Consider the following 126,289-nt stretch of genomic DNA (forward strand, 5'->3'; position numbering starts at 1 on the left):
ATCTCATCTCTCTTTCATAGGTCAGCTTAAGGTCACAGTGTGGAAGGATGAGAAGTTTGGAATAAGAACAAGTTTCAGATTCTGGTCCTGACATTACTTGAACTTAAGCGATTGCTTCTTTCTTGGCCTCATTTTCCAAATAATAGGGCTGGATCTACATCAATGATTTCTAGGATCATAAAATGTGTGAAGGGATCTATCATGTCTCCATTATGTTTGCTTCTCTCTAGGCTGAATAGCCTTCATTTTAATTCCTAAAATCCATCTAGCATCGCCTTCAATGTTTTGGTCCCCTTCCTAAGCACACAGCCTACGCTAAAGTGGGAGATCTTTGACTAGATCACTTCTAAGCTTCCTTCTAGCTCTAGCATGCTGCATATTCTTTGTCCTGGGGTAATTTTGAGATTGTCCACCTTTGTCGTGGATCAGTCATGAAATAGAGGGCACTTAACATTTGTGATGATCTTGGCCTTGGAAGGCCTTCATTCTACCTTGTCCTCCTATGTGAGTTGGGCTTTGAAGGGCTCCATACTGTCGATATTTCATGAAAGCTATGGCCCCCGTCTTCTGATGCAAAGGCAAGAGAAGGGATCACTAGGTATCCTGGGGGTAAATTCAACCGTCACCCCCTCTATTCATATTGGGATAGCCCTGACTAGTGTATCAGAAGCCCTCAGGATCCAGGGTCTGTTCTTGCCTCTGTCACTAACTGAAGTTAGACCCTCTGGGTCGTCCCCTGTTCCTTGGCTTCCTCTTCTATAAAATGACTGTAGGGGACAAGATGATTTCTAAGATACTTGCTGCTTCTAGCATTCTGTATTCTTTGTTCTGAGGGACATTGCCATTCTCTGATGGATATAAGATGTGCTGGAGGAAAAGAAGGCATTGGCCAAGGACACAGGAGCAAATGAACGTCAGTCTTGCTAAATGCTTTCTGCAAGTTTTTTACCTTCTCTCAGACTCAGTTTCCTCATGTGTAAAATAAGGTGGTTGTACTAAATGACACATATGGTCCCTTCCAGCTCAAAATCTAGAACATTATGATCTGTAATCAGTTTTAAATATTCGTGGCCATCATTTCAAATGTGCCAGTGAAAATGTCATAGGATCATATCTTCAGTGGCCTTCAGAGCATCATGCCTTGCCATCCCTTTTGATAGATGAGGATCCTGAGACACAGAGATGTTGTGAATTTCCTTGAGGCATGTAGCTAATAGTATCTAAGACAGGAGTTCTGAACTTTTGGGGGCTATAGACCCTTTTGGTGGGTTGGTGACACCGATTGACTCCTCAAAAGGTTTTTAAAATTTTTTTTAAATTAAAAAAAAATTTTTTTTAACCCTTACCTTCCATCTTGGAGTCAATACTGTGTATTGGCTCCAAGGCAGAAGAGCGGTAAGGGCTAGGCAATGGGGGTCAAGTGACTTGTCCAGGGTCACACAGCTGGGAAGTGTCTGAGGCCAGATTCGAACCTAGGACTTCCCCTCTCTAGGCCTGGCTCTCAATCCACTAAGCTACCTAGCTGCCCCCTAAATTTTTTAAAATTAAAAAAAAAAATTTTTAATTTTTTAGTTGCTAAATTTCAATGAGAGATCAGTGAAAAGAAAGCTGTCATTTTCCCCATTCATATTCACAGACCTTTTGGGATATATCCATAGGTCCCACAGAGATCCCTGGACCCCAAGTTAAGGTCTCTTAGTTTAAGGGAAGAGTTGAACTTGAGTCTTACTGGTGCTCTACATCCTCTGTCCCACTTTGTTCCGACTTCCAAAGCAAGGCCATTGATCATGTCCATTCATCCTCTAATTGAATCAGCTCATGGAGGGCAGAACCTTAGGGGTTCAGCGGGGTTGAGGAGAATGCCTAGAATGGGGAAAGACTAGGGTTCTTAGAATCCTCCTGGTCAGAGAGGCCAGGAACATTAGAATCTAGACTCAGATCTGAGAGGTGTCCCAGAACCCAGAATGTCAGAGCTAGAAGGAACCCTACTCCAGCCCAACTTTATAATTCAACAAATATTTACCAAGTATGCACTAGGGGCCTGGCACTGTGCTAAGAACAGGGAGGTGAAGGTCTGAACGCATCAATCAGTCCATGCATGCCCTTGAGGGGCTTTAAGTTTGCTGAGAGGAAGTTGTATTTACATGTTACATGTGAACATGCACACATATGTGGGTACACATCTGTATGGGTATGTGTGTATGTGTACATGTACATATGTCCTGTCGAAGCCATTGCCTGGGGTGTGGCCGCTGCCACATGCTAGTAGCTACTGGGAGCCACAAGTGAGAGCTGGGTGTCAGGTGGGGGTCAGAGACTGGAGAGCTGCCCTAGGAGGGCACGACAAGCCCTCCATACCAGAGATACTACCCCTCCCTGAGCACCCTATACACCCCAATAGGTCTTCAATAGCAGTGTTGTTCCCAGTCCTGGTGGTTGCATTGTTTGGGGCCTAGGACTGCCTTTGATGTTTCCTTCACTGCGTCTCTGAACTGGTTCCATTTCTCGGTTGAGCTTCCAGTGAGTGGTCCCTTGGCAGACAGCTTGTTGTCCAGGCAGGACTGGAATGTTTGCAAATAAGATGGATCTCTAAGACGATTCACGTTGTAAAATGTGCGAACTCTCTGGGTGTGTTTTGGATGGCGAGGCGCAATGCACATTTGAAGAGTCGCTCTAACCAATCGGTGGTCTGTCCAGCATTCAGCTCCTCTCATGGCTCTGGTGATCTTTACATCCTGGATGTCTCACCAGCGTACAATGATGTAGTCAATGAGATGCCACTGTTTTGATCTTGGGTGCATCCACGTTGTTTTATATCTGTTCGCCATTCTGAACACAGTGTTCGTGATGGTGAGTTCGAACTCTGAGCATTTGGTGAGTAGCAGTAGGCCGTTGTTGTTCATTTTGCCCACGCCGTGTTTGCCGAGCACTCCTTTCCATCTTTCTTGGTCCTGGCCAACGCGGGCGTTGAAGTCTCCCAGTAGTATCAGCTTGTCATTTGTGGGCACTGAGTGCAGGAAGGCACTCAAGTCAGAGTAGAACTGCTCGATGGTCTCCTCTGTGCTGGTCAGTGTTGGGGCATATGCGCTGATGATTGTGGCATACCGGTCTTTGCTGAGAGGCAAACGGATCTTCATGAGCCTCTCGCTGATGCCCACAGGCAAGTCTGGCAGCTGTTTGAGCAAACTGGTCTTGATGGCCAGGCCAACACCGTGGATTCTGTCTTCATTTGAGGCTCTACCTTTCCAGAAGAAGGTGTATCCAGTGGTGGGTTCGCTGAGTGATCCCACTTCTGGTAAGCGTGTTTCACTTAGGGCTGCGATGTCGATGTTATATCGTGCCAGTTCTTTACCGATTAGATCTGTTCTTCTCTCAGGTCTTGGGGTATTCTCTCTGTCAAGTAATGTCCTGATGTCCCATGCTCCTAGTAGGAGTTTCTTTGTATTTTTTCTTTGATTTCGACCACTTAAAAGGGATGACCCACCAGCTGCGGTGTGTTGACTGGGTGTTTGTAGGGTAGGCAATGTTTGGGACACCTTTTCTAGTCCCCTCCTTGATTAGGGTGAGCAGTGCTGTCCTAGAGAGGGCTGCTCAGTTGCCCAGGATGCTGACGAATGTCCCTGCTGCCCACAGGGCCGAGCGACCACTGGTCCGTGGGCCTCCTACGTGCAGGATCATGATTACAACTGCCAGTGGTCACCTCCACCTGTTGGGTCGTCACTCCCCCATCACCGCAGGTCTTGAAGAGGGTGGACGGGGTTAGGATGGATGAATGTGCACAAAGATATGTGTGTGTGAAGGAGATTTAAGTGGAAAAGCCAATGCACAGAGACAGTCCCACTCTCTCAGCATTGGAAGCCTGGGTCCAGTGGCACAAAAAGTCATTACATGGAGACTTCCTCAGCTGCATTGGATGGCCGGGTTGTCTTTTGTGCTCCAACACACCCTGAGCACTCCACAGTGCCTTGCTGCGTCGCCCTCTCAGCCGTTGAGCCTTCTTGTTGGTTTCTTCTGCCTGTTCCGCCGAAGCAGAAAACCATCTCCAAACCATTGTGGACAGGTTCTCCACCTCAACAAAACTGTGTGGCCTGACTATCAGCCTCAGCAAAACAGAGGTGCTGTTCCAACCCACACCAGGGAGGCCAATGGACCAGCTGTGCATTACAATCGACGGCACGCAGCTTTCTAATGCCAACACTTTCAAGTACCTGGGCAGCACCATCGCCAACGACAGGTCCCTAGACCACGAGATCAATGCCAGGATCCAAAGGCCAGCCAGGCCCTCGGGCTGCTGCGCTGCAAAGTCCTCCAACACAGCAGTGTAAGCACGGTGACGAAGCTCAAAGTGTACAACGCAGTGGTCCTCAGCTCGCTCCTGTACGGTGTGAAACATGGACACTGTACCGGAAGCACATGAAACAGCTGGAGCAATTCCACCAACGCTCCCTCCGGTCCATCATGAGGATCCGATGGCAGGACCGAATCACCAACCAGGAAGTCCTCGACAGAGCCAACTCCACCAGCATCGAAGTCCTGGTCCTCCAAACCCAGCTACGATGGTATGGACACGTCCTCCGCATGGACCCCCAGCGAATACCAAGACAGGTATTCTACGGTGAACTGTCAGCTGGACTCAGGAAACAAGGCCGGCCAAAGAGAAGATTCAAGGATCAGCTAAAGTCCAACTTGAAGTGGGCTGGCAGGACACCAAAGCAACTAGAACTTGCTGCCTCTGACAGAAGCAGCTGGCGAACCCACATTCACCATGCCGCCGCCATCTTTGAAGATGAGCGACGTCGACGTCTTGCCGCTGCGCGTGAACGCCGACACCAGGCCACAACCACGCCTCCCGTCACGCCAGGCCCCGCGTGCCACACACTGTGCGCCTCAGCCTTTGGACTCCAAAGCCACAGGAGGGTGCACCGTAGATGAAACTGCACAAAGACAATCGTCATTCTCGGTCACCGAGAGACGACCACCACTACCGCTACTACATATGTCCATTCATGCTTCCATATATCCATAAGAGGTGTGGTGAGGGAGGAGAACCTTCAAGCTTGGGGAGCAGACGATGCCGAGGCACAGCAGAGAGAGGGAAGGGCTGGCAGTGGGAAGAGCAAGTGGACCCAATTGGGCTGGAACATGGAGTGGGCGAGGAGGAACAGTGCAACCCTTTGCTTGGGCATGTGGGTCCAAACCAAATGGTGCCTTCGATACATTATAGTCTAATCTAGAGGATTTCAGAGCTGGGAAGGACTTTTAAACACCGATCGCGGAATAGAGAGCCTCGAAGGACCTTAGAACAGAACGCCGAGCACCAGAACTAAGGAACCTTAGAATAGGGAACAGAGCAGAGCTGAGAGTTCTTAAAGGGGGGACTATAAAATGTCCAAAGTGGAAGAGACCCGAGAAACATCTCCTTGTCTTTATTGATGAGGAAAAGGCAGCCTAGAGAGCTGCTGGGATTTTGCAGGGCCCCAGAGGGGCAAGACTCAAACCCAGTTCTCTAACCCTTGCCCTTTACAAGGCCCCTCAAGAGCCCGTCCTCCTTCCCCCCTCCCCCATTCGCATTCACTGAGGATATTCGGTGTAAAATGGGGGTCGTTGGAACACCTCTGCCCGGCTGGCAGGTTGGGCGACGATCTGCAGAGGTCACGTGCTTGGGGCTGCCTTGATGATGTTTTCAGTCTATGGGTTTGGGCACATTTTCCCCCCATGGGTAAGCTCGCCCTCCCTGCCCTGAAAAACAAGCCATTGTCTCCTGCGGGAAGGATTCTGCGTTGGGGAAACCAGTTCATTTGGTGGGGAGATTACGGCGATTCATCTCGGAGCCCAAAGCCTACAAAAGGGTTCCTTTGAAGCAAAAAATCGCTCTCATGAATCATTGTTTTCAGGGCTTGTCAAGGGAAGTTTAATGAAGGAAGACATCCTTTCAAGCCATTGAGGGGCTCGTCCTTCTTTCTCTGGCTCACAATGGCCGACCTTGTATGGTGGAGCAAGCAGGGGTCCCAGGAGATGGGGGTGAAGCCCAGTGAATGGTGGCGGCTGGCTGCTGCAGGTTGAGGCATCCTGAAAAGGGCGGGCTCATTAGCCGAGCGGCTTTGGCGATTGGCCCTGCCGCTATTTTGTGTTGGAAACTGCTCCGTTTCTAATGAAGCTCTGCCCAGCCTAAGCTGCCGTCTAAAAGAGGGCCTCTGCATGGTTCAATAATGTGTCACAGGATGAAAAACCTCCGTACGTGTGGGGGAGTGGGGAGGAAGGGGGTGCTGCACCAAGGTTGCAGGGATAACAATGGCGAAGGACAGGCTGTTGGGAGTGGGAGACTCCTAGAGGCATTTTTGGTTGAGCTTTTTTAAGAGAAGAATACAGAATGCCCCACCCCACCCCCAACACACACACACACACACACACACACACACACACACACACACACACTCATCCTAACACCACTGTACACCTAGTAATGCTAAATTGCTGAGGATTATTGAATGTTGCCAAAGCACCATTCCCTGGACTCCTTGGTAGAAGCACACCCTAACCGGTACTTCATTTCCTCAGCTGCAAAATGGGGGGGGGGGTCAGCAATCCTTCCAATTCATTGATTCCCAATCTCAGTGACAGGTGAAGGACACTATACAGTCGGTGTCTCTAAATCCTCTCCTTTTAATTGGCTTTTCTCCAAAGTTACCAGTGGTGTCAGAATTGCCATATCTAATGATCTCTGGTCAGTTCTTAGCCTCCATGACTTCTGCACACTGGGCACTCTCGGTTTTCATCCTCCTCCCCCTCTAGCCATTCCCAGCTCCCAGCTTGATTCATTCTCTCACTTCTCCACCTCCTCACCATCCCATTCTTGTCATCCTCCCTCTTTCTGTTTTGTCTTTTCCCATCAGAATGTAAGCTCCTTGAGGGCAGGGATTCCCTTTTTTGGTGATTGTTTCAACAGTGCTTGGAACAATGCTAACAGTAAATATCTATCTATCAATATCTATCTATCAATATCTATCTATCTATCTATCTATCTATCTATCTATCTCTCTGTCTGTCAGTCCATCTGTCTGTCTATCTATCCACCTATCCATCCAGCCATCCATCCATCTATCTATCTATCTATCTATCTATCTATCTATCTATCTATCTACCTATCCATCCATCTCTCTGTCTGTCTGTCTGTCCATCTATCTATTTATCTATTCACCCATCTATCTATCTGTCTGTCTGTCCATCTATCCATCTCTCTGTTTGTCTGTATGACTGTCTGTCCGTCCATCCATCCATCCATCCATCCATCCATCCATCCATCCATCCATCCGCCCGTCTGTCTGTCTGTCTATCTATCCATCTATCTGTCTGTATGACTGTCTGTCTGTCCGTCTGTCCATCCATCTGTCTGTCTATCTATCCACCTATCCATTTATCTATCTATCTATCTATCTATCTATCTATCTATCTATCTATCTATCTATCTATCCATCCATCTCTCTGTCTGTCCATCTATCTATTTATCTATTCACCCAACTCTCTATCTGTCTGTCTGTCTGTCTGTCTATCTATCTATTCATCCATCTCTCTCTCTCTCTCTCTCTCTCTATCCATCCATCTCTCTGTCTGTCTGTCCATCTATCTATTTATCTACTCACCCATCTCTCTATCTATCTGTCTGGCTGTCCATCTATCCATCTATCTGTCTATCTGTTTGTCTGTATGACTGTCTGTCTGTCCGTCCATCCATCCATCTGTCTGTCTATCTACCCACCTATCCATCCATCTATCTATCTATCTATCTATCTATCTATCTATCTATCTATCTATCTATCTATCTATCTGTCTGTCTGTCTGTCTGTCTGTCTGTCTGTCTATCTGTCTGTCTGTCTATGTATGTGTCTATCTATGTATCTCTCTTTCTCTTTATCTGATTGTCTATCTTTCTGTCTGTTTACCTACCTATCTACCTTTCTGTCATCCATCCATCCATCCATCCAATTGACTGCTCCCTCTTGGTTTCCTTTTCTTAATCTTCATCAATGTCATCTCAATACTAGCTGACATCCTCCAAAGCTCCATCTTGGCTTCTTTTCCCACCCTGCCTCCCCCACCGTATATTATCTCTTTTGTTGATCTTATAGCTGGGTTACATTATCATCTCTATCCATGGGTTACATTATCATCTCTATGCACATGATTCCTAGGTCTAAATATCAAGCCTTAACCTCTCGAGCTCTAAACTAAATGCCTTTTGAATCTCTAGAAGTGGATGTCCAATAGAAATTTTCTGGGTTTTCCCTTTAATGTCCTCAACTCTTCACTATCCATCATCTTCTCCCAGTTCCAAATAGCTGCCAAATCTTGCTGTTTCTCTGTCTACAATATCTCTAACTCCTGTCACCTCCACCTTGCTTACATGGTTGTCACTATTCACATTAGAATGCTACAAGAGCCCCAAATGGTCTCCTATCTCTAGTCTAATTCCAATCAGTAGTCAATAAAGTTGATTAAGTTCCTAGTATGTTTCAGGCACTATGCTAAGCCTTGGTGATACAAATATGGAAAAGAGAGACAGTATCTGCTCTCTAGGCGCTTATGGTCTACTGGAAGAGTAAAACAAGCTAAACTGGGGTGCGGGGGGAGGGTGGAAACATTATCCAGTATGGGGGCAGAGCAGAGAACTCCAATGAGAGCGGTTGAGTGGGAGATGAGAGGTCTGAGGAGACATGCTTCTGTCTCCCCTCCTTAAATAAAGCCAGTCAGAAGGACAGAGTGATGAAGTGTGACTACAAGGTTGACTGACAATTGACTATCACAGAGCAGAGATTAGATATGAATCTCTTATTCTTTGAATTTTAAAAGCCTTCCAGGTCCATCTTCTATTCCACTTTCAAGGTGATTTTCCCAAAGGCCAGGTCTGATGATGCAATTCTGGTGCTCAATTATCCCCAGTCACTGTCTATGACTTTTAGGACCAAATACAAACTCTTCTGCTTGGTGGCCAAAACTCCTATTATTTGTAATTAAATCGAGACACAGAGAGGTGAATTACCTACCTAAGGTCACCCAGGTTCTCTAGCCCCAATTCTAGTGTTCTTTCCATGGTCCAAGGCTGTCTCTTTGTGGACATCAATATGCTGGAAGATGGCATGATAGAGTGACCAGGAGAGGGAAGGCCTTGAGGCCATGTCACATGTGGATCAGACAAAGAGGTGAGGGAATAAAAAAGAAAAGACTTTCTGGGCATAGAAAATGAAGTCAACAGATCTAAACCATCATCTGTTAGTTCCTTTAGCAGTAGCATAATGCCATTGAATGAATAATAGATCTGGAGTCAGAAGACCTGGGCTCCTAACCCAGCTGGGCCACTTCATTCCCCCCAAAACTGGGCAGGCCATTCCTTGGGGCCTCTGCTTTCCTTCCACATTTGTACATTGAGTGTGTTGAATTAGGGAGGCCTCTTCCTGCTCTACTTCTTGTCTTCAAGGACCCACTGGGCTGTCCTGAAGGACTAGACTGTTTTGCCTGGCCCTCGAGGGCAGAAGAAGGATTCATGAGAAAGAATAACTACATGACAGATTTTAGATCCATGTGAAGATTGTTTCAACCAATAAATCTAATGATAGTATGGGCTGTCCTTGGAGGGAGTGAGCTCCCCATCAATCTAATTGGGAAACAAAGACTGAATGACTGTATGTTAAAAGGAATATAGAAGAGATTTCTTCATAGGATGGGATGAAGGAGTACATAGGAATTGCTCAGATGATCTCTTTCTCCCTTTCTCCCATTCCCCCTCTCTCCCTCTCTCTCTGTCTTTCTGTCTGTTTCTCTCTGCCTCTGTCTCTGTCTCTTTGTCTCTGTCTCTCTCTGCCTCTGTCTCTGTCTCTCCCCCCCCCCCACCCCGTCCTCATAGAATCAATCCACTAATGTCCTCCACCAGCTTTCTTTCTTCATCTCTTTCTAGCTAGTGAGATGCTCAGCTGAGTAGGGCACTGGGTCTAGTAAGATCAAACATGGCCTCTGACCCCTCATAGTTGCGTGGCCTTCGGCAGGTCATTTAACTTCAAGCTGCCTCAGTTTTTTCCTTTGTAAGATGGAGATAATGATAGCATTTCCCTGCCAGGGTGCTTGTAGGGATAAAATGAGCTCCTATCTATGGCATGCTTTATAATCCATCCTTAGAGTGTTCTACAAATGCTAGCTATTATGGTTATGACCTTCTACTTTGAAGGGTCCTTCATCCACCACCTGGAGTTCTGACTCCATCTCAGCCTCCAGACTTTTCCCTGGCCCTCGGTAGGGTCCTAATAGGAGCCCTGGTCTGGTGTTGGTCATCCCGGAGTCTGTCTGAATATTGGGTTGATTCTGACCTTGTTTCCCTCGTGCCCGTAGATTTAGAAACAAAATCCTGCTCGGACTCCCCAGAGCAGAATTCCCACTCTTGCCTGCCATGATCTCTTGTCCTCCTGCCTTCCCAGCTCCTAGAACCTCAACTACCCACTTGCCATATGCTTAGTGGTTTTATCTGCAAAAATTGTATATTCAAATTTCCATCCTGCTCATTAATTCTTGTGTATTTTTCAGGTAAATCACTTTTCTCTGGGCCTCTATTTCCTCCTCGATACTCTAAGGAGATTAGAGAAGATGGTCTCTAAAGTCTAAATTCTAGGGCTTGTTGGAGGACATTAGATCAGATTCATGTATTCCTTTTCCTAACCACACTTACCTCTTGCAAGTTTGTCTCTCTCTCCCATAATCCTCTGGGAGTATTCTTCTTTTTATTCTGCCTTTGGACTCACATTCTTTCCCTCCATCCTTAGAATGGCTGCCCTTTGTGTATATCCCTATATTCTTCCATTCTACCTTGACCAAGAGTCACCATAGCCCCATCCTAATAGCTCTCCAGAATTCACAATGACCCGAGTTATATAACATAAGATTGAGAGCTGGAAAAAGACTGTAGTGATCAAGTCCATCTCCCTGTTGTTAGCAGATGAGGAAACTGAGGCTCAGAAAGAGATATGTACTGATGATCACAGATAGAGTAAGTAGCAGAGGCAGGATTTGAACCCGAATCCTGTGATGCATGTCCTTGACTTCTTCCACTGTCTCCTTCAGTTAAAGGCCAGGGATAACACGATGAGTAGATAGTCTAGATCTCCGTTTCTGCTTCTGGACCTTAAATGATACAGACCCTGTGACTCAAGCTTCTGACTCAAATCTCCTTCTGCTAGAGTCTCGTTCAAGGAATTCCATGGCCGGGAGTTTACGGGTCTAGATGGAGGATGATATAATGGGAGAAACCAAAACCAACCAAGCAAACAAAAAACCCTCCAAACCTGGAGTCAGATGATGGGAATTCCATCAATCATGCAGCCAATCAACCGATAAGCATTGATGAAGTCAAAGTTCTTGGCACTGGGCTTACAAACACAGTTATGGAAACGATCCCGACTCTCAAGAGGCAGTAGGAGATTGTGGAAAGTTGCCATGATTGGCAAAGAGAAGCCTCTATCAGAGGCTCCAGTTGGTCAAATCTCTTCTCTTTTCTGGGCCTCAGTTGACCCATTTGTTAAATGCTGGAATTGCTTTTGATGTCCTCCACAGTCCCAGCCAGCTCTAACATTCGATGACTTTATCCTGCACTTACCAAAAATGTGATCACGGAGAGTGGCAGAAGCAAAGAAGAACGGGATTGATGCGCCGCCAGGGAACTCATTGGGCATATAGTCCAATGCATACGGGGGGAAAGGATCTCCTCTTCCATCCCAAGAAGTGGACGTGCAGACCTCGCTTGAAGATGCCCAGAGAAGGAGCCCCCTGGAAGCACTTTCTTCCACTTGGGGCAGCTCTCTTTACTGAGAAACGCCAACCTGCTCTCAAGCCTTCCTCTTCCTTTGGTTTTTGGAGACCAGAAGGCCAAAGCAAATGGCAAAACTCCTCCACGTTACACTGCTTAGATCCAGGAAGATGGATTTTATTCCACAGAAGAATCTTCTCCAGGCTAAATATCCCCAGTGCTGTCCTTCCAACTGCTCTCCAAAGAGCATGACGTCACCCTCCTCTGGACCTTGGAAGCTTCTCAGTGCCTCTCCATAAACTGAGAGCTCCTACATGAACATGATAGTCTACATTCCTCTGCCTGGGCCTGAGAAGAGTGAAAGGATCATTACCTTATTTCTGGAAGCTGTGCCTGCCAGGGCAGCCAATAGGATGGCTCATATTGACTTTCTAGTGAAGAATGACCGCCATATTTTTAGAGAAACTTGTCTAAGCAGCCCCCCCCCAATATAGAGGAACTTGACTTTTTGAACCCCAGTGCAAGAATTTACATTTTCTTTCTAGTAAGTTTCATCTTATCAGACTTGGCCCAATGTTCAAACCTGACCAGTCTTTTTAGATCCTGCCTCAAATCCATGATCCTAGGATTTAGAGCAGGAAGAGACCATTAAAGAAAGTGATCTTAGTCAAAGAATCACAGAATCATAGACTTGGGAATTGTGAGGGTAATCTTGTCCACATTTGCCAGGAATTCTCATTATCACACAGCTAACAACTAGTCCATCATTCTACAGATGGGGAAACTGAGGCCTGGGGAGATGTAAAACAGTGGATTTTGAGTCAAATTTGGATTTGAATGAACAAAAGTTCAAACTTCAGTTTCCTCCTCTGAAAATAATGAAATATGACTAGACAGCTTCTAAGATATTTTTAAGCCTTAGTTCTGTGATCTTGGATTCTTTAAGTGATTTACCCAGGTTCACACAGAAAGGAAGAAACAGAAACAAGATTCGAACTCAGGTCCTTCTAGTCTATGTTCTGCCTCTTGCCACAATCTTTGTGTTATGTGTGATTTTGATAAATATTCTATCTATGCTTTTATTTGGGTTACTGATAAAAAAATATTACACAGCATAATGCCAGGCGCAGATACCTGGGGCACTCCACTAGGAATCTCCCGTCCATTTAATGTTGAACTATTAAAGGCTACTTTTTGTGCCAAGTCATTCAATAGATCTGAATGCAAATAATTGTAACTGTCTGATCAGCTGGTATTGGGCACGGCCTATTATGAAGTAGGACAATCAGATACTCCTTCCTAGATGCTGGCCACTCATCTCTTGAATGATCTCTTCTCGATTTCCCCTAAAAATCAAAGTTGAGCTTCTTGGCCGGTAGTTTGCCAAACTGCTCTCTTCCTTTTGGGAAATAGTGGATAGACTACAAATGTGAAGTTAGGAAGAATGGAACGTGAATCTTGCTTTAGACGTTTCCAGCTCTTGTAACACTGGGCAAGCCAATCAACACCTCTATGCAGATCAACATCCTAATCTATAAAATGGGCAGAATAATGGCCCCAGCTTCATTTTTTAGATGTTTTGAAGTTTAATAATAAAGAGATTTTATTTTACACATTACACATAATAACAATTTTCCAAATAACTTTTCTGAAGTTCTATGGTCTCCCCCTCTCCCAGAGACAGCAAGCCACCTGATCTAGGTTCTTACCTAGATCTCTTGTAAGAGATCTTGTAAGATTCTCTTACAAACATGTAAGAGAATATTCATATCGAACCAAAAGCCAAATAAAGCCAAGTGAGAAATAGCCCGCTTTGGTCTGTTTTCTGGCCCCTGCAGTTCTTTCTCTGGAGGTGGCCAGCATCTTTGTCATAAAAGCCTCAGAATGGTCCTGGACCGCTGTATGGCCCAGAGTAACTACGTCTGTGACAGTTGATCATTCCACACTATGGCTGTGACTGTGTCCGATGTCCTCCTGGTTCTGCTCGTTCCACTCTGCATCAGTTCACGTGGCTCTTTCCAGCTCTTCCCGACATCGTCTTGTTCATCATTTCTTATAGCACAATAGAATTCCATCCCCATCATACGCCACAGTCTGCTCCCAACGGCACCATTTCAAAACATTGCTGGGAGGACCAAAGGACTTAAGGCATGTGAAGAATTTTGCACTATGTAAATTCTAATTAGTATTGGCATTCCTTGAATTTCCCATTTTCAAGATCTTTTATTCATTCATTTGTCTCCTTATCCATTGATTTCTTTATTTGCTTATCTATTTGTCTCTTTCATTTATTCATTCAAAGGCTTATTTGGAGCCTGGGTCTCCTTTTGTCAGGGAGGCTGAAGGCTAAACACCAGGGGAGGCTTCCCTGCTGATCGATCGCCCAGGAAGCTTTGCGCCAGGCTTTTGCCCACGTGGTCCAGTTCAGTCGTCTCCAGGAAGGCTGGTAGATCTGTGCTTCTAGGGACTCGCTGTCTTGGTGCCAGACTTTGTGCTGCCCCTCAGTCTGAGCAGTCTGTAGCCCTACTACAGCCTAGAATAACGGAACCCAGTCTATTCATTAGTCTCGGCATCCCCAGAGCAAGCCACCGTGCTCAGCCCATGATTTATCAAATATCCCTCAGCCATCACCTTCACCAATTCTTTCGGGCTTGGAGAATGCAGTTCTTCTGGATCAGGAGACCTGAATTCATGGATGAGTAATAGATTCTAGCTTCTACCTTCATATTAGACTTGGGTCTCAGTTCCCAGTCATCAGTTTCCCCTCTGATCTTTACAGTTCCATGTTGTCAGAGAACTCAATTTATCCGCAGATGAAAAAAGGGATTTTTTTCTAAAGCACAGATTAATATCACCCCAGCCCCCTGCCCAACTCATTCCATGCTTCCTATGTTTGGCATCTTAAAGCCTCTCTTTAGGGGCAGCTGGGTGGCTCAGTGGATGGAGAGCCAGGCCTAGAGATGGGAGGTCCTAGGTTCAGTCCCAGTTGTGTGACCCTGGGCAAGTCACTTGACCCCCATTGCCCAGCCCTGACCACTCTTCTGCCTTGGAACCAACACACAGTATTGATTCCAAGGTGGAAGGTGAGGGTTTAAAAAAAAGACATAGCTCAAGATTCACATTTAGGACCCCTAGGTGACTCAATGGACAGAACCAGACCAGGCGTGGGAGGTCCTGAGTTCAAATTTGACTTCAGAAACTTCCTAGTTGTGTGACCCTGGGCAAGTCCTAGCCCTGACCACTCTTCTGCCTTGGATCCAATACACAGTATTGACTCACAAGATGGAAGGTGAGGATTAAAAAAAAACCCAACCCCTCTTTGTCATTTAAAGCCCCTTAAAAGCCTTCTTTCCTTTCTAGCCTTCCCAGGTTTCATTCCCCTCCAGACACCTCCCAATCCAGTTAGCCTGGCCTCCGGCAGCTCTTCTCTGGTCTCCATGTTTTTGCCCTGGTCTTCCTTTATCCATGGAATGTTCTCCTTCTTCACATGAATTTCTCGCTTTCTTCACGACTACTCAAAGCTCATCTCTGCAAGAATCCTTTCCATTCTCCTCCCCTCCTGTCTCCAGACTGCTAGCTAGTGCCTTCCCTCGGAGATGTCCACGTGCCTCGTTAGACGCTGTCTCTCGCCATCCAAGGTGGCAGCGGCCATTCTCTGTCTCCATGGGCCTGGCCAGCAGAGGACGTCATCGATGCTCCTCCTTGCTCCGTTGGCCAACCTTCCAGCACGGGGCAGCACCTGCGTTTTCATTTTCTCCATCAAATCGGATGGTGTCTGTAGAGCACTCTGGGAAAGTGAGTGAGCCGCCCGAGAGGAGCTCTGTGGGAGCCCCTCACGGGTCCTGATTCCCATCTACCCCTGCCTCCGAGTTTGGCCAGGAAGGAGGCCGTCGCCTCGCGTCGCTTCCAGCTCTAAATTCGGTGGGATTCGTCTTCCCCAGGACTGTGTTGATCACGCACATCATTTAGTACAACTCAGCATCATGATATAACAATGTAATAATAGCTAACGTATTCCATTGGGGGTTGGGGCGTCCAAAGAGAAGGAGCGCCTCCGCCCCGTGGGAGGGGTTCTGGGCTCTATCAAGGCTGCCCTCTTTCGCCTTTGCTCCAGCTCGTACCTGTGGCTCCGAGAAGTTAGCACACGAGCAGCAGCACTCAGCACTGCCAGCCATCTCGGCAGATGGGCTTAAAGCAGGTCGAGGGGAACTGAGGGGCCACAAAGGCATCGTTGAGTTGGGGAGGGAGTGTAGACCCCAAACCTGTGAAGGCTCCCCCCGGGGGGATGGGGGGCTGAGAACGATGTGTTCCAGCGGCCACCAAGGCAGTGGAAGGAGGCCCTGCGGAGTGCTAAGAGTAGGTCAGACACTGAAGAGCCCGTCCGGGGCCATCTTCATCGTCCTGACTTTTGTCCTGCCGATGGACTTCGATGACCCTGGAAGAGAGAGGGAGGCCGATGGCTCTGGCCAACTGAGCCTCCCTTCAGTCTAATGCACCCGCGAATCAAGACATCGCCGGTCCTCTTTGGCCATGAAGACACACAACAGCAGCAGGATTGTATGATGACAACATGGGGTAACTGATCAGTATATGGGCACAAAACAGAAATACTCATTTGTGACACAAACTCGTATACGTCTGTGGAGATACATACGCCTCATGAACCTATCAGTGAGCCGGGAATAGGAACGGAATTGGTGATGTCTTTGGACATCCCCAAGGAGTCTGCGCAGGATACAAAGAAAGGGGGGCCAGGCCACCTCCCTAGCCATGTTTCTTACCTTGAGCATCCAAGAGACAGTCTTGGTGGGTGTCCCAAGCCCTGCAGCCCTCGCTCCCCTCTACCTTCCCAGTCTTCTTCCACCTTGCTCTCCCCATCCCATCTATCCTGCCAGTCCAGGGGCACTGGCCCCTGATCCTTGGGCTCTAGCCTCTGGGCATTTCCTCTATCATCCATGCTTGGAATTCTGTCCTTCCACCTCTCCCCTTTTGGCTTGCTTCCAGTGTCAGCTAACCTCCCACTACAATGTCCAGAAGCCTTTCCCAATCTCTGTGCACTGCAGTGCCTTCCCTTGACTGATCCCCCCAATTTATCCGGCACACCATTGGTTTGTACCGAGGCATTCCCTCGGGGTCCTCCCTATTAGCCCCTGAGCTCCCTGAGAGCAGAGACTCTCTTTTTGGATTTTCTTTGCATCCCCAGCACTTGGCACGGTGCCCTGGCCCATAGGAAGCACTTAATAGATGCCAGTTGAGTGCCTGGTTAAGCACTGGCTAGACAAAGCAAGGCAAAGCAGTTACTGCCCTCAAGAGGCTTCGGTTCCAATGGAGGAGAGAGAGAGAGAGAGAGTGTGTGTGTGTGTGTGTGTGTGTCTATCCACCCAAGTGAACGGCACACAAAGTGGATGCAGACCCTTCGGGGCGGCCGGAGCAATGAGGAAAGGCTTCATTCCTGCACCCAGCCGGTAGCCTGGCTTGAGTGGCTTCTAGGAAGAAAGGAGGATTCTTGGAGGTGGAGGCAAGCAGAGGGAACCTTACAGGACAGCTTGTGCGACAGGGAGGAGAGTGGAGAGGAGGGTTGGTTATCCTCATGTGAGTAGAGAGAAGGCGCTGGATATGGTGAGAGTGGCCACGGCAAGATGTCTGGGGGGAAGGTGGGCAGGAGAGGGGGACACCTATTGAGCCTCTGGACCTGGGACAAGGCCAGGACAAAGGGCTAAGCCTGGTCTTCCACGTGTTCCATCACCAACTAACCACGTCATTGGCAGCTCCAAACCAATCCATCGACCACCCAGCAGGCGTTGCGCCCAACACTGGGCCCAGAGCGGTGCAGCTCTGTGGCTCGGAGGGGAGGGAATGATTCTGATTTTTATTGAAGACGCAGGAAAGAGAACGTGGCTCAGTTCACTTCTAGACCTTTGAGGTCAGCTTGAGTGAGCCAGTCATGCTGGGTGAGGAGGAGCTGATGGGGCGTGTGTGCGAGAGAGGGCATGGGGAGGCCTGGGGCTCTGCTTTCTGACTCCCCTCCTTTTTCAATGGGGAAGAAAGCTCAGCACCTGGATTGATTCAGTTGTTGCCTGGTGGTAAAGTGAGAGGAGAAACGGAAGCCCAGGCTAGAGCTGGGAATCTGTTTGGGGTTGGAGGGGTCGGGGGTAGGCAGGACGCTCAGAGCAGCCCTGTTCTTTGCTAAGAGAGAGATCTTTCCTGGAATGGACTGCAAGAGAAGTGCTCCACAATGCCATTTCTATTCCACAGCCTGGCTGCCCTTTGGCCCAGCCTTAAGAAAACAAGCTGGATTGTTCTGGGTCACTCAGTTGTGATGACCCCAGTGCAGGATTCCTGGCATTCTCAGCCAGCAAAGGCATTGTTTTCAAAGGAGAGAGAGAGAGAGAGAGAGAGAGAGAGAGAGAGAGAGAGAGAGAGAGAGAGAGAGAGAGAGAGAGAGAGAGAGAGAGAGAGAGACAGAGACAGAGACAGAGAAATAGAGAGAGAGAGAGAGACAGAGAGACAGAGAGAGAGACAGAGAGAGAGAGACAGAGACAGAGAGAGAGAGAGAGAGAGAGAGAGAGAGAGAGAGAGAGAGAGAGAGAGAGAGAGAGAGAGAGAGGGAGAGAGAGAGATGGAGAGAGGGAGAGAGAGAGATGGAGAGAGAGAGAGAGACGCTCCCCGGGCCCTCAGACCCAGCAGGCCTTGTGAGTCAGATAATCATATCAACTATTGATAAAACATTTTCTCAAAAGAGCCCCGTTAGGTAAGTGTCATTATGACCATTTCAAAGTCGAGGAAACTGAGGCACAGAAGGGGAAACATGAACTATCCAAGATTACAGAGCTTTTAATTATCAGGAGATGGGATTTGAAACTGGGTACCACAACTCTGATTTCAACACTCTCTTTGCTCTCTCTTTGACAACCATAATCCATCATTGGTATTCTGGGAAAAGGAGTGAGTCATGAGCTTTCCATGGCAGCACCCTGATCCAGAGCATTGGCCTGCCTTCAACTCCACCTTGTTACTCACTCACTTAATTCAATTCATTCATTCAATAAAAACAATCATTGAGTACCTGTTACTGTGGTTAGCACTACCTGGGGCCCAGCTATGGACAGCCATTCCAAGATGAGAAATGTCAATGCTCAAAAAGATGGCAGCCCATAAGTCTCTAGAGTAGAAATAAGTGTCTGAGAAAGGGGAAGGAGAGAGGGTCTAGGGTCGTGGTGGCGAACCTATGGCACGCGTGCTAGAGGGAGCTGCTCTCCTCCCCCTCTCCACTGAGCCTGAGGACATTTCTCACCTCACTGGCCCCTCTGCCCAGCAGCCCAACAGGGGCACTTCCTCCCTCCCCGTCTGAGGTAAGGGGATGGCTCACAGGTGGGGTGAGGTCGGTCTCTAAAAGGTTGCCATCACTGGTCTAGGTAAAGACCTCTGGACTCTCTCCTCTAGCCAATCAGGCCCAGCTCTTGGACCCAGCATGCCCTCCGGATTCCATGCCATCGCTTACACTATTGATCTGGGAGAGGATTCAGTGGTCACCTCGTCTGATCTATACTGGAACATGAATGCTCTCTTGAACACAGCACCAGAGTGATCCTGTAGCTTTGGCTTGGAGATCTCCAGTGAGGAAGAAGCCTCCCCCTCCCAAGATAGCTCAGCCTGTTTATGGACAGCTCTGATGCTTCAAAGGATCACAGATCTAAAGTAGGATCTTAGATGATGTCTTCCTACCTCACATTTGACAAGTGTGGAAACTGAGCCTCCTAAAAGTTTAGGGACTTGGCCAAGGCCATCTGAAAAGCAAGTGGCAGAGCTTTTCTTGACATTGTCAGTTTTCTCCATTGCAATGTTTACCCCTTGTACCTCACTGGGCCTTTTGAGACCAAACAGAGTAAGTTGAATTTGGTTCATGTCACAAACTTTCTCCCTTATTTTCCCATGTCCAGTCTAAACATCTTCAATTCCGTCAAAGGAGCGACCTTGGGGTAGTGCAGTCACCCACCATTGGACACAATCTCCATGATCAATGTACATCCCAGGGCTGAATATGGGACTCCACATGGGCTCTGACAAGGACCGAGTGCGAGGAGTCCATCTCCCTCTTGTTTCTGGATGATGAGGTTCTTGGAACACGGATCAGTGTCGAGGCAGCTTTCTGGTCTAGTGTATGATAGAGTTCACTTATGTTGCACTAAAATCCCCAGCAGACTTGTTTTATCTGAAGAGCCCTCAGGGAATGGGATGTCCCTGTTTGTCTGCTGAGTTCTGAGGGCTTCTTTAAAGGGCAGCTCAGGCTCCTTTCCTTTGGTAAATGGTGCTCGTGATTTCTGTGGCCGGTAACGACCTTTCTGCTGGGACCGTGTTTTCAGCCCCATAAGAGAGTCCTTCTACGAAGCTCTGGCAAGTCAATTGACCTTTCTCAGGCTCAGTAATTTTACTTAAGCAAAATTCGAACACGCTGCTTTCCTTCTCTGTAAAGCCCAGAGACTCACTGTTGCCTCCAGGAATCCAACTCACTGATGCCCATCCAGAGAGCCGTGAGAGTGGTGGTGGGTGAATCCCAGGAGACAGAATTCTACCTGGGGGGTTGGGGCTGTAGGGGAGCATCTCCCCTCTCCATCCTCCCTTCCTACCAGGTTATGCATGGATGCAGGCAACTTCAGGTAGCACCCAAGACTTAGAGCAATGCAGTAAAGCAGGTGGCTTTGGAAATCTTATTTAGCAGCCAGCTGTTGACACAGAGATTTCTGGACTTGGAATCACATAGATCTGCTATTGCCTCAGTCATCAGCCTTGTGATCGAGAGCAAGCCAAGAACAACATCAACATCAACAACAACAACAACATCATCAACACCAACACCAACACCACCACCACCACCAACAACAACATCAACAACAACACATTTTGCCTCATTTTTCTCTTTTCTAAAATAATCATAATAGGCCCTTCCTCTTGGAGTTGTTGTAAGGGTGAAATGATCCATAGGTAAAGTGGTTAAAGTGCTTTGTGGATGATGATGATGATGATGATGATGATGATTTACCAGGCAATGACCTTGTGGGCTTCCAAAAGTAGGAAGCCCTCCAGTCTCCCTTCCAAGGCATTGTAGGGTCTCTGGAGCAGTAGTGACTGAGGGCGTCTTCTTCACTGGGAACTAAAACCCTGAGAACAAACACTACCCAGAAAAGCAAAGGCACACAGGCATCAACCCTCAGAACCCAGTTGGGGGCTACACCTAAGGGTATTCCGAAGAGAGAGGAAAGGGCTTCTAGTAACCTTGCCCCCTTTGGTCTTTGGCTACCTGTACTCTCTAGTGTTGAACCCACTCACCCCAAGGACCTCCCCCCACTTGCTATGTTTGTTTCCTTGACAACTATCCTTGCTCTACCCTACTTAGGAAACATCCTCTCAAGAAGTGATTTTCACCTGGTTGATAACCAAAGGGGGACATACCAGGATGGGGCTCATGATGGTCAATACTGGAAGAGCCCAGTTCTTCAGGGTTACATTTGTACAGATACTGTAAAGCACAGGAATAGCATGTAAGAAGACTTCATGAAAAGGTCCTCCTCCTCCTCCTTTTTTCTTTTCTTCCTTTTCTCATGAAAGTCAATAGGAATAGAGGTAAAATCTTGGACTTGGGGGGAAACTTGGGATTGGGGAGGCATGGTTAGACAACAATTTATCTGACAAAGATCCAGAGCTCTCAGTGGACTCTCAGTTCGATATGCATTAATAGGGTCATCTTGCACTGCCCTGAGAAGGGCAGAACTCTCAGAGATAGAGGTGGAATCTCTCTGCCCTCTGCTCTTTTCAGACAACAGAGGCGGTTATTCCAGGAACCACTTGTTGAACAGACTGAGCCATGATTCCCATTTTGGACGTGGGTGAACGAGAGGACCGCTGAGATCCTCCCTTCTCTCTCGTTCTGTGACTCTACGATCCATTTTACAGCTTAATCTCAACTCCTCCCAGACGCTAAGTTGTAACCCAATATCTGACTTGGATCCCCAAGCCTGGCTGCCATTCAATTAAGCTTTCCTAACTTAGAAGTGCTCCAAGACTTTGGGGACAGCCTGGATACTGTCCCCAGTTCATGGTATCTCAGCTCTCCGTTAGTCACAGCGCCATGAATTACTGCATAGGCCACAGAGCTCTCGGAAGCCGGAGAGCAGACCAAACACGACGTTGTGGTGAGACAAATTAAATGGAGAAAGCTGGAAACAAGGTGTTAAATGCGTGGTTCAGAGAGCCCCGGCCATCGCCTTGTGGCACGTGGAAGGCAGGAGCTGCTCCCCAGAGCCCTAATGAGGACGGGAAAGAGTCCAGAGTCCAGCCCTTCGGGCAACGAATGACTCCCAATGACCCCTTGGGGCCCCTTGCTGTGGAATCCACGTCCTGCGTCCTTTCAGCTAATCCCCTCATGTCACGGGGGACAAAGGGGAGACCAGAGAGTTGGAGGGGCTTGGCCAAAGGCGTAAAGGTAGGTAGAAAGAATTAAAAGGAAGAGCGAAGGGCAAGAGCTAACCATTGGCTGGCTCCTGCCATGGGCCAGGCACTGGGCTGAACCCTTTCACTCAAGTCTTCCGCCTGCCTCCAGCTCCAAAGTTCCAAAGAGGGAAAGCAAGCGAGCCGGTGGAGAGCGTGAGGGGCTGGAGCGGGGCCTCGCTGGGGAGTTCCGTCTGCATTCCCCAGGACTGTGTGTCGTGGGGACAGGAATTGTGGGTCCTGCTCTGAGGTCTCGGGTGCAGAGAACAGAGCGCCCATGGGATAACTGCCCCAGGAGCTGGGACGGCTCTGGCTGGGGCCTTGGCAATGCCGGGGGGAAGTCAAGGCACTAGCATGACAGAATCTACCGGACTTCTCCCCCCAAATCGCTCCATGCAGCAGATGGAAGACAAAGACCGAAGTCGTTTCCCATTCAATGGGACACCTTCATGTACAACCCACGGCCGGGGCGGGAGAGGTCTTGGAATCAAGAGCAGAGGAGATCGGCACCGGGAGAGACCTTGGGACAAGACCAGGACCTTTTCTGGGGCAAGAGACTAGAACAGGGAACGTCAGAGCTGGGAGGGACTTTAGTCATTATTCCCTCTTACCCTTTTCACAGAGGTAGAGAGCCCCGAAGTCCAGGGGAGGGAAGGGACTTGTCCACAGTCTCACAGCCGGGAAGCAGCTGGACTCGTTTCGTGGGTGCCTCCCTGGATACCCACCTGGGAGCTGTTTGGGCCTGCTCAAGCTTCCTGTAGACGCAGGAGCAGCGAGGCCTCCTCATTAATTCTTTCAGTCTCCCCCTTCATCATCCCCCTCTCGGGATCATTAAGGAGGCCTTCAGAAGTCTGGGATGAACCCCAGCCAAAAATCTTCAGCTGGAGTTCTGGGAGCGGAGAGGAGAAAAGAAGGCCTGCCCCGCATTCGCCATCATCAAGGCCCCTTTTATTGGCAGGGCAGCTACAGCCATGTTTAATTGGCTCTAATTAACACGTTCAGCTCAGCATTCTTTTACCTGTGTCTGAATGGCCTCTAACATGGCGGGGGCGGTGAGCAACATCAAACAAAATCCTTCACAACCTGGGCTTTCCCTTCGATTCCCTGAAAGAAAAGGGGGTCCACAAGACCTGAGCTGAGCTGACTCCATCATCACTCATTCATTCATTCACTCGTTTGCTCACTCCGTTCATCATTCATTCAACAAATATTTACTGTGGGTTCTGTCTCGGGGAACTAGGTGGAAAGATGTATCAGAGGCACCATGGTACAAGAGGAAGAGCCCTATCACTGTAGCGAGAGGAAATGGGTTCAAATTCTGCCTCTATGGGACCCTCACTGGCCAAGCTACTTCCTCTCACTTTGCTCGGCTCTCAAAACACAAGGTGGGATAAGCTGACCTCTAAGGGGCCTTCCAGCGTTCAGCCTACGTCCAGCCTACAAGGAAGCTGACCAACGTCACCCTAGAGGTGTCCTGGAACCCAGAGAAAGGGCAAGCAGAGCTTAACTAGCCATTGGGGGAAGCCCGATGAAGCTCATTCCAGGAAGCAGGAGCAGACTGGCCTCCCATTCAGTTTAGGCGGGTGTTGTGGGGATGGAGCAGGCTAGGAGACAATCACCCTAGACCACAAGGCCATCCTAGGGAGGGGCATGGAAGCAGCACGGTGGGAAGTGGGTGCCATCGATAAAGAGGAAGACCTCCAGCTGGTAGCTTCCAATTTTAACCAACTATGTTTACAAATAGAGAGACAAGATGGAGAAGGAGAGCTGGGGGACCTAGACTTGGAGTCAGGGACATCCCACCTCAGACGTGCTGACTGTAGGATCCTGGAAAGTCGTTGAACCTCTCTGTGGCCTGGGAAGCTCTCCAAGACGCCAAGTGCCCCAGTAAGTGCTGGTCTGCTTTGGGAGAGGGAGTTTCCCTTTGTTGACAAACTCCCAGGTCTGTCTGCTTGCCAACTTGGCCCTTAGCTCAGACACCTTTACACAGCTCCATTGCTCTCTTGGTGCCCCGTCACTTCACCATCCCCCTGACTGGGGTCTGGCAACATGGAGGGACTCTCACGTCCTTTGACAAGAGTGAATTGTTTCCCAAATACTTACTGGGAAAGAATAAGGTATCATGTTTGGCCAGAGAGGGAGGCGGAGAAGAATGACATGGGTCCTACGTAGCCCCAAGGTGTCTTCAATTTAGGAGAGAGATGCTCAATTTAAGGCCTAGAATCAAAGCTTCTAGAATCACAGCTTTAGAAGGAGCAGAGATCCGAGAGGTCTTCTGGTCCAGCCCCTTTACCATATGAGGATGAGGATATTGAGGAAAAAGAGGTCAGAAGACTAGCCCAAGGTTCGCAGAGTTATAAATAGCAGAGGTGGGATTTGAATCCAGAACTCCTGACCTCATATCATAGGCAATAGAACCATAGATTTGGAGCTGGCAGGACCCTCAAAGGTCATCTTGTCTGACTCCTTCATTTTACAAAGGAGAAAATGCAATCCTATGTATTTTTCAATCTACTAATCCTTGCCTCTTTTCAGCCTCCCCCCATATTTATTTTTTTTAAATTTTATAATATTTTATTTGATCATTTCCAAGCATTATTCATTGAAGACAAAGATCATTTTTCTTCCCCCCCCCCCCGTAGGCAACACGTGATTCCACTGGGTATCACATGTGTTCTTGATTCGAACCCATTGCCATGTTGTTAATATTTGCATTAGAGTGTTCATTTAGAGTCTCTCCTCTGTCATGTCCCCTCAACTGCTGTAGTCAGGCAGTTGCTTTTCCTCAGTGTTTCCACTCCCACAGTTTGTCCTCTGCTTATGAAGAGTGTTTTTTCTCCTAGATCCCTGCAGATTGTTCAGGGACATTACACTGCCACTAATGGAGAAGTCCATTACGTTCGATTATACCACAGTGTATTAGTCTCTGTGTACAATGTTCTCCTGGTTCTGCTCCTCTCACTCTGCATCACTTCCTGGAGGTCGTCCCAGTTCACATGGAATCCCTCCACTTTATTATTCCTTTTAGCACAATAGTATTCCATCACCAACATATACCACAATGTGTTCAGCCATTCCCCAATTGATGGGCATCCCCTCATTTTCCAGTTTTTGGCCACCACAAAGAGCGCAGCTATGAATGTTCTTGTACAAGCCTTTTTCTCCATTATCTCTTCCCCCCCCCCATATTTATTAAATTTGCATGTGATATCCTGTGGAGGGCAGTAGGGAAGATGCTCAGGTGAGCTGAGGTGCTGTTCTTGCTTCTACAATGGAACTAGGTGAAGATGTTTGGTGTTGCAGTACCCAGAGCCCTATCCTGGGGTCAGAAAGCCTGAGTTCAAATCTAGTCTCAGATACTTACTGGTTGTGTGACCCTGGGCAAGTCACTTACTTACCCACTCTATGTCTTTCTCAGTTTCCTCAGCACAGGAAGTATCTGAGGCTAGATTTAAGAATTTTTTGACTGCCTGAAAGCCATGATAAAATAAATATCCTAGACAGCATATTTCAAAAATTATCAAGGAAAACTGTTTTGATATCCTAGAACCAGAAAGCAAAACAGAAATAGAAAGATTATACCAATTACCACCTAAAAATTATCCCAAAATGAAAACTCCCAGCAACAAATTTCAGAACTCTCAGATCAAAGAGAAAATGCTTCAAACAGCTAGAAAGAAACCATTCAGTACTTTGAAACCACAGTTAGGATCACCCAAGATTTACTAGCTACCACTTTAAAGGAGCAGAGGTCTTAGAAAATCATATTTTGGAAGACAAAGGAGCTGAGATTGCAACCAAGAATAACCTATTCAACAAGACAGTATAATCCTTTAAGGAAATAATTGAATCTTTAATAAATAATATTAATTAGATTAATTAACTAAAATAACAAATAAATAAAATGGATGACTTTTGAGCATTCTTGCTGAAAAGAATAGAGCTGAATAGTAAATTTGACTTAAATATGAGACCCAAGAGAAGCACAAAAAGGTAAATAGGAAAGTGAGATTGTACGGCAAATCTATCTTACTCAATAGGAAAGTAGGAGGGAAAGGAGATAAGAGAAAATGCTATGGTAATAAAAGGGAGGGCAGACTATGGTCAGAAGCAAAATGGACTTTAGAGGAGAGACAGGATAAAAAGAGAGCAACAAATTAAGCAGAAGAAAATAGGATGGAGAGATAGTAATGATAACTGTATACTAATGGGATGAATTTGCCCATAATATATAAGGAGATGGCATAAAGGATTAGAAACCAGAATATGAAACTATGTTGTTTATAAGGGACACACTTAAAACAGACACCCACAGAGTTAAAATAAGGGGTGGGAGCAGAATCTATTATGATTCAGCTGAAATAAAAAAGGTAGGAATAGCAACCATGAGACAAAGCAAAAGCAAAAATAAACCCAATTAAAAGGGATAAGAAGGGAAAATACATTAATAAAAGGAGTAAACAAAAATAAAAGGAATAAACAATGAAGCAATATCAATATGAACCCTATATGGCATAGCATCCAAATTCTTAAAGGAAAAGTTAAATTAACTGCAATCAGAAATTGATAGTAAAACTATTCTAATGGTGGACCTCAACTTTCTTTGCCCAGAAATAGATAAATCTAACCATAAGATAAAGAAAGAAGTCAAAAAGATGAAAATAATCTTAGAAAACTCAGACATGATAGGTCTCGGAAGAAAACTTAATGGCAATAGAAAGGAGTATATTTTTTTTCAGCTGTACGTGACACATTCACAAAAACTGACCATGTATTAGGGCATAAAAACCTTACAAACAAATGCAGAAAAGTAGAAATACCCTTTTCATAATGCAATAAAATTTAATTTAATAAAGGACCACAGGAGCATAAATTAAAAATTAATTGGAAATAAAATAATCTAATACTGAAGAATGAGTAGATTGAAGAACAAATCAAGTTCATTAACGAGAATGACAACAATGAGATAACATTCCAAAATTTGTGGAAATGAGCCAAACTAGTATTTAAGGGGAAATTTTTTATCTCTAAATATGTATATCAATAAAACAGAGAAAGAAGAGATCAATGAATTGAACATATAGCTAAGACAAAAAAAAATTAAAAATTTCCAATTAATCACCAAATTGCAAATCCTGAAAATCAAAGGAGCAATTAATAAAATTGAAAGGAAAAAATGAACTAATAAATACATCTAGGTGCTGATTTTATGAAAAAAAAAACAATAAAACAGATAAACCATTGGTTAATTTTATTTAAAAAAGAAAGAAAACCAAATTACTAGTAGTAAAAATGAAAAGGACAAATGCACCACCAATGAAGATGAAATGAAAGAAATTGTTAGGAGTTAATTTGCCCAATTACATGTCAGTCAAACTGACAATCTAAGGGAAATGGATGAATATTTACAAAACTATAAAGTTCCCAGATAAATAGAAGAGGAAATAAGATACTAAAATTAACCTTGTCTTGGGCGGGGGTGGGGGTGGGGGGGGAATTGAACAAACCATCAATGAGCAAGATTCCCCAGGATTGGTGGATTTACAAATGAAATGTACCAAATATTTAAGAAATAATTAATCCCAATACCATATAAAGTATTTGAAAAAATAGCTAAAGAAAGAATCCTACCAAATTTCTTTTAGGACACAGATATGTTTTTGATAGCAATAGTCACATGAAAAATGCTCTAAATCTCTATTGAGTAGATAAATGCAAATTAAACTAACTTTGAGTTCCTGCCTCAGACCCATCAGATTGACTAATGTGACAGGAAAACAAAAACAAAAACAAAAAAAAGGCAAATGTTGGAGAGAATGTGGAAAAATTGGGACACTAATGCACAGTTAGTTGATTGGAGCTATGGCCAAAGAGCTATGGAACTGTGCCTGCCCTTTGGCCCAGTAATACCATGACCTGGACTGTATTTGAAAGAGGGAAAAGGACCTATTTGTACAAAAATGTTTATTGCAGCTTTTTGTATGATGGCAAATAATTGGGAATTGAGGAGATGCCTGTCAATTGGGGAATGACTGAATGATTCATGGAATATGATTATGATGGTTATTATCTTGCAATAAAAATTAACCAAGGGGATGATTTAGGAAAAGCCTGAGAATACTTATATAAACTGATACAAAGTAAAATGAGCAGAACCAGGAGGACATTGTCTAGAATAATGGCAAGATTGTAACAGTGATCAACCACAAAAGACTGAGTTACCCTGATCAAGACACATACAAGGCAATTCCAAAGACCCCTGATGAGAAATGCTCCCCCTTCCAGAGGGAGAATTGATGAACTCTGAATGCAGAGCGAAGCCTACTTTTTAAATTTTTCTTTTGTGGAATGGCTCCTATGGGAATATGTTTTGCATGAGTTCACATGTAAAATTAATATTAAGTAGTGTGCCTCTTCAAGAAACATAGAGGGATGGCTGGGAGGGAGAGAATTTGAAACTCAAAGCTTTAAAAAAAAAAAAGATTGTTAAAGGAGCAGCTAGGACTTGAGTCAGGAGAACCTGGGTTCAAATGTAGACTCAGACACTTCCTTGTCACTTAATTCTGATTGCCTAACCCTTGTTGCTCTTCTGTGTTAGAATTGATAACTAAGAGAGAAGGTAAAGATTTTTTTAATGATTGTTAATTTTTACATGCACCTGGGAAATTTTTATTATATGTGTGTGTACAGACACACACACACACACACACACACACACACACATTTAAAAGTCGCTGTGGCCTAGAACTTCATTCCCTTGTATCCATCCTGCCCTACCCCCCACCCCCCCTTCCCTCCTGAAAGAAGGCAGAGTTCCCGGGGCATGCCTGGGCAAAGAATAGCAGCTGCAACATCAGGGACCAAAAGATGGTCAAACTTGGCTTACAAAGAAACTGGTGACTGCATGTATTTGGGGTTTCTGTTGGTACCGATTAGCTCTGCTCTACTTTTCAGCTGAAACTCAATAGATCTGAAAAGTCTCCTCTCCTCTCCTTCTTCTCCCTCTCTCTCCTCCTCTCTCTCCCTCTCCTCCTCTCCCTCTCTTTCTCCCTCTCCTTCTCCCTCTCCTCCTCTCCTTCTCCCTCTCCCTCTCCTTCTCCTTCTCCCTCTCCTCCTTCTCCTCCTCTCTCTCTCCTTCTCCCTCTCCTTCTCTCTCTCCCTCTCCTTCTCCTCCTCCTCTCTCTCCTTCTTCCTTTCCTTCTCCTCTCCCTTTCCTCCTTCTCCTTCTCCTTCTCCTCCATCTCCTTCTCCTTCTCCTCCTCCTCTCTCTCCTTCTTCCTTTCCTTCTCCTCTCCCTTTCCTCCTTCTCCTTCTCCTTCTCCTCCATCTCCTTCTCCTTCTCCTCCTCTCTCTCTCCTTCTTCTCCCTCTCCTTCTCTCTCTCCCTCTCCTTCTCCCTCTTCTTCTCCTCTCCCTCTCCTCCTTCTCCTTCTCCCCTGCCCACAAAACTGGAACTGACAGAATGTGGCAGAGGCAGATCTTGGCTTGGAATCTGGACCTTTGGAGAGGATCCCCCCAAGTACAGCATCCCTTGGAAGTGGGTATCAGCTCGCCCCCTCCCCCTCCCCAACTCCGAACAATTCATGTTCCACTCATTCCCTCCAATACATCTTGGGATCTGAAAGCAGATGGCCTGAGGGTGCCAGACAGGGGCGAAGGGTGACATGGTTTAGTAGGAGAAGCTCTGAAATAAGAAACAGGTAAAGCCTGCTTCAGGCCAGACCCCAGCTGTGTGATCTTGGACAAATCACTGATCTCAGAAGTTCATGTGCCTTCTCTGGAATCTACATGCCTTGGGGCAGGGTATGAGGTGCCTTAAAGGGCCAGAGAGGTGTGAGTGATGGGTCTCCAGGTACCTGCTAGACATCTTCAGCTAAAGATCTCAGAATCTTGAAAGGACCTTTGAATCAGGTCTGAGGCAGCCAGTAGAGAGCAGGAGGTGTGTGGGAGGCATTGGGGGGTTTGGGGATGGGATCAAGGCAGGCTTGCATTAACATCATACTTGGGGAGTTTCCTTACTTGTGTCATGGATAAATCACTCTCCCTCTCAGAGCTTCCTCTTCTCAAAATGTAGGGCCAATAAAAGCTTTGAGGAAGGAGATCATGTCTATAAAATGCTATTCTTAGTTCTACTAATAGCTAGCTTTTATAGAGCACTTTAAGATTTGCAAAGCACGTTACAAATATCTCCCTTCATCCTCAGAACAACTTTGAGAGGCGGGCACTATTATTGTCTCTATTTTACAGATGAAGAAACTGAGGCAGACAGCACTGAAGTGACTTGCCCAATGTCACGCAGATGGTAAGTGTCTAAGGCCATATTTGAACTCAGATCTTCCGGAGTCCCAGCATACATCACCTCCCTCCCCACTTTCTCCATCATAGAGGAGGGACCTGAAGCTCAAAGAAGGCAGGGGCCCAAGATTTTGGAGCTAGTTGCACCCTCAACTGAGTCTAGAGTTTCCTTTGGTCTTAGTCACAGAGTACAGAATTAGACAGATGGGGGGAGGGAAGGAAGGAGGGAGAGAGAGAGAGAGAGAGAAAGAGAGAGAGACAGAGAGAGAGACAGAGAGAGAGACAGAGAGACAGAGACAGAGACAGGGACAGAGAGAGACAGAGAGACAGAGAGACAGAGGGGGGAGAGGGAAGAGAGAGAGATGAGGAGAGAGACAGAGAGAGGGAGAGACACAGAGAGAGAAAGAGAGAGACAGAGACAGAGAGAGAGAGGGAGGGAGGGAGAGAGAGAGAGAGAGAGAGGGAGAGAGACAGAGACAGAGACAGAGAGACAGAGGGGGGGAGAGGGAAGAGAGAGATGAGGAGAGAGACAGAGAGAGACAGAGAGAGAGAGAGAGACAGAGAGAGAGACAGAGAGACAGAGACAGAGACAGGGACAGAGACAGAGAGACAGAGGGGGGAGAGGGAAGTGAGAGAGATGAGGAGAGAGACAGAGAGAGGGAGAGACACAGAGAGAGAGAGAGAGAGAGAGAGAGAGAGACAGAGAGACAGAGAGACAGAGACAGAGACAGAGAGAGAGAGAGAGGGAGGGAGGGAGAGAGAGAGAGGGAGAGAGACAGAGACAGAGAGAGAGGCAGAGACAGAGAGAGACAGAGAGACAGAGGGGGGGAGAGGGAAGAGAGAGATGAGGAGAGAGACAGAGAGAGACAGAGAGACAGAGAGAAAGAGGTGGGGAAGGGAGAGGGAGAGGGAGAAAGGCATTCCGATCTGAACCCAGAAGGGCAAATCTAGGAGCCTGTGTGTGCATGTATATGGTGCATGCGCATGTTTTCTACATGTGAGAGCTGGTATTCGGAGAATCGGGGAAGCTCCGGCTTTGCTTTTCTCCTGCTTCTCTCTGCTGCCCGAGGAAGCCCGGCCGCCCCTCTCACACAGTCCTTAAAGACGTTGGGGGGCGAGGGCTGAGGCTTAGGGAGGAATCCCTTCTCTCCAGTCTCATCACAGACTCCCTGAAGTCTCTCGGGGCACGTGAGGGCGGGCGGTGGAGGTTCTTCCCCTGCTGGTGGCAGGACGCCCCGCCCGGCCCGGGGGACTGACTGTGTGTGTCCAAATAGCACATGTGTGTGGTTTGGGTAGAATGCCGGCCGGCTGCCCTGTGCAGTGTGTGCATGGACGGGTGGTGCAGTGGCTTGTGGTGCGGACTGTCCCTGGGAGTGCTGCATACACGGGGTTCTGAGTGGGTCTGTGCTGCATGTCCATGCATAGCGTGTGTGTGTACGGTGGACTACACGCCTGGAAGGCGGTGCTCTGGAGAGGAGGAGGAGGAGGAGGAGGAGGAGGAGGAGGAGGAGGAGGAGGAGGAGGAGGAGGAGGAGGAGGAGGCTCTCATCCAATGGGGGGGGGGGGGGTACCAGGCTCAGGCCAGGCAGGTAAGAGACCTGCTCGGCTGCCTGTTTGTGGGCGGCGGGCGGCGGGCGACCCCCTCCTGTCCCTAGCAGCAGGCGCCCCTCGCAGCTCCCGAGGCCAAGGTCACAGGCTCCAGCATCCGCCCTGGTTCCGGGCTGCTGTGGGTGGGGGGCGCCGGGGCGGAGGGCGCAGACAAGGCCGGCCCAAGGCCAGGGGCGTCCCCCTGGCCGCCGCAGCCGCTGCCCGGCTAGCCCTCCCTTTGTCCTTGCCCCCGCGTTTGTGTCAGCTGCAGCTGCTGCCGCAGCCTGGGAGGGAGCTGGCGAAGGCGAGGGGGCGGGCTCGCCCGCCCTGTCAGCCTTCCCAGGCCGGCCCCGAGGCACCAGCACCATCTAGGGGACAGCGCAGACTTGCAGCTGCGGAAGAGCTGAGGCAGCCAGGACGCCTGGGTTCCGGGTCAGGAGCTGCTGCGGATTCCTTGAGCAGCTGTAAATAAGACCCCGCCCCCCAAGCCTCAGTTTCTTTGTTTGTAAGATGGGGCCTCTCTCCATTAGAATGTAAGTGTCCAGAGGGCAGACGTGGTTTCCCCTTTGCCTGGAGCCTCGGGAAGGCAAGTGGACCCGCTGAAACCACGGGATCCGCGCCTTTGGCTAGCTGTGGAAAGCAGAGCCTTCTCCTGGGAGCTCTGAGCCGGAAGGAGGCGCTTGTCTGTGTTTGGGCTTGGAGCCCCGCTGCTGCCCGGGAGGAGGGGCCCGACGCCCCGCTGGTCCATCATGTCTTTCCTGACATCAAGCCTTGTGCCAGGCTCTGCCCTCCTCAGGGCTCTTCCATGAGAGCCCCGGAAATCCCCTCCTGGCTGCCTGCCTAGCCCCGGCCCTGAGCCTTCACCAGAGCCCAACAGGAATGATCTGGAGGCGGCCCCCTCCCATGGCCTTGCCCTGGGGTTCTCTCCAAGGGGGGAGCCCAACTGGGCCCTGCCTGGATGCTGCCCTCCAAACATGGCCCGAACATCGGCCATCCATCAGCATCAATGAGGGGCTCACTGAGACAGTCCATGGAGACTGGCCCAAAGGGGGGGGCAATGGCTGCCCCCAGGGAGAAGACTTGCCCTGGGAAGGATGCACCCACTGTCTACACTGGGAGCTCAAGGACCCTGGAGAAAGAGGGCAGCGCTAGCCACCCCACCGGGAGAAGGAGTCCAGAAAGGCTTCCTGGAGGTGGTGGGCCTCCATCTGAGGCTGGAAGCAGAGGAAGGACATGCCAGGGAGGGGAAGATCCAGGGCCAGGAAAAGAGAGCTAGAGCAGTGTGTGTGACTGTTTGTGGTGAGTGCGTGTGTGTTGTATGATGTGTGTGAATAAGAATGTAGAGTGTGTGTGTATGGAATTACACTTGCTCTAGGTGAGTATGTGAGTGTGTGTGGTCTGTGTGTATAAGTGTGATTGAATAAGAGTGGATAGTATACGTGGAAGCTGAGTGTAAATATAAGTATGATTGTGCAAGGGTGTGTGAATATGTGTGTGATTATACATATGATTAGGAGTGCGTGAGTGAGAATATATGGTCTCTGTGATTGTGTGAACAAGAGTGTGAGTGTGTGTGATTGTAAGTGTGAGTTAGTGTATGAGTGTGTGTGAGTGTATGAGTGTGTGAGTGTATGAGTGTGTGAGTGTATGAGTGTGTGAGTGTATGAGTGTGTGTGAGTGTATGAGTGTGTGAGTGTATGAGTGTGTGTGAGTGTATGAGTGTGTGAGTGTATGAGTGTGTGTGTGTATGAGTGTGTGTGAGTGTGTGAGTGTGTGAGTGTATGAGTGTGTGTGAGTGTATGAGTGTGTGAGTGTATGAGTGTATGAGTGTGTGTGAGTGTATGAGTGTGTGTGAGTGTATGAGTGTGTGTATGAGTGTGTGTGAGTGTATGAGTGTGTGAGTGTATGAGTGTGTGAGTGTATGAGTGTGTGTGAGTGTATGAGTGTGTATGAGTGTATGAGCTTGTGTGAGTGTATGAGTGTGTGAGTGTATGAGTGTGTGTGAGTGTATGAGTGTGTGAGTGTATGAGTGTGTGAGTGTATGAGTGTGAGAGTGAGTGTGTGTGAGTGTATGAGTGTGTGAGTGTATGAGTGTGTGAGTGTGTGTGAGTGTGAGAGTGAGTGTGTATGAGTGTATGAGTATGTGTGAGTGTATGAGTGTGTGAGTGTGTGAGTGTATGAGTGTGTGAGTGTATGAGTGTGTGTGAGTGTATGAGTGTGTATGAGTGTATGAGTGTGTGTGAGTGTGTGTGTGAGTGTATGAGTGTGTGAGTGTGTGAGTGTATGAGTGTGTGAGTGTATGAGTGTGTGAGTGTGTGTGAGTGTGAGAGTGAGTGTGTGTGAGTGTATGAGTGTGTGTGAGTGTGAGAGTGAGTGTGTGTATAACAGAGCAGGGCCTTCTGGTTGGACCCCCGAGTATGTGGAGGGTGGGAAGGAAGGATAAAGACTGGCAAAGGCTGAAGCCAGGGGAGCAGATGGCCAAAGGCGAGATGATGGCAGCAGAAAGAGGGCGTCTCCTGAGCAGAGGGTGACCTGGGTAGACGTGGATGTTGGGGAAGTTCCTTTGGCGCCCCAGAGAAGGATGGAGGAGAAGCCCGAGGCAGGAGGTCCTGGCAGGAGGTCTTTGCCCCTCAGAGGGGTGACGAGGGCCCCACCAGTGGCACTGCCTAAGCGGAGCCGAGGCCTTGGCCAAGAGAGGTCTGGGGTGTTGTGTTTGCTGGGTGAAAATGATGAGGTGGAGGCTGAGCCCAGTGCCGGCCTCACAGAATGGGGAAAGCTCTGGAGAATCGGGGCTTTAGGGAAGACGCCCAAGTCCTCTTTGGGGCCTGGAGACTTGGAGCTGCCATGAGCATTGGCTACCCTGGCTGGGTATTGGCTGGGGATCTGGGAGTGGTCACTGGGAAGGCTCTGCGAGGACCACTGAAGGCTCCAGAGCTCCCCCAGCAAGAGGGCTGAGACGGCAGAATGGAGGCTGGGATGGAGCCTTGGGGGACACTCAGGGCTGGGGAAGGGGCTCTGAGGGTGGCCCAGAGAAGGTTGGACCCAAAGGCAGCAGGAGACTCTGGAGAGAGCCCAGGAGGAGAGAATGGTGGCATCTGATGCTGCTGAGGGGTTAAGAAATAGGAGCTGGGAGAGACTCAGACTTACACTCAGCCAGTAACCTAGAGGAGACGCCTCCTTTGGCTCCTCTTGCAGCCCACATCGCTTTAGCCTCTTCACCATCTGTATCACATCAGTGATGCCCATTGAGCTTGTGGTCCACTAAAGTCCCAGATCATTGTCAGATGGCCTGAACCTCAGTGAAATCAGTTTCAAAGATCAGAATGTGAGGCTTCCTGTTATCCCTATTAAGCTTCATCATTAACTTCAGCCTGGCCATCTAGACTGTTGAGTGCCTTTCAAATCCTGACCCTCTCCATGGGGGGAGGTGTGGCTCTCCCTGGCAGACTGGTGCCTCTGCCAACTTGTAAAGTGCCCGCTGGGTATTGATCCGGGTCATGAATACACTGCCTGAGAGCTCAGGGCCCAATCCAGATCCCCTGGATGCTTCTGCCGTCCGGGATTTCTCTGGCCGTCTGGCCACTGTCTGCTGGGAGAGCTGCGGAGGCCTTCTCGGGGCTGCTCATCTGCCTTTGGTGCCCGGCCCTCACCCTGCTCCCACCTGCGGCTCCCAGAAGCTGTAGCAGCCCAGCAGCCACACCTGGCTTAAGATTGCCCCAGCAGGCTGGGCTAAAGCAGTTTGAGGGGAACCGGCAGGCCTTGAACCCTCCAGTGCATGAGGGGTATCTACACCAGGCATGTGAAGACATCCCTGACACAATGGGAGGATGGGAATGCGGTTCAGAGCCTGGTCAGCCATGGCAGACACCAAGGTGATGCCCTGCTCTCTGGGTTGTTCCCAGGCAGCTTGGCTCTTGGTTCGCCATTGGATTGGGCGACTCTGGAAGAGAGGGAGGCGAAGGACTTTGGGCAGCCCTGCCTCATGTTCTCCCTGTTGGCCGGGCCATCAAAGACCCTTTATTCCACATTCCCTCCTTCTCGGCTCAGAAATCTTCTCGATCTCATATCTGCTGGTGAGATACCCAACGTCTCCGGGGGAGAGAAACGCTGCATCACCAGGATGCAGGCAGGAGATGTCGGGACGTTTCTGATGACGGGATCCCAAATTCTGTCTTTTCTCATTTGAACCCAGCTCCACCTCCCTTCTGGACAAAGCAAAGAAGCCCAAGTCATCTTCCACCCAACGGCCCTTCATGGCTTCGAAGAGAGAACGTGCTCCTCCCAGGCTCAGCATTTCCCACCAGATGTCTTTCCACCCTCCCTCTGCCACCTGCCGTCATCTTTGCTCTTCCTTGTGTCGTGAACCAGTTCATCAAAGCTATAAGCCCAGAATTGCTAAATAGCAGACCCAAGAGAGACTCTGAAACATTGGGCAAAGCAGGTCGGAGCTGGGAGCGCCTGCAGAATGGAGAACAGAGGACATGGGGGCCCAAAGGACCTGAGAACATAAAACCTCAAATGTCAGCGCTGAAGGATGAAGAAGACAAAGCATCTTAGTTCGACTCTTTCGTTTTACAGAGGAGGAAACTGAGTCACCCAGCAGGCTTATGGCTGAAGCTCACTCCCCTGACTCCATGAATTCCTGAATGGTACTAGAGCCCCTTCTATGTGGCTTCTTAGGGCCCTGCCTGGGCTTCGGAGAGGTGCTTGATGGTCTCAATCTAATTAGGACAAACCAGTGCCTTCTGTGCCCAGACAGGGCTAGCTGGACTCCCAGGGGCAGTTGACTGGGACCTCCCCAGTTAGGAGCTGGTACCTCCCTTTGAGCCTGGTTTTACCCAGTAGCTTTCCCTGATGATTAAGGAGTGAGCCAGAAGAGAAGCAGTGGATTAAACTGACATATTCCTGCCAGTGATCAGTTCTCTGTTTTATTATTATCCTCTTGAAGGGAGAGGTAGAGCCTCCATAAAGGAGATTCAAGTCCTTTTTCCCAAGCACAAAATCTTAGCTCAGACCACAGAGACCATCTGGGCCCTTGATGGTGAACCTAGGGCGTGTGTGCCAAAGATGGCACACAGAGACCTCTCTGTGAGCACAAGTGCTGTCGCCCACCAGAGTTAGTTGCTCAAAAGGCAGAGAGATCCAAGCAGGGCTGCTCCCTTCCTCCTCTCCACTGTACCTCCCTGCCCCTCTGCCCAGCAGCCCAATAGAAGCACTTACTCCCTCCACTGAGCAGAACACTCAGGCCACTCTCCTCTCTTTCTCCCTCCCCTGTCTGGGGTAAGGAGAGGAGGGGCAGCCACAGCACACGATCTGGAGCTTGGGGGGCAGAGTAGGGCACAGCACTTGTTCATTTAAGGGTTTGCCATCACAGGTCTAGGCTGATCTCTTCATGGCAGAAGAGAGGGACTTCTAGGGGAAGTGACTTGGAAAAAGCAAGGGATTGTTGAATCTGGGAAGGACCTTGGAAGAGAGAACAGAGAAGACCACAGCTGAGAGTGCTTTAGAACATAGAACAGAGAATGTCAGAATTATGAGGAACCTTAGAACATGCAGAGAATGTCAGAGCTGGGAGGCTTTTGATCATAGACTAGAGAATGACCCAGCTTGGAGGGCCCTAGAATACAAGCTATTTAAGTTGTGTGTGTGTGTGTGTGTGCATGCGTGCATGTGTGTATGGCTTTTGGACACAGAACAGAGAATGCCAGAGCACCCGGCATGCTTTAAAATCCAGAACCATAGACTATGAACATCTAGTTCAACCATTCATTTTACTAAGAGGGATACTGAAGCCCCAGTGAATCCCTGGGAGATCTAGGACACCAGCCTACATCATTTGTCTCATAGATCAGCAATGCATCCATACCACTTCCACTCAATTTTATCCCTCCATGTTTGGGTGCTTAGAGATCATTTAGTTCCTTTCTTTGTACAGGCAAGGAGACTGAGGCCAAGAGAGACAACGAATGACAGCTTCTGAGTATTTGGAGAAAGCCAAGATGGCATCCTTGCCCTGGGGAAGGGGACTGTTTTTATTTTCTGAAATGATAGTTACTGATCCCAGGGACCTTTCTCTGTGTTTGCTTTAGCCCCGAGTTCCTTAGGTCAATACATGATTTGTATTCACTCCTGGAGAATTTACACACAGTTGCAAAAGGCACGATTGGGATATCATAAGATTTAAACCACTCAGGGCCCTTCCAAACCATCTTATTTTTACTGCTGCCCTCTACTTCTTACTTTAAAAAGCAGGAATCAGGCCCAGGACCCTACAACTAATCAATAGGAAAGCCAGAATTTGAACTCAGGATCTGAGCCTCCAATTCCAATGCTCTTTCCACTCCAACACAAGGCCACCCATCAAACAGAGTTTGAAAGTTAGACTACTCACTGATGCTCACACATCTCACCCTTGAGCTCTGCATATCTAGCATGTGAAATGAGGAGGAAGAACCTGAAAGCCTATATAGGACCCCAGCCTGCCTCTGATGGGAAGATCACTCCTAGGATGGACTCCTGACCAGGATAGACTACATGCCAGGAAAGAAGGAAGGAAAGAAAGAAGGAAAGAAGGAGGAAGAAGTGGAAGAAAGTGAATAACAATAGCTACTAGCTCCTTTGAAGGATATTCATCTAGGTCAGTGATGGCAAACCTTTCAGAGACAAAGTGCCCAAACTACAAACTGTGTGGAAAGGGGAGGGGAGCAGCCCCACCCCATATCCTTCTGGCTTTCAAGTAATGAAGTCTGGTAAACTCTGTGCTGGAGAGATGGTGCTTGCACTTTACAAAAGGCTCTGAGTCCCTCTGGCACATGTGCCACAGGTTCATCAACACAGATCTAGGTAATGTTCACATAGCCAAACCCACTGTTACATCTTCTTTTCCCTAGCCCTGCAGCATCTCTCATAAGGGTTCCCTTCTCCCACTACATTCATCTAGTCCTTCATCTCTTCTCTGAAAGGTTGTGATCATCTCTTATGCAATCTCCCTGCTAGAAGTCTTCCCCCCTCTGCCTAATTCTTCTTCCACATAACCATCAAAATGATTTCCCTAATGGGCAGACCCCATTATGTCATTATACTGGAGTGTACTGCTCCTTACTTCAGGGATCACATAGAATCTCCTCTGCCTGGCATTGGAAGCCTCCTCACCTAGTGGGTGACCCTCTTCTCTTTCCTGGCTTCCTCCGCATTTGGTGCAGCCCACTCCATGGTACAATACCCTGAAGACATTCTGTTTCCTAGCTCCATCCATGCCTCTTTGCTCTTACTGTCTCCCAGGCTGAAACACTCTCTCTCCTCACTCTCCCTCAGCAAATTCCGGTTCAGCTCCAGTGCCGGCTACTTGTGTCCCCCTCCCCAAACACCTGAAGATCACCTGGATCCTTGGAGAAGGGAGCTGCTGGTGTCTGACCAACTCCACTGCTTGGCCCCAAACCCAGGATTTCTTCACAGAAAGGAAGAGGCTGATAACAAGGTGTTAAAGTAGCTGTAAAAATAGGCTCACACCCAGGGATCCCTTGGCAAGTAAGAATGATCTTCTTAACTGAATTTGAAAGCAAGTCTGGCCATTGGCCAAGAAAAGGCTGGTCACACCCTCTGGAGCCTTTCAAGGATGGGTGAACTCTCCAGAGTGAGTCAGTCTGAGGGAATCCAGGCCAGACCAGGCCAGATTTGTGGAAGAGATCTCTCTGCTCCTCTATCAAGAGGAAGTGGGCGGGCTGGGTCTTCTCCCCCAGTCAGAGTAGCGGGCAAGGTAGCTACTTGCAGGTTTAGAGATACCCTTTCATCAGTATACAAACTTGTCTATTTGAGCAAATATAGGCAGGAGCCAGAAACCAAGCAAGAAGCACAGACTGAAAAGAGACCAACCGAAAAGCAGTGAGAGACTCAAGGAAAGAAGCGATTTCAAGAAGACAGAGACAGAGAAGGAGAGATGGAGACAGAGAAGGAGAGATGGAGATAGAGAAGGAGAGATGGAGACAGAGAAGGAGAGGAGAGATGGAGACAGAGAAGGAGAGGAGAGATGGAGACAGAGAAGGAGAGGAGAGATGGAGACAGAGGAGGAGAGATGGAGACAGAGAAGGAGAGATGGAGACAGAGAAGGAGAGATGGAGATAGAGAAGGAGAGATGGAGACAGAGAAGGAGAGATGGAGACAGAGAAGGAGAGATGGAGACAGAGAAGGAGAGGAGAGATGGAGACAGAGAAGGAGAGGAGAGATGGAGACAGAGAAGGAGAGGAGAGATGGAGACAGAGGAGGAGAGATGGAGACAGAGAAGGAGAGATGGAGACAGAGAAGGAGAGATGGAGATAGAGAAGGAGAGATGGAGACAGAGAAGGAGAGATGGAGACAGAGAAGGAGAGATGGAGACAGAGAAGGAGAGGAGAGATGGAGACAGAGAAGGAGAGGAGAGATGGAGACAGAGAAGGAGAGGAGAGATGGAGACAGAGAAGGAGAGGAGAGATGGAGACAGAGGAGGAGAGATGGAGACAGAGAAGGAGAGATGGAGACAGAGAAGGAGAGATGGAGATAGAGAAGGAGAGATGGAGACAGAGAAGGAGAGATGGAGACAGAGAAGGAGAGATGGAGACAGAGAAGGAGAGGAGAGATGGAGACAGAGGAGGAGAGGAGAGATGGAGACAGAGGAGGAGAGATGGAGACAGAGAAGGAGAGATGGAGACAGAGAAGGAGAGATGGAGACAGAGAAGGAGAGATGGAGACAGAGAAGGAGAGATGGAGACAGAGAAGGAGAGATGGAGACAGAGAAGGAGAGATGGAGACAGAGAAGGAGAGGAGAGATGGAGACAGAGAAGGAGAGGAGAGATGGAGACAGAGAAGGAGAGGAGAGATGGAGACAGAGAAGGAGAGATGGAGACAGAGAAGGAGAGATGGAGACAGAGAAGGAGAGATGGAGATAGAGAAGGAGAGATGGAGACAGAGAAGGAGAGATGGAGACAGAGAAGGAGAGATGGAGACAGAGAAGGAGAGGAGAGATGGAGACAGAGAAGGAGAGGAGAGATGGAGACAGAGAAGGAGAGGAGAGATGGAGACAGAGAAGGAGAGGAGAGATGGAGACAGAGGAGGAGAGATGGAGACAGAGAAGGAGAGATGGAGACAGAGAAGGAGAGATGGAGATAGAGAAGGAGAGATGGAGACAGAGAAGGAGAGATGGAGACAGAGAAGGAGAGATGGAGACAGAGAAGGAGAGGAGAGATGGAGACAGAGGAGGAGAGGAGAGATGGAGACAGAGGAGGAGAGATGGAGACAGAGAAGGAGAGATGGAGACAGAGAAGGAGAGATGGAGACAGAGAAGGAGAGATGGAGACAGAGAAGGAGAGATGGAGACAGAGAAGGAGAGATGGAGACAGAGAAGGAGAGATGGAGACAGAGGAGAGAGAAAGGAGAGACAGAGACAGATGAAATAAAGAGACAGAGATCGAGAGATTCCAATTGAATGATAAGGTAAGAAGTCAGATTGTGGAGAGTTAAGAAAAGAGTGAGAAAGCAGTGGAGATACATTGTAGATGATCTGCTCAAGAAATTCAAAAGAAAGTGAGGGGCATCCAGGTGGTTCAGTGGAGAGTGCAGAAGACCTAGGTTCAAATTGACCTCAGACACCTTCTAGCTATATGACTCTGATCAAGTCATTTAACTCTAATTTCTGAGCCCTTATTGCTCTCCTGCTTTAATTGGTACTTAGTATAAATTTTAAGATAACAGTGAAGGTTTAATAAAAAAAAGGAAACAAAGAAGCAGTAAAGGACTAGAGCTAATGGGGGTGGATGAATTAAATGAGAATGTTGCAAGGAAGTGGAATATTTGGCATATTTATGACTCAGGACATTAGCCAGTAGAAAGAGAGAGACTGAAGGTCAGTGAAAAACTGGGGGTGGTAGAAGGGCAATCTGTTGGAAAAGATAGGGTGGAATGGGATCACTTGGCCATCACCTAGGCAAGGAAAAGGGTCACTGATTAAGGTACAAGTGAAAGTAAAGACAATGGCAGAAGATAATCAGGCGAATAGGAGATGGAGAGAAGCTCTCCCTCTCTCTCCTTCTTCTCTCCCTTCCCCCACTCCAAAACCCTCCAAGACCATCACACCCTCCAGACAGTTTCAAGATTTCTTTGGTTCTTCAGATTTTACCCAAAGGAGGTAGAAGGTCTGTTGGCCATCCATAAACATTTATTGAGCACTTACTATGTTCCCCCACTATGTTCCAGATGCTGTGCTAAGTTCAAGTGGGAGCTTTCCTTTCTTCTTAAAGCCTAGTCAGATGCCTTCAAAGCACATGGAAATTATTCTTTTAATTTTTTAAACCCTTCCCTTCCATCTTGGAGTCAATACTGTTTATTGGTTCTAAGGCAGAAGAGTGATGAGGGCTAGGCAATGGGGCTCAAGTGACTTGCCCAGGGTCACACAGCTGGGAAGTGTCTGAGACCAGATTGGAACCCAGGACCTCCCATCTCTAGGCCTGGCTCCCAATCCACTGAGCCACCCAGCAGCCTCCACCTGGAAATTATTCTGAAAAAGAAATATATATAACAATTGGTGAGCCTTGCTGGTATTGATTTTTTCCTCAATCGGTGTTTTGTACAATGACTGAGTCTCTCCTTCCCACTTCACAAGTGTTTGGCTCCTTTTCTCCTTTGGATATCTGAAAATTGTCTGCTCCCTGCTTTACAGACCTTGTCACCTCCAGCCTAGGCCAATCCTGTAGGTTCAGGTTGTCCCAAAAGTCTTAGTGCCATTTTAAGCTTAAATGCCTCAAAACTGTTCTAAACTTTTGGGCTAACCTATACTTGGCTGGATCTAGATTGCTTTCTTTACCATCATTTCCATGTTGGGACCAGGTCTGTTTCAATCTAAATGTGGCCATTCCACTGACTATGACAGAAAAGGTTTTGTGCAACAGTTTCAGCAGATCTTTGCTATTTTTCATCTCCTTTTATCCTTCCAGTATCCTTAAATGCTTTGGAAATATTCAGGCTTAAGAGAGCCTCTTGCCGGCTGGTCTGTAAACGTGTTACTGCTGCCTAAGCTCTTTTTTGTGAGGCAGAGTTACTTTTATTCCTCCAGGATTCTTGTTTGTTAGCATTTGGCCTTTGACTATATCTTAGGCCAACGTTGCTCTCAGCTGCCATATTTGAGCCAAGAAATCATTTCAGCCAGCAAATCCTTCTGTAGGAATAAAGAAGTCAAAGCGAAATTTAGTGGGGTTAAATAGAAAGTCTTAGACTTGGACCCCACCCCGAAAAAGGCAAATTCCCAAACAGTAATAAGGGGCAGGCATAGGCAGCTCCCAGACAATAGATCTAAGGACTGGGTGGCAACTCCCTGGGAGCCAACAGTCAAAAAGCAAATGGGAACCCAGGCTCACTTTGAGGGCTATTGTTGTCTCATCTACTCAGAGCACAGCTGGAATATATGATAAAATATGATATAATATATGATTGATGTTATACCTTTATTATGCTATGATTTGATGAGATATATTATACATATAATGTATATATATTACATATGTATATATATAATAATGTTATGATATATCATATCTACATATACAATCCACATCCCTCTTTCTCTTCCAGAAGGATGCTATAAGAGATCTTAATGAAAGCTTTGCTAAAATCTAGGTCAACTGTCTAGAGAGATCCCCCCCAGCTACTAGAGTAATCCTCTGTCCAAAAAGGAAATGAGGTTAGTCTGGCATGACCCAGTCTTGATGAAGCCAGATGGATTCTTTGTAATCATTGCTTCCTTTTCTAGATATCTGTCAAATATTTTTTTGGTCATCTGGGTTTACAATTTCCTAGGAATCAAAGCCAAGTGCACTAGTCTGTAATTTGATGACTCTGTTCTCTCTGTCTTTCTGTCTCTGTCTCTGTCAGCCTCTCTGTGTCTCTGTTTGTCTCTCTCTAAATCGAGACAGTATTTGCCCTTGTCTCAACTTGTGTCCCTATTTTCTGTGACCTTTCAAATATCACTGACAGTCAAACATCCCATGTACCTTTCAGGATGTCCTTTCGGGATGTCTTGCCTGCAAACATTCACAGAGTTGCCTTGTGCCAGAGGAGTGAGACATCTTCTGCTTGACTCCAGAGGCCAGAACTAGGACAGACCAACTGGTAGAGTGGTTGGCAGAATTGGATTTATGCTCTATTTTGGGAAGTGATGGATTCTGTATCACTTGAAATATTTTCTGGTAGAAATTGTGAAGGAGGCTACTGGCCAAGTATGGATTGGGCTTGATGACTTTGGAGTTCCTTTCCACTCTGACATTCTTTGATTCTTTACTCTCAAGCCATTTCCTTGGCAGCTCCTCACTGATGAATGTGTGCTTCCATGCTTCCCTTTCCCCCTTTGCCCAGTGTTCCGGGGGGGGGGGGGGAACCATGATCTAATCGGTACTGCTAGTGCTCCTTGAGAAGCAACTACATCTCTATGGCTCCACTCACCATTCCTGTAACTTTGAGGACATATCAATTCTCCTTGGCCACCACTCCCCATGCCTGTTGTCTCTCCCTATTAGAATGGAAGCTCCTTAATGGCAAGCATTGTTGTCACTTATGAATTTTATCCCTAGCACTTAGCACATAGTAAGTGATTCTTAAATTATTTTTCATTCTCTCTCTCTCCCTCCCCCCCTCCCTCCTTCCCTTCCTCCCTCCCTCCTCCCCCTCTCTCTGTCTCTCTCTCTGTCTCCCTCCCTCTCTCTCTCTCTCTCTCTGTCTCTCTCCGTGTCTCTCTCCCTCTCTGTCTCTCTGTCTCTCTCTGTCTCTTTCCCACTCTCTCTCTCCCTCTCTCTCCCCCCCCTCTCTGTCTCTCTCCCTCTCTCTCCCTCCCTCTCTCTCCCTCTCCCTCCCCCTCTCTCTCTCTGTCTCTCTCTGTGTCTCTCTCCCTCTCTGTCTCTCTCTCTCTCTGTCTCTTTCCCACTCTCTCTCTCCCTCTCTCTCCCCCCCTCTCTCTGTCTCTCTCCCTCTCTCTCCCTCCTTCTCTCTCCCTCTCCCTCCCCCTCTCTCTCTCTGTCTGTCTGTCTGTCTCTCTCTCCCTCTCTCTCTCTCTCTGTCTGTCTCTCTCTCTCTGTGTCTCTCTCCCTCTCTGTCTCTCTCTCCCCCCCCTCTCTCTCCCTCTCTCTCTCCCTCCCTCTCTCTCTCACTCTCTCTCTCTGCCTCTCTCTCTGTCTCTCTCTCTCTCTCTGTCTCTCTGTCTCTCTCTGTGTGTCTCTCTTTCTGTCTCTGTTTCTCTTTCTCTCTCTCTCTCTCTCTCTCTCTCTCTTTCTCCCTCCCTCCCTCTCCTCTTTCTCCATTTCTATCTCTGTCTGTCTGTCTCTCCGCCAATCGGTTCCACATCCCTTGACAAGTTGTCTAAACTCTGCTCCATAATTTCCTTGTATCCATTGTTGCGACTCCCAAGACTGCTTCTGCTGGCCTTCTCGGGACATCAATAGAAGCCATGTGGAATCTTCTGAAATGAAATCAAGAAAGGAGAAAGTGAAGTAAAGCAGAGAGGACTTCTGGGAGGAGGGGATGAATCATGGAGAGATGCTAGGAATAGATGCGTGCGGTAAACTGAGCTCTGTAAACCTTTCAAGTAATCATTCTGTGATGATTAAAGCTCTATCACAAGACCAATTGGGGGTAAGAATACCAGTTGGTTGACTCTCTATCCACTTGCTGGTTAGGCCAGCATCATAGCCCATGAAGTGGTTCAGGGGTTTACGGCCCTCTGAATGGTCACTGGGCCGGGCAGCTTAACGAATAGCTTTAGGAGCTCCTCATTGAGCCCTTCCCCTCCACAGCCCGAGACGTCACTAACTGGGGACGCCCTGATTGAGAGGTGGCCCATCAAAGCCTCCAGCCGTACCATCCCCACAGGTGGACAGGCCGGGGCTCGTCACTTCATAGGAGATCCTTGATGAGCCCAGAGAAAAGGAAGGCATTCCTTGGGATCCCACAGGACAGGAAAATGCAAAAAGCAATAGGCTGGATGGGATCTCTGAGCCAGACCCCAGACCCAGGAATACGCAGTCCTTCTCCCTGCTACACGGAATGGATTCAGGGCTTTTCTACTCTAGAGCCCCGCCAGGGATTTAATTTAATACAGGACGTGAAAAGGAATCCTCACAATTCCTACAAACTCGGACCCACACGCTGAGGGCACAATCTCTCCTGGTCTGGGGCCAGGGCAGGGCTCATTAGGGGCACAGAAAACCATCTTCTGACATATGTTCTCAAAGACCTGCTCTTGAGCCAAGGTTCGAGTTTCCCCCGGACCTTCACTGCCTTCTCCAGAACCTTCTACCCAGAATGGGAGCCCAGAGGCCAGGAAGTTCAGCATCAGGCAGATTGAATCTCATGGCTTCAATGAATGTCTGACATTCTGGTCCTCCCTGCCTAAGAATCTCCTCTGAAACCTCCTCATCCAGCTTCTGCTTGAAGACCATCAGAGACAGGGAACTCACTACCTTCCAAATGGAGCCCCATTTTGTTTTGGGAATTTTTCCTAAAGTGAACTAAAGTCTTCCTCGTTGAAACAAATCTTCCTTCTGTCCACAAACATTTGTGATCTCCTGGTGACCTGAAGGAGAAAAGACAAATACCCTAGCTTGGCATTCAAGGCCCCTCAAAATGTGACCTTCCCTCCCCAACCCAAATACACCTCATTCTCACCTTTAACCACCTCCAGGCCTGCCTGATGAAACCTCTTTTTCTTTAAGGTTCATCTTCAATACTTTCTTCTAGAAAACCTTCTTTGAATAGCCTTCCTCTTGTCCCCTCCCCATCCCGTGGATATCTAGACTGAAGGGGGCTGTGTGGTCTAGTGGATAGGGAGCTAGAATGGAGTTGGGAAAACCCAAGTTCAAATCCCACCTCGGAGAGGATTTAGCTGGGTCACCTTGGTGCGCCTGTCATTTTCCTCAGCTTAGAGTGAGGGCACTCAGAGTCCCCCAAGGCCCCCCTGAGGTGGCTGGGATGGATGAGCCAAAGACTTTTCATCCCTCTGAGCCCTCCTTGCCCTTTGTGGCTATGTCGAGCTACTCATGGCTGGGTAGACTAAGTTCTGAAAGAGAACAAGGATTGTTTTCTATTTTTGTCTTCTTCATACTCATATTTCTTGGATTAAACGCAATGTTCAACTCGGATTCTCCCACCTCCAGTTGCTTATCCGGTTCTGGAATGCATTCCCTCTTCATCTCTGCTCCACATCCTCCCTCAAGCTGAGTCCAAGCACGGCCTCCTGAGTGGAGTTTTCCCTCCCTGAAGGCCCACAGCGGATTCTTCTGCCGTTCCCTGACTGTGGATGGGCAGGAGGGAAGCTCCTCGAGGGCGCTCTGGTGGCTTTGACTCTGGGCACTCACTGCGGAACAGGGACTTTATGGACTGGCCAGAGGACGGAGCTCTTTGCCTGGACCTCGCCTGGGGTGCTCGCTGGCTGGGTGACTCCGGACAAATGGGCGCCACTCCCTGCAGGGTCTCTTCTCCCTTCTCTATAGAGAGCCTCTATGGCCTCTCTCAGCGCCCAGCCTGGGATCCTGCGAGGCCAGGCGTTTGGGGAGTTCAATCCAGGGGGATGTCCAGTGGGCTGTCCTGGGCAGGGAGGGCGCCCAGGATGGCGGCTGGTGGTCATGCCCTCGAGGAGCTGGCCTGAAAGCTGAAGAAGCACCGGCCACACACAGGCAAATGGCGGCGACCCAGGCTCCCCCAAGGGCTCCGAGGCCGATGGACCCGACGACGCTCCTGGCCCTCGGCTCCTAGCCCGGAGGGTCCCTGCCGGAAAAAGCTCGGCTGCGGCTTTCAGGGCTTCCCGGGAATGGCTCCACGTCCCGCGGACTCTCCAGGGAGCCGGCTGGAGCACCCTGATTTTTCCCATCATGCCCAGGGCCTGAACAGGCAGAGACTGCAGAGACCTTTGACTGGTCCCGAGGGAGGGGCCAGGAGAGGCGACTCTGCAGGGAAAGTCTTCTTGGAAGATCCACTGAAGCAGGGCACCTGCTCACCCCAGGCACCGCGCCCCCCCCCCCCCCCCCCCCCCCCCCCCCCCCCCCCCCCGCCCAGGAGCTGTCCTCAGTCCTTATGGTCAGGGCGATTCTCTCTTGGGGACCCCCTTCTTCAGGGAGAGACTGCCCAGGGGCCCCGGGACGGCCCAAACTCAGGAACCTCAATTTCCCACGCGGGGAAACGCTCAAGAACCGGCGCCTCCCCTCTATGTCCAGAAGGGAAAAGGAGGGAGCCGAGGCTCAGGGCCTTCGCAGCTCGCCAGGACCTCTTGGGAGGTGGGGGAGGAGGAGAGGAGACCCGCCTGCCACCCTGCAGTGCAGTCTAGGAGGACAAGGGAGAAAAAAAGCCCAGGAAAAGGCGTTTCGGAAGGAAGAGAAAGCGCAGCTCGCCCTGGGAGCTGATGGAACGGGGAGGGGGGGAGCTCCTGAGTCCAAGGTGTGACCTCAGGCCCAGCTCTCAGACACCAACACCCCAGGAGGAGGACAGATGGCCATTCACTGGCTTAGAGAGGCCAGCCCCCTTGTTTTACAGATGAGGAAACTGAGGCCCAAGGAGGTGAAGTGACTTCTTCACAGAAACACAAGTGAGAAGCATCAGAAGTGGGATTTGAACCCAGAGCTTGTGACTAGAGTCAGCACTATTTTCTCTGTTTCACGCTGCTCCTCCCTAGTTTACTTTGATGGTAGATAGAAAGGGGTGGCCGTGTCCATGCGCGGGTGATTCTAATGTGAAACGGGGTGTACCAAGGGGTCCAGAGAGCTCTGGATAAAACGTCATCTGAGGCCGGAGGACAGTCAGGCCTCCGGAGACAGGTCAAACAGGACGAGAAGAGGAGTTAATGGAAGGGTTCCCTCCAGGTCTCTATCTCAGTGGAGCCTCCAGTTCATTCCAACAGGGAGAAGGGCTGCTCTGTGAATCCTTCTCCATGCTGAGCACCCCCCCCCCCCCACTTTGGGTGCTCCCCCTGCCTCTGTCTCTGTCCATCTGTCTCTGCCTGTCTCTATGTCTCTGTCTCTCCCCCCTTGCTGTCTCTGTGTCCCCCCCCCCCCCCCCCCCGTTCTGTCGCTTATGGGGCCACACCTGGTTTGCGTGAGCTGCATTCGGGCCACCCAACAGCAGGCAGCGTCTGGGGCTTCCTGGAGGGGGAGGTCCGGGTCTCCGGTACAGAAATTATGGCTCTTCCCCAGAGCTCAAGCCCGAGGTGGGCCCTGCCTTTGGGAAACCTTGTGGTGCCGATGGAAGGCGACGTCTGTTTAGGTGCCCCGTCTGGGGCGGGCAGAGGAGGCGCCCCCCCTCCCCTCCCCTCCTCTCCCCTCCCCTCCCCCCTTAACCTCGTTTCCGCCGAAGCGAATAGCGCTACCGTGGAGGGAGGTCTGCCCCCCCCCCCCCATGGGAACAGAGAGGATCACTGGAAAGTGAGGCGCTTCCGCGCGGCCAGGAGACGATCCGGCCGGCACGAGGCTGCGCGGGGAGGGAGGGAGGGTGGCTGCTGGCAATGGCCGGCAGAGCCCCAGAGTCCCGAGGGGCAGAGCAGGGAGCGTCGGGCGGAAGAAGGGGCCGCACGGCGGACGGGCACCTCGGAACCGTCGGGGAGTCAGGCTGGGAGGAGGCCAAGCCCAGGACTGCGGGCAGCCCCGAAGCACAGGCGGTCGGAAGCGGTAGAGGCCAGAGCGGCCCGGCTTCTAGCCTGGGCCCGCAGCCCCGGAGCTCCAGACCGAGGCTTCCGAAGGCCGATCCGGGATCGGGCTCCTTCCTCCGTGGCCTGTCCTCGGCCTCCATCCCGGCGTGAGCTGACACTGGGCGGAGCTTCTCAAGGCTGGCGGACCGAGAGGAGGGCCCGAGGGAGGCTTCACCGAGGCCGATGGGGCCCGAAGGTGGAGGAGGCGGAGAGCCCCTGGGCCGCCCCGCCCTCTCGCCCCTCTCCCCAGACGGCTTCCTCACAGGCCGTCAGCCCGTCAGAGATCCTCCCGTCCTGTGGCGGCGGCTCCAGAGCTCGGCCAGAGCCAGAAGGGAGCTGCGCCCAGCGGGGCTGCCTCTTGGTTGTCCCTGCAGAGGCCAGGAAAGGGTCGGGTGGCATGAATAGCTTCGTGGGTCCAGAGGCCACGAGAAAGGACGGCGCATTCTTGTGATCTCTGTTCAGGAGGAGCACAATAGGGGCAGCTGGGTGCTCCGTGCATTGAGTCAAGCCTCCAGACCGGAGGTCCTGGGTTCAAATCTCACCGCAGACACTTCCTGGCTGTGTGACCCTGGGCAAGTCACCCCACCCCCATTGCCTAGCCCTTACTTCTCTCCTGCCTTGGAACTGATACTTCACATTGCTTCTATGACCGAAGGTGAGGGTTTTAAAAAACGATGCGCATAATAATAATACCAAATGTTAATTTGAGGCTTGCAGAGTGATTAACAAATTTATCATTTGATCCTGACTACAACCTTTTTACAGATGGGGAAACTGAGGCAGACAGCAGCGAAGTGATTTGCCTCCGGTCACACAGCCAGTTAACATCCAAGGAAGGATTTAACTTGAGTCTTAGTCACCCGAAGTACAACAATGCACCACCTGGCTGCTTCCTAGTCACAAACACCATCACAATTAGTGCTTCTAATTGTAGCTTGCCTTCTGAGGCTCAGTTTACTTGAACACATTGAAGTCTGCACCCTGCCAAGTCCTGAAATTACTGGAGGCCACCAAGCAATGAAAGCAGGGATCCAGGTCAGACTTTTTAAGGAAGACAATGATGACTAACAATCGCTCATCATCACCATCATTAGCATGACTGCTCCCCTTTCTGTAGCCCTTTGAGTTTCCCAGGATGCTTTGCTCCCCAAAGTCCCTGGAGGTTTCCAGTGTAAAGGCAGTGGAGAAATGGGCTTCAGAAGTGGACATGAAGGACTGATCTGGATGACCAGCACGGAAATCGTGTGGATGTTTGGCAGATGCCATCCCACATCAACCAACTGAATGCCCGTCAGCATTTGTTTAAAAAGTGCCCACTGTACAGGGCACACAATTGGCCATGTTTAACCCGGAGAGGAGAACTTTAAACTGAGTTCCTGAGTTCAAATGCCGCCTCCTTCTCTTTCTAGTTGTGTGCTTCTGGGCCGATGATCTAACTCTTGGCTTCAATTTCCCAATAGGAAAAGCATCAAAGATTGGAATTCGAGGTCTTTAAAGGTCCTTCAAGTTCTTAATCTACGATACTGTGGACTGCGGAAGTGCAACGGGATGGTATCACCCTCTACGGAAGGATGGTGAGGAGACACTTGGAGAAATGAGGAAGCTGACATGAACCGAGTGATTAGAACAGAACCCAGAGGAGGATACCCAGGCCAGTGAGTCAGAAGGGCAGTCAGTCCCCAGGCACTGTGCTCAATGGCGAGACTGTCCTAAAATGAGTGAAAACAAGACTACCAGACAGCCCAGCTCCGGGCCATCGCAGCAACTCTTGTGGGTTCTAGAAAGCAGATTGTGAAACCCACTCCCCCTCTTAGTGGAGAGGTGGGGGATGGGGGTGTGAAATGGTGCAAATACTGTCACTTGGCTTTTCTTTATTTCGTGGGAAGGTGCTATGGCAGGGTGGGGGGAGTCTCTTGTGATGCTCAAAAATGAAAGGCATCCAGAAGTCATTTCTTTTTTCAAGAATATGGAAAAGAATCCCAGTGGCGAGGGGGATAGCAGCACTGAGGAGGTCACAGGTCCTCCCAAGGCTCAAGTGTGTGAATGGAAAAAAATAGAAATTGCCCCTCCCAATCCAAATGAAGTCCTTTTTTAGGAAATCAGCATTTTTCATTGGCTCATTACTTTTTAGTGCATCATTTTATTTTTCCACCCTTCAAAGGGATCTCATGGGGGTGTGCCCTGTGTTCGAGAGTGGCCCCTACGTGAACTAACACCATCATTTTTAGCTCTCTTGGTTTCACGTTCTGGTCAGAAGCTCCACTGAAGACTGAAGAACTTTCCCAGAGGCCGCAGGGTGCTGTTTATTAGGATGCTTTCTCTGACCATAAAGAAGCCAATGTTGGCATACTGTGACCTCACGGACGTTGGAGCACCCTGGCCTTTTTCCCTGTGGGGGATGGATCATTTCCAGAGGAACACCCAAAGGTGGAAGATGGGACAAAGTCCATGAGAGGAAATCCCCTAGCCAAGACCAATGGGCATGCTCGGATTTGTACATTTCAGGGAAATCAATGAGAAATATTTGATTGTGCCTGTGAAGAGACGGTGCACGACCAGGCAGTCCCGTGTGAGCTCAGAGCGGGCAGGCAAACAGTCTTTGGCAGCTAGTTAATCCTTTTCACTGGAACGAAGTGCATCACTATCCAAATGAAGGTCTACAAGTTCAGGGTTCCACTTAGAAGTGTTTTATTGAAGAAGGGAGTTTAGGGCTACACTTGCAATTGGCTATGTGTAACATGTGCACACGGACACGCATGCATGTGGGAAACCAAGACATGTGTGTCATAAACATGTTCGTGTGTATCGAATCTTAGATTAGACAAGAGAGCATGAATCCTTCCTCCCCAAAGCTCTGGAGATTGACTTGAAGTCAGGAGAATCAGAGTTCCATTTTGGCTTTTTTCTCTGAGCCACTGAACCTCGATCAACCTCAGTTTCCTCCTCTTTAAAATGGGGATAATAAAAATGGGGATCAGATGAGCCAGCGTGAATCTCAAAGGCCTCTGCAAATGCTGGCTATTATTTGGGTTTTCCCTCATGGACTCCACAACAGAAGTGGATGAGAGAAAACACGCACTGGATGGGAAGCATTATGGGGAAAAGGCTCCCGTGGAAGTCAATGTGGCAGGCAAGTGCCACCAAGTGGCTATCCTGAGAGACGCTAGAGGCTGAAGCCTCAGTCTGATGATGATGAGGCCCCTGGTCAGAGCTCAGAAAAGTCCTTGCTACCAAGTCTGGGGTTTGGACAAAGCCTTTTCTAGAGGAAACACCCCACTGCGACAGAGAGGCTTCTTTAAACAGTGAACAATCTTTATGGAGTCCTAAAGGTCACACTTGGTGCTTTCCATTTGTTCCTGTCCTGTCCAGCTCTAGTGACCTCATTTGGGGTCTTCTTGGCAGACATCCCAGGATGGGTGGCCATTTCCTTCTCTGGCTCATTTTACAGATGAGAAAACTGAGGCCACCAGAGTTAAGTGACTTGCCCAGGGTCCTAGAGCTTGTATCAGAGATTGGACTTGAATTCAGGAAGAGGAGCCTTCTTGACTCCAAGTCCAGCTTTCTATCTACTGTACCACGTGGCTACTCCTAGATCACACAGCCTTCCTTGTCAAAGAGATTCATGATCTCCTGCTTTCTTCAATGGCAGCAGGGAGTTGAGCGAATCTAAGAAACAAACTAAAGTTACAAGCAAAAGTTGCATATTTAAACCCTGAATCTCTACTATGGTGTTGGAGCTACTGGGTGGCATGTGAGGTAGAGCTCCAGGCTTAGAGTCAGGAAGACTCATCTTTATGGGTTCGAATCTGGTTTCAGATACTTCATAACTTTGGGACCCTGGGCAAGTCATTTAACCCTATTTGCCTCAGTTTCCTCACCTGAAAAATGAGCTGGAGAAGAAAATGGCAAACCACATCAGTATCCCTGCCAAGAAAAATCCAAACCAGATCATAAAGTTGGACACTATTGAAACAACTGAACAATAATAGCATGCTATAATGTTACAAGGTACTGTGAATTTTAAAAGTCTCCATCTTGGTCTAGCACCGAAAAATTGTGCACACCCACACTACACGGGCATGCGCTAGTCAATGACAAATCAGAAATAACTAACTGCCCACCTGGGCTGTCCTAAGCCAAGCTAGAGCCAACCGTTGGATTTGTGAGACACAGGAAGTGAGGTAGGGAACAGCCTCTGGAATTCGCTCACTTCCTGTGTCTCACAAATCCAACGGTTGGCTCTAGCTTGACTTAGGACAGCCCAGGTGGGCAGTTAGTTATTTCTGATTTGTCATTGACTAGCGCATGCCCGTGTAGTGTGGGTGTGCACAATTTTTCGGTGCTAGACCAAGATGGAGACTTTTAAAATTCACAGTACATACATTAAAAGAGCCCAAAACTTAACGATGGGCTAATTGAAGGGGAGAGATTTCATAAGATAACCAAAGACTGAAGCCAGGGTTTCCTTCCTCAAATACAGCACATTACATTTGGGGAGCTCAAATTCCCTTTTGGCTTTTTAGATCAGGAATATCAAAAATCTTCTCTTTGTACGATCCTTCCAAGAGTTCAATTTTAGCCAGATGAGATGAATATTAACAGAAAACAGGCTTCAGACAGCCAAACGTCCAGGAGAAATGGCTCCGAGCCCCAAACGATCAAAATGAATAAGAGGAAATTGAGAAAAATCTCCTAACAAAAGAGATTTGTTTCTAGTCTTGGCTGGGCTGCTGATTCTTCTGTGGGATCCTATAGAAAAACCACTCCCCTTATTCCTCTTCTGATGACTCATTTTCTAAATGGAAGTTCTTGGTTTAGATGATCCCCAAGGTCCCTTCTAGCTCAAATGCTCCACAATCAACCAATCAAATATTCATTAAGCCCTGCTATGTGCCAAGAACTTTGCTAAGTGTTGGGATTCCCATGTTAAAAAACAAAAAGGAAATAACATACCCCCCCAAAATCTTAATTCCTTTTGTCAAGACTGATGATAGATCTAGAGCTTATGCCACCAGAAGAGAGTTTGAAGAAACTGATTGAGCTCTTTAATGTGGAGAAAAGGAGAATTAATTGGAGAGCGCCCTTTAGGTTTTCAAAGAGTGAGCAAATGGAAGAGGGATGGGATCCAGGCCCCTGAGGAACACATAATTCAGTCAACAAGCATTAAGGCATCACTCTATGCCTCAAGCCATGCTAAGTGCTGGAAACAAATGTCATACATCAGGGTCCAGTTGGAAGACCTTTAGAGTCCCTTCCAGCATTCATTCTTTGATACATCCAATCTTTGATCATCATCTTCCCCCTGTGGTCGTCCAAGTCAACTCCATCACCAGCATCCTCACCTCCTCCATTCCCCTCTCTTCATCCACCACCATTTTTGACATCTTCATCAAGTGGCACACAGTTCCCTGCAATCGTCCTCTCTTTCCTACTAGGAGGGGGATTCCTCAAGACAATGAACTGGTCCTTGACAGCTCTGTGGCCCAGAGGATAGAGTACCAGCCTGGAGTCAGGAAGCCTCTTCTTCCTGAGTTAAAATTTGGCCTCAGACACTTACAGGCAAGTCTCTTGATTCTAGTTGCCTCAGTTTCCTCATCTATAAAATGAGCCGAAGAAGGCAAAGCACTCCAATGCTTTTGGCAAGAAATCCTCACATGGGGACCCAAAGAGCTGTGCGCAACTGAAAGACAAGCCGACAACCACAAAGGCATGTACGTGGCCATTACTGAAGGCCCATCGGATAAAGCGATGATGCTAAGCAACTTAGCTGCTTCTCAGAGACTCGCTTCCTCCTCTCTGAAGTGAAGATCAGAAGCCCTGGATCAGCGCCTCCCTAGCGGGGAGCTTTGTCAAAGCCACTTTGTGTTAACTTTATACCAGGCTGAGACCCCCCACCACAGAGGTGGCCTCACCCTGATGGAAAGAGGGCGAGGAAGACCCAGGCCCTCCTCTAATGCAGATGGCGGTCTCGGAGACTTTGTGACTGAAGAACAGAATCGCTCAGTGCTTGGCACATAGCAGACACTCCACGAAGCCTTGCTGACTCGGTGCCCCCCAAACTGTTGATCTGCATTGACAGAAATTGCCCCCAGCCAGGGGAGTGATGGGAAGGGTTCGGTCACTAGCTCACCCTTCCCCCTCCACATCAAATGCCACGATTTCCACTTTCCTCTGGATTCTTAATGCTTTCTAGACAATCAAGGAATTATAGATCTGACAGCATCCATTTCAGAGCTCATGCTGGCTCCAGCAGAACCTGCCAATCTCAAGGAAAGCCCAGACTGGGCGGGGGGGGGGGGAAGGTCCTGGGTTCAAATTTGACCTCAGACACTTCCCAGCTGTGTGACCCTGGGCAAGTCACTTCACCCCCATTGCCTAACCCTGACCACTCTTCTGCCTTGGAACCAATACACAGTACTAATTCTAAGACAAAAAGTGAAGGTTTTAAAAAAATAAAATTAAAAAAAAGAAGCTCAAAGGGGAAGCAAGTGAGTTTGGGAACAGCTGGAAGAAAGCCTGGGCTTGGCAGGCAGAGGAAGATGTGGAGAGTGAGAGGAAGGGGCCACCTTAGCAGGAGGGGTCACGCTTAGTTCTCTGTCACTCTTAGGACTCCCTTTGTCTTCTTTTATGTTCTTAAACCCTTAACTCCTATCTTTATATACTCTCAGTGGAGAAAGTTCCATGGCAGAAGACTAGTAAGGGATAAGCATCTAAGGTTAAGTGACTTGTCCAAGATCACACAGATAGGGCTTTCGGAGGCTAGATTTGAACCCAGGACCAGCTCTCTATCCATTGTGCCACCCAGCTGCACTGCCCCCTTTCTTGACAATTCTTCCAACACTTGAAGGCAACCATCATGCTCCCTTCCAGTCTTCTATTTGTAGACTAACCCAACCCCAATTTTTGCAGCCAATCCACCTATTTCCTAATAAAGTTGATCCTGGGTGCCCTCTCCTGGATATTCTGTGCCTTCTCAGAAATGTTCCAAAAATGTAGTGCCAAGAATGGGACAGATAGAGCTCCCAGTGGGGTCTGACAGGGGCAGAACCTGGCACTCCCTGTTGCCTCCTCATCTCCTGAAGCTGGTTTTCTCTGTGTACAGCCTTAGATCAAACTTGTGTTTCTGACTGCAGTATCACAGAGCTGACTCCTTTTGAGCTTAAGGTCCACCTGGGGCCCCAGATCTTTTTCTTGTGAATTGAACTCTAGCTATTTCCTACACTGTAGCCTGTCTATATTGCTTCCTAGAGTGAGTGCCAGACCCTTGGAAGAACAAATTTTCCCTTAAGCGTTGCTCCACAATGGTCAGTGACATAGGTGGGAAAGGCGCTGGAGTTAGACTCTTGGGACCCAAGTTGGGATCTTGGTTCTGGCAGGTGCTCCTGGGGCTCCTCTTTCCAAATGTCTTGCTAGAATCTCTTTGGTACCCTCCATCCTTCTACGAATGGAACCACAAACCATGCCACCATTGTCCCTGGGCGGGTTGGGTCAACATACTCTCAAATGGCCCCATTTACTGTCCCATAACTTTCCGGACCAAAGTGTCCCTCCCTGGCTACCAGGCTCCAGGAGGGTAGGGGATTTCTTTAGTTTTGCTTTTGTATCCCTCAAGGTTAGTAAAATACTTTGTGTAGAGCAAACACTCAGGAAGGGCCATTTGATCGGAGCACTTTTCACTTCCAGGGTCCTCAGTTCCCTCTGCTGTAAAATGGGGGCATTCAGGGACCTCCCCAGCTCTCGATTCCCAACATGCTAACCTCCCAAGCAAGGAACTAGCCCCCTCTCAGGAAATGTACCAAATTTTATTTTCATTTTACACTCAAAACTTCTGTACAAAAGGAGAAAAGGCGGGCCAGGAAGGACAATAGTTTCTGCAAAGAACAAAGGCTCACGGTGGCCAGCTCTCAAAGCTCTCTGTCTACACAGGCTGGCAAAGAGCCTTGTGGTGGGGGCGGGGGGCTGCGGGCTCTTCCTCCTCACCTCATCAGATCTATGGAAGATTCCCAGCGTCTCATGCAAGCCATTTTAAAGAGGAAGCCCAGAAGGGGGTGGGGGCAGTGGTCCTCGCTTCACCTTTTTGGCTTTTCCTCAGGCAGGGGTGGGGGGGGATGGTGAACTAGTTTCTACTCAGCCCCCAGCCCCCAATTCTTCTGTACGAGTCTCTGAGCTCCGGATGCCCATCGCCTTGAGGTCATGGACAAACTGGCAGGGGAGGGTGCAGGCAGGAGCCATCTGTAGGCTGGAGGATTGATGGAGCTGTAAAAGGTTCTGCTCCAAGACCTTGAGATCCAGGTTCCTAATCCGAGGCTCTCTGGTGGGCCAGGCCACTGGGGTGGCGGATCCGAGAGCCGGAGTATTTGCTTCTGAATCCCAATCTGTTCCACCGCCTGTACGGTCTTGGGCAAGTCCCCTCCTTTCTCCAGGACTCCGTTTCCCCTCCTGGAAAAGGTAGCAACACTGACGTGCTTTCTGCGGTCCCTTCCAGCCCTCCTCCAGTGGTTGGTGTAGGAGAGTCCTCCGGGATGCCGCACCTACAACCATGGGCGAATCTGAGGCCTCCCAGGCTCAAGCAGCTCCCCAGAGAGAGTCGAAGCCCTGTTGGCTCTGCTCTCCCCACCCCGGTGTTCACCGCCTGCCGTGATCCCAGATGTTTGGTTTTCTGTGTCTCTGCGGGTCCAGAGATCGCAGTCCACTCATTCTCCGGAATTCAGGAGGTTGTGACTGTTTGGGATAAGGATGGAGAGGGGCGAATTTCCCTCTTCCGCTTCTGACTAGCCTGGGGGTTATTTGCTCACCTGGACAGCATTGGAGGACTCAGTTCCCCCTTGCTGTCTGGCTCCTGAGTTTGGCAAAGATATTTGACTGCTTCAGGTCAATTTATCATCACTGACTCGGGTGAAGGCACAGATGGTAGTAGGAAAACTATTGGATGTGGAGTCTGAGGACCTTAACCACTTTGGACCTCAGTTTCTTCATCTGTAAAATGGGGGTGGGGTGATAACCTCTGATCCCAGTGTGTCTCCTTACAATCTGTGACTTTGGGTGAGACACCACCAATGGGCATCCATTTTCCTCATGTATAAAATGGGTCTATGTAATGGAGGGAAGAGGTGTGGATGGCACATTCCTTGGGTGGTGCCATCTCATTTTCAAATGTCCTGGGTAAAGGAATCGGGATCCCCAGAGAGCTTGGCAGGATAAGTGATGGCCAAAGCAATTAAAGTGAGATTTAATGGGGCTAATTTGAAGTCTTCCCCTTCGGGTAAACCCCCCAAACTTCCTAGTCCAGAATCGGAGAGGTGAGGTTGGGCAAGAATTCGTTAGCAACAAAAGGGATGGGATGGGTAGGTTGGGACAGGGCTCAGGATCGAGAGAGAGGAGCTCAAAGGCTCAATGCAAAGGTAGGTCCCCGGCTTGAGTCCAGAGGAGGGCTTGGGCAGAAGGAAAGCCTCCAGAGCCCAGCTGCACTGTTGTGCTCTCTGTGGTCGCCAGTTCATCGGGAAGCTTCCGGGTGGGTCCCAGATCCGCTTAGCTCATGCAGATTTAGAGCCTGGATGTCAAATGAGAGGGTCCCCGATCCAGAGCTGGATGGGGCCTTAGACTTAGCTCGATCCACCCCCTCGGATTACAGACGTGCCCAGGCTCACAGCCGTCAAGGGTGGGAGGCAAGATTCAGACCCAGTTCTTCCTGACGCCAGGCCCAGACCGTCTTGGGCAAAGTCGCACAAAGCCACGAATGGTGGATCTGGATGGAATTCCAGCAGCATCGGGGGACTCAAGGTTTAGAAATGGAAAACGTCCATCCAGTGCCAACCCCTCCATTGGAGAGGCGAGGAAACCAATGACAAGAGCCAGTATTTCTAGAGCTCTTGCTTTATGATTTGTCAAGGCCTTTCCCCGGGTTCTCCCCTTTGGACCTCACAACTATCCTCTCAAAGACAGGCATCATCAACATTCCTATTTTACAAATGAGAAAACCCAGAGCTTGGGGTAAGTGACTTGCCCTCTTGGGCAAGAGCTTGCAAGTATCTGAAGCAGGATTTGAACTTGGGGCCCTCTGATCCCAGGCTCTGAGCTCTATCTACTGGGCCACCTAGTTGGCAGTTAGATGGAGAGGAAGAATCCAAGGCCTCAGCCTCTGGCTGGCTGAGGGCAGTGGAAGACCCTGCTGAGCCTGAGGGTGCATGGGGGCGGGGCACGGGGAGAAGGCTGTCTATGCAAGAGAAATGAGGCTTGCCTGGCCTGACCCCTCCCCCAGCCCCCCTGTCCCCCAGCACTTGGGGAATGGCTGCAAGAGGAAGACAAGACGATTCACCAACAGTGTCCTTTCTTGAGAGACCGCCATGGCGGAGGCCAAAGCCCAGAGAATCGCCCCAATGAAGGGCGCCCTCCCAAGCCAGAACACCAGAGTGACCTTGGCCCAGTCCCTTCCCCCTCTTCGGGCCCAGCTTCCAGTCTGGGATGAGCGGAGGGGGAGGCTGCGCTGCTCAGGTTCTGTTCCCGGATGATGCTCACGGGGCCGCCAGGGACCCTCCGTCCTCCAGGGAAGTTCTGCCAGGGTCGAGGCTCGGGGAAGACTGGCAGGGCCAGAAGCGGCTCCCCTCTCCCCGCCCTCCCCGCGCCCCAGAACGAGGAGCTGCCCTGAATGTGAACTTCGCCAGCAAGATGGATGTGGAAGCCCAGAGCCACAGCTGAGGCTTTGGAGGGGGGGAGGGGGAAAAAGAAAAGAGGGAGGGGCGGGAGAAGGGGGAGGGGCCTCTCCGGGAGGGGAGGCTGCTTGGAGAGGGAGGGAGGGAGCGAGGGGTGCTGGCCACCCCGAGGGCGCCCACTAGAGAACTGGGCACCGGCTCTGCACAGCTGCTGCCTTTTATTTCCGTTCACAAATGCTCTGGGTGCCGGGAGTTTCCCTGGCCGGAGAGCATCCGAGGCCTCTCAAGGGGGGGGGGGAGGGGGCAGTGCAGGAGGGGGCGGGGCGGCTGGGGCCAGATTGCCGGCCCTCTGGGTGACAGGAAGGAAATGCTTCTGTAAATACACGGCTCTGAACATAAATCTGTATTAAATTATGTAAACATGTACATCTTCGGAGATGGGCCCCCCCAGCGGGAGCCGCCTCGCCTCTACTGCAGCATGGCGCGGATCTGTTTGGAGGTGGACTCGTCGTTCAGGTGCTTGGTGGTGAACCTGGAGGGGGAGCAAGTGGGACATGGTGAGGCCCGGCCAGATGGGGAAACTGAGGCCCGTGGGGGCCAGTGACTTCCCCAGGGTCACTCACGGAGCTGGCCTCTGGAGAAGGCTTTGCACCTGGGTCCTTGGCCGGCAGTTCTCCTTTGGGACCCAAGAAAGCTTCTCGGGGCTCCCATTGTTCTGACCCCAACCCAGCCCCTCTGGGGGGACAAAAGCAGAAGAGAACTCAGCCGGGTTCTTGCTGTTCAAGACTGGGGAGCTCCACCCAAGGGAAACTCATCAGAATTCCCTTGTAATCCAGCCAACCTGTGGGACTAGAACTCAGAACCCCGACCCTAAGGCTCTCTGCATTGGGCTTTGCTGCCTCATTTCCGGGGATCGCTTCAGCCCAAGGACGTGATAGCAGCCCCCCCTCCCTTTGGGGTTTGTGTAGGGGTGACTATCGGCCCTGGAACTTGGGGACGCCGCTTGGCTTCTCTGTGCCTCAGTTTACTCCTCTGTCAATAGTGAGGCCCTCACGTGAATAATGAAAGTCTGGGGTGCAGAGAGCTCCGTGAAACAGGACCTCGAGACTAGTCACTCCACATGTATTCATTAGCCTCTCGGATCTTTGGACTACGTTTCCCACAATTCCTTTTCTCTAGCCTGTAACCCCAACTAAACACAAAAGACGTAAGGACGCCACATATGAAAGGGAAAGGAATTGTGGGAAATGTAGTCCAAGGGTCCGAGAGGCTAATGACTATGACACAAGCTCCGATGAAGCACCTGCTGCATTCTAGGAGCTCCCTGTGCTTGGTGTCGGGAGCCTGACTGGGAAAAGGAGGCGCCTCTCCCCCTGGACGGCTGACAGCCCAATAGGCAAGGATGACGGCTCCGCTTTTGGCAGAGACTAAAGAGCTCAGTCCGTAAGAGAAGGGCCTTCGCTAACGGAGCCCCTCGTCAGCCCCGCAAAGTCACTGTGGGAAGGGGCCCCAAGTGTGGACTGCTTGAACACCACCGGCTTTGGCGCCCCCCCCCCCCCACTTCAGAATAAGTAGCGTGACCCAAGAGCAGCCTCCCCTCCCCTCCCTCCTTGATCTCAGCTGCAGAGGACCCTGGAGGGATTCAGAACTGCCCGTGAGAATGGGAAGCCCTGAGGAGCTCCACCTTCTGTAAGGAGCTGCGCCCAGCCCAGGCCCACCTGAGGGCATTTAGGAGGCCTTCCACGCTGTCTGGAGGCTGTTCCTTCAGCACCTTGATGCAGCCCTTCATCTGGAAGAAGAAGCACAGACCACGCCCAGCCCGTTATGTCAAAGCTCAGGGGAGAGCCGGGGTCCTCCGAGGCCCTTAGTCTCACCAACTCCTTCTGGAGCCAAATCACTTCCTTACTTTACAGGGGAATAGAAGGAGGCTCAGGGAGGTGACGGGACTTGTCCAAGGTCACGCAGAGAGAGGTAACAAAACCTAGAACGGGGCCATAAAGCCATATGCCCAAGATCTAAGCAAACGGAACCACAGAACCTATCTGGGTCAGCCAGCACCTAACAAGAGTTCTCTATAAGGAAGCCAAGAAGGGCCCAAGCCAGCCTCTTCTTGAACCCACCACCTCCCAAGGCGGCCCTCTGACCAGGAATCTGGGACTTGACACCAGCGGGCTCAGGGATAGAAGAATGAGGAGGAAAAAAGAGCAACTGGAGAGGGAGAAGAAGAGCTGCCATCTGGGTTGGACCGCCCGAGCTTGGACTCTACCAGAGTTTGCATCTCATCATTGGAGAGCCATCTGGGGGTAACGGGCCTGCCGTGGGGACCAGGAAGTGCCCCTGGAAGCTTTGGGGGACACAGTGAGTTACTCTAATCACCTGCCTTCTTGCTGACACCCGGATATACCAAAGGATGGGATTTGGGGGTGGGTCGTGGAGGAGAGAAGGGCGCTAAAGGGAGGAGTGTTGAGGGGAAGAGAATGCTGGCAGGAGGTGCTCCTGGGATTGAGGAAAGTAAGAAGCAGGTAAGGTGGATGAGGGCAGCAAGTTTGGCGAGACACACTGGGGTCAAGTGGGTGCATCCCTTCTAGCTCTAATATTCACGTTCCCTCTCCACATGAGGATTCTGGGAAGGGCAGACCCGGATCAGAACTCAGAACATCCACATTTTTCTAAATGTTTCGTTTGTGATACATTACTTGTCCGCCCCCCCCTTCTCTTTCTCTGTGTCTCTCCCCCCCCTTCCTCTATCTCCCCCCTCTCCTGTCCTCTTTTTGTCTCGCTCTCATACACACATATTCTTTCATACATTTAGATTCTCTGTGTCTCTCTCCCTCTCCATCTCTCTCCCTCTCCTCTCCGTCTCTCCCTCTCTCTCTCCTCTCCGTCTCTCTCTCTCTCTCTGTCTCTCTCTCCCCTCTCCTCTCTTTGTCTCTCTCATACACACATATTCTTTCACACGTGTCTCTCTCTCCCTCTCCCTCCCCCCCCTCCCTCTCCGTCTCTCTCTCCTCTGTCTCTCCCTCTCCCGTCCTCCTCTCTGTCTCTCTCTCATACACACATATTCTTTCATTCACACATGTGTCTCTCCCCTCTCTCTCTCTCTCTGTCTCTCCGTCTCTCTCTCCCCTGTCCTCCTCTCTGTCTCTCTCTCCCCTCTCCTCTCTTTGTCTCTCTCATACACACATATTCTTTCACACATGTGTCTCTCTCTCCCTCTCCCTCTCTCTGCCTCTCTCTCTCTCCCTCTCTGTCTCTCTCTCTCTCTGTCTCTCTCTCTCTGTCTCTCTCTCTCCGTCTCTCTCTCTCTCTCTCTCTCTCTCTCCCTCTCTCTCTGTCTCTCTCCCTCTCTCTCTCCCCTGTCCTCCTCTGTCTCTGTCTCCCCTCTCCTCTCTTTGTCTCTCTCATACACACATATTCTTTCATTCACACATGTGTCTCTCCCCTCTCTCTCTCCCTCTCCCTCTCTCTGCCTCTCTCTCTCTCCCTCTCTGTCTCTCTCTCTCTCTGTCTCTCTCTCTCCGTCTCTCTCTCTCTCTCTCTCTCTCTCTCCCTCTCTCTCTGTCTCTCTCCCTCTCTCTCTCCCCTGTCCTCCTCTGTCTCTCTCTCCCCTCTCCTCTCTTTGTCTCTCTCATACACACATATTCTTTCACACATGTGCCTCTCTCTGCCTCTCTCTCTCTCCCTCCTGTTCTCCATCCCTCCCCTGCTAGGCTAGGAATTCAGTCCACGTGGAACACTGATGGGTCCTTCCTTGCCTAGCATCACATATCAACCAAGCAGCCCAGTGGACGGGCGAGGCTGGCTCTGGATGACCCAGCATGCCCTGCTCCATGAGGCGATCTTTTGGACCACCCTTCGAGCACCACAAAGATTCTTGGCCCAGAAAGTCTTCCCCGAATGGGTCCTTACATCAATCTTGGACGTCTTACAGAAAGCCCCCACTGGGTGCACGTGGTCATAGAGAATGATGACGCCAACCATCACTCGCATACAGAACAGGAGAGTCTCTTCGCTGGTGAATCGACTCCGGTACTCTCTGGAGGGCAGAGGAAACGCAAGTCAGCCCGGCTTTACTCGCTCCACAGCGCCCGACGGCGGCTCCCTGGGCCATCGTGATTTCCTCTCTTCACTCTCTCATCTGCTTATGGTCAGACTGACCAGGGCGGCCCTGAGCCACTAACGGTCCGGCACGGATCGCTGTGCCAAGAGGCCGCCTTCCTGGCCAGGCGGCCCGAGACAGAGCAGACGGGACACGGCGAGGCAGAGAAACGGCTTCCAGTGGGCCCGGCCATTGGCCGTCTCCCTGTCAGTGCCAGTCACTGACACATCTGGCCTTTTCCTCTAGAAGAAGCTGATCCCCGGGAGCAGGCGGCTGCCTTCCTGGACACAGAGGCCGGACCCCAAAGAAGGCCCTGCGACCACCGTCTACACTGTTCTGTTCAGTCCCCGACCAATAGAGATTTGAGGAAGCTTCGGGTGGTTTCATGTTTGGGGGGGGGGGCAGGGAAAGCGTCTTCCAAGGAAGACAAGTAACTTGTGCATTAAAGAATGCTGCCGCTAGAGGCTGGGGGTCCGGAGGCCTAGTTCCGATGGCCCGGGCTAGCCATGAGGTTCTCCGTTCCCAGGATGCCTTCATCTGACCGTCTCCGTTCTCCCGTCCCTCCCAGCTCTGACACCTGCTGCTTGGGACCAGGTCTCCTCTGACCTCTCCTGTTTTCTGGTTAATAGCTAAAATTATTATTTGGTGCCTATTATGTGCTAAGCACTGCGTTAAGTGCTTTTAAATTATTATCTCATTTAATTTTCACAACAGCCTTTGGCAGAAGGTGCTATTAATTATTCCCAGTTTACAGATATGGAAATAGAGGCAAATGGGTCAAGTGACTTGCCCAGGGTCACACAACCAAAAAGGCCCAGAGCTTTCTTACTATGGCATTTTCTAGCCTATGCTCTAAAGGCTCTTCCAAGGCTGACACTCCATGGTCTAAGGTCTTTCCCAGTTCTGATATTCATTATTCTTTGTTCCACGGCCCCATCCTCAAACATCCTGTGTTCTAGGCTCATTCTTTCCCTTCTGACTTTTACATTCTTTTTTCTTGAATGTCTCTTTCCTACTTCCCGGGTCAAAGTGAAATGGGGAGGAGAAATGGTGAGCTAAAATGAAGTCTAAGTCCCCCTCTGGTTCTAGGTCCTATCAGGACTCCTTTGCTAGCCACACGCCTGGTCCCAATGGCTTGCTTCCTCTGGCCACAGCTTCTATTCTTTTTACTAAAGGGACAGGGAGAGAGGAAGGGAGAGGGAGAGAGAGAGAGACACACACAGAGAGACAGAGACACAGAGAGACAGAGACTGAGAGAGACAGAAAGAGACAGAGAGAGAGAGACAGAGAGAGAGACAGAGAGAGACAGAAAGAGACAGAGAGAGACACAGAGAGACAGAGACACAGAGAGAGACACAGAGAGACACAGAGAGACAGAGACACAGAGAGAGACAGAGAGAGACAGAGACACAGAAAGACAGAGAGAGACACAGAGAGACAGAGACTGAGAGAGACAGAAAGAGACAGAGAGAGAGAGACAGAGAGAGAGACAGAGAGAGACAGAAAGAGACAGAGAGAGACACAGAGAGACAGAGACACAGAGAGAGACACAGAGAGACACAGAGAGACAGAGACACAGAGAGAGACAGAGAGAGACAGAGACACAGAAAGACAGAGAGAGACAGAGAGAGACAGAGAGAGGGAGGGGGAGACAGAGACAGACAGACAGACAGACAGAGGCAGAGAGAGAGAGAGACAGACAGAGAGATCGCCACACAGGCTTATTGTGGTTTTTCACTGACTTGCCCCTTAGGACGAGAGCAAGCTAACCTCTTCAGCCCTCTCTGTTTCACCCAAGCCAGAGTGAGAAAGGCTGTTCCTGATTACATTTGGGGGCATAGACGGGGTGCCTGGGTCCCTGTTCACTCCCCCACTGATACCCCGAAGGCCAGGCTACTGCTCGCTCCAGGAGCCTCCTGTCCACTGAGAACTCCCTGGACACGAGCTCGGAGGCACTTTCCAACATGGCGCCGCCCCTTGGAAGGCCTCCCTTTCTCCTCCCGGTGCTCAGTCACAAGAGGCCAGCCCAGGCAGTGAGGCCACTGCTGCCCCATCGCCCTGTCCCTGGCCAAGGCCAGCTTGACTTACGGGGTCTCCAGCATGACTTTGCACACGCTTATCATGGTGCTGAGGCAGTCTGTCGTGTTCTCGATGGGCAGCGTTTTGTTCTGGGAGGAGACACAAGGCGAGAAGAGCCCATGAGTAGCGCCAGGCGCGCCCCCGCCCCGCCCCCACCCCGCCCCCGACACTGACCTCGGAGACGAAGTAGGTGGTAGCGTTGCTCAGGGTCTTCAGCATGGGCGTGGCCTCGGCATAGAATAGGGACATGCGGTTGGCCATCTCGTTGTTGACTTCATTCTCAATGTCTAGCTGAAGGAAGGAAGGACGGGATTTATGGGAGGGCTCCAGTCGTGGAGTGGGTGCGGGACGGCTGCGGTCAAGGGTCTGAGTCCTCTCACTTGACTGCCCTGTCACATGTCCGCCTTCTCCAGCCCCTCCCATACTCGGACTTAGCCAATGACTGGGCAGAGGAATGTCCGCCATTTTCTTCTCACCTTCTCTTACGCTCCGCCCTCCCCCCTCGCAGGAAAAGGAAGGGGCCCATCCCAGCCACGGGCCGCCGGCCTCCTTACGTGCATGTTGTTGATGCGGTTGCGGCTTATGGTGCGTCGGTAGTAGCTGAAGTCGTTCTGGATCGCCGGGTTCCTCATCTGGAAGGCACAGAGAGGAGAGGAGAGGCTGGGCTCAGGCCCTTGGCCGCCGGCTGCCAGCCCCGCCGGTCCCCCCTCACCTTCAGCTCGTCGAAGCGCAGGGTGAAGTGGAGGATCTCCGCGAACTCCTTGGCCAGAGCCTGCTCGCGCTCCAGGTGCTGGGTGGGGGTGTAGGGCGGGCACGTCAGGCATTCCAGGAGGTTCTGCAGCGCTTTCTCTGAAAGAAAGGCCAGCCAGGAGCCATTAGGCTCCTCCCCCGGCCAGAGGCGGGAGCTGCGCCCCAACCCTGCCACGCTCTGCCCCCCTCGGGCTGCAGCCAGGGATCCCCACGTCCTCTGAGCCTGCGCCCAACGGTCCCCGACTTCCATCCTTCCCTTTGCCCTGGCACAAGGAAGCTGTACCGGGCACAGAGCGACCCTCAAACTCTCTGTGGCTCCCCATGGAGCGATAGCCTATTGGGAGAGTCCTTAGCGCAGGGCCTGGCTCGAGGCAGATGCCGATAGCAGGGCTTGTTCCCTTCCCTTCCTGCCCCCATGTCGCTGGTCTGAAGAAGGAGAGGCACAGAGGGCTGCCTTCAGCTCTGCTCTTCCACGCTCAGGGCTGGGATCCCCCCAGCCTGGCCCTCGGCTTTCTCCCTCCGAGAAGGGGCCGATCATCGTTGCACTGTTGGCCTCCCAAAGCAGCTGAGCGGCTCCCAGGGCGGACTGGTCCAAAGCGGGCAGGGCTCCAGGCGGGGGAGATGCCGTCAGAAGCGCGTCCGAGTACCGAAGCAAAATGGAAAACATGGTGGAGAAACACGAGAACCCAAAAGGAGAACTCACCGAGGCGGATAGAAAACTCGTAGAACCTCTTCAGCCGGACCACGAGAGGACAGACGGCATTCCACGCCTTTTCTTGGAGCTGGATGTCATTGGGGTTTTGGATGGCCTGCCAGGAGAGGCCACGAGATGTCAGCCTTCGAGCCGAGAAGACCCGAGTTCCCGGGCTGCCTCTGTGACCCCGGGAAAGCCTCGCAACCTCCCCGAGCCCCAGACCCCTCTCCAGGAATCTAGAGCAGAGAGAAGGGGCCACCCTGCTGGGGGAAGAAGCTCCCTACCCTGCTGAAGTGTTGGGGTGACTTCCTATCCCCACGTCCAGGATGAAACAATTCATCCCATTCAAACGATGGAAAGATGAAAATACAGAGAAAATCCCCTGTTGTGCCCTAAAGTTCTGTGTTCTACGGGGCCTTCCAGGTCTGATGTTCTAAAGGGCTGAGGCTGGAACATGTCGGATTACCAAGTTCTACACTGGAAGGCCTCCTCAAGGTTCTAACAGTGTACGTTCTAGAGGTCCTAAACTCTCCCAGTTCCAAAGCGGTGTTCCAGCACTTTGGATCTTAAATGCCCCTTACGTTCTAGCATCTCATGTTCTAGGTCCCTCCCATTTTACTCATCTCTTGCCCCCATGTATTCTACAATGGTCGCCATCTTTGACGTCCCACATCCCGAGGTCCTTCCTATCACCAATATGCTGCATTCTAGAGTTCTGGGCTCAGAAGCTCTTTCCAGTGCGCCATTCTAGGCACAAGATACCCAGAGATGAGTTTGTTTGGAGAGAAAATGGCAGCAGTAGCAACTCTGGCGTTGGATTCCGTCCCCCACAAATATTTCTGAGGGTCTACTAGAGGCCCCGTGCTAGGACCGACATGGCCAGCGCCACTTCCTGTGACAAGATGGCCTCCTGCCCAATGGGCCATTAGCTCCTCAAGAACCAGTGGAGAGATTTACAGCCTGGAAGCTTCCACCCCCCTCCCTGCCCGGACTCAGCCTATGAGTCTGCCAGCGACAAGAGCAACGTCGCCAGACTGTACATGGAAGGGAGGGAGGTAGAGGAAGGCTGGAAGGGCAGAAAGGGCTCGAGTGCCAGCCAGTCTAGAGAGGAACCTCTGCTCCTTCCCTTCCTTTTACAGGTGAGGAGGCCTGCCCCCACCTCCCACGAAACACCATTCACGGTGGAAGGAACATCTGGAAGACCCTTCGTGGCCCCTGCGTGGTTCATACAGGGAACGTAATCAGGAGCAAACACGACCTCCATCCTCTCTCCCCGAACCCCACAGCATCAACGATCCACTCTGGCCTGGGGTTCAGTGCCCGGCGCACAGTAGGCAGTTCATCGATGTTTGCGGACTGGCTGCGGCCCCCCTTTGCCTCTTTAGCTAGAACCCCACGTGAGCCTGGTGGGGATCCTCCCTAGGTCTGCCAAGGAGAGAAGGCCGCCTCATCTTGGGTCTGACCCTGGAGAGCTGGGTGCTGGCTGGGCTCAGCGGCATCGGCCACAAAGTAGGGAGCTGGGGCTAGACACCGCCCGGGAGCCTCCTCTTCACGTCTGTTCCCCTTAAAGAGCCGCCGGCTGGATGGCTCGTTATGTGCGTGTCGGGGAAGTGGGGCCGAGGGCTGCATGCGGGCTCTCGTCAAAGGGGCCATTCATAGGCTGCCTCCAACACACATGACAGCCCTGCTCGTTCCAGGACTCTAGGAAAGAGGCAGCGATGACCTCATCCCCGCCCGGCCCCGACAATATTATCCTTGGCTCGGCTTACTCACATCGCGGATCTCCTGGCCGGCGCCTTTGTATGCCTGCAGGTCTGCGAGGATGCTCTCGGAATCTTGGAGGACGGCGCTGACCTGGTTCCAGACCTCCCTCTCGCCCTCCGTGGGCTGAGCATCTAAGCAACGAGGAAAACAGAACAGAGGGACACACATGGGCGCCCCCTCCGTGGGGTGAGAACGGCGGCTTCTCAGACCTCTGAAGAAGGTGGCCCAGAGATGGGAATTCCCACCCAATCCCACAACCCTGCTGTAAATAAGCACCCCCTGCCAGCGGGTTCTCTGGCCTGAGCACAGACGTCGGGAAAACCTCCAAGCAGGAGGCTCGATTACGTTCTGCAATCACCGACGAGGCGTCGATCGAGCCTGACTCTCTGCTCTAGAGGGATACCAACTTTGGTACCCTGTCCGGCAACTTCCTGATTAATCAATAAACATTGGCCAAGAGCCTGGCGTGCTCGGGGCATTCTGCCAGCTGCTGGGGTAGACACAAAGCAAGCCTGTTTATAGGTCGTGGTTATAGATTACGGGAGCTCCTCGCCTCCGTGGGACGGGGTCCTCATTCATGACATGCCCAAGCTCGACGATTCCAGACCCAGACCTCCTCCAGTTACTAAACACTGGCCATCGATAAACATTTCCAAGCGCCAGGCACTGTTTTAGCCAGAGGGGATCAAGAGAGAGACCCTAAGGTTTACCAGGAGCCTCCTTCCTATGTGCCTGGCACGGTGCTGAGCTTCAGAGCGGTGCTTGCTATCCAGGAGCTCAGTCTGTCCAGTGGGGGAGAAAACGCGCAGACAAGCTCTAGACAGGATAAATTGGAGATGCGTGAGGGAGGGAAGGCACTGGCATTAAAGGGAGAAGGTTCATTGGAACTTGAAGAAAACCAAGGAAGCCAAGAGGTGGAGATGATGAAGGAGAGCATTCTGGTCACTGGAAATGCCTGGACTCTGGAGATGGCCGCCTTGTGGGAGCAACAGCAAGTCTTGGAGGAGGGAGTATAAGGTATAAGAAGACTAGAATGATGGAGAGGAAGGGGAAGGTGATGAAAGGCTTTGAATCCCAAATGGATTCATTTGTGATTCTGGAAGTGAGAGGAATTCACTGGAGTTTAGTGAAGGGGGAGGTGACTGGTGCTTTTGGAAAATCACTTTGACAGCTAAGAGGAAGATGGATTGGATGTGGGAGACTCTTGGGTGGGGCAGGCAGCCCCCCAGCAGCTATTGCTATTGTCCAGATGGGAGGCCATGAGGGGTCAGAGGAGAGAAGGGGGCATATGGGAGAGATGGTAGCAAGGCAGAAAGAACAGAACTTGGTAACTGATTATGAGGGGAGAGTGAAGAGATGAGAATGGCATCTAGATTGTGAGCCTGAATGGCTGGCACAGTGGCGTTACCCCAACAGTGATAGGGAAGTTAGGAAAAGGAGAAGCTTTTTGGGGGAAGACAGTGAGTTCAGATGATAGGAAAAGGATGAGGACTGAAAAAAAGGCCAGGCGATTTGGTGATTAAAATGATTGGGAACTTTCAATTAAGAGATTACTGGCAACTTCCTGGAGATGTAGTTTCAGATGAACGATGAAGTCAAAAGGCAGACTGGAGAGAGTAAAGATGGCGAGAGGCAAGGAAGTGGGAGTAACTGTTGTAGATGGTCTCCTCCAGGAATTTAACCACAAAAGGGAAGAGAGACCTGAAATAACAGCTACCAGAAATGGAAGGATCGAGTGAATTTTTTGAGGTTGGAGTAGAAATGGGCATGTTTTTTGTAAGTAGGAAAGTAAATGGAGAGAGATTGAAGGTAAGTGAGAGGTTATTATGATAGAGGGGGAAATATGTGAGAAAAGAGGATTTTGTGATATTACGGATGCAAGTCTTGGTAAGGAAAAGAGTCACCTCTTCATGTGAGACAGGGGAGAAGGAAGAACTGGTGTCAAAAGGCATCTATATAAAGTGAGATGAGAAGAAGAGGAGATCAAGCTTTGGGGGAATGATTTCAATTTGTGCAGTGAAATATGGGGCAAAGTTCTTAACCGAGAGGGTAACAGGAGGAGGAGGAGGGTAGACTCTAGGAGGTTTGAAGAGACATGAAAAGGGTTGGATGAGCCAGTGCTGTGAGTAGAATTGTAAATCAGTTAGGGAGATGTGAAATATCACCTAGCAATAGTGAGAGCCCAGATGGGATTATATACCATATATTTGTAGTGGGCTCAATTGCCATGGTTTTGTGATTTTCTTCAGCCGCATTCAGTCACAAGTAGGTATGAGAATCAAGACAAGGGACTCAGAACTAGGGCTACAACGAAAGAGGGCAGATTCCGTCCCCAGATCCTCAGTGAGTTTATGAGCTACCTGGAAGTGGACAAGAGAAATGGAGGACTTGATTACAGAGCCATCGTCAGGGATGCATGGAAGAATGTGAAAAATGGAAGTGATGCCACACGACTGAAAAAGGGCAACGCTCTTGTTTTCAAAAAAGCTAACAAAAACAACTGAGAACGACGTCTACAGATCTCGGATCGATGGGTTTGACTTCAATTTGGGGGCACATTCTAGAAAGGGCCATTGAAGAGCTGGTTGGCCAACGTTCTGAGAGGGGAGACGTGGATCTTGCCAAACTAATCTCATTTCCTTTTTTGATGGGGCTACTAATACAGGAGCTGAAAGGACGCAGTGGGTACAGCTTACCTACAATGCAGTGGATTCTATGATAGTTCTCCTACATTTCTTGTGTACAGACAGATAAGGATTCAATAATAATGCTACCAAATAGGTTCGAAGCTCGTTAGAGGACTCAGAGGGGTTGTCATTGGTTAGAGTCCATGTGGGAGGAGGTTGAACCCAGGCGTCTGTTTGGTCTGTGCTATTTTTCTAAGTGAGTGTTGAAAAGGAGGGACGCTCTTCTGAGGAATCAGCCCACGGGAGGACAAGGGGAGGATCTAGACAGGCTAGAGAATCGGGGCCGAGTTCACCCGTCGTGTACAGAAGCCTCTTCAGCACGACGAGACGGGGGGCATCTCCTAGACAGCCACCCTTCTGAACACGGTTTCGGGGCATTTCAGTGGACGGAGGACTGACGGGGCAGTGAAAAAAGCGAACAGTTTGGAGTTGCGTTACGGGGGGGGGGGGGGGGGGCTGGCTTCCGGGATCAGGGAGGGGAGAGAAACCCTGCTTAGGCAGGGTGTTGATGAACTGGAAACCACCAGCGGAGGTGAACCGGCCCTTTGAAGGGCCTCGAACGCACTGCTCTGATGATTGATGCAAAGAACCAGGAGGAGTTAGCTTGGACAAGAGGGCTGGGGGTGGGGACCTGATGGCATCTCCCAACGTTGGCCCAGCTCTCAGTGGGAGGAGGGACTGGACCCTTTGGAGAACCAGGAATGGTGCCCAGAGGTCGCCATTTTTGCGCCCTGGTGGGATAGCCAAGCTCGCCCGGCTCGCCCCGGCTCGCGCCCGTGTAGACCGCTGGTGGGATAGCCAAGCTCGCCCGGCTCGCCCCGGCTCGAGCCTGTGTAGACCGCTGGTGAGATAGCCAAGCTCGCCCGGCTCGCGCCCGTGTAGACCGCTGGTGGGATAGCCAAGCTCGCCCGGCCCGAGCCCGTGTAGACCGCTGGTGGGATAGCCAAGCTCGCCCGGCCCGAGCCCGTGTAGACCGCAGGTGGGATAGCCAAGCTCGCCCGGCTCGCGCCCGTGTAGACCGCTGCTAGAGAATCCTCGGCATGCTAGAGCCGGCGCGAGCGGAGATGACGAGACACGTCCGGTGGCAGCCGGCATCAGCATTTGAACCCGGGCGCTGGGGGGACCCCTCTGACACTTGCTCCGTGCTCCCGCACTTCTGGCAGTGGCTCCTCTCCGGATTTCCTCTGATGACGGCTGGCTACGATTCCGGGGATTTCCGTGCCCTTCTCCAAGCCAGGAAGCCCGTCCGTCTCGCTGGCGCACAGGCGCCATCTCAGAAGGCGACCCTTGGTCCGGCGGCCCTCTGGACGGCCCGCTCTCCGCCCCGACCTTCCTCCCACCCATCTGGGGCTGCATTCAAAGCGCCGTGTCTGGATCCGACACAGGCGGGATGTGTCAGGGAAGGAGCAGATCGATGGAGGTTCACATCAAAAGGATTTGGGGGAGTTTCGCCCGAGGGACGGCGACTGTCAAGGGTGATAAGCATCCAGGTTCCTGTCCCAGCTGGCCCCTGTCATCCCAGGCGGAATGACAAGCATGCCGTCCGCAGAGCCCCGGAAAGGTAGCCCCGGGCTGGGCCGGGCAGGAATGCCTTTGTCGGGGGGATCAGAGGCCGGCCTGGGGGGGGGCTCCCCCAGAGCAGAGAAGCTGCTGAACCGGCTCTGCGCTGGGGGTCCCCCCCCGAGGTATGCAGCCCCCTCCGTCCTGACCGTCTCCTTCGGCACCAGGATCTACGAGAGACGCCCAGCCCAGCCTTCTGGCCCCCATCCATCACGGCTGCCTCGTTCGGCTCTCCTTCTCCGGGATGAAGCGGGACATAAATCAGGATCTATTCGGAACGCTGGGAGAGGTAAAGCGGGTGCGGCTCAGGGAGGGGGGCCGAGGAAGGGGGGCCTCTGGACAGACGGACGGAGCGTTGGAAGGCCCCCTCGCGGGGGCCCCCCTCAGCTGAGCTCCACCACAGTTGGGGCAGTGGACGCCCAGAGCCGACTGGCTCTGACGAGAGAAGGCCAAGGTGCCCCCCCCCCCGCCCTTACGCATCTGGGCCAGCGAGGCGGGGTCCGAGGGGCAGCCTTCCAGGAACCTTTCCAGCTTGTCTGTCTGTCTGTCTTTCCCAGAAGAGCGCGGGCTCTTCTCCTCTTGAAATCGAGGGGCTCGATCTGATGGTCTCTAAAGTTCTTTAGAAGCCGAATCCTCCTCTATCGAGACATCAGACGTAGAGATCGCATGCAGCCACTTCTTCGTTAAGCGTGTTACGGTGATGTACCAACGGATGGACTTTGTTTGTATCTTTATTTTTTCATCAAAACAGGAGCCACCTAGTGTGGTGGGAAGAGCTCAGTATTCAGGGTCAAAAGTCCCGAGTCCAGGCCCCAGCGCTTTCGTTGTGAGATCTTGGGCGAGTCCATTCTTCTTTGGACGCTGGCCTTTCCTTTTGGAATCCGGTCTAAGTATTCTTTGCAAGGCAGAAGACCAGTAAGGACGAGGCAGGTGCAAAGGGCTTTTCCTGTTAACTCCCTGGACCAAGCCCCGCCAGCTGGCCCGACGACGAGCATCGACGTGGAATCTTGACTTTCTGGACGCTCTTCCTCACTCCATCGAGGCTCTACCACCTCACGAGCCAGTTCAGTCTCCGAGAAGGAGGCGCAAGCATTGGTCTCACCAAGCTCGTGCCCAAAGCCAGTGAGCAATCCTCACATCGGCGCCTGTTGGGACGGGTCCACCAGATGCCTCTACGAGATCACTCCTTACTCCTTGGGGCGTCCCTGTCCAGCTGGGCGGTCTCTGACTCCCAGGGTCTGTGGCAAGTTCTCCTGGCCCTTTGAGGCTCCAAAGTCTGGGAGACGCCATTCCTCCCACCAGCCACCACGAGTGCGGTCGTTGAAATCCCGACGAGCACAGCAGAGGCTGGCAGGGCTGGCCGACCAGGAGGAGTTGTGGAGTGTCCAGTATCATACGTGTGTCTCTCCACACCACTTCCCTTACGTGTCGTCGTGCTTTTCCCAAGCGGGCTTCCTAGCATCTCCGATGGAGAGGCACCATCCCAAGAGCTCGGCAAATGTGCCAGACTTGGTTCCATTTTGGCGTGTCTACCTAGAAGAGCCCATCCAAAAGGGTTGCCTGGCCGTGCATTGGGGATCATCAGAGAAGCTCAGCGTCACGGAGGAGGAGAAGGGAACCCACCGAGGATGGTCTTGTGCTTTGTCTTGAGAACCTTCCATCATCCGGGTTTCAAAACCCAAGTGGACCCGAGGGTGGTCCAAATGAAAGAAAATGTGCCGAGAGCCCATGGGCTAGTCAGATGTTGGCAGAGGGGGGAGTCACGGAAGGGAGAGACACACGAGGGTTCCTAACACAAAGACGCCCTTTGTGGTGTGTAGAGTTTACACTACTTTGACCATAAAAGGGAATAAAATGAGCACAGACGGGGGAAATCCGTTTAATTGGAGAGGAAAATATCCCATAAGAGGCCTACAAATTAGGAGAGAAATCAAGCACGATTCCAATAGTGGCCCACTCCATATTTCAGTCCCCAAGAACCTTGCGTGGGCTTTCCGTTAGGAAACAATTCAGTGGCCTCCATACAATAGGGAGAACCATTTTGGAGCAAAGGGATAGACCCGAAACCCGGAGTGGAGGAGCCACTGGGGATAAGAAGGGCCCTTTCAGGCGTGCACAAAGCCTGTCCACATTCCCCTAAATCTCCCTTGAGCCATCCCGTTAGGGGCTCAAAGAGAAGTCGAGCAGGAACCTCCCATCCCTCTCTTTGTCCTCAGGCTCGGCATTCGAATTCTGTTCCTCGGGACGGTGTTCCCAGCCCACGGCTGGCTTCCACAGAACACAGACCCGCAGCAGATGCCCAAAGAAGCCCTGACATCGCGGCGCCAAAGCCTCTGCTTGGTTTTAGGGTCTAAAGATTGCTGCTTTGGCTTCCTCCTCCACTCCGTGAGCCCTTTCTCTCCCGGAGCCCGCCTCCCTCGTCCTGTCCTCCCTCCGTTGACCCCCCTGCGCTGTCTTTAAGGGGCGCTTTGTCCGAGCTCGTCCTTCCTCCGCACTGACCAGGCTCCCTCCTGGACCGCCCGCACAGCCCGGGGAGGCAGGGAAGGCTCTCACCATCGAGGCAGCCCCTGAACTTACTTTCAAAATCCAGGAAAAAATGGGGGTAGTTTTCAATCTCCCTGGTCAGGACCTTGAGAAGATTGCCCATTCCAGGAGACCTGGGGAGGCAACAGAAAAGAGCCAGCGTTACCGGGCGGGCCGTTCTAGAAAGGAAGGCTGCAGAGGCTTGGCTGGCCGGTCCGGCACCCCTGTGAAGGCTGGGGGGGCGCTACCGGGCTCTCCTCCCCCAGGCCTGGATAGGGCTTGCCCCAGCTGCACAGAGCAGGGCATCCTGCAGGGGCTACAGAACCGTCCTGGCTCTGCTTGCTGCCTGCCCGGTCACGGCCTCGGGATCTCTGCCCCGAGGGGGTTGGGGCTCCTAGGAGCCAGCCCGGGACAAGCCTTCTCCCTCTCCCAGCCAGCCCCGGGCAGCCCACCAAAAGCAGCGGAGGGGAGCGCTGGGGCCCTTCGCCCTCTCGCCAGAGCCTGCGCTCGGACAGCCCCTGCTTGAGGGCCGAAGTCCCCTCTAGGGCGCCCCCAACGCGGACCTTCCAGGTCTTCGGGCCCTGCCGGCCAGCCTGCCCAGCCATCTGTTAAAGTGGGAAACGGACAAGCTCTTCCAGCCCCGGGGAAGCCTCTCCTCTCCGGGCTCTATGGCAGGAGCTCGGACCCTGCCTGGCTCAAGCCTGATCGGCGCCCTGCATTTGGGAGCGGCCGGCCTTCCCGGGGCTTGGTGGGGCCCTCTGGGAAGGGCGAAGGGGCCATTGTGCCCATTTAACAGAGGGCAAGCCTGAGGATGGCAGCGGCGAAGTGAACGGCGGAGCTAGGACTGGAAGGCTCTCTCACACTGAGCTGGGCTGCTGCCGTCTGAGCCCCCTGTTTAAGGATCTCCAAGCACGTCAGTCCAGGGGGCCCTCGGAAGAGTTTAACAACTGGCTGCCCATGGGGGGGGGGGGGGTGCAGGGCAGAAGGCTGTAGTTGAATCTGCACTAGCCACATTTCCTCCGTGACTTTTCCAGTTCTAGACAACAAACGAGAGCAAACCCAGCCCGACCTGAGCAGGCGCTGACCCTGAAAACAGCGGGGCTTGCTTGGAGCTCCGTGAAGCGCACAAAGTCACCGAATCCGGATAAGAGCCCGGCTAGGTAGGCGGCATCAGGATGCCCATCGGATAGGACATCGAGGTTGGGAGAAAATGAGACTGCCGCAGTGCTGCGGCTAGGAAGGGTCTGAGGCCGGATTTGAACTCGGGGCTTCCTCACTCCGGGCTCGGCCGCCCTTAGTACCCCTAGGGCGGAGCCCCAAGGATCCGCACCCAGGGCCGCCCCCCCTCCCCATTCTGTGCTGCCCTCTGCCTCGGCGGCTCCCTCCTCCCTGGCGTCCCTGCCAGAGGACAGCCGTCCCAAAGCCCCTGGCAAAGGCGTCTTCTTCGGGAAGCCGTTCCCTGACCCGTGGCCGGCCGAGGCTGCCACCCTTCATCCTAGGAGCTCGCTTTGTGCCCAGAGCTCCGCCGGCAGCCCGCGTGGAGGCTGCGCCTGCGCACGAGGATCTCCGGATGCCTCCCGGGTCCGGCGGGCTTCGCTTCCAGCCGGGCCAGCGCAGGTTCTTCCAGAAAGGCTCAGCTGCCTGGCTCTGGGACTGGGAAACCCCGAAGGGAAGGGATGAACCGGGAAGGAACGACCCTCAGGTCTCTGCTGCCCCCTTCCGGTTCTGCTCAGAGCGTGGCACAGCAGGGAAGAATCACCAGCCTGGGGCAGAGTCTGCGGCCAGATCGCTGGGGGGAGGGGGGGAGGGGGGAAGGGAAGCCCGTCACAGGCGCCCCCCCCCCCCTTCCGGCAGACTCCCACATGGTCTGAGCGGTGTCTTCGCTTCTGGGACTTGCAATTGATCCGCAGCCGCAGTAGGGGATGAACAAGGGATGGGCTGGAGATGTGCCCGTCTCTGTCTCGTTATTCTGTCCATCCATCTCCATCAGTGCCTCAGTGGGCTGGCTTAGAGCCCCGCAGGGAGTCTCTTATTTGGACCTCTCAACAGGCCCGCCAGGGAGCTACTACTATTCGCACTTTACCCTTGAGGAAAGTGAAGCCGACACCTGTACATGTGTGAGGCAGGATTTGAACCCAGGTCTTTGAGCTCTGCCCACTCCACTGATCTATCAACTTGTGAACCTACAGATAGATTCCACCTTCAGCATTAGTAGCCACAGAATGCCAAGAGAGCTGGAGAAAGAACCTCCGATTGGCTCTCTGGAATCCTTACTGGATGGTGGGGTGGGGAGGGAGATCAGCATTTCTGTGGCGCCTACTGTGGGCCACGTCCTGTGTTTTGTTCAGCCTTCACCGATAGATATTCTCTCATTATCCTCCCAGCTGTCTCGCGAGGTAAGTGCTGGACTATCGTCCTCATTTTATGGTTGAGGAAACAGAGGCAGGAGACCATGAGGGGCCCAGCTCAGGGTCACCCAGCGAGTCCCTGCTTGAGCTGGATCTGAATGGAGGTCTTCCTGACTTCAGGACCAGCACCGGAACCGTCTAGTACCCAGCGAGTGCCGCCAGAGGAGGAGAAAGAAAAGGCTCCGCCCTCAAGGAGTTTGTGTTGGAACCTCTGAGGGAACGACTCCATGGAAACCCGCAGCTCTTCAACTGGACAGCCATGTCTCTGCTCATGGCGGGCAGCACAAATATCACTGAGGATCAGAGCATGCCTGAGCTGGGGCCACCCCCTCCCCTTCTCCAGCTCAGCTTCCTCCCCCACCAGGGAGAGGAGCGACCAGGCGCTCTCCAAGGTCCTGCCTCTCTCCCATCAGCTGCCTGGAACACTCTCCCTCCACCTCACTGACTTCCCTCAGGTCTCTTACTTCTATGTGAAGTCTTTCCAGATCCCTCAACAGGTTCTTCCTGCCCTTCTTTTCCTCCCTCCTTCCTTCCTTCCCTCCTTCTTTCTCCTCTTCCTTCCCTCCTTCCTTCCCTCCTTCTTTCCTTCCCTCCCTCCTTTCTTCATTCCCTCCCTCCTTCCTTCCTTCCCTCCTTCTTTCCTTCCCTCCCTCCTTCCTTCCCTCCTTTCCTTCCCTCCCTCCTTCCTTCCCTCCTTCTTTCCTTCCCTCCCTCCTTCCTTCCCTCCCTCCTTCCTTTCCTCCTTCTTTCCTTCCCTTTCTCCCCTCCCTCCCTTCCCTTCCCTTTCTTTCTTCCTTCCTTCCCTCCTTCCTCTCCAGTGTATTTAGCCACTTTGTATTCACCTTCATTCACTTTATTCTCGGGCTGTAGATACTGAAAGGGTCCTTGTCTCCACTAGTGACCCCAGTGCCTAGCAGCGTGCCTGGTCCATAGAAGGTGGTTGACAAATGCTTGTTGATGGATCAACTGATTCTCTGGCTTGTCAGCGGTGTGGGATGGTGTTTGGTGTTTGGAGGGCTGGCCTTGGCACACTCCTGTTCCACCTCCCACAAGTTGTGACTACAGTTGAGTCACAGCAACTTCTCTGGGCCTCAGTTTCCTCCTCTGTGGAATGGGCCTAGCCAGAGCCCTAGTACCCCATGGCGGGGCTGTCGGCGAGGTAACGCAGAGGTTCCCAGGAACCCAGCGGAGATCACAGGGAATGCCGCAGCCTCCCTCAGCTGGTCCTTGTGAGGTTTCAGTGAGACGCCGAGCAGGCGGCGCGCGGGCATCAGTTATTGATGGCTGTCCACACTGGGCACCCCCGAATCTCCTCCCCTTGACGAGGCAGCCCGCACACATAGGCGCTCCGCAAAGCCTCCGCCTCGACAAAGCTAATGGCCAGGACGGTCCTCGGTCTTGGCTGGGAGGGCTGGGATGGAATGGAAAAATGCCAAAAGTTTTCCCCCACCAAAGCCCCAGGACGAACAGAAGTAGGACGAGCATCGTCATCCCCATTTTCAGAGGAGGAAACTGAGGCACAAGGCTAAGACTCTCGGCCATGATCTTATAGCCAAGGAGGGTCGGGGGACGGGCACGGACTGGGCCGGGGCCTCCCTGACCCGCACGGCGTCTAAAAGCTGCACGACGATCCATGACGTATTTAAGGCGACAACGATGAGCCTGGCTCGTGCGCCATCTCCCAGGAGGCCCTGGAGGACCTGTGGGTGCCTTGGGGCTCCCCATTTTACAGACCAGGAAGTCCTCGGAGGTCTTCGGGACGCCAAGGGCAGCTTCCTCATAGATTATCTGTGCGGAGCGGACGGGGCTCTGGCCCCTGCGGGAGGGGGACGACTAGCCTCGAGGAGAGAAGAGATGTTGGGAAACCAAGTCCGTCTTCTGGGGGTCCTCCAAGACTGCGGAACCTGCCCTCCAGCCCACAACGGCCTCGTGAGGGCCGAGGATCCAGAGGACCAGGCGCCGGGACGTCTGCCCAAAGCGGGGCACCACAGAGGCCTCGAACGTTAGAGCGGGGGGGGGGGGGGCTCAGAATGTAGGACACGCTGGCAGTCCTGGGAGGGACCTCGAAGATGGTGCCAAGAAGAAGGGTGGAATCCGACCCGACCGTACTGGCCTTTGTCGCGCCCCCTCCTCTCCCCGGCCTCAGTAGATTCCCCGAGGCCCCTGTGTACTGGTTCTGAGGCCGAAGAGTGGTCAGGGCTAGGCCATGGGGGCTAAGGGACTTGCCCAGGCTCACACCGCTGGGAAGTGTCTGATGCCACATTTGAACCCAGGACTTCCCATCTCCAGGCCGGGCTCTCCATCCCTGGAGACGCCTCTCTGTCCCTGCTGGTAGCAATTCCCAAAGGGTCGGTCTCCGGACCCCCTTTCTACTCTTCAAAGGTATGGAGGCCCCACACACTTGGGGGGCTCATCTGTGTGGTTTGACCCCCCCCCACCTCAGGGTGTCAGGAATGGCGCTCCACATTTCTATTCTATTCCAGGGGCTGCTCTGTTGGCCTCCAGGAGAGCCAGGAAGAACGAGCCAGCGGCCCTCTGAACGGTGCTCCAGCGTGCCCAGCCCCCTCGGGGTCGGGACTAGCAGAGCCTCATCACTGGAGGAGCTGGACGCTCCGGCCCGAGGTCGGAGGGGCCTTCGGAGGCCGGCAGTCTATCCTGCTCCATAGGAGATGTCGGCACGGGGCAGAGAAGGAGCAGGACTTGGGCCTCTAAGTGGGCAGGCAGGCTCGACTCCAAGCCCAGGCTGGGGTCGGCAAGGGGCACCCCAGGGGCCACTCGCTCGGTGTGGGGCTGTGGACCAGTCTGTGCCTCAGTCTCCTCCTCTGTAAAATGGAGAGCACAAGAGAAGCTCCCACAGAACCACCATAGTCATGACTGAGGTAAAATCAGATAATCTTTGGGAGCCTTCAAGTACCCTGAATGGCAGCTGTGAGCTATTGGATTGTCATCCCCCTCATGTCCCAGAGAGGGACGCCAACAGAGCCTTCTGCTTCCCCGTCACTGTCCTTCCTGCTGGGTCTCTGTCTCTCTCCTTCCCTCCCCTTCTCTCTCTCTCTCTCTCTCTCTCTCTCTCTCTCTCTCTCTCTCTCTCTCTCTGTCTGTCTCTCTGTCTCTCTCTCTGTCTGTCTCTCTGTCTCTGTCTCTGTCTGTCTCTCTGTCTCTGTCTCTGTCTGTCTCTCTCTCTCTCTGTCTCTCTCTGTCTGTCTGTCTCTCTCTGTCTCTCTCCTTCCCTTCCCTTCTCTTCTCTCTCTCTGTCTCTCTCTCTCTGTCTCTGTCTGTCTCTCTCTCCCCGTCTCTCTCTCTCTCTCTCTCTCTCTCTCTCTCTCTCTCTCTCTCTCTCTCTCTCTCTCTCTCTCCCCTCTCTCTCTGTCTCTCTCCCCGTCTCTCTCTCTCTCTGTCTCTCTCTCCCCGTCTCTCTCTCTCTCTGTCTCTCTCTCCCCGTCTCTCTCTCTCTCTCTGTCTCTCTCTCCCCGTCTCTCTCTCTCTCTGTCTCTCTCTGTCTCTCTCTGTCTCCGTCTCTCTGTCTCCGTCTCTCTATCTCCGTCTCTCTCTCTCTCTGTCTCTCTCTCCCCGTCTCTCTCTCTCTCTGTCTCTCTCTGTCTCCGTCTCTCTGTCTCCGTCTCTCTATCTCCGTCTCTATCTCCGTCTCTCTATCTCCGTCTCATTGTCTCTCTCTCCCTCACTGTCTCTCTCTCTCCCTCACTGTCTCTCTCACTCCTTGGTCGGGGGCAGGAAGATACGTGGTGGAGAAGGTGGTTGATAGGAAAGCAAAACATACAAAGAGGCTTTGTAGAAAAAAGAAACGGCACGCGTGCTCTTGGACTCCAGGATGGCCTCTAAGTACTGAAGGCCCAGGCTGGGGACAGACCCTCCGGAGCTTGGATCTTGAGGTGGCCTAAAGGATGGGCTCCTCGGGGCGCAGTTGGGGCTCCCTCCTCCTCACTGGCTGGGTAGGGCTGGCCTCATGGTGGCAGAGATTCTCCAGATCTGAGGGCAGGGCCAGGGGCAGCAAGAAGGCCGATTTGGACTTGGTGTCGGGAAACTCTTCTAAGCATGAGAGCTGTCCCGGGGCTTCTCAAGAAGTGCTGGGCTCTCCCACCCTGGGGCTTTGGGGTTTAATTCAATCTGTTTGACATTTATTAAGCACCATCTCGTGCCAGGCACTGTGAGGCCTTGGAGAGACATCTAGTAGGGCTCCTTGTACAGGCTGGCGGAGGACTCTGAGCCTTGGGGACCCAGGCCTATCCCAGCTGAGCCAGGAAATTCGCCAGCCACCAGGAAGGTAGGGGTGCTGGGGTTACTGTTGACAGAGCAGGCCATGAAGCCGAAGTCTAGGCAGAAAGCTCCCCTCATTTCCCCAATTCGCAGCAATGCTGAGGAAGTATAAATGTGGCATTTAGGTGGAGTCTTTGAAAAGAGCCATGAACAAGGGGGTTTTCCCCATCGTCCCGAGGCCCGGAAGCTCCATGTCTCTCTGTCTCTCTCTCTGACTGTCTCTCCATCTCTCTCTCTCTGTCTCTCCCCGTCTCTCCGTCTCTCTCTCCGTGTCTGTCTCTCTCTCTGTCTCTGTCTCTCTCTCTCTGTCTCTCTCTCTCCCTCTCCCTCTCTCTCCGTCTCTCTCTCTCCGTCTCTCTCTCCGTGTCTGTCTCTCTCTCTGTCTCTCTCTCCCTCTCTCTCCCTCTCTCTCTCTCTCCCTCTCTCTCCGTCTCTCTCTCTCCGTCTCCCTCTCTCTCCGTGTCTCTCTCTTTCCGTGTCTCTCTCTCTCTGTCTCTCTGTGCGTCTCTCTCTCTGTCTCTCTGTCTCCGTCTCTCTCTCACTGTCTCTGTCTCTCTCCCTCTCCCCAGCCCGTCCTCCTCTGCCCTTTCTAGGATATGGAGAATGCTGAGCGTCTCCCTGTGGCTGAGGCGGGGGCAGCCCGGGGCTCCTCCAGCCTAGCGGGGCTTCGCTCTTCTCTCCCCAGAGCTGGAGGCGATCAATGGGGGCCGGTTTCCAGGCTGCAGTGAGGGACTCTGTCCACTAAGGGGCCTCAGTAACCCACACGCAGCCGCCACTGGGGGCAGCCCCAGAGAAAACGCTGACTGGGAGCCCTGAGGGCTGGAGCCAGGCAGCCTGCAGAGCCTGGAGGGGGCCGTCTTACGGGGAGGGGCGGGGGAGGGGGCACAGGGAGGGTCACTAAAGTCTTAGCCAAGACGATGGCTGGAAAACCCATTGGAGAGCCGCCACCTTCTCACGCCCCGGTGGGCCAGGTCCCGCCCCCCCCCCTCCACAAGAGGAGGTGCCCTCCACGCCCTGCCAGCTCTAAATTCTCGCGCAGTCTGAGAACGTGGGCGGCCCATCGGAAAGGCCAATCATTGGTTCACTCTTCGAAGAATCCTCCTCGTTATCCTGCCGAGACTTGGTTTTTCTCCGATTCTTTAACAATGACGGAGCACGTCATGTTCACGACCTCATTGGAGCTTCCAGATGCTGCTATTAACCTCATTTTACACATGAAGAAACTGAGGCTGAGCGGGGTTCATTGGCTTGTGCAGGGGGCGGAATCTGAAGTCAGTCTTCTGACGATGCGTCTGGAACTCAGGCCCTTCCCTCTCTAGGGGCCCCCATACGATACCTAAAGTCCGGCTTGGCTCTGAGTGAATTTTGCGTTTGGTGCCAACATAGCCGCTGCCCGGGTTCCGGGGACTCCTGGCCTCGTTCTGTGTCCTCTCGGGATCCGGGAAGTAAGAGAGGATCTGCGAGGTCTCCAGAGCCGGAGGGGCAGCCTTTCCAGAAGCCGAGGAAAGGCGGCAGTCACGTGAGGAGCCCAAGAGTTCCCCTGCTCAGAGTGACAAGCCAGGCTTCACCGCAGCCCAAGTTTATCGGGAAAACTGTGCAGCCTCTCAGGCCGTGCTCCCTGACCTTTCCGCTCTGGCTGGGATTGGGGGGTGTGTGCTCCCAAGGAGCCTCCTGCTCCTTCTAAACGGACATTCCCGTACTCATAGAACACAGAAACACTGAATGGCGGCAGTGGGAGGGCCCTTAGAACGAAGGATGGCTCCTAGAACCCAGAACATCCGTGTCATTGCCCAAATGAGAAAACTGGGGTCCCCAGGAGAGACGACTGTTTCAGGGTCATGGCCACTGAGTTCTCCCAAGAGCCGGCCACTGAGTTTTCCCAAGAGCTGAAATGACCTGCTGGATTGGAACCCAAGCCTCCTACTCGGAGATCCCGGTGCCTGTGCCATCTTGTTTGTTCTCTAGATCTGTTTCCCCAGGAGGGACTAGGTGGGAGCTAAGCACCCCTTGTCCCCCTTAGCATTCTGTGTTCTCTGTCCCAATCAACATTCAACAGAACTGGCAGAGAGGGCTGGAAAGGGGTGGCACTGGGGGTGGCGATTGGCCATCCCATGACCCTGCTTTGAATCCTGGTCCTTTGAATGATTTCCTTGTTGACTGAAGGAAGGTCTGAAAATGAAGAGGGTGAACCAGCAGATTAGGAACTCCCACTCTCTCCCAATCCATGATCCTAAGACTCCAAGACCCCATCCTCATGGGCGTGGTACCCAGGACAATCTGTAGCAGAAGAGAGACCCCACACGGAGCCCTTGGAGATTTCCCCGTGAGCAGGAAGCAGAAGCATCAGCATCCTTCCTGTTGTCTGATGGCACCCCCCAAGCTCTGGAGGAAGAAGGGTCAGGGATCGGAGCCAGGGTGGCCCAGACCAGAGCGCTTCTCACCATGGAGGTGACTTATAGGCAATCGGAGAGTCTTTCTTTGGTTGTACTCGAGCCATCACGGCCATCCCTTCCTTCTTCTGGCTCTCTTCTCGCCATGACTGGGTCAGAGTGTCAGAATTTGCTCCCCAGGACTCTCTTTCCCAGCATCCCATTTGTGTATTCCCTAAGGTAGGGAAGACAGAAGTTGTGTGTGGCTCCTCCCTCGCTCTCTGCTCCCGGGAACGCAGTTGTGGAGGCTGGGTAAGAGCTGGGCGGGAGAATTTTATCCCCGTGGTTTTTCTACTTTTGCTCTTTTATTTCTTCTACTTCAAGGGATTATGAATAAATTTTACAAAAGACAATACTTGGAGTTACTGGATATTAATTTCAATTTTATAGCAGGTTGCCTTGGCCCAGGGAGAAAGGGTTAGGGGAGGTGAGATCAGAGCAGAGCGGAGGGCCTCGGCCGAGAAGAGAACCAACACCTCCTGGGTGGACCAGACTGAGACTCCAACTGGGCGATGAATCATCCGTCTTTGGGTCTGTCTGCGGAGGAACTGGGCCTCGGGACGATGGGGAAAACCCCCTTGTTCATGGCTCTTTTCAAAGACTCCACCTAAATGCCACATTTATACTTCCTCAGCATTGCTGCGAATTGGGGAAATGAGGGGAGCTTTCTGCCTAGACTTTGGCTTCATGGCCTGCTCTGTCAACAGTAACCCCAGCACCCCTACCTTCCTGGTGGCTGGCGAATTTCCTGGCTCAGCTGGGATAGGCCTGGGTCCCCGAGGCTCAGAGTCCTCCGCCAGCCTGTACAAGGAGCCCTACTAGATGTCTCTCCAAGGCCTCACAGTGCCTGGCACGAGATGGTGCTTAATAAATGTCAAACAGATTGAATTAAACCCCAAAGCCCCAGGGTGGGAGAGCCCAGCACTTCTTGAGAAGCCCCCCCCCCCCCGGGACAGCTCTCATGCTTAGAAGAGTTTCCCGACACCAAGTCCAAATCGGCCTTCTTGCTGCCCCTGGCCCTGCCCTCAGATCTGGAGCATCTCTGCCACCATGAGGCCAGCCCTACCCAGCCAGTGAGGAGGAGGGAGCCCCAACTGCGCCCCGAGGAGCCCATCCTTTAGGCCACCTCAAGATCCAAGCTCCGGAGGGTCTGTCCCCAGCCTGGGCCTTCAGTACTTAGAGGCCATCCTGGAGTCCAAGAGCACGCGTGCCGTTTCTTTTTTCTACAAAGCCTCTTTGTATGTTTTGCTTTCCTATCAACCACCTTCTCCACCACGTATCTTCCTGCCCCCGACCAAGGAGCCGCCCTTTATGGGAAGGCTAAAAGACATCGAAAAGGTCCATCGTCCTGGTGGTTGAGGATCCAGCATCCCCCCCAGAAAACAAGGAGAGCAGCTTTGTCGCGGTGGCCCTTATCACCCGGAGGGGTCAGGCTCGCGTTCGGTCCCTTTGGTCGCCTTTTCCTTCACGTCGCCCTCGTCATCGTGCGCTTTTTTTCCTGGTTCTGCATCTTTGATTTTGCCTCAGTTCATTGACGTCTTCGAATACTGCCTGGTTTTTATGCCGATCAGGCTGCCACCAGCCACGTGTTCCCAGCAGCCCTCATGGCCCATGGGGCGTCGTGCCCTTCAGGTTTCACAGGATTTCTATGGCCTCTTTATGAAGGCACGTCAAGCTCGAATCTCGTCTGACTTGCGAGCTGGGGAAGCCCGAGTCACGTCCTCTCTGCCTCCGTTTCCTCGTCTGTAAAACGAGGATAACAACACGGGGGCGCCCGTCACGATCCAATGAAAGATTTGAAAGCCTCGTAAGTGCTATAACATCCGCCGTCCCCTATCCCGGGCATGGGCAACATGGATGATGGCATCCTTAGGAGGAGGGAAGAGGGGCCGCCTCAGCTCTCGACTCGTCGGTGCTCCCCAAGATCTCAGCCTTCCATCGTGCAGGGATGTTTAGGGTCAGATGCTCTTCCTCCTCCCCTCACTGGCCCAGGGTCTAAGGCGATGAGTCTTCGAGGCCCTTGTGGGGCCACCGAACCCTCGGGAATTTCTGTTCCTTGGCCTGGCCGTGGAGGGACTCCATGCCAGGCTGGCACTCTGGCTACACCAGAAGGCCCTCGGGATGCTCCTTTCCTAATGGCCGACTCCTTTGTTTCCGTTGTAGCTCTGGGCCCCCCGTTTCCTCACCTCTGGCCTGCAGGGCTTTCTGGGACAAGCGAGCTTCTGTATTTCCTTGGTCAGTACCCACGTGCCACAAACACCCACTTCGGGTCAAAGCAGTACGAGCTGACGGCACGGAATACAGACGAGGACTTCCGAGCTGCCTGGCGACAATGCCCAAAAGCGAGCCTACCCCCTCGGGTCCCTCCTTACCTGGAAGCCTGACTTCCTACGAGCTGCAGTCACCAATCCAGGCTGAGGGGGTAAAGCTGTGAGGAGAGCCGCCCCGGGACAGCCCGCGTGCTGGGGAGAGCCGTCTCTTCTGCCTTTCCCGGGGATTTCTCTGCCTAAAAAAGAAACAGGAGCCTCATGACACCAGCTGGGAAGACATCCCACCCCTCCTGCCTTCTCCCCCCGGCAAATGGGAGCCAAAAGATCATCAGAAGGGCTTAGGATCCCGGGAAGCTCACGGGCCGGGAGGGGGCAAGATCCAGAAGGCTCACTAAACAGAGGCGGGCGCTTTGGGAGAGGCTGGGGAAGCGGCAGAGGAGTGAGACGGGATAAAACGAGAGGGAAGCTCGCTTCTGACGGCATGCCCACAGACTGCCCGCCCTGGGTCACGCCTCGGTGGCCTTTCCACACCGGGACCATCTGCCGTCCGGCTTCCGACCTCATCGTTCCCCCTCTGCCCCCTCACGCAGGTGCTGCCTGTCCACATCCCCCCCCCCACATTCCCCTCCTCTACGAGAGCCGCCCGCGGCCCCTCCTCAGTAAGGGACCCCGTGAAGGAGACATGGGACAAAGAGAGGAGGGGGAGGGAAGGGAACCTACTGTGTGCCAGGCACGATGCTAAGTGCTTGGACACATTTCATTTCATGAATTCTCAGCAGAACCCTGAGAGGGAGGTGCTGCTCTTTTAGAGCCCAGGAAACGGAGGCAAAGCTCCACGGCTTGCCCAAGGTCATAAGCTGTATGTCCGAGTGTCCGAGGACCTATTAGAACTGGGTTTCCCTCCCTCCGTGCCTGGCAGCGCTCCATGCCCTGCCCTGCCAGCTGCCTCCGGGATGCCCCGCTATGGAGCGCATCTGTAGCCACAGGCGAGCCTTGCTCAGACTGAAGCCCAGAAAGCCCTGAGGAAGGCTGGCAGGAAGCCGGGGAGGGGCGGTGGTCCTGGAGATGCCGCGTCCCTGTCAAACCAGACGACCCCGAGAACAGCGGGGAGCTGGAGGGGAGCCCCTGGCAGCCCCGCGTTCAGGAGCCGCGTCTCCTTGGGTCTTGTCGGAGTGGGCAGCCTGGTCTGTGGAGTCACCGTCAGCCTCGAGGGAGGCAGCAGAGCAGCCCAGCGTGGCAGAAGGCCGGATGCCAGTCTGGTGTTCCACCAGGGCCATGTGGGTTTGCCCCCGGAGTTTGAAGAGGAAGAGGCTCGCCGAGCTGGAGCTGGGGCTTAGGAGTATCCATTGGATGGGTGAGTGCAAGAGAGTGGACGAGGCTCAAGACAGGGAGACCAGCCGGCATGAGGCCCTGCCACAGGAGGGTGCCCCGGGAGGAGCGTCTGCCCCCCGGGGTTGGCAGAGTCTGAGCGGCAGGAAAGGATGGATTCTGAAGACCAAAAGCCATCCAGCTGAGCTTCCATTCCAAGGGAAGTTGTGGGATGGAGAAGGAACGTGATGGCTGGTGACCGCCCAGAAGACCAGCCCCAACCACCAAGAGACAGCACGGCCTGGGCACACGGACTGCTGAGGGCTGGCGTTACTCCCTGTCAGGCGAGGGGAGGGCTGTGGATGCGCCAAATCCAACACGCTTTAACCACACATTTGACAAAGTGTCTGGTGGTCCTCTTGTGGAAATGATGGCGAGATGGGCCTTGAGGAGAGCTCTCCAGTTATCCTCTTGGGTCACTGACTGCTCCTCCTTCTCTCCAGCCTTTGCTGGATCTCAGCCAGGTCATGCCCAGGAAGCACAGTATGCTCCAGGGCGCTGTCCCGGGTCCTTCTCCTCTTCTCCCTCTTGGTGACCCTACCAGCTCCCAAGGTTTTAATCCTCCACTCTACACAGATGGGTTCGTCCAGCCCTTACCTCTCTCTGAACCTCGAGGCTCTCCATGGCCCCTTAGATATCTCAAGCCCGTAGTCTCGGTGTCGCCTTAATCTCCACACGGCTCGGACCTTCACTCCTTCCTAATTCGGTCATGGTCCTTGGGGCCGTCCTCCTTGCACACCCCCAGCTTCACAGGCACGCGGCCATCTTCAGTTTCTCCTTCTCTCTCCCTTCTCCATCCAAGTCCTGTTGTTTCTCACTTCGTCCACAGCATCTCTTTACCCGCCGTTCTCTGCTCTGACTCTGCCAACGCCCAGCTACAGTCCTCGTAGGGGCACCTGGATGATGGCGGCAGCCTGCTGCTGCTGGCCCGTCTCCCTGCCGCTTCCTGCTTCACTCTTCCGTTTGGCTGTCAAACTCTACGTCCACCCCAGTTACGCTCTTTCTCCGCACACTCCTGCGGCTCCCTGGCAGCTCCAGGAGCAAACCTGAAATGTGCTGCCTGGCGTTCGAGGCTCTTCCTATCCCTGCCCTCTCCGGTCTTGGGTGCTCCTCGGCCGGGACGTCCCTTTCCCCACGCGGGAGCATCCTCCCTGGCCTGGAGCTCTCTCCATCCCCTGGTTTCCTCCAGGTTTCAGCTACAGGGAGCCGATGCTCGGTGCCTTCCCTCTGTGCTTGCTCACTCTTTTTGACCCCGTGTCTCTCCCATGAGACTCCAAGCTGCCGGAGAGCAGTGCCTTTGGCTGCATCCCTGGGGCTTAGCGTGGCTCTTGGTACATTTGTTGTTCTTGTTCAATTGTTTTCAGTCACGTCTGACTCTTTGTCAACCCATTTGGGGCTTTCTTGGCAAAGGTCCTGGAGCGCTTTGCCATTTTCTCCTCCGGGCCATTTTGCAGACAAGCAAACTGAGGCAAACAAGGCAGCGTGACTTGCTCAGGCTCGCACTGTCAGCAAGTGTCTGAGACTAGCTGTGGCTCCAAGCCTAGCCCATAGGAGGTGCTTAAGAGATGCTGACACACAGCCCAGCGCATTCCGCAGTGGCAGCGGGCTCAGGCTCCAAAGAGCAGCCCCGATCGTCCGGACATCCCTTGGACGATCTCTAGGGGAGGTGCGAGCCTGGTCCAGGGCGACGATCTCCACAAGGCATCCTCATAGGAGAGCCGAGACCAAGCCCCGGGGCCAGCTAGCCTGGAGAAGGGAAGAATCAGCCTGGGAGGAGGCGGGAGGGAAGGCTGCAGCACCCGAAGGAGTGTAGCCTGTTGGAACAATCAGGCCTGGAGAGCTGAAGGAGACCTCCAGCACTGTCCAGCACATTTGTCTGGTTCCCAAGGGCAGGGCTTGGAGGCAGAAAGAGATGAGAGGAGGCAGCATTTAAAGGGGAGGCAGCATCCTCCCAGAGCTGGTCAGAAGAGGAGCGGGTGGTCCTGGAAGCCGTGGGCTCCCCGCACTGGCCCTTCCAGCAGAGGCAAGCGGACCACTTGCTCCCTGAGTAGAGGCGGGGTGACTCTTCCAGATGTCGCCTGGACTAGATGGCTCCCCAGGACCCTTCCAGCGCCGAGACTGGTGAGATCTAGAAATGACTGTAAAGGAATGGGACGTAGAGGAAGGGAGGGAAGACCCTAACCGTGCAGGTGCCCTCTTTATCCTTGTTCCAGAAATGGCTCTGGCTGAGGCAGGCACTTTGGGGAAGCAAGCGGTTGGCTAGGAAGGAGGCGTCTGGCCACAGGATTGAGACTTCTGCACAGTGTCTCGAAATGAAGGAAGAGGCAGAGCCGCTGAGAATGCACTGGCTGGTGCTTGGAAAAGCGCATCAAAAGACCCTGAAGCTGAAAAAGACGGGGAGGGAGACGCTGCCGAGGTCTAGCCACTAAGCCAAATACCACAGAGAGGGCACACGGTGTAAGGAGCATAGGAGGAGCAATGCTCGGAAATGTGTAAGGCATGAGATCCAAAGGGAGGAAGCTGCTCTCAACATGGGTCAGGAGCAAGAAGAAAAGGAGACACTCTTCTTCAACCATATCACCAACAGATGACTGTCGAAGGGGTATCCACCACTAAAAGGACAGGATAAATCATGAAGGGCAGGCAGAGTAACAGGGGTCCTGTGGAAGACCACCAAGTGACAGGAAATCCAGGAACCAGAGGGGGAGCCTGCTGGAGGATAGAGAAACAAAGGTAGGAAGAGGAGCAATAGTGTATGGGAGTTTCTACAGACCACCTAGGCAGAGAGGGGAAACAGATGCATCAAGGAAACTGATCCTAAAGCTAGAGTGTTAGGACAGCAAGTGCTGGGGGCCTTCAGTTATCTTGACATTTCCCTCTGTCTATCTGTCCCTCTCTCTTTACCTCCTCCCTTCCTTCCATCCCCCTCCTCACCCCTCTCCTTTGTTTTCCCCTCCCTTGCTCCCCACTCTCTCTCCTCAAAGCAGGACAGTTGGGTGTTTTTTTTTAACTTGCTCTAATGAGGAACAGACAAGAGGAACTTCTATTTTATCTGATTCTTACCAACAAGAAGAAACTTTTTCCCATAGTGGAAAGGATGGGAACCTCGAAGGGGAAGTCAACTAAACCCTCTTAGAACCTGTGACTGAGCCACCCTGGACATAATGTGACACTCACTGTAAGGATGAGGAGCGGTTTCAAAGGGTGTAGAAAAAAAAGGGGCTGCGAGCTCTCAGAATGAAACACGACCCTGCACAACAATCTCACAGACCCTTGGACACAGGCACGGGTGGCATACGGTCAACAAGATATCAGCTGATCCCAGAATGAAAGGGGGATAACAAACACATCAAAAGACAAGCGCCAAAAGTGCTTAACGGCTTGGATCATCATGGAGAGTCTACCAAGAGGAGACTGAGAGCCGTCCCATTCTATACTTGGATCAAAAAGTCAAGTTGGCCCTCCTCTCTGAGGGAGCTGGAGCCGGGGGTCAATGCACCTGAAAAGGATCTGGGGACCTTAGTGGCCGGCAACCTCGATTTTAGGCAACCGCGTAATATGGTGCCTGAAGAAGCCATTGTTCCAGGTCCTGAGAGTTATAGATGAGCTGCAATTGATTCTGCCCCAGCCTTATCTTTGGAAAACAAAACAAAGCAGAAGCCATTATTTTGGCCCAAGATCCCACAAGGATGGCAGCCTTAAACATTGTCCTCCTGTAACAACCAGGGGATGGTCTGGAGGAGAAAATGACCCCCGGAGGAAGAAGGCAGAAGGAAGATAATGAGGCGCTGCAGGGGAAGAGAAACCCAGTGGGAAATAGCCTTGGTCCAGAAAGGTCTGCATTGCTTTGCGCCTCTGGCCCCGCCTCCAGAAGTGCACAATGAGGGGCACTCGGGGGTTTCTGCTCCCCTCTCAGACACTCGGAAGTTCTGGGTTGAGAATTTCCCAGGCAGCCACGGCTCCCTCCCCATCACCCAAAGGAACGGACTCCGCCTAGCAGAGGCTACTGGCGAGGACGGGTCTCAGACAGTTATTGGGTCATGGGGTACCCCACAAGGTGCCCCCCAAAGTGGTTCCGTCTAGCAAGGCGTGGCTTTCTTTTTCTAATTCACGTTGTTCTAAAAGCCATCAGGGCAGCAGAGCAGAACCGCAAGGGCGGCCAGCAGCCATCCAGCTAGCCCGGCCTCTTACGGAGGACGCTTGCCAGGCGGGCTGGTTTGCCCACCGTTTCCCGGCCTCGGTGGGAGCCTCGAGCCTGCCCTCGCCCTCTCCTCCTGAAATGAACGTGGGCGCTTCTCTTACCGCTGCCGGGATGGAGGAGGCTGGAAGAGGCTCCGGTGGCAGCCCCAGCTTCCAAGGAAAGGCTCCCAGCAGGTGAAACCGAGGATCGGATCGGATCTGCCAGCCAGAGAGAGAGAACAGTGAGCGTGAGCACGACGTCTGCCTTCAGGAGCATCCCCCTAGGATTAGACCCTTAAAAGGGCCCAACACGGGCCTCCGCCAGTCCGGGAAACATTCAGCTGGCAGGGCACAAAGAGACGCACCTTTGAAACCCTTCCTTCTGCCTTAGAATCAACGCTGAGCATTGGGGGCTACGGGACTGGTTCAGGGTCACACCGCTAGGATGAGTTGGAGGCCGGATTTGAACCCAGAATCTCCATCTCTAGGCCAGGTTCTAGATCCAGTGAACCAGGCGGCTGCCTCAAGAGCTTCCTCTCTCAAACACGAAGCCGGGTCTGACCTCCGGTCTCAGTTTCCCCATCTGTCAAATGGGACCTCCCCCTTCTCCAGAGCCTCTTTTAGCTTTCCTGGCCCGACTCTGACGCTGCTGCAGCAGGACTTTGGGGCCCACTGAGTCAGCGGACAGGCAAGATCATGGGGCGACGGCGGTGCTTTTCTCCCCAATCTTGAAGGCCGCCCGCCCACGGCCCTCCCCAGGGCCTCCGATCCATTCTCTGGCAAACATTGGCCAGGTGCCCCGGCCCATCCCCCAGCGGCACTTGGCTCCGCCCCCCTCCGCCCTCCCCCCAACCCGCAGTCGGGGCGGGGCTCTGGCACCTGGACATCCGGCCCAGCCCTAGGCAGAGCTTCCTGGGGAGAGGGGACGCTGGCCCCTGGACCTGGGGACAGAGCCCAGCCCAGCGCAAGCCTTCACCAGGGGAGGACACGGGCCGGGCCGGGGTCCCAGGAGTCCTCTTCCCGGGCCAGTCGGGCCCCAGAAATCCCGCCTGACCGCACTCTGGGGATGGCTCTGGCATGGTTTGAGGGCCGGCCTGGCGGGGATGACGAGGGTGGGGGGGGGCTGACAGAGGGGGGAGGGGCAGAGGGGGGGGGCGGCTCCTGGGCCTCGGTGGCCGGCAGACCTAGAGCTCCCTCTGCATAAACACAACCAGCAGCTGTTTACTGACCCCAGGCGCTGTTTACCAGCACCTTTCCGGGGAAGGCCCGGCCAAGCTGGGCCAAGCGGGACGTGGGCGGCAGGAACGGGCAAACGAGGCCTGGGAACGGCCTTCCTGCTCTGCCCACAGAAACCTCAGTGTCTGCTTCCGAGACCTGGTTCAAAGTACAGATCGCATGAGAGAGCCGAGAGGAGAGGGACCGAGGGAGGGAGGGAGGGAGCGGGGAGACGAGGGGACCGAGGGAGGGAGGGAGGGAGGGAGATGGGGAGGGGGGGAGGGAGGGAGGGAGAGGGGAGAGGGAGAGATAGGGGGAGGGATAGAGGGAGGGATGGAGGGAGGGACAAAGAGAGAGAGGAAGGGATGGAGGGAAGGAGAAAGGGAGAGAGGGAGGGAGGGATGAAGGGAGAGGGGGAGAGACAGAGACAGAGAGAGAGAGAGGGAGAGACAGAGGCAGAGAGAGGGAGGGAGGGAGGGAGGGAGACGGGACAGAGGCAGGCAGAGACTAAGCATCTGGACAGTGGCTGCTGCCCTCTCTTGGGCACAAAGCTATGGGGGTCCCGGGACAATCTGCAATTTCTCGGGAGCGCCAGGAGGCTGCCTCGCCTAAAGTCAGACACTGAGTGGACTGGCTGGGCAGAATCGAGGCCGCCTCCGCCCCAGATCGTCCCTCTTCTTCTGCCTCTCCGCCTCAGCTTCAGTGGGAAATTGTCTCCCTTGGGATGCCTCTTGGGATTCACAGGAGAAGCATTTCATCCCTTCCCCCGCACGTGGGTGCTGCTTAAAGAGAACCGCATCATCAGTGACTTGAAGGTGTTTCAGATCCAGCCCCACAGGAGAAGGAATCCTCTGTAGCATCCCCACCAAGAGGTCATTGGAAGGCTGCTTTTTCACATCTGCTGACGGGGAGCTCATTACCTTACAAGGCAGCCCATTCTCCCCCACAGCAACTCTGCCCTGTGGGACTTAAGGCTCCCCTCCATGTGGTATCCCTCAGATCCTTCAGGACTGACCATGACCCTCAGTTTGTTTTCAAACTGTTTCTTAAAGCTCCTCCCTCTCCCCGGCCATTCACTATTTCCCAGGGGTCCCTGGATTGGAATTAAGCAGACCTGATTTCAAATCCAGCCTTGGGCGCTTCCTAGCTGTGTGACCCTAAGCAAGTCACTTTACCTCTGCTACTCAGTTTCCTTGTTTGTGAAATGGAGATAGTGCAGGAGGGCTGTCCCAGGGCCATTGTGAGGGCCAGACAAGATATTTGTAGAGTGCCCTGTAAATGCTCGTTATGATCATCACTGGAGAAAGACAGACTCTCCCAAGGCTTTTCCTGAGACAGGACTCTGGTCCCGGCTGGCCAGGATCCCCGGGCTGCCAGCAGCTCTCTTGAAGGGTGCCTGGGGACTCTCAGTCTCCCACAAGAAATGCCCATGCTTGAACCCTGGGCTCTGGGGATCCAGGAGACGAATGAAGTGACCTATTTCTGCATGGTCCCCCGGGAGGGTACCAAGAACATGGCAGAGAAGCTGCCAAGAGGCAGATGGAGGCTGGAGGTGGGGGGTGGGCACAGAAGAGGCCTTTGAAGCTTCGAGGCCTGCATGGGCTCCTCTTTAAATAGCTCTTGCCACGAAAGCCGCTAAATAACTCAGCAGGAACACATTTCTAAAGCAGCCGAGCCTCTGGTTTCCCCACACATCCTCTTCAAAGGAACTGACCTGCCGCTGCCCAGCTGAATCTATCACTGCAGAGGAAGGAGTGATGCTGGATGGGGAGTGTCCTGGTGTGAAGATGGCGGTTTCCCAGCCTCTTCATAGCCGTGGGGACCAAAGAAGGTCCCTTCCTCTCTCAGTCTACCTATTTTTTTTTAAAATTTAAACCCTTACCTTCCATCTCAGAATCAATGCTGTGTATTGGTTCCAAGGCAGAAAAATGGTAAGGCTAGGCAATCGGGGTCAAATGACTTGCCCAGGGCCACACAGCTGGGAAGTGTCTGAGGTCAGATTTAAACCCAGGACCTCCCTTCTCTAGGCCTGGCTCTCAATCCACTGAGCTACCCAGCTGCCCCTCAGTTTCCCCATCTTTTAAATGGCACTGACAATAATGGCCTAACCCAACGCTTGGGAAGACTCCAGGAAGATACCTACAAAGTCCTTGGTTCCAAGTTTAAATCCATCATGAAAACACGATACCCCAATCCAAAGTCCGGAGTCCCAAGGGATGACGGAGAGATCCCACACTGGGTCTCTTCAGCACCTTCCAGTTGGCAGTTCATGACTTCTCATCGTGCTCTGCACAGATTCTTCTCACCCGGGTCCAGTCCATCTTTCTGGTTTTATTTCGTCCAACCATAAAACCAAGATGACAGCATGGATTGTCTCTAAATGCCTCTTCCTATGATGATCTCAGTCATTACTGCTTCTTCTCCTGCCTCCTATGCTCTAGTGGACCCACACATGTGGCATCTCTGAATGCTAATAACCTTGGAGGTAGCGGATGGAGAAGCAGCCCTAGATTGTCCAGTGGCTGCCCTCTGGGTGACAATCTAGTGGAGTAGAGGCAAAAGAGAAGCCCCCCATGATCCAGAGATGGTGAGGTGCTAAAATAGATATTAACACAACAACCCCACCTGAATTGATGCACGCATTCAGCGCCACAACACTCCAGCTACCAGAAGATTCATGCCCAAATTAATCTAGGATAATATATAGTTTAGAATCTTGATGGAGATCCTGAAAACAAAGATGGGCAAGAAGGCAACCCAGCAGTCTGTACCAGATCTTCCACTATGCTACAAAGCAGAAATCATTGCAATAATTTATTTCTGAAATTGAGACATCAAATATTGGAAGCGACCAGACATGTAATACAGAGAAGTGAATGAACACAACTGTCCAGTATTTGAAAAAATACAAAGTTCCTCCCCCCCAGCTAATGAAGTAAGAACTTGCTTTTTGAAAGGAAAGATTTTAAGACCAAGCAAGAGTTAGAAAAAATTACAAAGTACAAAATAAATAATTTTGATTACATTAAATTAAAAAGGTTTTGTACAAACAAAACCAATGCAACCAAAATTAGAAGGGACGCAACAAATTGTGAAAAAATCTTTATAACAAAATCTCTGACAAAAGCTAAATCAATTGTACTAAAAAGCAAGCTATTTCCCAATTGATAAATGGGCAAGGGACATGAATAGGCAATTTTCAGATAAAGAAATCAAAACTATTAACAAGCACATGAAAAAGTGTTCTAAATCTCTTATAATCAGAGAGATGCAAATCAAAACAACTCTGAGGTATCACCTCACACCTAGCAGGTTGGCTAACATGACAGTAAAGGAAAGTGATAAATGTTGGAGGGGATGAGGCAAAGTCGGGACATTAATGCTTTACTGGTGGAGTTGTGAATTGATCCAACCATTTTGGAGGGCAATTTGGAACTATGCCCAAAGGGCACGAAACAACTGTCTGCTCTTTGACTCAACACTGCTGGGTTTGTACCCCAAAGAGATCATAAGGAAAAAGACATGTACAAGAATATTCATAGCTGTGCTCTTTGTGGTGGCAAAACAAACAAACAAACCAAAAAAAAAAAAAAACCAAAAAACTAGAAAATGAAGGGATGCCCTTCAATTGGGGAATGGCTGAACAGACTGTGGTATCTGATGGTTATGAAACACTATTGTGCTAAAAGGAATGATGAACTGGAGAAATTCCATATGAACTGGAACAACCTCCAGGAAGTGATGGAGAATGAAAGGAGCAGAACCAGGAGAACATCGTACACAGAGACTGATATGCTGTGGTACAATCGAATGTAATGGACTTCTCCATTAGTGGCAATGCAATGATCCAGAACAATTCTGAGGGACTTATGAGAAAGAATGTATCCACATCCAGAGAAAGAACCGTGGGAGCAGAAATGCAGAAGAAAAACAACTGCTTGATCACATGGGTTGGTGGGGATATGATTGGGGATGTAGACTCTAAACGATCACCCCAGTGCAAATATCAGTGGTGTGGAAATAGGTCTTGATCAATGACATGTAAAACCCAGTGAAATTTTGTGTTGGCTATGGGAGGGGGATGGAGGGGAGGGGAGAGAAAGAATATGAATCTTGTAAACATGGAAAAATATTCTAAATTAAATAAAATTTTAAAGAAGTAAGAAAACAAACTTGCTTTTTGGCAAAAATGGCTGGGAAAACTAGAAAGAAACTCATTATAAACAGCATCTTGCACCCTATACCAAGACAGGTCCCAAACGCATATAACTTAGTCATAAAGGGTGGCATCATAAACAAATGAGAAGAGTAAAAAAGAAGTGATGAGTCAAAATTCTGAGTCCAAGTTATTTGCCTATGGAGAGGAAGAGTTCATGACCAAAAGGAACAAAACAAAATTTTGGCACAGACAAAAACAATTCCGCTAAAATTAGAAGAGAGGCAAGAAAATAGGGAAAAAAATCTTTACATCAAGTTTTTCTGAGAAAAGTCTCATTCCCAAGATATGTAGGAAACCAATTTAAACTTATAAGAATAAGGGCATCTCTTTAGTGGATAAATGGTTGAAAGATAAGAGCAGGCAGCTCTCAAGGGAAGAAATCCAAGCTATCGATAGCTCTAGGGGAAAAATGGTCCAAATCAAAACCAGACAAGTACACATTAGAACAATTCTGAGGTTCCTCCTCATATCCACCACATTGACAAAGTTAACCTAAAAGGAGCGTGACAAATGGCTGGAGGTTCTATGAAAAAATAAGTGGGTTAAAGCTCTGTTGGTAGAGCTGTGAACTGCCAGCCATTATGGAATAATGTCTCTAAAATTACTAAACACTGCATACAGAGCCTTTGATCTATAACACCCTGAAGGGTAGCATTTCTATATCTCCCCCTCTAACATCCTACTCCCCCCTCAAAAATAAAAAAGAGGAAAAAGAAGCACATACACACACACACACACACATACACACAAATGGGCATAGATGCTTCAGTGTAGATAGAGTGCTAAGCCTTAAGTTAGGAAGACTGAGCTTCCTAAGTTCAAATCAGCCTCAGACACGTCCTAGTTGTGTGACCCTGGGCAAGTCACTTAACCCTGTTTATCTCGGTTTCTTCATGTGAGATAGAGATACTGGAGTGGTTTGTCATTTCCTTCTCTATCAAGAAAACTCCAAACAGGGTCATAAAGAGCAGACAACTAAAGTGACCGAACGATAATCATACAAAAATATTTATAGCAGCTCTTTTGGTGGTGGCAAAGAACTGTAATCTGAGAGCACACTTAGTCAGCGGGGAAAGGCTGCACAACTTATAGTACATGAATGGGATGGAATGCCATCGTGCTATAAGAAATAATGAAGAGAATGTTGCAGAGACATCTGGGAAGACTTCTATGAACCACTGGAGAGTGAAGAGCAGAAATCAGGGAAACGATTTCTACAGAAAAAAAATAACGACCCAACAGCCTGATGTCAAGACAAACAACTGGGAAAGATCTGAGCCTGGGATCAGCACGATGGCCAACCACGAAGCCACGGAAATAGGACAAGATGTTCAGAGGGCTCGGGTGCCGAGTTTTTTGGACGTGGCCGTTGGGGAAATCTCTTTTGCTTGACTCTACATACTCTTTACAAGTATTGTTTTTCTTTCCTTTTGAATGGAGGAGGTAGAAGAGGAGAGGAAGAGGGGGTGGATTTTGGTTAATTGAAAAGAAAATTTAACTCTACAAAAATCCCTCATTGAGTCAGTCCCTGTATCTGGGGGAGGCTGGAGATAGCCAAGTCATTCTCATTCTGACCTTCTCTAGCCTAGGTTCTAAGGCTCTCTCGGCTCCAACCTTCCCTGTTCTACGTTCTTGTATTCTTGAGATGAATGAGTCAGCTTCCTTGCATTTGGGAGGTAGCTCAGTGCTTCCAATAAGCCGCCATCGGCCAGGCAACAAACCCTTTTTCACCCCGTTATTCTCCAGTAAGAATCCTCCCATGTCAAGAAATCAAATGAAGCCCAAATGGGCAGGTTCTAAGCAGCTTTAAGGTTTCAGTCCCCAAAGCCATGACCTCTGATGAGTTCCCTCATGGGGCTGCTCAGGGGCCCAGGCATCTTCTTTTCTTACAGTTCTCACGATTTAGACCTGGGAAGGATTGTTGGGTCCAACTCCCTCACTGTACAGAGGGGGAAACTGAGGCCCAAAGAAAAGAACAGACTTGTTTGTCATATGGGCAACAGGGAGCAGAGCCAAGACTGTGCCCCAAACCCAGCATGTGCTCGACAGTCTCCCCTGTGGCACCTGTCCCATCCCCAGGCCAGGCTAGCCCCTAAGGGCTAGAAGCGAGGGTTGCTGAGGCCCCACCTAACTCTTCAGTTCTGGCTTCTAGGTCATGTCCTAAGAGCTGCTCTCAGGGTGCCAAGCCTCGAACCCGTGATACCTCCCGCCTCCAAACTCCCTTCAGTACCACTCGACTGAGCTAGCATTGCATCTGTCTCTGCAGAATTCTCTTTTATATTTAGACTTCATCTGTGGGTGTCAACACCCCAATTACACTGACTCAGAGTCTTTAAGACTTAGAATAACAGAATGTTGGTGCTGGGAGGGCCATTGGAACAGAGAAACTAGAAATGTCAGAGCTAAGAAGGGGCCCAGAAATACCCCCACCCCCAGAAGGAGCCTCCGACCACAGACCGTGGCAGGTCAGAGATGGGGGGGGCGGGAATGTGGGTCACAAACCACACCCAGGCAGAGCAAGGAGGGACTTTGCAATGAAACACAAAATGCTTGGCCGGGAGGGACCTTGGCATTGGGGATGCTAAAGGAGGAAGGAACCTCAGAGGCGAACCTGCCTTCAGAAGGGCAGAGCTGGGAGGGACCGACCTCAACACAAAGAGCAGAGAACGTCAGAGTGGAGATGGCCCTTGGGACCTAGAATAGAGGTCGGATCTGGGAGGTTCTTAGAGCCCAGAACAGTGAAGGCCAGAGCTGGGAGGATCTTAGAAAGGAGAATAGAAAAAGTGAGAGCTGAAGGGAACCTAGAACAGAGAAAAGCAGACTCGGTCTTAAAACTTAGAACAGAGAAAGTCAGAGCTGGGAGAGCTTTCGAGGCTAGAACAGAGAAGGGCAGAGCTGGGAGAGCTTTCGAGGCTAGAACAGAGAAGGGCAGAGCTGGGAGAGCTTTCGAGGCTAGAACAGAGAAGGGCAGAGCTGGGAGAGCTTTCGAGGCTAGAACAGAGAAGGGCAGAGCTGGGAGAGCTTTCGAGGCTAGAACAGAGAAGGGCAGAGCTGGGAGAGCTTTCGAGGCTAGAACAGAGAAGGGCAGAGCTGGGAGAGCTTTCGAGGCTAGAACAGAGAAGGGCAGAGCTGGGAGAGCTTTCGAGGCTAGAACAGAGAAGGGCAGAGCTGGGAGAGCTTTCGAGGCTAGAACAGAGAAGGGCAGAGCTGGGAGAGCTTTCGAGGCTAGAACAGAGAAGGGCAGAGCTGGGAGAGCTTTCGAGGCTAGAACAGAGAAGGGCAGAGCTGGGAGAGCTTTCGAGGCTAGAACAGAGAAGGGCAGAGCTGGGAGAGCTTTCGAGGCTAGAACAGAGAAGGGCAGAGCTGGGAGAGCTTTCGAGGCTAGAACAGAGAAGGGCAGAGCTGGGAGAGCTTTCGAGGCTAGAACAGAGAAGGGCAGAGCTGGGAGAGCTTTCGAGGCTAGAACAGAGAAGGGCAGAGCTGGGAGAGCTTTCGAGGCTAGAACAGAGAAGGGCAGAGCTGGGAGAGCTTTCGAGGCTAGAACAGAGAAGGGCAGAGCTGGGAGAGCTTTCGAGGCTAGAACAGAGAAGGTCAGAGCTGGGAGAGCTTTCGAGGCTAGAACAGAGAAGGTCAGAGCTGGGAGAGCTTTCGAGGCTAGAACAGAGAAGGTCAGAGCTGGGAGAGCTTTCGAGGCTAGAACAGAGAAGGTCAGAGCTGGGAGAGCTTTCGAGGCTAGAACAGAGAAGGTCAGAGCTGGGAGAGCTTTCGAGGCTAGAACAGAGAAGGTCAGAGCTGGGAGAGCTTTCGAGGCTAGAACAGAGAAGGTCAGAGCTGGGAGAGCTTTCGAGGCTAGAACAGAGAAGGTCAGAGCTGGGAGAGCTTTCGAGGCTAGAACAGAGAAGGTCAGAGCTGGGAGAGCTTTCGAGGCTAGAACAGAGAAGGGCAGAGCTGGGAGAGCTTTCGAGGCTAGAACAGAGAAGGGCAGAGCTGGGAGAGCTTTCGAGGCTAGAACAGAGAAGGGCAGAGCTGGGAGAGCTTTCGAGGCTAGAACAGAGAAGGGCAGAGCTGGGAGAGCTTTAGAGGCTAGAACAGAGAAGGGCAGAGCTGGGAGAGCTTTCAAGGCTAGAACAGAGAAGGGCAGAGCTGGGAGAGCTTTAGAGGCTAGAACAGAGAAGGGCAGAGCTGGGAGAGCTTTAGAGGCTAGAACAGAGAAGGGCAGAGCTGGGAGAGCTTTAGAGGCTAGAACAGAGAAGGGTAGAGCTGGGAGAGCTTTAGAGGCTAGAACAGAGAAGGTCAGAGCTGGGAGAGCTTTCGAGGCTAGAACAGAGAAGGTCAGAGCTGGGAGAGCTTTAGAGGCTAGAACAGAGAAGGTCAGAGCTGGGAGAGCTTTCAAGGCTAGAACAGAGAAGGGCAGAGCTGGGAGAGCTTTAGAGGCTAGAACAGAGAAGGGCAGAGCTGGGAGAGCTTTAGAGCCTAGAACAGAGAAGGGCAGAGCTGGGAGAGCTTTAGAGGCTAGAACAGAGAAGGTCAGAGCTGGGAGAGCTTTAGAGGCTAGAACAGAGAAAGGCAGAGCTGGGAGAGCTTTAGAGCCTAGAACAGAGAAGGGCAGAGCTGGGAGTACCTTTAGAACATAAAATAGATAAGTAAAGGTCTTTATTGAGTACATGCATGGTGAGGGAGGGGAGATCTGGGCTCAGGAGTCTGTCAGCCTTTTTCTCTCTCAGAATGTTCTTCGGCCCTGGACCTCAGCAAACATCGACCCTGGTTTGCTGAATGAACGAATGAAGACCTGAGCAGGAAATTCCCTTTAAGTGGTCTCACGAACAAGGACTTCCCTTTGCACCCAGGGCCAGTTAAGGCAATGAGAGGCTGGAGAATGGGGATTCTTGGGGGCCTCCAAAATGCTCTCCACCTGGATTGGAGCTCATCAGACCCACAGAACCCTTTTCCTTAAAGTGACAGGAAGGGACAAGGAACAGCAAGATGGTGACGATGGAGGGGAAATTCAGTGATTCCTCAGTGCATGAGCGGTGACTGTAAAGGGGGGACAGATGCTGGCTGGAGCGTCAGGGACGTGGCACGACATCTACTCCTCGGCAAAAGCCAGGGCATGTCCGAGCTGGGAGGGGGCACTTTAGAACCCAGAGCCGACTCGGTCTGATCCCCCTGGCCCCACTCTGCTTCCACCACCAGGTCACCAGTTACCTCTGCCAAGGCTGACTCTCGGCCATGTTTCTGGCTGGCTGAGCTGCCACGTCTGAGACGATGGACCCAGGTGCCGTCCTCCCTGGCGATGGCTTCCTCGAAGATGAGGAGCTTTAGTGGGCATTCCTAGAGATGGCCCCTGGCCTGGTGCAGACGGAGGAAGTCCTTCGGGACTCCCAGGGCCTCCCTGCCTCCACTTTCACTGTTGATCCTTTGATGAACCTTGGCATCATGGGTGCAGCAGTGAGATCTGGCCTGGCCATTGCAGTGGGGTCAGGACTACCTGCCAGGACAGGGACCAGGAGATCCAGAGGCTGACAATCCCTGGCTGTCACGGGGATAGAAAAAAGTCTTGTAATTTAGACCACCCAGGGTTGATGGACTCCAGTTCAACTGCCGTTACTCTCTCTGTGATGTGTAAATTCCGCAGGGCCACAGATTTAAAACCGAGAGGGATCTCGGTGGCCAATCCGTGGCTTCTGCTTTTGATTCCAGTTGCACTGATTTTGTGTCTTCAAAACCATTTCAGTTTCTCATTCATCTTTGCCTTATTGGTCAAGGATATTCCCCAAAATCCTAAATGAGAAAAGAACCCGATATCTTAGGGGTCCCAGGCCACTGCTGCCCCCTGCGGACACTCCACGGCCAACAAACCCCACCCCCATTTCCTGCTCTTCTTCCCTCTCCCTTTCCCCTAAAACCCTCTCCATTCTGGCCAGATCTCTGTTGTGGTTCCTCGTGACCCTCCACATCCCTCTCCGGGCTCTCCTGAAAGTTGTCTTCTCCCCCTCAGCCCTTGGCCCATTCTGAGACTTTGGCCCCTGTGGATGTCACCCTCTTAAATGTGGAGGTCCTCGATTCCAGAGCGCTCTGCCACGCACTGGAGAGGTCAGACCTGATCACCTCCCTTTTCTTGGGGCCAGAATGCCCGGAGGCCTCATCTGCAGAAGAGGAGGCGGTCAGGTCTCTCCACTGGGATGTTCTCCGCTCCCTTTTGGAGCAGCTGTCTCTGTTTCTGCCTCTGTAAAATGGGTGGGCGGGTGGGTGGGGGCTCATCTCTGGCGTTTGCTAGTCCAGGATCTGAAGTCCAAATCTCCATTGGGCCCCGGATTCCTCTTGTGCCATCCAGCCCTAAGGCAGCAGCCACTTCCATTCCAGAGAGCCTGCTCTTGTCTGGCTTCCTGCTCTGGCCTCCGCTCTCAGAAGCTCTTCTCCCTCCGGAGGAGAAAACGGGGCTCCTGTTCCACGGGAGGCTGCCCTGCCCACCCCTCTCCTCACTGCACCCGCCTTATTTCCAAGAAACCGTCTCCCACGTAGTCTTCCATGGGGGAAGTCCCTGCAGGAGTGGCCCGCAGCGTGGAGGCCATGAGGCCACTCAATTCCCCGGGAGCCTCCAGCATCGCGGAGCAGGACGCAGCCTCCCAGCCTCCTCGGCCTCCGCTGCCTCTTCCTCCTGGCATCCCATCTGTAGAGATGGTGGTCCCCTGCCAGACTCGGGGGGCTCCTTGAGGGCTGCCTTTCCAGAGCATCCCCTGCCTGCTGCTCAGCTCCATGATGTCTCTGGAGACGGAGGTCTGTCCTCTCCTTCCCGCTGGGCCGCTTGGAGCCTGCTCACGTCCTCTCCACCTCTGTGGCCAGGCATCGTCAGTCCTTGAGAGGAGGAAGTCGTGGTCCTCCTGCCTCCGAAAGCCCCCTCCCAAGGGTGCTGCCCCACAAGGGAGGGAGCGAGCGGATGGATAGACAAAGACAGCATCTCGGGCCGAGAAGGCTTCCGGCCCTGGGTGGAGCCGTCTGTTTGGCCAGCCGGCACCCCGGGTGACCGGAGATGCCCCCACGACGGCCCCACATCAGAGTGGCTCTCCACTGTTGCCGATCCCAGTCTCTGGGCTGGAAGGAGCCCCCCCCCCCCAATCCCGTCTAGAACGCCCTGGCCAAGGCTTCCCTCGAGAACCTCCATGGACGGAAAACTTCCTCCCTCCTGAGACAGGAGGTCCGCGGGCCCCCCAGACTCCATTGTCCTCCCGACTTGTCACAGGGTCAAGCTGTGGCCGCCAGGAGACGTTTAGAGCCCGGCCAGCTACTTTTCATGTTGAAAGAGGCTTTTAAAACGCAACTTGAACCCAGCCAGGCGTGGCAGCGCACGGGCAGGAAGGCCCAAGTTCAAATCCAGCTTAGACGCTTACTAGCTGCGTGACCCTGGGGGAGTCTTTGCCCTGCTGGCCCCTTGTCCTCGCTCTATAGAGAGGGCCAACGGCAGCCCTTCCTCCTGCGTTTGTCAGGGAGCGAACGTAGAACTGGACGAATGCTGGCCATGACGATAAGATAATCCCTCCGTTGGCCCAGCCAATGGGTGTGCCCAGGACATGTTGAAGAGGCGCGGCGACCAGCATTGGTCATGGGGGAAACGCGAGAGACGGCACACATTTGGCACCTCCTGAATACCTGACGAGACAAAGCCCAGACCCAGGCGACGGAAGGAATGGGAAGCGGAATCAGCGTTTAGACGGTGCCGACTTTACCCCGTTTTATCCTCTTTTCCAGTTCAGGGACCTGAAGCCACCAGAGGTGAGGGCCTGCTTTAGGTCCGAGGTCGGATTTGAACTCAGACCCCAGCAGCCCAGGGAGCTTCCTAGACTTTACGAGGAGGAGACAAGAAGGCCCGGGACTGAAGACACCCCCGAGAACTGGGCCAGATCCTTGTCTGGGGCAGCATCCAGAGCCTGCAGCGATGGGGCCTGAGCCTGGCCCAAGAACTGAAGAGCGCCATGGGGTGTGTCCAGAGGAAGTGGAGATGCAGAGACACCCAGGCATCGGGTGCCTGAGGCAGGATTCGAACCCAGGCCCTCCTGACCCCAGAGTTCTGTCCCCTACGGCACCTTGAACTGTCTGTCCTTCCCTGCCTCCCAGTCACCTGCAGGCTAATGGAGATGCCACCTGCCCACAGTCCGGGAGACACAGCCACAGAAAAGGAGAGAATGAGAAGAAGCCCCGTGCCGGCTGGCCTCCTCCCCCGCCCCGCCGTGGCACTCGGAGGTCTTTCCGTCTGTGTACCCTGCGGGCACAGGGCTTGGCACGGCAAAGCCCCTTCGCTGAAGGCCTCCCGTCATTCGCCTTGGTCTGGAGAAGAAGGCCAGGACCCCCCCCCCCCCCCCCCCGCACCACCCTGCTGGGCCGGGGAGAGGAAGCCTCCATCAGGCCCCTCCTCCGTGCCAGGCTCTGCGCCGGGCACTGCCCATGCCATCCCGCTGGAGCCGGGCACGGCCCTGAAGCTCGGAACTCCTCCAGCGGCAGGCGGCTGTGCCACCCCCCACGCCAGCCAGCTTCCCACAGGGTGGAGTCGCTGTCTTCGGCCTGGGCATGCCGGGGCCCCCCGCGGTGGGGGAAGGGGGGGGGAGGGAGGGGGCGCAGCCTGGGCGCCGGGTGCGGGTCACGGAGGGCGTTTCCGTCAGGGAGGTCTCAGGCCAGGCGGCCCCTCCCACGGGGCGTCTTCAGGGGCTGCAGGGTCCTGCCCCAGAGCATCTTGGGAGGGGAGGAGGGGGGGAAAGAGGCCGCGGGTGCTGCCTGCTGCCGCTCAGCTCGAGGCCTGGGGGAGCCGGAGGGGCCGGAAGCAACTTCCCGAAGTACGAAGCACCACGTGTTGTCGCCCCGTCTCTCGCGAGACAGAGGACACGTGGAGCAGGGCTACGGCTGCTCTCGTCGGGCGCCAGGGACCACGTGCCCTGCCAGTGCGGGTTGTCACGCTTCCCGACGAGCTCTCAGCGCCCTCCTCCCCGCCCCAGGATCCCGGCTCTGGCTGTGGCTGCACACCCGGGACAGCTCCTGGCTGGGAGGAGGGGGCCACGTGCCCTTGGGGACTCCGCCTCCTCATCTGTAAAATGGGGCCGGCTCTCCCAGGGCTGGGCTAAGGAATGGCCAAGAGCCCGCAGGGCGTGTGAGGCACCCTGGAAGGAAGGAGAAGGTCCCGGGCTGGCGTCAGCCCTCGAGGATCTGCCACCGAAGAGTCCTTCGTGCAGGGGTCCGGAGGGGAGCTGGGAGGGCCAGCCGGGCATCCTCTGGGGGCCTCGGGGCGCCCATCTTCTCCCGCCCTGGTGCCAATCGGGCTGCGCTGCGCTGAAGCTCCCCTGCCCTGGGCTGGGCCATGCCTCTGCCGGCCCACTCCACCGTCTGGTCCACCGAGGCGGAACAGAGATGGCCGGGCAGAGAATCGAGGGGGCCCTCCTGGCACTGCCAGCAGTCCTGAAGTGGGGAAGAAGCCCCGGGCCGGCGTTGGGGCAGCATTAGAGTGCTCAGAGGTCGCCCCTCCTCCCCTCCATCCACAGTATCTGAGATAAGGGACCTTCCTCAGGGAGAGGGGGAAACCGAGGCACAGAACAGGGAGGCAGGGTCTCCGGTGGCAAAGACAGGAGGGGCAGCAGCCTGCCAGGCCGGGGAACCGCGTTCTGTGTCCCCGAGCCTTGGGCATCCCAGCGGTGCCCAGGGACAGTCATCTCAGAACACCCTGAAATGGAGCCGATTCTCCTGGAATCTGGCTATCCGAATTTTTCCAGGGCAGGCGCTTAGGGTGCAGGCAGGGGAGAAGCCCCGGGGTTGGCCATCCAGCGTCCTCAAGACTGACCTCCAGAGAGCCCTGGAGAAGACTCTGAGCAGCCTCCACGCCAGGGAGCGCCGACTCCCGAGGCCCCCCCATCTCCCTCGGGAGGCGGTGCTGGGAGCTCCTCTTGCCCGCCAGCCTCCATCAGACAAGGCTCGGGAGGCATCGATGGGGTTCCAGAGCTGAGAGGACTTGGACAAACCAGTTCCCGCCATCTTCAGAGGCCCCAGAACAAACGAGGCCTCATCTCAGAGCCTGTCAGCTGCAACGGTTAACCCCCTGCCTGCAGCTTGTAAGACACCGTCCATGTGGCAGAAACAGAATCAGGACCTCCGAGACCGTCTGGTCCCTCCCAACGATGAAACGGAGCCCCAGGCAGCTAAGGGACTGGTCCAAGGTCGCCTAGAGAGTGTGTGACGGAGCTAATCCACCCATCCATGGGTCCACCCTTTGGGTGTCTGTATCCACCGCTCCGTCTGTCTACCCCTTCGTCTGTCTGTTCCTTGCTCCGTTTATCCATCCATCTATGCACCTCCCCTTCCACTTCCTCACCTCCGCCTTCCTGACAAGTTCCTGTGCTTTCTGCTCTATTGGGCTGCCTCCTCTGGCCCTCGGCCCCCGGGAAACAGCACCCAGAGGTGATCAGCCCCACCACAGATGGGAGGAATGTGAGATGGACCGAGAAAGGAGAGACAAGATGGAACTCCAGCGGCCAAGCTCCCTCTCCGCGGGATGTGCCGTGGCCCCCTCCACAGCCTCTGACCTTTAGGACCAACCTTCCAGCAGCGGGAGGATGGTTAGTCCAAGAGCAGCCCCTGGGCTCAGGGCAGAGCCCCTTCTCCTTACATGCTTTTCCCTGGCCTGGACCCCTTGTACCGGCCACTATCAGGGCTCTGTGGAGACGCCAGGGAGGGGCCCGCCAACTGGGGGGGGGGAGGCATTGGCTATCGGGTTAGGAGGACCCGGGGAACAGAATGTCAGAGCTGGGACAGAACCTAGAATCCAGAACAGCCAAGCTGGGAGGGAGTCGTTCCTCTACCTCAAGAAAGGGGAAACTGAGGCCTGGGGGGGGTAGAACCTTGGCCACAGGGCACAGAAGGAGCCATAGAGAGTCTGTAGCAGAAGACAAGATCGTTTCAAGGGCTCCTGACTCCTTGCCCAGGCACTTTCCACTCTCCTGAGTCACTTTGCCATTGAGTAAGCCAGGAGGGCAGGAACGATGCCCAAGAGGACTGGAGTTGTTGGCCAATTCAGATTCTGGGCAACCACTGGCCTAGTTCAAGTAGGGCCTGTGCCCAGGGAGGGGCCTATATCCCAAGAGGAGCTCCCCCCACGGAGCCTGGACAAGCCACACAGAATGGGACAATGGGGCCATTCTAACCCAGGAATGGCTGTCAGGCTTCTCATCCTGCAAGGTGTGTGTGGGGGGGGGGGGGAGGGAGAGGGGGAGAGGGGGAGACAGAGGGAGAGGGAGAGAGAGGGAGAGAGAGAGAGAGAGAGAGAGAGAGAGAGAGAGAGAGAGAGAGAGAGAGAGAGAGAGAGAGAGAGACAGAGAGAGAGACAGAGAGAGAGAGACAGAGAGACACACACACACAGAAACAGAGGCAGACGCAGAGAGAGACAGACATAGATGGACACAGAGAGAGACAGGGAGAGAGAGACAGGCAGACACAAACAGGCACAGACAGACAGAGATGGGTTCTTCATCATTCTTGGATCCCAGCCTGGCCAAAGCTTGGCACTGAGCGGGGGGATAAATGCTGCCTGGCAGACGGGTTCGTGTCTCTGTGGCCTCAGTGGTGCCCTCTGAAGCCCCCGGGGGGGGGGATTCTGCAGATAAGGGGGGAGGCGGCGCCCAGTCAGGGAGATGCCTGCAAGGCTGGTCCCCGGAGAGCCTCCGTGGCATCGTGGAGAGCCCACGGCCCGAGGACCTGAAGGTCACGAATAAGGGCAGGAAGGTGGCTGGAAGGGTGCCAAGAACCCAGACGGGGAGGGCAAAGTCCCGTAAAATGTCAGCTGAGCGCAGATGGCCTGGGGGGGGGCCCTCCACCCCCTCCATGCCAACACAGAGTCTGAGGGGGCGACTGCCCACCCAGGGCCAGAAAGGGGGAATGGGGCGGGGGGGGGGGGGCTCCCCAGCCACGCTCTACCCACGATGCCTCTTTTAGCCTGAAGAGCCCCCCCCCCCCACTGGCCCACGGCGGGCCTTGAGCAGGTTCATTTGCCTGTTCTGTGCCTCGGTCTTCTCATCTGTAAAATGGGACTCAGGGTGCCTACAGAGCCAGCGGCACCTCAGGGAGCAGGAGGGCGCGAAGCCCTTTCTAAAGGCCGTGGCTGGAGGAGGAGGGACGGCTCTGGGCTGCCCCTGACAAAGCGGCATCAATTAGGCCAGTGAATTATGGGCCGGCTGGGTGGGGCCATCGCAGCTGGGGGCTGAGAGCAGACAGCTGAGCCTCATGAATCAGCCCTCTGATGTCTGAGGAGGACAGAAGGCGGCTCTGGGAGAGCCGAGACGCTGGGAAGCCCCGTAAAGGGGCCCCTCCCAGGGCTGAGCTGGGGGGGGCAGGCACAGCGGGGCTGGGTGACCCTTGAGGCTCCCCAAGTCAGCACTCAGAGAAGCCATTCCAGGGTCCTAAAGTCCTGGGCAAATCCCTTCCCTGGGCCCTGGGAGACGAGGATGCCTCTGGCGAGGCCTGGGCCCTTCCTGGGCCACAGGAAGCAGACCCTGGGGAAGAGGGCTCTGGGGTCCCTCCTCCCCCCTCTGTAAAAGTGGGGAACGAGGTCGATGGTTCTAAGGTTCCCACCGGGCCTGGCCTTCTCCGATTTGGTGAGCTGCTGCCCCGGGCTGGACCCCAGGCCTCCAGGAGGTCAGCAGCACAGGCTCCTGGGGTCTCAGGGACCCAAGGGAGCGTCTAGCCCACTGTCCTCCTTGGGGGACCCTAGATAGGTGACCCTGGACAGGTCATTGAGCCTCTCCCTGCCTCAGTTTCCTTATCTGTCAAATGGGGTAATGATAGGGAGGTGCTATAGTGCTTGAGGTGCCACAGGGTAATAAGGATCCCATCCACAAAGCACTATGTGAACACTAGCTATTACAATAATTATTATTATGCTATGGACACATCAGCTATTATTACAGGTGAGGAAACTGAGGCTGGGAGAGGTTGGACTTTCCCAGGCTCACCCAGATGAGTAAAGTGTCAGAACAGAATTTGAACTCTGCCCCAGAGCTCAGTCTAGCTTCTCTTTGCATCACCCTCCAAGGTAGGCAGGTGGGGAAAGCTAGGCAGACACAGGCGACTGGATTGCCTTGGATCACAGAGGCAGGATCTGAACGCAGGTCTTTCTGCCCACTCAACCTACTTTTTGAGGAGCCGGCCGCTCCTCTCTAGCGGTCTCCCTCTGCCAACGTAGTAGGTCCCGAGAGGCTTCGGGAGCCCTTCAAGGGGTCAGCAGGAAGGAAGCCGCAGGGGTGGGACTCGAAGCCGGGTCTGGTGGAGCGATTCTCTCCAGCCCACAGACCACCCTGGCTCCTGGACTGACAGAGGCCAAGCCAGGCAGACACACTGGCGGACACCTTCCAACACCACCTCCTCGCCGGACTGTATTCCGGTCTCCTGCTGTCCCTGCCACGAGCCTCTCTTCTAGGCCATCCTCCACATGGCGGCTAAAGGAACATTCTCCAACCATGGTCATTCCCAGCTCCTCCAACTCCAGTGGCTCCCAAGGATCTCTCGGCCCAACTCTAAGCCCCCCCTTTGGCATTTGGAGCTTCTTCCCATCCGAATCCACCCCAGCCTCTGGAAGGACTATGGAATCCCCCAATGTGGTCCTCTCCGGCCAATCACACTGGCTTCCTTCCTGTCCATCTCCCGTCTCCGCACAGTCCACTGCCAGTGCATGGCTGGGACGCACCCACCCTGTCCTAGGACAAGCCTTCAAGATTCTGCTCCGCGCCACCTTCTACACGAAGCCCTCCTTGGACGTCAGGCGCCTCCTCCAAGAAACAGCCATCTTGTACTCCTTTTGTCCATTGTAGCATCATTCCATGGCATCTCCTCAAGGGCACTGACCTGGTGGCACACAGTAGGACCATCACAAATATCTGTCCATTGGCTGGAGGGCCATCCTGGGCCCTGAAAATGAGAAAATGTGCGTGCTTCCTTTCCTTGGAGAGACGGACTGGGCTCAGGACGTGGCACACGGGACCCATCTCGCTCTTCCTGATGGTGCTTCGATGGTCGTCTTTGTTACAAGAGTCACAGTGAAGGAGGGAGGAGAGAGAGTGAGGATGACCAAAAGGCTCCATAAAATCTTAATTAAAAAAGTGTTTTGGCCATGAAGATCTCTAAGGCCCCCTTCAGCTCTGACATTCTCAGTTTCTTGTGTAATTCGACTGGATTTTACTGGGCTGTGAAGTCATTAAATAAATAAGGTGGCTTTCTGTAGGTGATTAAGATTCCACATTGGCCAGCCTGGGATGCTGACTGCCCTGTTAACTGTCCTAGAGTCAGGGAGTCGTCACTCGATGGCAGAGCTGGTAGGGCTCCTGAGGACATTCTCCATCCAAGCATCTCATATTACAGAAGAGAAGGCTGAGGCCTGGCAAAGGGACTCACTTCAGGTTATCTCCCGGGAGAGTCAGGATTAGAACTCAGACTCTGTCATTCTGGTAGTTAGGTTGTCGAGCTATCCTGGGACTGGGGCCAGGCTGTAGTATTCCAAATTGAATTAAAAAGCATTACTATATTTGGAAATACCTGCTTTGGTATAGGTTCCAAAGCTGGTCCATAGAGGGGCAAGGATGACCCTCCCATGAAGCCTCCTCCCCATATCAAAAGGCACATACTGGCAACTGGGAGTATGAATTGCCCTTAGGCATGAAAAAACATTTAAATCATCTCCCTCTATCTTGATCAATGACACATGTAAAAGCCAGTGGAATTGTTGGCCACAGGAGGGGGATAGCAAGAGGGGAGGGTAAGAACATGAATCATGGAAGCATGGAAAAATATTCTAAATTAATTAAACTTAATTAAAAAACCTCCCCCTATTCACACTCTCAGCTCTGACACTGACAAACACACACCTCCACCACTCATGCCACATGGACCATTCAGTCTTCACAGGATTATTGACTGAGAGCTAGAAGGACTCTGAGAAGTTATCTAAACCAACACTCAATATTTTCAGAGGGAGAAATTGAGGCCCAAAGAGGGCAAGTCCCTTGCCAAAGTCATGCAGCAAGTAAATAAGAGAGGTAGCATTCAAACCAGGTCCTCCAATGCAAAACCTAGCATTCTCTCCATTAAACCATTTTTTACTCCATCCAGTTCACAAAACAATAATACATACTTCGGTGGGTAATAAAAATAACTCATAACTGTACAACATATTAAAGTTTATAAAGCACTGTATGTGTGCTATCCCATTATATTTCCCCAGTAACTCTTCGGGCAGACAGGTGAAGTGACTGAGGTCCTGCAGCTAGTACATGCATGAATCTAAACTTGAACTCAAGTCTTCCTGACTCCAAGGCCAGCATCCTGTCTATTATATTTCTCTTCCTTGTGCCTCTCTTCTGCTTCATCTTAAAAAGTTGCTCAGAGCCCCCAGAGGTACATGACTTGTACAGGGTCACACAGTCAGTATATATGAGAGGCAGAATCTGAAGAAATGGGGTCTGATCACTTCCTTTAACAAGTAGGAGAGTAAATGTTTTTGCTTGTTTGTCTTGTGCCAGTCTGGGAGAAACCTCAGCAATGGTGTATGGGGGTGAGGGCATGGGTGGCTGGGGGGTCTTCTCCCTCCCTCCCCAGCCATGCCAGGCTGCCTCACTCTGGAGGTTTGTGGGCTTTACAAGAGACTTTAGTCTGGTCCAGCCCCTTAATTTTACAAAAGAAGAAACGGAGGCCTCGTCTGGAGTCACAATGGAGGCAAGGGCCATGCTGGCATGCCCAGTGTTCCTCCCACTAGACCTGGCTGCCTTTGCTTTGGGGGTTTGTCTTCCTTTCAGGCCCAGATGGTGGTAGCAGAGGCCAGTCTTCTCCCCCTGCGCCTCCCCCTCCATGAAGACTCCCCAGATGTTCCAGCCACCTCCTGCCTCCCTGCCAGGCTTCTAAATATTTACTCCTTGTACACGATAACATCCCCTTGATCTAGGAGCAGCGGCCCAGAGCGGAGCTCCTCTGGATCAGGAGAATCGCTGCCAGGGGAGCCGCTGCTGACGTGGGCTGCAGCCCAGGCCTGGGATTCGAGGCAGGCGCCGTTCCTGTGCAGAAGACAGCCCAGAGGAAGCTAATGATGGTGCTGGATGCAGGCAGAGCTTTACAAATACCCGGCAGGCTATTTATAGGGCGCTCCCAAGCCTGGGGAGAAAGGATGATGGAGTGGCTGCCTCCAGGCATCGAGCCCCTTCCTGCTCTCCTGCTCGCTGATGGCTTTCCCTGACTGGGGGGGGGGGGGCCTCTGGCCTCCCCCTTCCTGGCAGCTCCATCCAGCCTCCTGAGGGAAGCCAGGATCAGATTAGAGGTCCTGCCACCGAGGGCACTGCTTACTCCCTCTGAGCTTGCAGGCCACTAACACCCCCGGCTCTTCTTCAGACAGAACTCTCTAAGCACAGGTGCCCCACAGGTAAGGCTTCATCCCTCTTAGCTATCTCTATTAGATGCCATCTGATTCGGTTCCCCAGGACGGTCTAGCCTATTGAGGTCATGACACAACCCAAGAGACTGCCTTTTTTGGCTCCCGTCTCAAAGGGCAAATTCTCAGCCGAACTCAGAGCCCACTGACAAGCTATGCCTCCTCCTTCGGTTCAGTCTGGTCGGACTCTTGTGACCCCACGGGGGTTTCTTGGCAAAGATGCTAGATTGGGTGGCCATTTCCTTCTCCAGTTCACTTTTCAGAGGAGGAAACTGAGGCAAACGGGGAAGTGACTTGCCCAGGGTCACACCGCACCCTAACGACGGTGCCACCCAGACACCTCCTCCATCTTTTAATGGATTTGGATTTTTTGTAGCCCAGGATAAGCTCTTGATTATTGCTGTTGAATTTCACCTTTTGACAGTTCAGCCCAAGACTCAAGATCAGACGGTGCCATCTGCAGCCTCCCGGGGATATGCCCAGATCCCTGGGGCACTCCACTGGAGACTGCTATCCGCATTAGCCTGGGAGAGGCTCCGTGCTTTAATTCTGGCCACCTAGCCCTGCGCTGTGTCCTCCATAAGCTGAGTATGAGCTGCAGCAGCCCCGGGGGGCGCCGTCACTTCTGCTGCCTCTTAATGCTGCCCAGTCCTAGGATTCTGCTTAGTCTGGATCTTCCTCCTCCACCTCAGAGAATCACAGCTCAGCTGGACTTGAGGACACCATTTTCCTGATTGGCTGTGGCTGAGAAGTTCCTCAGCGTGGTGGCCAGCCCAGAAATGGATCAGACAAGAGCAAGGAACAGTGGAAAGGCTCTTGAGTCAGAAGTCTTGGGTTCAAATCCTGCCTCAGATACTCAGTAGCTATGTGGCTGGGCAGGTTCTAAGTCTTTCTGTGCCTCAGTTTCCTCATTGATCACATGAGGGAGGCTGGCCTCCAAAATCTCTTCCAGCTCTAGCTACGTAACTGTCCTTTCCTGTCCTGAAGCACGGCCGATGCTCCCAGGTCAGGCTGACTGGCCCTCACCCACTCCCAGGCTGTGGGTTTAGGGTCCCATGGGACCTACAACTTCATAGAAAGTTCTCCCGTGCTGGCTTGCCTGCCCAGCCCCTCCCACTCGTGCTCAGGGACAGACCCCTGGGAAACGCCACAGATCCTCGGTCCCCATCAGCCGCCACAGGCAAAGAGCAGGGAGACCTGGTGATCTGCCTGGCCAGAACTCGACCAGAGGGCCTTAGAGCGGAGGAGAGAACCCTGGGAAAGGACGGCATCCTCCGAGGACCGAAGGGTCTGGGAGGAGAAGGGGCTTAGGGAAGCCCCCTCCCAGGGCTCTTCTCATCCTTCATCCTTTCCTCCCTGGCCTGCTGGCACCCAGGCACAGAGGAACCTGGGAAGGATGGCAGAAGCTACAGGAGAGGGTGGGGGTCTGGGAAGGAACCACCAGGACCAGGTGTGCCCACGGATCGAGCTGGAGACGGGGAAGACCTTCTCCCTGCCTGGGAGCCACCAGGCTTCGGCTGGGGCCTCAGGGAAGGGACAAGTCCAAGGGATGGAAATCACAAGGTTGCAGGGCCCAAATGAGATCCCATTTGACAACTTAGTGACAATCACAGCCCCTCCCATCCCTTCCAAGTACTCAGTGCCCCCATCCTACAGACTAGAAAACTGAGGGGCTAAATGATTTCACTTGGAACAACTAACAACGCTCTCTCTCTCTTTTTTTAAACCCTCACCTTCCGTCTTGGAGTCAATACTGTGTATTGGTTCCAAAGCAGAAGAGTGGTCAGGGCTAGGCCATGGGGGTCAAGTGACTTGCCCAGGGTCACACAGCTGGGAAGTGTCTGAGGTCAAATTTGAACCCAGGACCTCCCATCTCTAGGCCTGGCTCTCCATCCACTGAGCTACCCAGCTGCCCCCAATCACTCTCTTTTGATTCTGGTCATTCAGTTCCTCACAGCTGAAGGGGGAATTTGAAACCATTTCCTCCTGCTCTCCGGAGCATGCTTGGCAGTTCCCTGCAAGCTATTCCATCAACTTCACAGGCCAGCGTGTGCAGTGGGGGCAGAGAACCCCTCTGGGAGGTAGCACAAGCCAGTTCCAGACCAGCGGGGGTCCCTGAGCACTCACTGGGCATCCAGGACACTTTCGGAACTCAAGAGAACAGTCGCCGATTGGCTGGGATTGGGAGACGGAGTTTCCAGGCTGGGAGGGCCTCTCCCAAAGAAGCCACAGATCTAGCCAGGGAAGACCCAACTCGAAGGGCGGCAGCCACAGCCTGAGGACCCCGCCGGGCTGGGAGTCACCTCTCCATTCTCTCTTCCATTCCCCCGCCCGCCGCAGTTCCGGGACTTTCCCTTGTGTGGGGGTTTTCGCGAGGCAGCGCTGTCCATTGTGGGCAGCTCAGAGACCTAAAGTGCTGACTCGCTCGCTCGCCTGGCCTGGCCCGGAGCTCTCCCGCTCCTCTGTCGGGACTCCCTGAAGGGCAGGTTCTAGCGAACTACTGGTGAGCAGCAAAAACAGGAAGTGGCCCGCCGCCCGCCCGCCCGCTGTCCACTCCCGCTCGCACTCTCGGCTTCTGTTCCCGGCCGCCGGCTGCTGGCGTCCAGGGCTCGCAGCGTCGAGGATTGCACAAGGCCGGCGATTTACGGACGCTCAGCTGCCCCATTCTTGTAACGGGGAAACCCTGGCCAGACACCCACAGGACCCCTGGCTCGGGCTGTGTCCGGGGGGGCCCCTCCTGGGAGAGGAAGCACTGCCCCCCCCCGCCCCAGGGTGCTGCCGAGGAGCTCACCCCAGGCTGCCCTCCCCCGTCCCCCCTCCCCCAGGCAGAGGGGGATGCCCAGCCGTCAGCGTGCTGGCTGGCCTTCCGCTCTCATCCTCGGCTCGGCCGGCCCAGCCCAGCCCCCTGTTTGGGACTGTTTATCTCCCGGGGAGGCAGCGAGAAATGAGAGCCATAAAGGACAGCCCAACAGACCAATAAAAACGGGCTCCGGGAAGAGCCGGAGAGAGCTGAGCGAGCAAAGTGGTCGCTATAGCAACCCCCGGCCCCGAGAAACATGCGGGGAAAACAGCCCGGCTGGCGGCTGCCCTCCCCTACGACAAACCCTGCCAGCCCCAGCGGGACCGAGCGAGGGGCCGGGATCCCTCCCCGCGCTTTGGGGAAGGAGTCTCACTCGCTCCCCCAGCAGAAGCCACAAAGGGGAACTGTAAATAAAGGATGGAAAGTTTCCGGAAGGGAAATGAGAGGGTGAAACGGGCTCGAGGGGGAGGGGGCCTGCCAGGCCTCCGCGGACTGGCCCGGATCCCGGGGGGAAGGAGTCCAGAGGCCAGTGACAGCCAGCCCTCCGCGAGGAGAGGCTGAGAGCGGCCCGGCGCCGCCTCCCGCCCCCCAACCCCCACTCCTTCCTATGCCAGCCCAAAGCTTTCCTTTGACAGATGGGGAAACTGACCCCCAGAACTAGCGACTCCGCCGCCGCCGCCGCCAGGACTCGGAGCCAGGTGTTCCGGCTCCCCCGTCAGGGTTGGTTCCAATCAATCCAGCCACACGCACTTGTTCAGCTCCCACCCAGCCTCGGCGGCTCTGGATACAAAGGGAGGCACCTGGGAGCCAGCTAGCCTGGGGCATCTCCCGCTTGCAGCTGAGGGCATTTCGGCGGCTGAGAAGGGCCTGTAGCGGCCCGAGGCTCCGGGGGCCGCGCCTCTGGCAGAGGAGGGCGAGGGCTGTCCCAGACCGCTCCGAGCTCCCCCGCTGCTCTCCCGACCCCGGGAGGGGGGGTCTGATCCACCGGGGCAGGTGGCCGGGGGGGGGGGGGGGAGGGGACAAGTGTGTCTTGGGCGGGGGGGGGGGGGGCGCCGGGACCTGCCGCCCATTTGTGGCCGGGCTCAGGGTGGAGAGATGCTCAGCCGGAGGAGGGGAGGCTGCGCCCCTGGGTGGGGGCCTCTACTCTCTTTCCGGAGGGGGAAGGGGCATGTTCGGGGGTACGGGGAGGGGGGCAGGAGGCAGCTGCCCAGGGTTGGGCAGGACAAGGCGCGGGGGCCGAGGGGTTCCAGGGGCCACCAGCACCATATAGAGGGTTCAGGGCGTCCACCACCCCGCCTGGACGAGGAAAGGCTGGAGCCCGAATAGCCGAGGGCCCTTGCGGGCGACGCTGCGCGCTGAGCCCCCCGACCCAAGCCCCAGCTCCAGTCCCAACCTAAGCCCCATATCCAGACGTGAGCACTCACCGGGAGCGGGAGCCCGAGACGCCGTCGCCGCCGTTGTTGCTGCTGCCACCGCTCTCCACGCCTGCCCGCCTGCAGCTGCGGCTGCTCCGGCTGTTTCTGAGCGGCACCTCCCCGGAGCCCCGCCTCCGCCTCCGCCCAGCCCTTCCCCGGCCCGCCTCCCGCCCGCAGCCGCGGACCGCCCACCCGGGCGGGCCAGGGCCAGGGCAGGGCAGGGGCTGGGCCTGTGCCCTCGGGAGGGTGAAGAGAAGCTCGCTACCGCTCGCCTCCCCGCACTTTACGGATGGGGAAACTGAGGCCCAGCCTGGAGAAGGGTACCAGGAGAGGGCGGAGGAGCTGGGACTCGAACCCAAGGCTAGACGCCAGGGGCCCCGGTGCCTGTGTGGCTTTGGCCTGGGCTCCTTTTCCTGTCAAATAAGAGGAGTTCTAGGAGGCCAGGACCAGAGGGGCCCCTCTGCCCATTCCGGCTCGGTGCAAAGACGTCCCCAAAGGCCACATGGCTCCCTCTCCGCCATCTTGCTGCCCCTCCCACCCAGTCACCCGGTCTGTCTGTTCTCACAGTCCAGGAGCCTTTCTGTGCAGAGGATGCTCAAGCCCCGACCTCTCTCCTAACTTCCGGGCTGGAACCATCTCGCCGTTCTCTTCCCCTCCCAGCCCTGCCCCCCAGGGGTCCAGGCTTGCCCTCCTCTCCCCACCTCCGGTGCCCCCTCTGCTGGGACACCGCCCCGCCTGGGCAGGTCCTCAGCTCTCTGGCCGGTGGGTCTCTCCCTGTCCTCTGTCCTTTGCTCAGCTGGCCGGGATCTGCCTAAAGCTCAGAGTCCCTCAGTCCATCGGGCTCCGGGCCACCCCCAGGATCAGATCCAGCCCTTCAGAGCTTCCCAGCCTTCTTGCCGCTGGCTGCTGCCAGGCCCTTCTCCTGCGCTGCTGGGCAGGCAGAGCAGCTCCTTGTGCGCTCTGGTTGGCCCGGCACTGGCCTCTCTCCCTCCCCTTCTCCAGCTCTTGGCTGCCCCCCCCCCCTTACAGGGGTCCTTCCTCCCCGCTCTGGGCATTAGCCTCCAGCCAGCCCGCCTAGGCTAGTTTGGCCCAGCTGGTGGCACGTCTTCTCCTCGAGGGCAGGTACTGCCATGGCTGGTTTATGGGCTCTCTCTGCTCCCTGCTGGCCCATGGACGCTTGGCACGGCCCTCTCGGCCTTCTTCCCCTCCATCAGGGATTCCCCCTGGGGTTTGGGTCCTCGTAGAGTAGCTGGGGGGAGAACAGGGCCCGCCCGCTGCCCACCCTTCCTGGGACCCCGGCCAGCTCTCCAGCGGTGAAGGAAAGAGACCCTCCTCCTGGCCTCCAGAGAGGACGGGCCCTTCCATCACCGTCTCAGAGATCCCCAAAGGCAGCCCCAGCCAGTCGAGTCAGCCTTATCGGCCCCCCTCCTTTCCTGAAGAGAGAGAAGGTCCCAGACCAAGCAGGTGCAGTCAGAGAAGGGCAAGGCCGTCTGCTCCAGACACCTCACTTCCCGGGGAGGGAAAGTCACCTGAATGGAGCCCTTTGAACTTTACCGAGTTGTCATTAAGGAGCCACGGAAGGTTATTGAGCACAAGAATGACCCAGTCAGCTCTGGCTTATGAAAGGCTCAGGAGGCCACAAGATGAACCGTGGATGGGAAGGGCCAGGGTGGGGGATGGGGACCCGAGGAGGAGGCGGCTAGCCTTGGGGTGCTCCTCCCTCCTCCTCCCCCATCTTGTAAGTCGTTCTCCCCCTCGCACCAGCTGGGCTGGGAGGCATTCCGAGCAGGTATTCCTGGAGCTATTGGACACTGTCGATAGTAACACAGGCCTGGGCACACAGCAGCACTCCATGTTGACTCCAGTCGGGTAGAGGCTCAAAACTCTTGGAGTGACTCCTCAACCTCATGGAGACCCTCCGTGCTTGGCTCCAGCAGGCTTTCCAGGTGAAGCTCCTCCCCTTCGCCCCCTTGAGCTGCCCGCGGCACCTCCCATCGCCTGCCTCGACCGGCCTGAATATCCTCCCATCACCGCCCCCTCAGAATCCCCAGTGAGTGTCTTCCTCCCGGGCTTGGCCCTGCGGGGCCTCCACAACATCCGGAGGGAGGCTCTAGGCCCCTCTGGGCTGCACGAGAAGCGGCACCAGAGCGGCTCCGGGATGGCGAGGCGGACCATCCCTTCTGGACTCCCCTGGGCTGGAGACGGGAGCTTCCAGAGGGCGGGGCCGCCTCCGAAGGACAAGGATCTGGTCCAGAACAAAAGGGCGGCGCCAGTAGTTGGGGTCACGTGTACACGTCTGTCAGTGTCCATCGGTCTGTCTGACGGCCCAGAATTCCCCAGGCGGGGGCCTTCCGGCTCAGCAGGTGGGTTGCTGGGTGACGGCTCGAGATCGATAACGCGGCAGGAGGACTCTTCATCCTCTTGGTTGAGATTGGATTCTTAATTGATTTCCACCCTCCGAATACTTCCTTCTCTCCAAGCCTTAATTAAATGTGCACTGATTTGCTCTCTTAATTAGGGCACGGGCCAGAGCGGCGCCGTGGCTGGGAGTCTGGGGACCTGGGTTTCCAGCCTTGGGAAGCTCTCTGTCCTCGGAAGAAGAGGCATCCACATCCTGCCGTGGCTGGTGAACAAAATGCTGGAACCAGACGCAGAAGTCTTGGGGCCGCTGGAATCCAGCTTCGGACGCTGAACAGCTGTGTGACCTCTTGGCCCTCAGTTTTATCATCTGTGAAATGGGGCTAATCATGCCTTCGGCAGCTTCCACACTGGGTTTCTGCGAGTCTCCCTTGAGGGATGATGTCGAGGCAGCCCTTATTGCCAAGAGCTGGGCTGCCTGCTGGGGGGAAATGCAGAGTTGAGACTAGACCCAGTTTCCGCCCTTGGGTAGCTGGTCGGTGCTTGAGACGTTTGTGGAGGGGGGTTGGATCAGCCTTATCATGCCAACGTGATGGGACTGCTGTAAGGAGTCAGACAACCCTCTAAACCCTGCCGGGATCAGAGACTGAGCTGGAAGGGTACCGAAGCTAATCTCCGCCTTTAACGCCTTTAACCACCTAGAAATGGTCAGAAACTTGTCACACCGGTAGTGACTGGCATAGGCAGGATTAGAACTCGTGTCCTTAGACCTCCTACACTCTTTCCACTGACAGCACCCCGAGGCTAGTCTCCCACCTTCTGCAGGAACCTTGCCCAGCCCTGCTAGATGCAGATGCCTCCTCTCTGGATTATTTCCGGTTTAGCCTGTCTACCTCACCCTGTAGACTCAAGGATGCTGGGAGTGCCTCGAAAGCCGGGGATGCCTTACTTTGGATCCCCAAGCCTAGTCAGCAGTGTCTGGGCCACGGTAGGCCATTACTAAATTCTGGCTGCCTGGCCGACATCCTGAAGCATTGGGAGAAGCCATGCTCGTGGGGGCACTTTGCTCGTAGGTCCTGAGCAGAGCCAGAGGTGTCCCGGACAGGAGGAGCATCAGACCCTGCTGCTACCGAAACGAGGAGATGGGCTTAAAGAGGACTCAGCAGGAGGGCTCTGTAAAGTCCGAAGGGGATCCTGGTTACTCCCTGGAGGAGGTGACATTGGAGCCAAAGTCCAAGGACTATAACAAGGGAGGAGGAAGGCCAGGTGAACAGGGCTTTCAGATGCGTAGAGGCAGGAGAGGGATGGCCGTATATGGACAGGGAGAATAGAGCCATTTCCCTGCAGCACAGACTATGGGGGGAAGTATTTTGAGGCGAGCCTGGAAAGGTGTGTTGGCAACAAGGAGAAGGCAGAGCTGGACAGTGGCGCATTTGTTTTCCCTGCCGAGGCGAATGGTGTTTTCAATGGAAATACCAGAGCGAAAAGGATCGCCTGGGAGTCAGTGCCCAAGAAAAGCGAGGAGTCAGGAAGAGAGCCCTCTGCCTCCCCCAAAGGAATTCAGTTCCTCTGAACTACATCCTCCGTCTCAATGAACTGGCAGCTGGGAGGGCTGAGTCCCAGGTGGGGATGCCCAAGGGATCATGGGAAATGGCAGAGGGTCCCCAATCCTCTCCAAGACCGGAGCAGTGCGGGCATCTTGGTCTTCCCAAAAGGGCAGTCAGAGTCCTGCACACTCAGCCCAGTGAGTCTGACCGACATTCCTGGGGAAATCCTACACTCGATCAGCAAAGAGATGGCAGATCCCATTGTGAAGACAAAGACTCAGCAGGGCTCCATCACGAAGAGGAAATGCCGGATGAGATTCGGTCTTTTGTTGCCGGGTGCCAGGCTGGTAGATAAGGGCGATGCTATGGCTCCAGGTTACCTAGATTTCAGCCGCGTCTCATGAAAGAGAGAAGTGTGTGTGGTGGGGAGAACCAGGGCCGGGAATCCTGCACTGGATGGGCTCACGCCTGGGTAAGTGGCCAGGCTCTGAGAGTGTTTGTCAGTGGTTCAACGGCAGCTTGGCAAGAGGTTTCCAATGGAGCATCACAGGGATCTGTGCTCCGTTTGGTGAGTGTGTGCGAATACCTTTTCAGTGACTTGGATAATGGCCTCCAAAGAATGCTTGTCCCATTTACAGATGGTGCCAAGCTCGGAGGCATGGCGCTTCCACAGTAGAGGACAGCCAGGACCCAAAAAGGGACAAGGGACCAAGTCTAGGGAACTGGACATTCGTTAGAGGAGAGAGAAAAGCTCTTGCTTTAAATCGACTTACACATCCAAGATGGCGGAGCCATGATTGGCTAGTAATCCAACAGCAAAACAAGAGATATGGAGGATGTAGAAAACCACCCACAAAAAGGAGTCAACAATGTGGTGTGGAGGCTACGGAAGCCAGTGCAGTCAAGAGGCGCAGAGCCTGCAGGATAAAGGGGGTGATGGGTCCATTGTCCTCTGCCCTGGTCAGAGGATCTCAGTTCTGGGCACTGAGGTTTAGGAGTTTAGGAGTTTAACCTCAGGTGATCAGAGAACGAACCAAGAGGCTGAAAGTCTCCTTGGCTACCTCTCCGGGTTGTGAATCTTCAATGAGGTAATATTTGCAATGTGCTTAGCACAATGGCTGGCATAGAGCAGGTGCTTAATAAATGCTTGTTCAGTTCCCCTCTCCAAAGCCCAGTTTCTTCATCTGTGAAATGGGTACCTCATTCCCAGGGAGATCCCCAGGTGCTTTCAGCTGTTACTGTTAACACCCAAGAGGACGGGGATCTGTATTTGTGGAGAGAAAGCCCTCTCAGGTAGGTCATTATTCAAATAACTTCATTTATTAAATTCCTTCCTTCCTCCAAAAAATGAAAAGGAAAGAGACAAAAACTCAACCTTCATGGCTCTTTTGTATCCTCCTGTGTGTGTGTGTGTGTGTGTGTGTGTGTGTGTGTGTGTGTGTGTGCTGTTTGGTCCCTCCTTATCCTCCAACCACATTTCTCACTGTCTCACATTTGTCTTTGTATCCCTAGCACAAGACCTGGCACATAGTAGGTGCTTAATATTCAATGGACTGATTTTAGATCTGGAAGGAGTCCTCTACATGATCCCTTTGGCAGATGACCTGGTCAAATGAGCATGCACTTATTAAGTACCTACTATGTGCTAGGCACTGTGAAAACTGGAAATACCTGCCAGCAAGGAGATCCCCGTCCAGTGGGGGAGACACCATGCCAACTCTGCGCAAACAAGTTCTCCTGATTGCTGATGGCAGCAGATCCCAGAACTTCAGGAGTTCCTCAAATGTTTCCTAGTCTCGGAATCAAATGACGAAATACCGAAGGAACACGACTCGGCAGCCCTTCAAATGCTCCAGGAGTGTCAGCTAGTATTGCCACCATTTTATCGGCATTACAATGAAGAACCAGAGAGAGAGGGCTAAGCAGTCCAAGCCAAGTGGCCACCACGTCAAACGATTCTACCCGTGTTTGCCTTCTCCCACCTCCATGGTCTCTGCCAAGAAATGGAAGGAGGTCCCTTCTTGCCTCTCCTCTTTGGGGCCAGGCTTGTTCATGATGACTTTGCAGCAGTCAGTTGTAGTCCTCTGGGTCTTGTGAATATTTCATTGAATTCCACACTCGAGCTAACCATCTGTTCTTTGATCGGCTACGTGCCTGGCTCTCCTCCTTCCCCGGGCATACTGGGCTCTATGCCGTGCTTGCCACTCCTTTTTGAACAGACTTCACGAGGGATGTGCCGTGTACTTACTCCCCCCAGAAGTCTTTTTCTCATTGCTCTTTGGGTCACCTGCAGCTAGAAATCTTCAGAAACTGGGGGTCTGTGATTCACGGCTGCGTGCCTTCACTGGGAGGGAACCGGGATCTCCGAGATGGACATTTGGGGGGGTTACTCCAGCCGCTTTATAATTCCCTTAATGGGATTCAGCCCACTCTTGTACCTCCAACCCATTCTGAATTGAGCTCATTCCCATTGGACGCACCAGCACAAGATGGAGGTAGTGATGGGCCAAGTCAATGGACTCCTCCTCCCCTGCCACAGCCATGTGAATCCTTCATCCACTTGGTGTTTCACGAGTAGATCGCTAGGCTGGGAACTTGGAGGGATGGCTGAAGAGAAGGGACAGTATCACCAGCTAGAGAGAGTCCTTTTCTATCTGTATTCTTCAGGCTCTGCTCCTCTGCCATCTTGGATGCCCAGGGCAAGGGGAAGTGGAACAGAGATGGCTAGA

At 52.9% G+C, this 126,289-nt stretch overlaps 1 protein-coding gene across 3 annotated transcripts; it reads right to left on the minus strand.

Moving 5' to 3' along the window:
• Positions 1-60,871: 60,871 nt before the first annotated feature.
• CYRIA (CYFIP related Rac1 interactor A) lies at positions 60,872-119,807 on the minus strand. 3 transcript variants are annotated; one of them, XM_007477800.3, is made up of 13 exons: positions 119,665-119,807; positions 93,692-93,787; positions 88,124-88,257; positions 76,694-76,773; positions 69,879-70,000; positions 68,115-68,220; positions 67,374-67,510; positions 67,216-67,293; positions 66,836-66,952; positions 66,671-66,750; positions 64,393-64,519; positions 62,202-62,272; positions 60,872-61,015 (listed from the first exon to the last, which is right to left on the minus strand). In XM_007477800.3, the coding sequence occupies exons 4-13, from the start codon at positions 76,761-76,763 to the stop codon at positions 60,952-60,954; spliced, it is 972 nt and encodes a 323-aa protein (XP_007477862.1). In that variant the 5' UTR covers positions 76,764-76,773; positions 88,124-88,257; positions 93,692-93,787; positions 119,665-119,807; the 3' UTR covers positions 60,872-60,951. The 3 variants fall into 3 exon arrangements, with proteins under 3 accessions (XP_007477862.1, XP_001362105.1, XP_056670778.1); XM_001362068.4 differs by lacking the exon at positions 93,692-93,787 and having other exon boundaries at positions 119,665-119,774; XM_056814800.1 differs by lacking the exons at positions 60,872-61,015; positions 62,202-62,272; positions 64,393-64,519; ... (4 more) ...; positions 68,115-68,220; positions 69,879-70,000 and having other exon boundaries at positions 70,011-76,773; positions 119,665-119,791.
• Between the last annotated feature and the right edge of the window lie 6,482 nt (positions 119,808-126,289).

This window comes from Monodelphis domestica, chromosome 1, assembly GCF_027887165.1.
Source record: "Monodelphis domestica isolate mMonDom1 chromosome 1, mMonDom1.pri, whole genome shotgun sequence".
In the NCBI taxonomy this organism is placed as follows: Eukaryota; Metazoa; Chordata; class Mammalia; order Didelphimorphia; family Didelphidae; genus Monodelphis; species Monodelphis domestica.

What these genes read in the sequence shown, in the direction of transcription:
- CYRIA (XM_056814800.1), bottom strand. Translation starts at nt 73,912, where the DNA reads ATGCAGCCCCAGATGGGTGGGAGGAAGGTCGGGGCGGAGAGCGGGCCG.